The sequence below is a fragment of the Oryzias latipes genome, chromosome 1 (assembly GCF_002234675.1).
Source record: "Oryzias latipes chromosome 1, ASM223467v1".
Taxonomy (NCBI): domain Eukaryota; kingdom Metazoa; phylum Chordata; class Actinopteri; order Beloniformes; family Adrianichthyidae; genus Oryzias; species Oryzias latipes.
The window spans coordinates 31,204,164-31,328,350 of NC_019859.2; the positions used below are offsets into that span (position 1 = coordinate 31,204,164).

The following is a 124,187-nucleotide window of genomic DNA, read 5'->3' on the forward strand; positions in this document are numbered from 1 at the left end:
TTGCATAATAGGATTACAAGTTGATATAGGCCCTTTAAGAAGATTCTAGATTCTTTACATTCCCTGCTGTCTGATTGTGAAAAGCCCATCTGAACTGAAGTCTGAGTCCCTGAAGGGGAAAAAGGTGTCATCTCTAAGACTTTAGCTGATCTCTGTGTGGTGTACTCAGAATTTAAAAAAGTACAGAAAAAGCTTAAAAACACCCAGTTTGTATGGCTAAAACCCATGTCATATTTCCATTTAATCTTTCTTTGTACACAATCAGAAGTTCAAACAAACGTCCGCCAGTTGATAGCAGCTCTATTTTCTGCACTGTCACTGTCTAAACATACTTTCTAGTTTCTTTTTCTTATTGTCATTTCTTAAAATGGATGGATGATAATGGAGGATCAATGATCTTCTACACAGTACGCCATTTAACTGTTTTTCAAGTGTTACAACTCTCCTTTTGAGGCAAAAAGAGCCAAACTAAATGAGTATGTTATTTGTAACAAATTTGATGGCTTTCATGGGATCATTTTTTTCTGTAAAAATGCTTTCTGTTAATAAGTCATACTCATGAAAACCCTTTTTTCTTCTGTAACCATGGAGCATTAGCTCTAGTGTTGACATTCTTTCGACTAACGTAACTCTGCAACTGTTTATGCAATGAACGTAATTCCAAGCGAAGAAAAGCAGCTTTGCGCTGATATGCAAAGTAGTGAAATGCTTATGCAATCACTACAAGTCGGCTGATTCACGATGATCGCATAAAAAGTCAAGTATGTCAAAGAAGTGTGTTGTATACAGCAGGTGACTCTGGTGTTAAAGGGTTAAAGGCACCTAGAGCCTTGAATGGGATTAAAGGTTTTTTGTATTTAATTTTTTTAGGCTTCCGGTGCCCCAAGCACAGACTGTATGTATGTATGCATGTATGCATGTATGTATGTATGTATGTATGTATGTATGTATGTATGTATGTATGTATGCATGTATGTATGTATGTATGCATGTATGCATGTATGTATGTATGCATGTATGCATGTATGTATGTATGTATGTATGTATGCATGCATGCATGCATGCATACTAACTAACTAACTAACTAACTAACTAACTAACTAACTAACTAACTAACTAACTAACTAACTAACTAACTAACTAACTAACTAACTAACTAACTAACTAACTAACGTGCGTGCGTGCGTGCGTGCGTGCGTGCGTGCGTTAGTTAGTTAGTTAGTTAGTTAGTTAGTTAGTTAGTTAGTTAGTTAGTTAGTTAGTTAGTTAGTTAGTTAGTTAGTTAGTTAGTTAGTTAGCCCTAAAGATGGTTGTGGGTGAAAATCCCAGTAGATCAGCAGTTTCTGAAATCCTCAGACCGGCCCCTGTGGCACCAAGAACCAAGTCACTTCAATCACCTTTCTTTGTCATTCTGACGCTCAGTTTGAACTGTAGCACATCGTCTTGACCAAGTCTACATGCCTAAATGCTTTGAGTTGCTGCCATGTGATTGGCTGATTAGAAATTTGTATTAACAAGACACAAAGGCAAACCAAATGATATTAGGACTTGGATTCCAAGGAGCTTTACACTTTTGTAACGTTTATATGTACAGTTTGGCAAGGCACTGAAAAAGATATGCATGTCCACCAGGTTATAGTTATCAAGAAATGTTTCAATATGTCCCAGAAGGGTGATGAAATTATGAATGCTAGAGAGCACAAACGTAAAGAAGTGGCTGTTGTAGAGCAGGATATAGCAAAGATGAGGGAAGTTGAAATGAGAAAGAAACTGAAAAAGGATGGGAAGCAGCTGGTCCTGTGGTGGTGTGGAAGTCTTTAGAAGAGGGGGCAGTAGAGTTTCTGACTGGGCTGTTGATAAAGATTGTGTGTCCTGGTGCCCAATTTAAGAAGAAAGGAGACACACAGAGTTATAAAAACTATGGAAAGATAAAGTTGATGAGTCAAACAATGAGGTTATGGGAAATAGTATTGGAAGTATGCAGAGGAAGATAACCACAGATGCGATGTTTGCTTTGGGGATGCTTGTGAGAATTAAAGAAAAGGTCAGAAGGAGCTGCATTGTGTCTTTGCAGGTCTGCAGAAAGTCAATTATAGAGTACTGGGGGAGGAGCTGTGATTCTGTATGGGGCCGTCTGGCGCTGTTGTTCTGAGAAAGAGACAGGAGGCTGAGCTGGAAGTAGCAGAGCCGAAGGTTGTCTTTAGGAGTGACGAGGATGGATAGAATCAGGAATGATACATCAGAGGGTCAAGCTCATGTTTGATGTTTTGGAAATAAATGCAGAAAGTCAGATGGAGATGCTGAGAGGAGGGGTAGTGAGGATGAAGTTGGAGCTACCAAGAAAGAGGAATAATGGAAGACCAAAAGGTGGTTTGTGAATGCTGTCGAGGAGGACACGAGAATGGTTCATGTGAACAAAGAGAATACATAGGAGAGGGTTAAGTGGAGGTGTAGGATTTTATGTGGCGACCCCTAAAGGAACCACAAAATTAAAAAATATTTTTTTCTAAATGAAAGCCGCAAGCAATGCTGCTCAAAGGGGCTACAGGCCCACCCCTTGCAGCCCCTTTTCTACTCGTCCCCACTGGCCGAGGAACTGCTACACGCTCCTGGCCTTGCCACTGCCACACCACCCTCTTATTACCCGCCCTCACTGGCTGAGTGGCCGCTTCAAGCCACATTCTCTTTGGCTAAAAATGCTAATTAGCCTATGCTTAAAATGCTATGGATTGCTAAGAGTGCTAGCATTGCATTCAGCATCATCAATTATCTTTAAAAAGCATATAGCTTTTTATAGCATTTGCAAGGAAGGTGGGACCTGGGTCCATCTGTCCCCTGCCTCTTCCCTGGTGGGGGGTACGGGCCCCTTTGCAACGGCGGCCGTGTCCCCGGGGTGTCGGCTTCCTGGGCCCGGCGGTGCTCTCTCCGCACGGTGGGGGGGTTCACAGTACATCTGAGCCGGGGGTGTCTGGTCCCTGGGGGGTGGGTTCTGGTCCTCGCTCCTGAGTGCTGGGCCCCGCCAAATTTCCAACTGTGGCCGAGCCTGGTCGGGCCATATTTACAACACCCCTTGTGGGCCCTCTTTTTTCCCCGGGGTTCCCCCCTCCTGGGCGGGGGCGGCGGGCCCCTGCCTCGCTCCTCCCTGGACCAACCGTGGGCCGGGCGGATGGCTGCCTGGAGTGCGGAGCGGGTCTCCCTTGGGGGGTCCTGGCTCGTATCTGGGGTTGGGGCGGGGGGATGCCCGGAACTCCTGGGTGGTGGTGGGGTGCTTGTTTGGGGCTGTGGGCATCCTTCTCCGGTGGGGCCTTGCGTTGGGTTCTCCCGGCGCGGCGGGGGGGCTGCTCTCCTGGTTGGGCTGGGGCGGCGCTCTCTTTCCCTCCGTGCCTCCCTGGCCTCTGGCTCTGGGGGCCTTGCGGCGGCCCTGCTGGCCCTGGCCTGGGTGGCGGGCTTGGTCGCCCGGGCGGCGGTTGTTCCCTGCCGGTTCCCGTGTGGCGTTGGGGGGATTCCGGCTGCCGCTGCTGCTGCGGTGGGGGTCTTGGGGTGGGGATGGCTGGGCACTCTCCCTCCTTCTTTTCACGTTCCACCACCCATTTTAGAAGAACATAAACACTCACCTGAGCACTGGTGTTAGCTCACCTTTGCACTAACAGTTTGCATGACTGAATGACTGAAATATTTCACACTAGTTGGTTTTAAGGCATAAGTATGCGTGTGAACACTATCTGTTTTGTGTACATGTCGACAGGTGGACATTTTTGCAGCTAGCAGGTGTGTTTAATACATTTCAGCGTGTGTGTGGACAGGCTCCGCCCCTTTTTTTGTTTGTTTTTTTGTTTTTTACTACATTTGAAACTTACCATAATGATTAACAACCAGTAAACTTGTTGCTTTATGCTGCTTCATGGTCTTATCCCCCTTCCCCTCCTATTATCACCCCCTACCCCCCTCTCTCTAACGTCCCTCTCTCTTCTTCCCCTCTTTCCTTTTCCGTCCGGTCCAACACCAAAGATTTTCAGACATGATTGAAATTAATAAAGTTTGGCCTCAATTACAAAAGGGGTTTATTCAGACATACCTTTGGTTTGTCTGAAGATTAATAACCCCTCTTGTTAAAGTAAAATATGTCCAACACAAGAGGCCCTCAGCTCTCATCTGTCTGCCCAGCTGTTGGACAGGACAAGTTAGAAAAAATAAATAAATAAATAAATAAAAAAATAAAAAAATAAAAAGCATATAGCTCAAAACTTTAATCATTGTAATTATGCTAACTATGCTAATTTGGCCAAAGGGCTAGTGTTCCATTTAGCATCATTAATAATGCAAGAAAAGCAAATTCCTAAAGATGCTAATTATGCTAGCAGATGTAACATTCAATACGACATGGTGGTACTATTTTTGTGTAAATAAAACATGTCCACCAATCATTAACTGTCCAAACCCTAGTATATGGGCCATGTCACTGTCTCTGCAACCCTGGTCAGAGCTACATCTGGCAAATTCATGAAGAAAAAAACAAAAAACATGAGCAAAACGACTGCTATTTTGTTGGTTTTATCTCTACAGCAGCAACTGTATTTTTTTGGTCATCTGGTAGTGACAAACAGGTCTTAGTAACTTTCAGAAGACCAGTGAAAAATATGCGAGCATATTTGTGAAATCGACTTCAAAACCAACATTTTTTCCTAAGTAGCTTTTCTAATGATGCTGATGAGGCAGTAGGTCAAAACCCCTTGGAGGAGTCTAAATTTGTACAAATTCTAGCTTTTTTTTTTTTATTCAAGTCAAGACTTAACCTGGTGGTAGGGGTGTGATGATGACCGCATCACCGCACTTATTTTTTGAACGTTTTTTTATTTTCTTTGAAATTTATGCATAGTCCTGTGTTCAGACTTTAAGGATTCTGGGGGAAACTTTTTATTACTGTTTTCCTGCGCCGCGCCTCTCACTCCCTCTACGCTGCACGCGGCGCTTCCTCTACTTACACACACACTTGCAGTTTCAGCAGCACATACACATCCTCATTCTACAACAGAAGTTCCGTCTCGCAAGGAAATACGACAAATTTACTGCGTTCTAATTATTAATTTCCATTGTATTAACTTCCATTACAAGCTGCGTGCGTTCTTGAGAGCGAGACGCGGCCATCCGCTGGAGGATTTTGTGTGTGTGTGTGTGTGGGGGGGGGGGGGGGGGGTTATTACCGTTCTCCTTCACTCTGTAACACCAAACATGAACGTGCACTGTTAGATTTCGATGAATGCGTTTATTACTGGGCAATATATAATATTCTAAGAAGATGTCGGTACCAGAGAGCACAGGTGAAGCCTCACGTACAGCTCCAGAGCAGTCAGCTGCAGAAGAATCAACACGCACCCCAACACACTAATGTGCGCTCCTTACTTCTACATATGCAGCCCAATGACACACATACACATAGTCATTCTGCAACACCTATATAGTTAGTTCATTAGTTAGATAGGTAGTTAGTTGTTACTGTTATTTGTTAAGACAGAATACTGCTTTGTAATTGTATTCATTTGCGACATGACCCCCAGGGGATTTTGTGTTTGGCAGGGGGCTGCGGTTAACCGCGACCCCCCCCCGCGGTGATTAAAAATCCCACAACGTCACAGCTCTACATGGTGGTGTGGAGTTTTTTGAAGATCGCCTGAACAAAAGTTTTCTTTATCCATATTGTGGGAAAATGTAAAAGTTTCCACTTTGCCACAAAATGGCTGCCAAGCTGCAGGTCCTGTGGCCATCCCATAGTAATCGTAACCACAGTGTGTGAAAATGTTGGTGAATCTTTTTGGATTTGTTGCGGAAGCAACATTTTCGCTTAAATGCGCAGTAATACAAAAGATGAATTGAGAAAACAATGTGGTCCTTGCTGTCCAGGGCTGCTGCTGCATATATATGCTGCTAAGCTCTCATTGAATGTATTGTAATCATGGTCTCTATTTTGTTCTGTGATGTTCATAGAATTGTCATACAAATATGTCATGGACTTGACATGCATTTCGTTGGTAGTAATATCTCTTTTTGAGGGACAAAGAAAGCGGTAGAAAAGCAGGATTTTATCAGTTTTAATTCAAATTCTAACCTTTCAATATTTATAATTCTCCCAATGTTTTATTCTTTTAAGAGATGAGGGAAGATTTTCTTAGTGAAGAGATCTGGTCTTTGAACACAAAGTGCCTGAGGGCCTGAGAGCCTTAGAACTTTGGATCTACACTTGCCCATCTTGAAAAAGGTTTTTGACTCTGTCAAAGATGCAAAACAAGAAAACATTTCATGCCAATATTTGTATTTTTTTAAATGTATAAACAGACAATTTTTTCTTCCATTTACATGTTATTCAAGTTGTCCATGAGGGACTCAGTGAACGTCTCCATCCTGGAACTTGTCAAGTCCAGCCTTGTTATGAAGACAGAGTGTTTTCATTTAACTGGTCGCTACCAGCACAAGTCCCGATCACACTCATTCTCGCTTTTCCACAGGCATCAACAAAGGAAGCTGTTTCCGGATCAATCATTTTCCTGAAGATAACGACTACGATACAGACAGCTCGGAGTACATCTTACGTAAGTCCATGCAATCTCACTGTCTCCGAACACTTCCAGGCTTAAAACTCTCTTCTATTCGTCTGTGATGATGGAGTTATCACAACGGCTCTTAATGTATCATGACATCTCCATCTTCTCCCTATAAAAGGATGATGTCATGACAGTCACTGCAGCTAAGCTTATACTGAAGTGTTGCTTTTAATAATAGAAGCTTTACTAGAATGTTGCAAGCTAGTAGAAGTGCGCTTTTAAAATGTTTATCAAGATATCTTGAAATTCTGACTGTTGAGTCAGCATTGTTTTGATGGTTTGCAGATTATTGCAGATTCCCAGAGGCATCAGTTCTATTGAGTCTGTTGTCTGTATGGATGTATTTCAACAAGCTGAAGTCGGGGCTCTCGTCATTAAATTTGTTGTTTGTCATGTAAATACCAGTCATGAAGCAAATAGATGCAAATGTCGCCATGCTCCATATTTGGTTAAAAAGAAAAAAAATAAAGATTCTAATATACAACTTTTTTCATTTATTTGCTCTGCTTAAAACTCAAACTTTATTCTATGTATATATATATATATATATATTAATTATTTTTTTTATTTTTATTTTTTTGCAAAAGTGGCATTGTGTAGGCAAATGAACTGAAAGAATAACCAAAAGCTTGATCATAGACATTTAACAAATTTGGTAAATGTACCAAACAACATCCATCTTCTTACAGTCAGACCGGATCATGGGTCAGCAGTCTAAACAAAGATTTCCAGACTTCCCACTCCCTGGCCACTTCCTCCAGCTCCTCTGGGGGAACCCTTGGCCAGTGGAGAGACGTAGTCTACCAAGTGTGTCCTGGGTCTTCTTGGGGCCTATGCCCATTGTGACATGCCTGGAACACCTTCCCAAGGAAGCGTTCTTGAGGCATCAGGACAAGATGCCTTTGCCACCTCAACTGGCTCCTCCAGGGGACTGAGCTTCTGATCCTGTCTCTAAGGGAGCGCCCAGCCACCCAATGGCGGAAGCTCATTTCGACCAGCTGTATTCAGGACCTTATTCTTTCGGTTGTGACCCATACATGGACCAAACATGATTTATAAAAAATTCAAAATTTAAGCAAAACCGAAGAAATTGTGAAAATACAAATAAATGTTTTAAGAGATGAAAAAAAACTTACAAGACAGAGGGCCTAACAATCTGACAATCAAACTGGTAATTACAGTGGTCCCCAACCTTTGCCATGCCACAGATGGGTTTAACCGTTGTGCTATCTTAGATGACCCCACCCTTACATTGACGTGTTCTCCCTACCATGACAAAGGTGGATAAAGGTGGAAAGATTTCATGTAATCCATGGACACCAGTGAAGATCACAAATCATTGAAGAAAAAAGGTTCAGAGCACTGTCTTGTGTGTCTAGATGATCCAACTCCCAATGGTAAAGTGCCTAGGATCGCACAAGGGTTAATGTCAGACAATATTTTCACAGTCCGGCCTGTGCGAGACGGAAGTGGGCATTTGAATTTTTTTTCCCCTTAACTTTTGAAGGTAAAGTTCCATCTTCATCCTCAGAAAAATATCTGCAGCCGCTAATGCTTTATTTGTAAACTAGATTTTGTGCTTTAAAAAGCAGTCACATGATACTTTAGAACAGCCAGGGGGACACAGTAATGTATTTCTGTGTTTACAACAAAGACCTTGCTGAAGCAAAGTTCAAGTCTTAAGTCCCAACAGCAGACCTACTCAAGGCCACATCTGAAGTCTGAATTCCCTCGAGTGCTTTCTCACTTGTTCCTGGCACACTATTCATTATTCACAGCTCCTTTCGAACTGAAAGTCTAAACAAATCTAATTTCCTTTGTTCTCTAAACTCAAGCAATGATGATAACATCTGACATTTACATTTATTGCCTCTGATTCTTTTTGGGCAGGTGTAGTTCGTGCCTCTAGTCTATTCCCAATTCTCAGCAATGTTCTTCTGATGCTGGGCGGCCTGTGTGTTGGGGTTGGACGAATCTACAGCAGAAAGAACAACATCCTGCTCAGCGCAGGCATCTTGTTTGTGGCTGCAGGTACAGCAAGACATACATTCGATGACGAATAGAAACATAAGCTGAGGTGACATCAGTTACCTTCCACGTTTTAAGTCAACCTGCTACAGCAGAAACCTCCTCTTGACATGCTATTGTGGCGATTCTGAAGTACAATCCTGAAAGATGTTTTTTGTTGTTTTGACCTTCAGCCACCTCTCACCACATCTTTTCTCTTTTATTTATCTCCTTAGGCCTAAGCAACATCATTGGTATCATCGTTTACATCTCCAGTAATGCTGGAGATCCCAGTGACAAGAAAGAGGAGGACAAGAAGAACCAATACAACTACGGCTGGTCCTTCTACTTTGGGGCTCTCTCTTTCATTGTGGCTGAATCCGTGGGTGTTCTTGCAGTCAACATATACATTGAAAAAAACAAAGAGGTGCACTTTCGAGCCAACCATGACTTCATCAAAGGCACCTCCTCATCCTCTCCATACTCTCGTATACCGAGTTTCCGCTACAGACGGAGGCGCTCTCGCTCCAGCTCCAGATCAACCAACCCATCCCGCGAGCCCTCCCCTTTGGGAATGAAGATCAGTGGAGGATCTGGTGCTGGGGGGTTGGGGATGGGTCTACCAATGGGAGACATATCCCTGTACACCCTAAACAGGGAACCTTTGAAGGGTGGAAGTGGGCCTTACAGCCCCGAGAGAGACTCTGGTTTTTTACAAGTCCACAACTGCTTCCAGAAGGACATGAAAGATGGAGCGAACCGGAGGACCACGCCGGTTTGAGGTAAAAACAGTATGGCAGTGCTAAGTAACAGCTCAATGGAGCCCAAGCAGTTTTTTCATAGGGGTCGGTAAGGGAGTTTCATTGCTTTTGAAAGTTCAGATTGAGCTCAGATTGGCCTCTTTCCCTGACAGAATCCCTCTTGTTTTAAGTTAATATAAAAGTAGATATTAACTGAGCATTTCCTGTCAAGACTTATTATCTTTTCGAACCGTTGCAGGTACTGTACATGTAGCAATATTTGAAGCTGGAGTTTAAAGTAGAGAGCAGAGGGGTTTTGCTGCTGCAGAGAGCCACATGAAATCTGAGCTTGTGGGTTTTACTTTGCAGCAGTTCTTCTTTGATGCTGCTGCTTACAGCAGAAACTTCTCTGGGCTTTCCATTCACGGGGATACAAACTGACAGAACCAACAGAGATCTTTGAATATTGTGTTGTTGGTTGTGACGTGGTGTTTCAGAAATGAATTTGGATGTTTGTTTCCAGGTATCCTAAAACAAAGTGTTTTGTGACTGTTTGTCTTAAATGCCTTGTTGTGCTGTATTTGTTTGTAACCTTAACAGAAATGGTGCTTCCTTCTTCTGTACACTCCGGATGGTCCTCAGCCCCGTTCATTCCAATGGAAAGATCTCTATTGGTACATAAAATATTCTTTGAATTGTGCTTGACTGATGTGATAAGTGTTATGTGTGAAATTTTGCCATGTCCAGAATCCAGCAGACTGTGGATGTTTGTAGATTTGTAAAACGAATACCATACCCCCCATTCAGTGAGGCCATCTCAGTGTTTTGTGTCAGTGTGAGCTCTGCAAAGACAGTCCTTGTAGTTTGCTCTCCATTCGCTCCGGGATGCTGAACGGAACAGGTCAGTTCCTAACTTGAGCCGGACAGACTGTTAGAGCTGGCGGTGTAAAAAGCGGTCATGCTCTCAGTGTTTGTGATCATCTGAGCTTTTTCCAAGAATTTTAGCTCTCACTGCCTTTGTGTTCAGATCATTTGCTCTGCTGCAAATTCTGCTGCTTGAGAAAGAGGAAACCCCGGTGGATTCATGTTTACAGTATTTCTGTCTTATCGCTTTTTAGCAACAAGAAATGTAAGAAGCTTTAAATATTTTTTAAGCAATTAACAAATTCTCAATAAACAATTTTGTGTCAGGATAAATTTCTGTAATTTTTTATTGCAACAAGTGAATTCTGGTTATGTCACAGTATGATTTCTTCTGGTAAAAACACTTTTCTGTTTTATTTTGAATGAAATTTGTCATTTGAATTACCTAACAGATGAAGTGATTTATGAAACGTAAATGGCTAATATTTATAAACATCTTCATAAAATTATGTTTAGTTTATTTTTATAATTCAAACCAAATCACAAATCGCGTTTCAAAGAGCAAAAGAAAAAATTAAGCAATGTACTAACAGAATTAGTACATTGTTAAAGATGGGTTCCAAACATTCCAGATCGTTCTAAAAAAAAAGCCAAATTGTCTTAACTGTATTTTAATAATAATGGATAAAAGTGACCAACAGATGACACTAAAAGTTTTTTTTGCAGCAATTCTCATACTGAGCACGAGGAACACTTCCTGTAACAGAAAGATTAGACAGGAACGTCCAACAGGAGCGGCCCGTGAAGGTAGCCATCTGTCATAACTTCAGAGGAAAGCAAGGAGACACACAGAAAAACACTGGAACATTTGCTAAACATAGAAGATAAGTTGGTACAGAAGCAGTCAGACATGCTCAAAATATCTGGAACATTTACACAAGGAGAGAGGACATAAGAGACATGGAAGAAGATGAACACAAAAATTAGGGATGGGCTGATATAATTTTTTCCGGCCGACACTGATAATCGATATTTTCCCTGCAACTGTGGTCGATAGCCGATATTTGCTGATACTAATGCTTAAGTGTCTACACTAATACAAAGTTTAGATTTCTTTTTTAACATACAGCAAAGGATCTCATAGAAACAAGGCTCACTAAACCCCTTGTGCTATCTTGGGCACTTTAACATTGGGAGTGAGGTCATCTAGACCCCACCAGACAGTGCACTGAACTTTTTTCTTCAATGATTTTTATCTTCACTGGTGTCCATGGAGTACATGAAATCCTCTCCACCTTTGTCCACCTTTGTAATGGTAGGGAGAACCCGCCAATGGTCATCTTGACCCCATAGGATAGCAGAAGAGTTAATACTTTCATATGAATAGATCTGTAATATTGGACATAACTGTAAACCATAAGCTCCCCATATCCAGGGATCTATTAGCGACAACATGTTTCCCAATCAAAAATAACATACCTGAAAACAATCAATTACTGACTATGACTGTAAACACAAGCTTCCCAATCTATTAGGAACAAGTATACATTTCCTAAATAACGTTTTTCTGAAACAATCAGTGAAATATCGTTAGATTTTTTTGATATTGGATCTATACCGAGAAACTCAAGTTATGCAAATATCAGGCCCTACCGATACTGACGCTGACATATATCTCCCATCCCTCCACAAAAAACCACAGACCATTTGTTGAGACAAAAGAGGTTTGTTAATAAATGCAACAACGCGGGAACTGGAGGATGACAACGTCAAACTAACTGATATAAGGCAGAAAGAGCTGATAGATGTTGTGCAGTGAGATAATATTAAGCACAAAAATGCAGCTCGTAGAAGACAAAGGAGATAGCGCTAGTTCCTGTAAGAATGAGACAATAAGAAGAGACACAAAAACACCTAAACAATTCTGTCCTTTTTTTTCTAAAAGCTGTCATGATAAATTGAAAACAATTTATTTACCAACTTGACCACAGCAAAGGTCCATAATAGAAAATACATGACAAAATTGTAAAAAAATAAAAAATAAAAAACATTTATAAAGATGATTTACTGCGACAGACTGGCGACCTGTCCAGGATGTCCCCTACCTTTGCCCACAAATGGCTGGATAGGCTGCAGCAGCCCCGTGACCCCGAAAGGGTCAAAACGGGTCTGGAAAATGAATGAATGACTGAATGAATGAATGTAAACTGAAAAATAGCCCACCTTACTTGAACCTAATTTTTTTTACACAATATGGTCATGTGGTTAATATTTTGTTTAATTTAAAGTGTAATGCTCTATACTAAACTATGATACTGTTTCATATGTTCGTGAATGAGTTAAGGTATAAAACGACCCGGTTACTTAAGGGAATTTATGGTTTTGTTTCTGCAGGACAGCTTAGTATGGAGAGATATTAGACTCAGTCGGATTTGTGCGTGCATAATTCTTGATTTGTGCGTAAATTAGGATTTGTGTATGCATATTCTTGCTTTGTGCGTGCGTAAATTAGGATTTGTGCATAAATTTAGATTTGTGCGTGATTTGTTACTCACATAATACGTTTTGTGTATAAGTTAAAAAATATAAAATGAAAAAAAGACAAAATGCAATTTACGTATGCACAAATTAAGATTACAACAGTTTGAAAGTACTTACACACACACACATCTTTAAAAAACACACACGAATCCCTTGTTACGCACACACGAAGCCAAAGTTACGCACGGATCTGCCGTGAGACTCTTCACGTCTCACAAATTCGTCCGTAAGTGCTGCGTTTAAATACCAGTGGAATGCTCGGTCATTAGAATTTTCCTATCAGCCTTCCCTTCTAAACGTATCCAGACAATGACTCAATCAATACATGAAGACAGTAGATGTTAGTGTTGAACATAGAGGCTACTTACTTCGGGGCGCTGACCACCGAGATAGGCCGCCATTCTCCCGTGACTCTCTCAGTCTGACTGCCTTTGATTTTTCCGGAAGAAAAAAAACAGTGCCCCCTACTGGTCGTTCCTGTTACGTATTTTGTATCAATTCGGTGTCTTGGGCCGCCTTTACACTGCATGGTTCAAGTGACCCAATTCCGATCTTTTCCTCTCATGTGGCACAGATCGGATATGACCGGTGAACGTGTAAGCAGGACAAAAGCGCATGGATTCCGTTTTTCTCAGATCGGATACAGGCCTCTCTCATATGTGGAAATAAATCGGAAACAAATCGGATACATGCATTTGCGTGTGCCATGTAAGCAGACAAATCGGATATTCCCCAGTAAATGCGAGTCGTACGTCAGTGACGTCAACTCAGGACACCACCAACTGAGATCACATGACTTATTAAGGTGCTTTTGTGCGCTGATTTTGCTGTCAGCGTGTTACCTTTCAGCCTCAGGCTTCAGACCGTAGTTGGAAACCGCTGTTATGTCCGGTCCGGACCCAAACGGTAACTAATGAAGCGGGACACCGTTGCTATGAACAGGGTAGAAACCGTTTATTTCTTTGGGGGGCGTGACTGTGTGTGTGTGTGTGTGTGTGTGTGTGTGAGCGCGCGCATGCGCGCTTGCGTGTGTGTTTGTGTAAGGAGAGAGAGTGAGTGTGAGCGCGGAGCGGGGGACTGTCGGAGAACCGTAAATTAAAAATAAGGTGTCTCCCCCAAAAGTTTTGGAGTCTTTCTTAACCCACTCTGGAGGCTGAGGGTTCAGAACGGAAAAGAGAACCCAGAGGAAATATCCCGTGTGTTTCTGACTACGATCAGAAAAGAGAAGTCATCGCGCAGGAAAGGTTCAACACTTGGATCAAACTGTTCGGACAGCACAACGTCTGCAAACACTTCCTCATTCAAAACTCAGAGAGAGCATATAAGACGGCCGAGCAGCCCTCCTTTTTCCTCTCCCCTCTGGAGCGCCCAAGGCAACGCCTCCCTCCGTCGCCGACTTGCCTCCATGACAACCGCAATCACAAACATCCGAAAGAGGTCCGCGGAAGGCGGAAATGCTGCTACGTATTCCCTCAGAACGTCTACGTTTGATAGTTTCAGCATTGTATAGTGTAAATGCAAAAATCAGATACGGGTCACTTTTAAAAGATGATGTAAGCGGGTCGTCAAAAAAATCGGATATAGTCAGAAAATCGGATATGAGCATTAAGACCTGCAGTGTAAAGGAGGCCTTGGAGAATAATATACTTTTAATATATATATGTTAGCGTTTAAAAGTGAACGTCATATTCTCAGATAATAATTTTTATTTTCCTTTAAAGTTTTTTTAAGCCCTGCTACACCCACTGAAGGAAATACGTTTAGAAGGGAAGGCTGATAGGAAAATTCTAATGACCGAGCATTCCACTGGTATTTAAACGCAGCACCTACGGACAATTTGTGAGACGTGAAAAGAGTCTCACGGTAGATCCGTGCGTAACTTTGGCTTCGTGTGTGCGTAACAAGGGATTTGTGCGTGTTTTTTAAAGATGTGTGTGTGTGTGTGTAAGTACTTTCAAACTGTTGTAATCTTAATTTGTGCATACGTAAATTGTATTTTGTCTTTTTTTCATTTTATATTTTTTTAACTTATACACAAAACGTATTATGTGAGTAACAAATCACGCACAAATCCAAATTTATGCACAAATCCTAATTTACGCACGCACAAAGCAAGAATATGCATACACAAATCCTAATTTACGCACAAATCAAGAATAACGCACGCACAAATCCGACTGAGTCTAATTTCTCTCCATAGCTTGGCTTTTTGTGAACACCTGTTGCTAAGCGAAGATTTCTTTATCCCTTGTGCTGTCCTAGGCACTTTAACATTGGCAGTTGGGTCATCTAGACCCACTAGACAGTGCACTGAACCTTTTTTCTTCAATGATTTGTGAACCTCACTGGTGTCCATGGATTACATGAAATCTTTCCACCTTTATCCACCTTTGTCATGGTAGGAATAACACGTCAAAGTAAGGGTGGGGTCATCTAAGATAGCACAAGGGTTAATGCTGAGTTTGAATTATTGCAGGAGGTAAAATCCACTTATAGAAAGCAGCCGGCAGCTGCTTTCTATAAGATCTGGCAGCTGAATTGTGCTGACTGACATTTTCAGCTCTGATCAGTCTCTAAAGTTTTTTCTAACTTGTCCTGTCAACAGCTCAGCAAACAAATCAGAGCTGAAGGCCTCTTGTGTTAGACAGATTTTACTGTTACAACAGCAGCTTATGAATCTTTTCACACATGAGGTGTATATTTGTATAAACCTCTTTTGTATTTGAGGCAAACGTAGATGTTAATCAAGAGGGTGAGGTCTGTCCACAGATACACTCATCCACACACTCAAACATACCTGTTGGCTCCAAAAAACCATCACAAACATACAGGTCAACACATACACGATACAAATACAGCTCACACGCACATACTTATACATACAAACCAACATATGTCAAGCATGCATCACTCCTGCATGCATACTATCTATGCAAAGGTGAGCTGGCACCTTTGCTCAGGTGAGTCTTCATGTTCTACTGTGGAGGAGCCTCAGTGGCATCCCGTGTCAGATACCCACATGGGATAGCAGATCAGGGGGATCTGCTGCTACAGGGTCCCCCAGCGCCAGAGAGCAGTGTAATACAGGGGCACAAAGAGCCCCAGCTCAGCGAAAGAACAGGCCTCTTCCCGTGTCAGAAGGCCAAGCAAAAGCCCCCCCCCCTGCCAGAGAGGCCCCAGATGAGAAAACCACCACCACCCAGGAGTTCTGAGCATCTACCCTACCTCAACCCAGGGAACCATGGCCCCCGAGGTTAGACCCATTCCACGCTCCAGGCAACCACCCACCTGACCCACAGGAAGTCCAGCAGAGGCAGGGCCCACTCACCCCCACCCAAGAGGAGGACACCCAAGAAAGTGGGGGTTCCTCACGGACGTGGTAAACCAGGCTCCCCCACTGTTGGAATTTTGAAGAGGCCAAGCGCTTGGAGGCAAGGACCAGAGCCAGCACCACAGGGACAAGGACACCCCCAGGCTTAGATGTGATGGGATCCCTGCCTGATGGTCTAGCACAGGGGGGCTCATTACAGCGATCGCCACTGACCAGAATGTGATGGTAGATCATGGGCCATCAAAGATAATAATAAATAATAAATAAAGATATATTTATGAATCACCATCCTAATCGTGAAATACGTCACTTGATTGACATGCAGAACGGCCAGTCCAACATCTTCTGAGACGCTCCGTCTGACCTAGCCGTCCACCCACATTGCCTGCTTCCGGGTTTGCGGACCACGCCTGAGGGATCCGAGTCCACTCCGGCAGCAGTGTCCACAAGCACACATTTTTCGAGCCCTGTCAACGGAGCTGGGGCCACTGTTTGCTCAGCCGCGGTTGAGCCAGCCGCGCTTTGGACATGTCATGCTTCCCTCCATAACACGGTTTTACAGCAGAGCATGAAACGCGTTTGTCGCTGCTTTCTGTTTTTATAATAAAACACCTAATGTGTTCTAATTATGTGTTAATACAAAAATAATGTTAATACACACAACAAAGCTTTCTCCTCACAAAGATTTGTGTACTCTTACTGTGTAGTTTTTGAGTTATTAGTACAAAAGCATGTTATTTTTGACTAAAGGCAAGAAGTTGTCAACATAGAAGTTGAATTTGGTGCATAATTCCAGGCCATGACTAGTCTAGCATCTTATTTTAAAAATACTGTCTCAGTTGTCAAAAAGTTGAATCTAAAGTGACCACGGACAGCATATATGTGCACCTATATGTGGAGAAAGTAGCTGTGCAACAAAAATAATGAGAACAATATTGGAGCTATCCAGCCGTACAGTTTCCAGCCAGATAGCAGCTCAGACGAGGAAAATGGAGCCGTACATGGATCTATTTGTCTGCAAGTGATGCATCAGAATTGAGCTGAGAAGGGAGCTTAGGGCTCTTCTATGTAACAAATAAGCTGTTTTTCAAACTGCGTTTTTAATCTGCTCTTGATTCACAACAATATAAATAAAGAAATAGTGATGCAATTTTAAGCTTAATTTATTATACATATGCATTATAAGAAAAATGCCTCAAGAACATGTCAAAAACACCATTTTCATCAAAGTACGTTTTTAGTTCTTGAATGAACTAACAGGGTCTCAAATGCTTAAAGTAGTTTGCAAAAAAAGCTTGATGTTTGTTTTACTTTTACAAAAAAAAGTGATTTCTCATTTCTAAGTCTGACATGGCCTGATTCCCTGTCAGCGTCACGGTCTTATTCCCAGCTGGATATTTCCGGGCAGAGATTGGAACTTGTTTTATCGGGTTTCCAGTTTGGGACTCTGTCTCACAACAGCGTTTTGTTGAAAACTTTTAGAGCAGGGGTGTCAAACTCATTTTCACCGAGGGCCACATCAGCATAGTGGTTTTCCTCAAAGGGCCAGATATAACTTAGACATGTAACTAAATGTTTAACTAAATGTTCCATTTATTTATTATAATTTTGTAAAGTGACAATTACAGTTGCATAGAAAATATATGTTTGCTTGTTACTCTAGCATAAACCCTTTTACATTTGATTCTGTCAGGTTAGGTTACATGGACAGTGTTCAAGTCTTAATGTATAGTTGCCCGATCCGATATTTCAGGTCTAATTCCCTCTAGATATGAATAAATACACAACAATTTTTTAATTTCTTATTCTAAGAAATTAAAAACGTCTATGCTCTCGCGGGCCACATAAAATGACATGGAGGGCCACATTTGGCCCGCGGGCTTTGAGTTTGACACATGTGTTATAAAGGGATGGAAGGTGAAATAGTTTGGATGAAATGTGTGTTCCCCAAGCCATTGCTGTCATCCAACTCACACGGGTTTGTACATTTTTGAATCCGAATGTTTCCACCCATCACATAGGAAGGATTTCTGTCGTGCCAAACTTCTCTGATCACCATGTTCGCCATTCGTGGACTGAAGCCAAAATCTTCCTTCTCTCTGCTCCTTCACCAAGGCCTGAATTTAGTAAATCCCATGGGTTCACACCGATATTTTCATCCTCAATAAAGCTCCTCTTCCTCCTGTTGTGTGCCAGTGAAAAATCTCCTGCAGTAATTGAGGGGGAAATGACAGGGCCATGAAGTCACCAGGCTCACCCACGTGCTTGTTAGTGGCAGTTTACTGAACCTGAACCTTTCAGCACCAAGACAGAGGATTTATGACTAGAGAGAATTTACCTCAGCTGGAAAGACTCACTCTAGATAATGACTTCATTTCAGGTCTGCAAGGAAAATATTTCAAAAACATGGAAAGGCTCAGCCAATAGATCAGTGTAACAACACAAACCTATTAACCGGGTGGAAGAGGGATGTGATTTCCTCTGTGAGATCCCATCTCCACAGGCACGCCCTCACCTCCCACCATGCTTTTGAAAATTTAAAGCGGCTGACGTTTTTTCCAGCAGGGGGTTGATGCCTCGCTTCCCGTTGCTGCTGCTGCTGTACTGCCGATCCGCCAACCTCCAGCATCTGTTACTGTACTCAGAGCGGATTTAGCCGGCAGCAGCTGAAGCTTTTCCCTCTTTTTCGTCCGCTGATCTTTGTTGGGATCTCTAAACCTTTGGAGCCGAGGTCAGCACTCCTATCCTTAGGTGTTAGGCAACAGCTGCATCAGATATTAGTTATTTGTGAAGGTAAGATTTACTTAAAGTGAAAGTAGAACCTCATGACCCAGCCAGTAAAAGACAAAACGTGTTTATTTACCAAATTAGAGTTAATCTGAGCCTTAAGCTTTCTCGATTGGCAGTCCACCTCGGTGTCAGCAGTAGCTTAGCAGAAATGTGTGATGATGACAAACTACTGCATGGCTACACGATGTCTCTCAGAGGTTTCTCTGATTCGTTTACAGAAAATGTTCTTTTCAAGCAGAGGCAAAAGGACAAAAAACCTGAACAACTCTGCATGTTTGTGATTTTTTTTTACCACTTTGAGAAAGTAAAAAACAAAAAAAAACAAGAAACTCCAGTCAGAAACATTAGAAGAAAAAGCTTCGGAGATTTCAGCACAGTTTACCATCTGCTGGAGTGGAGATTTGGCATTAAGCTCCTTCCCGCAGCAGAAGTCAAAGGTGTTTTTGTCAGAACTTCCAGCTGTAGTTCTGAAACTTTCTTTTACTATAACTTGAGGAGCTGCAGCTCAGAAGAGAAGGAAGCTGGGAGCTGATGTCAACCCAACAACAATTGGAGGAGAACAAAGAACTTCGATTTTTTTTCTACTGTAACCCTTGTGCTATCCTAGGCACTTTAACATCTAGACCCACTAGACAGTGCTCTGAACCTTTTTTCTTCAATGATTTGTGATCTTCACTGGTGTCCATGGATTACATGAAATCTTTCCACCTTTATCCACCTTTGTCATGGTAGGGAGAATACGTCAAAGTAAGGGTGGGGTCATCTAAGATAGCACAAGTGTTAAATCTAACTTTTGGAATAAAACAGACCTTGGAATTTAGATGTTGATCCAGCCCCTTTCCAAACACATCCGAGTCCTAAGATTTATTGCCGAACATATTCAAAGACGTCTTGCTGCGGTCCTTTCTCCCCGGGATAACATCCTGGCTGTAAATGTCACAGTTACTCTGTCGGTTGTTGGGTTTCAACGGTCATTCTAACAGATTCTATTTACACCAAACAATGCTCAGTGTTTGGACTCCTGTTCCAGCTCTCAACATGCTCTCTGCTGGATTGATGGCGCATAATTTATGCTCTAACTGCTTCTTCTATCCTCCTTTCACGGTCTTGTATTTGTTCAGTACACAGTTGCTGGACTCTTTCGACACTGACGACATTCTGGTCCACCAATTTATGAATCAACTGTGATAAAGTTATTAGCTACTTTAGAAAGATATTTGACCTTGGTGAATCCAATGCCGTAAAATCTTTCAAATGGATTGGCCAGACTGTCAACCACATTCAATCACCACCTAATAGAGTAGGGCTGTGACGAGTCTTTAAATACTTGGATATCTGTTGGATAAACGCGATCCGTGAGAAGTACAAATATTTATGGCGTTGTTAACTTTTTTCTACTCTAATTGTAACTTTTGGAATAAAAAAGACCTTGGGAAAAAATGAGTATGAATATTTGTGGTGTCCAAGATCACTGATTTGCGATCTTTTTAAATATAGCAGAGTGTAGTAAAAATACTCTTCAGGAAACACAAAACAAAAAAAAAAGCGCTACTGTCACCAGAAGTAAAGTCGAGTGTCAGTGAAATTTCTCATTTTCAAAGTAAAACTATCAAGAGTTTTTTCTTGAATGAATGAAAGGAGGATGAAGTTCAGTTGACATGAGTTCTAAAAAACAGATTTTGTTGTAACCCTTGTGCTATCCTAGGCACTTTAACATTGGGAGTTGGGTCATCTAGACCCACTAGACAGTGCGCTAAACCTTTTTCTTCAATGATTTGTGATCTTAACTGGTGTCCATGGATTACATGAAATCTTTCCACCTCTATCCACCTTTGTCATGGTAGGGAGAACACGTTAACCCTTGTGCTATCTTAGATGACCCCCCCCCCCTTACATTGACACTAGTTACAAATATTTTTTTAAGATTTCTGGTGTGTTTCCAGGTCACTTCCCCTGTCGCCACATTCCTGAAACAAATTTTAATAAACAAACTCAAAAAGGCAAAACCCATGTAGGAACCAAAAGGTGACACAACAGAGCAGATGACCTGACAAGGATAAACCAGACACTTAAATAGGCTGAGGGCAATTAAATAAAATTATCACAGCAGTGGATCATGATGAACCTGGAACCAGTGTGACCGAGAACAACTTAGAACATGACCAAAAAACCAAACAAAACCACAGAACCCTTACAGTTCGACCATTTTAACCCTTGTGCTATCTTAGATGACCCCACCCTTACATTGACGTGTTCTTCCTTCCATGACAAAGGTGGATAAAGGTGGAAAGATTTCATGTAATCCATGGACACCAGAGAAGATCACAAATCATTGAAGAAAAAAGGTTCAGCGCACTGTCTAGTGGGTCTAGATGACCCAACTCCCAATGTTAAAGTGCCTATGATAGCACAAGGGTTACATGTAAGGGTGGGGTCATCTAAGATAGCACAAGGGTTAAATATGGATGGTAATTTGAATAAAGAAATTCAATCACTATATAAATAAGAATATTACAAAACTCTCATGATCAATTAAGTGATATGTTTAGTGACTCTGTTATCATGGTGGAGAATCCATGTCGTTATGTTCGCCTAAACGTGTGGATGCTTTTTGGTAGATCCATTATAGACTGAAACAAGGGCTGCATGGTGGCTTAGTGGTTAGCGCTCCTCACTCACAGCAAGTAGGCTGTGAGTCCCGGCTGGGGACCTGAAACAGAGCATTGGGGGTTTTCTCCGGCTTCCTCCCACAAACATGCTTCGTATGTTAATTGGTAACTCTAAAATGTGTGTGAATGGGTATTGGGTGCGAGAGTCTTGCAACCTGTCCAGGATGTCCCATGCCTTTGCCCACAAGTGGCCGGGATAGGCTCCAGCAGCCCTGTAACTCTGAATGGGAAAATACGGATTTGAAGACGAATGAATGTTTGTGAAACATGTCTGTTGGAAAAACTGTTTCCGCATGTTTAGATGAAAGAACTATGAGTGTTTTCCGGTTTTTTACAGTCATTGTTATTGAAGTTTTGCTGTGTCTTCATCTGCTATCTTCTATAGTCAGTTTAGCTGGGCCAATACTGTGGTGGACTGGCCTCGACCACCATCAGCGTCTAGTTTAGAGGACCTATCCATCTTTGGTCACAGCTAATCCCACCAGGATAAAGAAGACATCTCAGAGCCTAACCACCAAAAGACTATAGAATATTTCTTGTACATTTTTGTATCAGAAAAAAAATCTTTATTCACATTCCTGAGATCTTTCCTTATTGAAATACACCTATTAGCTGATAAGGTTGATTTTGCATGATTTTTCCTTTTATTCATTTTTATACCAGCTTTTATTTCTGAAGAAGGTAAGTATAGTTTCCTGCTGTCAAACTCAAAATGACCAATGAGCGTTAAAATCATGTGCTGAAAAGTAGACACGGTTGGACATAATGACTGTCCCCTGGGAGCTAAATCAATAGGATCTAGTGGCTCAAGTTCTGTCCACACCATTGGAGAAGAGTATTTGACTTCCTGTTGGACTTAAACGCCTAGATGCCGTTGTTTTGGGTCTAGGTTGTGCAGCTAAAGGTCAAAGGGGGAGCAGGCGGAGGTCAGACAATTACAGTTTTGTTCGATCCAAAAAAAGTGAGTGAGGTGGACTGAAAGGACTGAAGAATTAGAGACACACAACCACATTTGTTCCCTACGGCACATGCATGCGCACAGATTCACTCGTTAATTTGCATCATCTTGTTTTCTTCAGCTGCTTGATGACTATACTGTTATCCCACCCCCCACCCCCGCCCCCTGAAGAGGGCGACAGCTCCATATGTTATTTATGTGAGGAAGGGATAAATGAGATTCTTGTCTGAAAGAGTGTGTTTGGAGTGTGTGTGTGTGTGTCGTCCTACTTGCTCCACGCCGCTCTGTTTGGCACGTTCCTTTTTTTTCTTTCTGGCCATGTCAGTTTTCTAATTAGTTCTGGTTGCAGCCCAGTGATGCCCGACCGTCGTGTCTCTGAGCGGTTCTGGATGCAGCAACTGCTGCAAAATAAAAAAATAAAAAATAAAAAAAAAATACTGCATGAATGCTTGAGGCAGAATGGCAAAGCATTATCACAATGGGGCAGCTGATTTCACAACCACGCCCCCACCCCCTATGTGCTAGCACACTTTGCTTAGCTTGTGTGCTGTCTTTTGGGGTCCAGATGACCCAACTCCCAACAGTAACGTGCCTGCAGGCACGTTACTGTTGGGAGTTGGGTCATCTAGACCCACTAGACAGTGCGCTGAACCTTTTTTCTTCTGTGATTTGTGATCTTCACTGGTGTCCATGGATTACATGAAATCTTTCCACCTTTATCCACCTTTGTCATGGTAGAGAGAACACGTCAATGAAAGGGTGGGGTCATCTGGACACCCTTGTTTTTCTGGTAAAAGAACGTGAAAAAGTACACCGCCATAGCTGACACACATTTCAAGACTCTGCTTTGAAAGGAGCTTTAGAGACAAACTCCTGCCTGCAACCGAACTATACATCCGTGTAAAACATCAAACGCAGAGACATTCATCCTGTTTATTGTTCCTTTTAACAAACTAGAAGGATGTGGAAACGAGAACTTTACTCGATGCAGCATCTCATGAGCACTAACAACTGAAGTTGTCAATCAAGGAGACTTGAACCAAAATTCTAAACGTCTGCTTCTGATGCAGATTGACTCGTCTTGATTTGCTCGGTGTTACAGTACTGCTGTGACAGCCATGTTTTGAAGTCTCCGGGGTCTTCAGAGGCGTAGCTTTGTGTTAACCCTTGTGCTATCTTAGATGACCCCACCCTTTCATTGACGTGTTATTGAAAGATTTCATGTAATCCATGGACACCAGTGAAGATCACAAATTATTGAAGAAAAAAGGTTCAGAGCACTGTATAGTGGGTCTAGATGACCCAACTCCCAATGTTAAAGTGCCTAGGATAGCACAAGGGTTAATGGCGTTGTCACGGGAGGACGTGTAGTGCGGAGCGCCAAAGCATCAGAAGCGACAGTTGGTTTAGGGATTGCAGTCCAGAGGAGGACCAGGTGGGACATTTTTGTTTGGGGCATTTTTGTTTTCTTTCCAGAGGCGACTAGGTTCACAAACTCTCGTGCAGCCCTCAGCGGTCACCATATATCTCCATTTCAAATGCATATCAAACACGTTCAGACGTTAATATGACTTCAGCCAAATCCAAATTCCTCCCCCACCCCTCTGGCTCCCGCCTATTGCTCCAATTGTAGGGGCATTAGTGGTGCATTAGTTGTAGTGGTGTCTAAACTTATCTTTTTTTTAACCCTTGTGAACCCCACAAGATAGCACAAGGGTTAAGTGGAAGCTGAAGTGACTTAGAGCTGGATATCCCTCTGCCGGGAAGGTGATCTGCGTCGCGGAGGACAAACGCTTTTCTTCAGGTGGGTTTGTTTTGAAGCACAGAAGTTTACATTTGAATATAAGTATTGAGTTTTTATCTTTGCAGGACTTTTTAAACGTATAAAACCAATGTTGTTTTGTATTTTCCAAGCGCTGGCAGCTACACGCTAACCTAGATGGCCGGCGACTATTCATGACATCATCGAGTGGTAGTAAGGTCTAAATTAGAGGACACTATTTTTTCCAGAACTCTCCTTTTGGAGGGATAAATGTAGGGCTAGGGAAAGAATTCGGATGTGGCCAAACTGTTAATAAATTACTTGTCAAAACAAAAAGTAATATTATTTGTAAATTAATATGTGTCTCAGCTGACCCAACTCCCGCTAGCCTTTTACTAAACATCAAAATAAACACATTTTAGAACATTTTGACCGAAATATTACAAAGATTGGTGAATACCACGTTTCCCCTTTCAAAGCACTACCAAACACGAAGGGCTGAGTGTCTGTCCCAGGAGAAAAAGCGCTGTTTAGTAAAAATCATGGGGACATTGTTAACACCACCTACTGCCCCACATAAGGAAAGCCTGACTTCATCCCAAGTAAGCTTCTGCTTTGAAAATGAATCAGAGAGACGGAAAAGAAACATCTCTGGGCTCAGAAATATCAACTCTTCTGTTTTTTTTTCTTTGGTTGTTTTTAACCTGCTACAAGTGAAGTACTTGTTGCATGGGGGAAACAAATGCAAAAAAATAAAATAAACATAAAACGAATTGGGCCGATTTTATGGATCAGGGGGATGGAAGCTGCACTCAAACAGACGGTTGTGTGTCTTGTTTGCAGATTTCTCCGGGTTCCACTTCACTGTTGTGATCCTTTCTTTGACTTTCACGTGAACATCTGCTCATGTGAGGGGGAAATGGGTCACAATGACTCAAAAGTGGGCCAGCGCTTCAAAAATAAAGCCCATCAGGGGAGCTTTTAAGAAAACGGAAAAGCATTTTGTCGTTTCTTTAGAATGTAAATCCTCTTCGTTCTGGTTTTCTTCATCAGTTCCTCAACATCATACACATAATTGCATATAATTAGAAAATAGCTTAAAGAGTTTTTTTGCAGAGCTCATGAGGTGGAATTCTAGTTTTTGATTCCGTTTGGACCGTCTGCTGACTATAGAAGTTAAGGAACAGCTAAGAATGGGTTCAGCTCCGTCAATCATAAATCCAACAGAGTTATTGTGATTCGTGGCCAAGTTTTCATCTCTGAACTGATTCTGTCCCTTTAACTGAAATAGATCCAACATTTGAAGAGAGCAGCCTGTGAAAAATCCCTTTCTCTTAAAGCTCAATCTCCTTTGTGATAGGAGACACATTTTTTAGAAACTTCTGAATCAAGGAAGACATCAGTATCTCACCAAGGAAGTTATTAATGATTGGTTTTAATTTAAAGCTGCTGATTGAACTGGTATTTGAGCAGGGATACTGACAGGAATGACAAAAAGCAGCTGCGTTCCTCAGGGGAAATTGCTGTCAGCTGGATCTGAGCAACAGCTTATTATTATCGTTCACTTTCTTATTCAGTCAAATTCACAGCTTGGCAGTTTGGAGGTGAGTTCCAGCAGTAAGAACCGAAACTAAGTGCAAAGAAAACTGGCTTCCGTCTGCAGAAACACCTAACTCAGAGGGTGTTGTTGTATTTAGGATCAATGTTGGCTCACTTACGGCAAATTACAGATCACAGCACACTTGTGATGTAACTGGATAAGCAGAGAGGCGGACAATTTGACTCTCCCGTAACATTTATAGCATGAGACGCCCGGGAAACACACCCATCACCCACCACGGCAGTCAGGTCGTCCTCCTCCCTGATCTACCTCAACAGCTGACCCTCTAAACTTGCAGCCCCTCAGCAGAGCGGCAGCTTCCAGTGTGTGGGGAAACAGGGACGTGAAAGTAGGACAGAGCAGTCTGGCCCCCTTCCATTCGAACCAGAAGCACAGATCTGTGACAGGGGGAGAGAAGACACTGGTCTTGGGTGGAGAGAGGAAAAGCGAAGCAGTTCTGTGAGGCTTACTGCTAACACCGAGAACAGAAGCCCAGTGGACACAGACGAGTGTCCACAGCATCTGGTGTTGAAGGTTTTGCTGGGCTCCATCAGAAGGAGAATCTTTGCAGAGCAGAAGTGGCACCAGCTGGAGCTATGCATAAGAGTACCAAGATAAAGATTGCCGTCTTTGTGCTGTTTGTGGGAATGGCGTGCATGTTCACAGCGGTGGTAACAGACCACTGGGCAGTGCTTAGCCCGCAAATCGAGAAGGTCAATCAAACCTGCGAGGCAGCCCACTTTGGCCTGTGGAGGCTCTGCAAGAAGTTCATCTACCTCAGCTCGGAGAACTTCGTGATGGGGCACGGCTGTGGACCCATCAGTCTGCCGGGAGGTAAGACGAACTCAAGATGGGGCTTTCATTTGCAGTAAGAAGTTCTGTTTTTGTGTCTGTGGCTGATAAACTCTGAAAGTTTGGACCTTCTCTTGACGAATACTTGAATCTGCAAGGATCTTCCTGCAACCTAGACCCTTCTGCTAAACCATTAGCATGCCAAGAATAGAGGAGGATCTCCAGGCATGTGGTTTTTTTATTTGTTTGTGTAATGTTTGTTCCAGTCGGACCCTTTTTTGTTTTTAATGTTTGAGTTTGCAAAAACATCTCAACTATTCATACAGTAACATCCTAAAAGAGATTCTGATTAGCTTTAAATCAGGTTAAGCGCATTAGCTTAAGTCATCAACTTAACCTCAGAGAAAACTTTTGTTTATCCCAGAAATTGTGTTGATCGGTGATCGAGGAGTGTAAGACTGCTGTCCAAACGGTACAGCTTTAGCAGCAGCAAGTCGTTGGAGGAAAGGTAGTTGTATGCAGTTATCAGAAATCCTGTTTACTTGAATTGGGATTCAGGGAAAGGCTCGTCTAAATCCAGCTGAAATAATCACACTTTATTGGGTTTAAAAACAGCTGCTCCAACTGTGAAACTCAAGGAGATTTGATTGCATGTAAAAAATCCTAACCCCCACCCCCACCCCGGTCCTTCACTCCTAAGATGCCCTTAACAAGTGCCGGCGTTTGACATCAACCACAGCAACCCCAACTTAAAAACCCAAGTATCCAAACACCACAACAGCTGCTTTGGCTCGATGCCCCGCCCCTACACGAGTTTTTTTTTTTTTAAGGTTGAAGTCACGGCTGAAAACTCCTGGCAATTTCAAAGGACAAATATGGACACGTATGAAGCACAGGAAGGATGATCTGTTTGGGTTGAATAAACGGCTCCTCGCATTGATTCAAAAAATGCATTTTAACTGTCTTTAAAGGTGCTTTGCAGCTCGTCACCAACATCTGAAGGACTCTCAGTGTGTGTGGGAAGGTCAAGCTGATTTTGAATATTCAGCACATGCCGTGACCCAGTGACACACCCCCAGGCACATCATCTGCTGCTGGAGTGGCCCTTAGGTGCAGGCGGGGTGCAGGAATCAAAACAGCAGCCATCTGTCAGGACACAGTTGTTCCTCTCAATGAATGATGGGATTTCTGCGACCATTTCAGTCAGCTGGTTCATCAGAAAGGCCGGTTTTCTGAATAAAAGTCTGTCAAATGTTTAAGAAAGAACATCCATTCAGACTATTTTGTAGGATTTATTGCTCCTGGTTTTCCATTTTTCTGGATGCATCCAACTAAAAACTAGCAGAGATCATAAAATCTGGAACTTTCCTAAGCCAGGAAGTTAAAATCCCTTCAGAATGGTGGTCAGTCAGGAGAATACAGATCTAGAAGTTTTGTTTTGTTTCCAGTGTCAGTGGTTTAGTCTGTTTAACCTTTCAGGATGACAAAAAGAAGAGTGCAATTACAATCTGCATACATGGACATGGTTGCTCTCTGATGTTCATTTCCAAAGTAAATACATTTAAAAGTAAATAAAACTAATGTAACTTTTCAATTTATGTATCAATTGTTAAACGATTAGTTTGTTTTGATTTACAGAGGTACACATGAGAATGTTTTGGTTCTTTTTTTAAATCATAAATTAATGACTTGTATTCAGACTTCCTTAACATCCCCCGATTTTTTTTCTTTTTCTCTCCCCTTTTGTTTGTACGCTTATCCCCCATCTCTAACATCCCACTCTCTTCTTCTCTCCTTTTTTCTCCCGTTCGGTCCAACAAGAAATCTATTCAAGCATAACTAATGTGCATAAAGTTTAGCCTCAAATACAAAAGGGGTTTATACAAATAAACACCTCGTGTGTCGGCAAATTCATACCGCCTATTGGAACACTGACATCTGTCCAACTCAAGAGGCTTTCCGTGATGATCTGTTTGCTCAGTTCCTGGACAAGTTGGTCAAATACATGAATGAATGATGTGCAGAGGAAGGGGACCGTCTGTGGTTTTCTTCTTGTTGTTTTTTTTTGTTTTGCATGCTTTGAGGGGCGTGTAATATGAGACATGGTCTTTCTCGTGCTTGCTCATGTTCCCCAAATTTTAGTGTCTTGTTCCACTCATAGACATGGGAAATGACCACAGATTAATAACATAAAATGAAATGTAAAATGATCTTTCACTTGGTTGGCTGTGAAAACGTTTTATAGCCGGAGATTGCAACTGAAGTAAAAGCTTTCAAAGTGTCGGTTTCCTGTTTTCTCTTTAGTCCAGTTGCATCATGGGGCTAATTCTAGATGAATGCGGTCATCTTTGAGGCTCTGTCGGATGCCTGTATTAGTAATGTTTCAACCCTCTGGGTTAACACAGAACTTGCCTCTTTTGTCATTTGAACAAGTGCAGCAAAATTGTTCCAATCTGAATGTACGTCTGAATTCCCTCCCTAATCCCTAACTACTGAAACCCTGTATAGTGCAGGACTATGTAGTGCCCTGGATTTTAAAAGTAATTGACACACCATCAATATATATATATATTTTAATGGCAAATATGACGTCAGTGATTTCGTAAACCTAATAAATACAAGCATTTTACAAAGACTTTTTCGAAATCCTCTGTGTTCTGATGATGAAATCGTGGATGGATTATTGCCAAAAAAATATTTTCTGTCACAAAATTGTTCAAACGCAATGCATTGTGGTCCATGTTCCCCAATCTAGTGAGCACCGATGCACACTGCTTTTTCCTAGAGACTTGTGGGAAATTTCCACATGAATTTGGGATTTAATTGTAGATTTGGACAGCTCTACAAAATGGTGAGGGCACTAATACTGTACAGTGAAGGAATTAGGATATAGCCTCAGCGCCAAAAGAATCATTGGCTTTCCTATCAATCTTTGAGGGTTTCCTCAGAGTCATTAACTGTATTTGGAGAGGAACAGTGTTGTTTATCCCGCCTCCATGACCCGAGGAAGGTGTCAAGCTCTGAACTAAGGCAGACGGCGGGTAAAGACATCACATCCAGTGTGGGACGCACGACCGGAAAGAATGAACCGGCTTATTGTTGAGGCTGGCTGCTGACAAAGTGCAGACAGGCTGGAGATTACATTACATGCTGAGGGATCTTCCTGAAAACCCAGGACAGATGTATTACAGAGTCTAGAAATGCTGCAGTTGTTGTTTCAGTGGGTTTGTATAAAGAAACATGAGTTAGTGTCTTTCCTGCTGCAGGAGGAACCGATGAGACGGTCAGCCCGGCTGCTGCTTGTGGACACAGTTGAGTTTTTATGAAGCAAAGTTCAGGTGTTCCTTTTTATAGTATTTGTTTAGTAAATTAGTTTCTTGTTTGCGTCTCTTTCAAAAGTGCAAACAGTCGGCTATATGAGCCCCCCCCAACTAATTAGCCTCGCTGAGACAAATGCAATAAGCTAAACCAAAGCTAAGATGATGAGACGTAAAACTAAAATAAAAAAAAAAGAAATCACATGTTGTAATATCAGATATCAGAGTTATGCACAGAAATGGGCGGAGTTTGACAAATTCCTAGCTTTACAGAGATTCTGATGTTGGACCAGCCGGCTTTTCTTTTTCTGAAGAGGTCAGGGTTCTGTGACCCCATTGTGACCCCATAGATGGACTGGGTCCGGACCCCGAAAAGAATGGCTTTATTTCAGCTGAATTGAAACAAATGGGTCATGTGACCTCGCCTTGCGTCCATGTCCTTTTCTAGGAGGGAAATCTCCTACTTAAAATCAGCTAAAAGCTTGGATCAAACTCTATGAAGTATCTCACAAGCTGAGAGCACTCTGAAGAGAGACACTTAATGCGCTCAGACTTTGACAGCCACCACCTTTTTCTCTGTAATTCAACAAAATCATTCGCTACTCTACAGAGATACAGCTGTAAAAGTCTTAATTGCTACAGTAGGGTTTTTCTCTGCTTCTTATTTAGAGGTAAAACTGTGTAAAAAAGTCCAAATGTAAATCTGAATCGGTATTTCGGCATTTTTAAGGGCCACTGCAGAGAATAATAAATTCTTTGAATCCGTCTGCTCGCATCCCAACAATACAAAATCTGTTTTATTCATTTATTCTTTTACCTTTCATACAAAACGGTGGTGAACCCGCTCCGCCCTAGTCCTAAAAATAGGACCTGTAAATACTCAGCTGTGCTAGGGGGGGTCAAGTGTCCATGCACAGGCCCGGTGACTCTCTGAGTGACAGGGCCGGCTGAAAGGGCCCAGCATAACTCTAAAGCTCACACTAGTCTGCTCCCTCATGACCTGGCTGCACTTTTCTGTCCCCATGCAGTTGTAATCTTACACATTTCCTGGGGATGCCGAGTCCAAATAAGTAGTGAAATCGCCGCCGTTTTCCAGATCAACACTCTGACACGGCAGTTCAGGTAGCACGTGGGGATGGGCTGCTCCTGATTCTGAGCTTCACAATTGGATCAAAGTATCACAGTGGCATCTGCAGGGTTAGAATTGACAAACTCTTCAAGGGTCGGTTTTATAGTACTAGGTACAAAAGTCTACATTTTTTTGTTAATTAACTAATTTTACCACAAATAAAAAAAGATTCAGTCAAAGTCGTTGGCTTTTGCAGAAAACCTGAAGATGTCTTTGTGTGGGACGCCCATGTGGTCTGTAACAAAAGAATGGCAGGCTTTTCAATGGCCTGACAGCAGAAGCGGCTCAGGGGCTCAGATGTGCGAGCCGAGCTTTACCCAAGCAATAAACAAGATGAATTAACAGAACACATTAAAGCCACGAAGGACGGAGATTCCTGCGATGTGACAAATGTGCTGAAATGCTGCTAATCTCAAGTTTGCACCGAACTTATCTACTTAAACTTCAAAGGGCCTATATCATGCAATATCAACTTTTTTGAGCTATTTAGTGTATTTTCGTGTTCATTCATCATTAAAAACAACCCCAAAGCGGAATTTGGATCCATTCATGGATTTTTGAACATTCCTCTAAAAACCTTCTCTCTGAGCGCCAATCCACAATCCACAAAAATGATCAGATCCTCACATTGTGACATCACAATGTCACCGCCCCTTCCAGGAAGAGTCTGTGCTGCCAGCTCCGCCTCTAGGCTAACACACAGACCCGCTTTCTCCGTGGAGCTAGCTTTCCTTTCCTTTTCTATGCGCTATACGCACATCCATCTTTGCAAAAGTTCGGATGTTGTTTGTTTTTGTGGGCGAAACGCAGACACGCTGCCGAGGCTGGCTCTGGGTTGACGTCATGAAATGGGCGGAACCCACAAGGAGTGAAAGGCGGAGCCTCAGAGATTAAGTCGTCTTATTTCCAGGTAAGGAAAATGAGCTGCGAAAATAACTCATATTTGATTAAAAAAATGCAATATTTTGTGTATCAAAGGTCAAATATGAACATATATATGGATATACTTTAGTCTGACACTCTCAAGAAAAGCATGATATAGGTCCTTTAAAGAGTTAAAGTTGTTCTTGAGATTTGTTCTTCTCATTTGACCCCCCCTCTGGGGAGCAGTGAGCTGCAGACACAGCTGCTCAGGAACCATTTGGTGGTTCAATCCCCCAATCCATCCCCTAAATGCTGAGTGCCAAGCAGGGAGGAACCCATGACCTTCCAGTCTCAGGCTGGACACTCTCCCACAAGGCCACAGAGCTGGGATCAAAGGCCTACTGTCTGCACCGGTATCTCATCACATAGACGTGAAAATTGAAGGAATCCCTGAAGCTTCTCATTTGAAAGCAAAAAAAAAAAAAAAAAAAAAAAAAGGAGGAAAAAAAGTAGCTGTGATTATATTTTTCTGAATAAAAAAATCAAATCAGGACTACATGCAGAAGTACTTAGAAGCGTGCAAACCCATTTCAGCCTCTCCTTTGAATGCAAGGCTTCATGCACCATCTCGTGTTGTCTACAGAGATAACAGCAGGACTGGTTGCTTAGTAACAACCTCTGCCTCTTTTTTGTCTCTCTTTTGTGGCCACTAACTGTATTTTATATATATGCAATACGACGTACAGCACTAAAACATTTTAATCTTTAAAGGCCATCTTTGTGTGAACACAGTAACTCTCATTTAGCATCAGGAAAATAGTCTTTTACTGTCTCTCTGAGTCGGCTATAGCTTGCAGCTTCATTACTCTCCATGTTTTGCTGCACGTTTTACTTCCTCCATGTCTCTGCGCAGAGATGAGAGTGCTCTTGACTTTTCTCTTCCTGAACAGGTTTGATGTCTCTGCAAATGACAATTTAAGCCTTTTTATGCATTTTTCATCACCCCCCCCCCCCCCCCCATTCCCTGCTACATGAACAGGGGCTCACATGTTGAGCGTGCGCGCCCATCCCGTGCTGTGCATTTCCATTAGTCTGTCGCATGTGTGATTGGAGATAAGTTAATCAAGGTTTGACAAGAAGCCCAGCTAGTTTTGAAACTGGAGTCAATTTTTTATCGCCTGGCGAAGCATCAAAGGGCACCTCGTCTACCGAACCAGTGAGTGAACACACAGAGCAGCTTGGCTTTATTCCTGCGAATCCCAAAGGTTTAGCACCTCATCTGGGGGAAAGAATTAAATGTGAAGGCAGCCGTAATCACACTCACTCTGAGAGTTAAACCACACAGTGCAGGCTGTGCCTCTGTATTCTTTTTTTTTATGTTCAGTTTACTCTGTGTCTCTCCCAGTATGAGTGTAAAGTGGTCAATTGATGCACTTTAATCACCAGGGGTTAGTTAGGGAGTAGATGCAGTTCAGAAAGCAGGGAAACAGATGTGGGGCATAACCCACATAGTTTAAATGAAAAAAGAGAAAAGGGACATGACTGTAAATGCTAATGAGCTTTGCTTAACCCTTGTGCTATCCTAGGCACTTTACCATTGGGAGTTGGGTCATCTAGACCCACTAGACAGTGCTCTGAACCTTTTTTCTTCAATGATTTGTGATCTTCACTGGTGTCCATGGATGACATGAAATCTTTCCACCTTTATCCACCTTTGTCATGGTAGGGAGAACACGTCAAAGTAAGGGAGGGGTCATCTAAGATAGCACAAGGGTTAACAGAACAAAACCTCCAGGCCGCGTCACACTGCAGCCACGGACATTTTGCGCATACGAAAACTGGTCATAAGTGAATAAACGTAGAAAATGTAAGAAAATGTATGTACCACGAATGTACCACGTTCAGACCTCTGACATAGTAATGAACCACGCGAATAACACGTGAATTAATGTGAAGGGCCAATGTGTGCATCAGTTACGTAATTTAACGTGATTTTAACATGATATACTGTATGCATATGTGATATAAAAGTTAGACATAGGTGGTGCCTGCGTGAAAAGTCCATTAGATGGACATGGACCGGTCATGGAAAGACACAAATTTGCGTGTACATCTGGCACGATTGCACTTTACGTAATAATTTAAAGGATTATTAGTTATTGTCATTTGCACAGTAAGGAAACGGGTTTCCCTGTACAATGAGATGCTTACATTGCTGTCTGCTCTGAATGCCAAAAGGTTAAAGGTCAAATCGAATGAAATAAGATAGGATAGAATATAAACAAGATATCTGAAAAATTCACACATAGCATAAAATATAACTATCAGTAAATGACTAAACCTATATGCAGCTGTTGTGCAAATTCAGCTGGGAGTAGCTGTGCAAAAGAGACTTTCATGAGCTTAACAGCGTGATCCACATGGACGTTGAATATTAAGGTTGAAGAGCAGTAATAGTAAACGACGAGGCTGTGCAAAGGTGCCGTTTGTCTGCTGCGGACTCCTGTCAGCTGTTAAGGAGTCTGATGGCAGAGGGAACGAAAGAGTTCCTAATAATTGTTCACAATTGCGCATAAACAACGTAAAACTGTGTGATTCTCAACTGCTCCAAACCGAATTCACATAAAGGCCCGTCGGCCAAAAACCCTCGACGGACATCTGCCCACATGCACAAATGACGAACGCAAGCAGTAGCGAGCAATTGCCCCGGGGCGCAAATTTAAAGGGGGCGGCGGCTCAGTGCTAGAAAAAGAATATATAAAAAATCTGCGCCACTATTGGTTTCTTTATTATCTGTTATATCCCAGAGTTTGGAACAGCCTGAAAGCTGTGAGTTGGCGCCCCTGCAGCATCTCCTGTGTGAGGAGGTGCTGCAAATGTGTGTGAAGGAAAAGGGGAGGCTGGAGGACGCAGGAGCGCAGCCGCGATTGCGCAACACCTGGGTCATGGGTGCCTTTAGATTACTCAGCTAATGCTAATAATGTCATTATTTATTAACTATTGCAGACATTGTTGTTATGTGTCTTTATTTTCCATATAAATGTATTTTCTTTGTTTGCCCGTGGTTTAGTTGGTGTCAGTATTTAACATAAAGACAGCAGGTAATGCACTAAAACAGCTGCACTTTTGACATCATAAATAAACAATAGCTTATTTGTTTATGAATGTTTTGAGTTTTGTGGAGGACTTTTACCGTTGGTGTTGCACAAAATTAGGAAAATTACAAATATTTTTGGAATAATCCCACTGATGAGTTATGTGATTTAGTTTTTAATGATTTATAACACTTAAAAATAATATTTATAATAAGAGGCTTTAAAAAAACAACTGTGATACGTTTCACACATGACGTCACACACCAAGCACAAATGAACTTATTGCTAAAAATGATGCCAGCTGTAAAAAAACGGACAAAAGAGCAAAGAAAACGAAATGATTTGATTTATTATTTTTGATTATTCATATTTCCAGGCTTTGTTTGTTTTGTTCTGCTGCATGTTTATATTTGAATAATTTTGACAGAATATATTTTTAGCGAGAGCAAAATATTATACGTTATCTTAGTTTTAACAAGATTCATTTTGGATCAATATTCTGTTTTGATTCATGTTTATGTACAAAAAGTTGAGTTTTAAAGGTTTGAAAGTTTAAAAAGTTTAGTTTTAGAGTGTTTCAGTAAATGTTTATCTTGTTCGGCCCAAACCCTAAAGCATGTTTTGGATTTAGGCCCCCTGTGGAGCTGGGTTTGACCCCTCTGCAATCCGACCTTCAAATTCACGCATTTTGGGTGTAAAACGGCGAATTCAAACACAAGAGGATGTCGTCAAATTTGTATGTGAGGAACACTTTATTATTATCACAAAACCTGAAATCTCATACATGGAAAATGCACAAATTGTGTGTAGTGGCTGTGTGACCCGGCCTGTGTGGAGGCGGCAGGGAAGGTTGTGTTGTTGGTTCAGGCTGCAATCACTTTCTTACATGTCTTTATTCCTGATTTTTATCGGGCATTGCAGCATTTTTTTTTTTTTTAAAACCAAAATAAAGACGAGCAAAACTACAATAAAAAACAATCTGGTTCTCGTGTCTGAAACGGTGTTGTTCCGTCTGAAAATGTAGATTTTTAGAATAACCAAGGTGACAGTCATGAGAACCACCCCACGAAGTTATAGCATTTCCCAACTCTCCAATGTCCATGTTTGCTCAAATCTTTTAGCATTTTTTCTCAAGATAGCGAACTGAAATTGAAAAAATGAATGCAGAAATGCACCGATGTGCATTGGATTTGGTTAAATGTGTATTTTTCATTGTCACATGATAAACTTTTCTCCCAGCTGATCCTCATTTAAATACTTTCTTATGATTTGCCCCTTTCACTGCAAGAAGTGTCACAGGTTGCCTCCTAAACCGCTTTTCTCCATTTCCTGTACCTTTTTGAATTGATATTATAATAATGGCTATTTTACTCAACTGAAACATTCAATCGTTTTAAATTGCTCTAAATGACAACAATCAGAATCTCTTAAACTACAGCAGCCTGAGAATCGGCTGATTGCACCAAGCAGGAAGCGTGACCTGTGAAGCGTGACGTGTTTGTGACTTCCGCCTCCATCTTTGTCGGGCTGCCGTGGTCACTGCGTCCGATTGGCTAAAGAATCTTTATTTATTGATTCATTTCTGCATATTACGTCATTGTCTCTTGTGAATCCTACTTAGTTATTCATTCATAAAATGTTAATTTGTGTTTTTTCTGTTAATCTATGAGTTTGTGCTATAGAAGTCCCTGCATCCTCACTCTCACGTGCACGTGATCACGTGCACTCAGCGACTGTGGTGAACAGCCGTGGTTTAAATGTGTGTTCTGTGTTTTCACAGAGGAAAACTGCACCTACTTCCGACACTTCTCTCCGGGACAAAATACTGAAATATTTGAATACAAAACACAAAAAGGTAGGTTTTCTCTTTCCTGACTCACTCTATCCTTTTTTTTTTTTGAAAGGTCAACACATACAGTAAAAATATTTTTAAAAAAAGGGTCTGGTTACCTGCCTTCCCACCTGGTTGCAGACAAGATGGCGCCCGGACATCGTTAGCAGGAAATGGAAATTGTACAAGATTTCAGAATTTCATTTAAACCTTTGAATATGATTAAAGGGTTCAGTGAGCAACATGAGCTCAAATCGGGGCAAAAACGGTCATCGTTTTGTTCGTTTCAAAAAGGATAGTAACAGAAGTGTTCAGAGCTTTAGCTCCAGTGTTTACATTCCTTCAACAACTGTAACCTTTCAACCCTCAATGTGATCACCAGAAATCACCGTTGACACTTTATATGCACATCAGGGAAGGGTTCCTGACGGGCGCAAAGCCACTTTTCTCTGCTGATAAGCTGATTCACGTTGATCGCATAACCCTTGTGGGGTCCAGTTGACCCCACCCTTACATTTACGTGTTCTCCCTACCATGACGAAGGTGGATAAGATAGGATTATATGTGATCCATGGACACCAGTGAAGATCAAGAATCATTGGAGAAAAATAAGGTCCTGTGGGGTCCAGATGACCCCACTTCCAACTTAACATGCCTTGGATAGTGCAAGGGTTAAGGAGTTACGGCTAGAGCAAAGCGGGCTTTGACAAGCGGGAAAAAACTGAAACTGTTAGGGTCGCCAACTAAATTCCTGTTTTTGGACCAAAAAAACAACCAAAATGGTGATGCGTGAACTTCCGGTTCCAGTAAATAGTGTCCAGGCGCCGTGTTGTTGTCTGCAACCACGTCCTCTCGACTTTTCCAGCTGAGCTGCGGCTCCTTCCTCCACAGAACTGCTAAGTCGGCAAAATGCCTGTTATCGATAGAATCTATCATGAATGATGAAGCATCTCATGAAAGTGCAGCTCAAGACCAATTTCTGCAGCTGACGTGGTATTGGGGGGGGGGGGGGGGGGGCATTCCTCTCTTCCTCAGTGACCCTTTTGGAGCTGCAGCCCCTCTGGGGCGAGTACAAGTGGTGCATTGTCACCATCAATTCCCGGGGTGTGAATGTAAATGGACTTGTGTGTGATGTGAAGCACACTGACACAAACCTGAACCCACCGACGCATGAACTCAGTAGGACTCTTCCACCAACCGATTGACCGATCTCAAGTGTCCGCAGACAGACGTCCACACGGCGCCGCACACACATAAAACCCTTCACTTCCATCCCGAGCATTTTCACGCTGGAATCAAGAGGCACACACATCCTCACCACAGGCAGGTCCATCCACTCCGTTAGCGTCTTATCTCCCTACAGCAGCTCCTCAGTGAGAGGCAACCAATGAAGCTGCTGGAGGTGAAGAACGCCAAACTTCTTCTGAAGGCGATTACGCAACTAACTGAAGAAATTACAAATGGCACTGACAAGAAAGAGTTCGTGGTAGGAGTGTTCATCGATTTGAAAAAGGCTTTTGACACAATTCATCATAACATTCTAGTAAACAAACTGGAAAAGTATGGAATACGAGGACCTGCATTAAAATGGTTAAACATTAATAACAGGCAGCAGTTTGTCCAACTGGAGGACTGTAAATCATCCCTGCTAAATTTAAGCTGTGGAGTTCCACAAGGGTCAATATTAGGTCCCACACTGTTCATCCTTTACATTAATCACATACACTTGGTATCAAATACACTCAAATACTTTCTATACGCAGACGACACAAATATAGTCTGTACAGGGGAGAATCTCAGGGAAATTATAAAAAGAGTAAATACGGAATTAGGAAAACTGAAACAATGGTTTGACAAAAATAAACTGTGTTAACAAAACTAAATTCATGATTTTCGGAAATCGCCACATTCCTGCAGAATTAGAAATAAAAGTTGCCATTCATAACCATGTTCTGGAAAGAGTGTCTGAAATCAAGTTCCTTGGAGTAATTATGGACCACAAAATAAGCTGGAAACCACAAATAAAGCAGGTCAGAGCTAAAATTGCTAAAAGCATAGAAGTGTTGGGAAAAACGTGCCATACTCTCACTCACAAAGCACGTTTACTAATATATTCATCCATAATACTACCATATTTACAGTACAGATTGGGGAAATACTTATTAAACAAACCTACACTGTTTATATATCTTACAAAAAAGAGCTGTCTGAATTGTTCATGGAGTGGATTATGGGACACATACAAATACCTCATTTTTAAAGTCGGGTTTATTGAACCTATGAGATCTAGTGAAACTGAAGACGGCTCTCATCATGTTTAAAGCCAGAAACCACTTCCTTCCAAAAAACTTACAGCAAATGTTCAAAGACAGAGACGGAAGTTACCATCCAAGAAAACAACTGAATTTCAAAAAGCAGTGTGTTCGCACAACAAAAAAGAAAATGTGTCTATTAAATTATGGCGTGGATTTATGGAATGAATTGGATGAAGGTTTAAAACAAACACATACTTTCCATGTATTCAAAAAAACCTACAAGAAGTCACTAATAGAACTTTATAAGGCCAGAAATGATTAATAAAACAAAAAAAAGTCACTTTTGCACAGTTGCCATGCAGAATTGTACCGTGAATGTTTTGTACCTATCTGTAAATAGCAATACGTGTATTGAATATGCACATCATAAGGTTCTGTAAAAAGGGGTGGGAGCAGACATCCTTTTCAAGCACACTGTATTGCTTTAGGTCTTTTTTAAACCACTGTGTTGTGTTGATTTTTCATTTGTGTTTGAAATTATCTAAACTGAAACTGAAAGTGCAGAAACTCTGCACCTCAGTACCAACACAGTTCTTCTCATGGTGCTTTCTTTGGAGGACACATTTTATCTAACAAAAGGTCACAGGAATGACCCTTGTGCTATCTTGTGGGGTCCAGATGACCCCACAAGATAGTGCTCTGAACCTTTTTTCTTCAATGATTTGTGATCTGGTGTCCATGGATTACATGAAATCTTTCCACATTTATCCACCTTTGTCATGGTAGGGAGAACACCTCAATGTAAGGGTGGGGTCATCTAAGACAGCACAGGGTTAAACGTGATTCTATCTCTGCTTCATAGGGGGAGGGGGGGTCTTTTAATCCTACGGGACAGGATCAAATTCTCGAAGATCTGAGAGGCGTTTCTGCCGACGCGTTCTACAGACGAGCACCTTCCCAGAGGACCAGCACTGGCGTTTGGCTCAGCTTCAGTTTCCGGCAAAAGACGACGGCTCCCACCCCCAAAGGACTGGCTTTTCCCATGGGTTTCCTGCACTGGCAGAACATCAGAAGCCTCACATCCTACCCACCTCCCTCCTCAAATACAAACCAGCTGGTGTTTCAGTTTTCTAGAGAATTATAAAAAATAAAAATAAAAAGTTTGATTCAAAATGTGAATGAGAATTTTTACTTTTTATGACTTGATCTTTTGTTTAATGAACACACCAAAGAGGAGATGTAGAAGGGACTTTAAACCTTGTGCCTGAATTGATGTTTTAGTACCACCTCCAGCGACTTCATATAAATGCTTTCTTTCTCAACAGAGTACAATATCTCTGCAGCAGCCATCTCCATCTTCAGTCTGGCCTTCATGATCTTAGGATCCTTGTGTTTGCTGGGATGGTGCACCGGCAAAGGCAAAGGAAGAGACTACCTCCTGAAGCCTGCTGGCATGTTCTTTGCTTTTGCAGGTGAGGTCAGCAAACCAATTAGTGCACTCAAAGTACAGCTCGCTCTGTTGTAAAGGTCACGGACGTGTTTGCGCCGTCTAGAAATCTGCTGCAAAGGATGGCGTCCATAGCTGGCTCACAAACTTCTCTCCTCAGGTCTCTGTGCCTTCATCTCGCTGGAGGTCATGCGTCAGTCGGTCAAACGGATGATTGAGAGCGAGGACACGATCTGGATCGAGTACTACTACTCCTGGTCCTTCGCCTGTGCCTGCACCGGCTTTGTCCTCCTCTTCCTCTGCGGTATATCACTTCTCGTCCTCTCCATGCCTCAAATGCCCAGGAATCCATGGGAGACGTGCATGGACGCCGAGCCGGAGCAAGCCGAATGATGGACTGCTGCACGTATAAAAGCAGTCGAGGGAAGTCCATACTGATTCACCGTAACCCTTGTGCTATCCTAGGCACTTTGACATTGGGAGTTGGGTCATCTAGACCCACTAGACAGTGCTTTTAACCTTTTTTCTTCAATGATTTGTGATCTTCACTGGTGTCCATGGATTACATGAAATCCTCTCCACCTTTGTCATGGTAGGGATAACACGTCAATGTAAGGGTGGGGTCATCTGGACCCCATAGGATAGCACAAGGGTTAAAGGCCCACTCCAATGAATATCCTGTTTTTCACATCTTTGAGTACTTGTTTATTCAAATCAGGAGCAGACAAAACAAATGCCGTTTGAAACAGCTCTCTTTTGTGACACGTTAAGTAAAATGGGCGGGGCCAAAGTCTCCCTGCTCCGCTTCCTTCTGATGCATCCTTGCAGGCAAACAGATCCACGAACATTTTTGTTTTCCTCGTCTGAGCTGGAATGTGGGTCAAACCTCTGATATTACTCGTCCTTTTTGTAGCACCGGTAATGTTAGCTTGGGGTTGTGAGGGGCTGTAAGCTAGCAGGAGAGAGCGTAAACAAGGGGATGATGGGATATCAGCAGAGGCTTACCAACTGCGGCAACAGTCCCGACCACAACTCAAAGGTGAATTGTTTTAATATTTTTTTTTTTTTTTTTTCAATTTTGGATGAACTCCTGCCGCTCTGCAGTAACTAGGATTTTGGATTTGGGCTATAAAAGGTATAATAATAATATTTAAAAAAAAAACATTGGGAATGATTTCACAACAGATCCAAAGTTGAGGGAAGGGAGGGTGGCTTTAAGAGCAAGAAGCTGCCATATGGGAATAAATTCTGGATGAATGTTTGCCCCATTTGTGACCCAAAGACATCTTTGCATTACTTTCCAAAGAGAAAATAAAAGACATCAAACTGTATATTAAAACTATCTGACTCACCGTCATCGTTATTGCAGAAATAGACGCGTTAAATGAAAAATGAATGCTTTTGATGCAAAGCTCTGTCTCAGTACACTTCATCTGTAATTGAAAGCGTAAGACGTGTTCAATCTCACCTCTAATTTCTTGTTATTGTGGTTTAACTTTTTTTTATGAAACACTGATTTTAAAGCATTTAAATGATAACTATAGGTTTAGCATCCAGTTTCTTTCATGTGCTGCATCATGTACGTATCCTGTACCAACCTGTCGCTCTTGACTTTGAAAAGCATCCATCAGCTTTAACTTTGAGCTCATCTTTAGGATAGCGGCGTGCAGCAGCCTGAATACTGAGCAATCAGTCAGAAAGGCCTCAGCTGTTGAAATGTTACTAAAAATGCTTTTTTATCACTAACATATGTGCAGCAGATACTTACGTCTATGGTTGTTAATGAAATTGTGACTTTAATATATATTAAAAGTGCAACCCCAATCTGAAATATTTGCTAAAACCAATCCAGAACATGTAAGAACATTAAAATGTCCCCTTTGTGGGATCAATAAAGTTGGATTCTTTTCTATTCTCTCACTTTTGCTATGAATGTCTTTGATCTTCTTCATTCTAGCTGATTCTAGTTTCTCTGAATCGATGTGTGTGTTTGTTAAACGCATTCAATTTGTAAAGAAAATAAACTTTTGAGCATTGGAAACTTTGTCCCCGATATCGTTTTGTTCAACTGGGAATAAAAAAAAAATTAAAAAAAAGGTTTTCAGTGAAGCAAAAAGAAATCCAACAGTTTCAATAAAAACACTTTAATAGAGAAATAAAATAAAAAGAAAATAAACCTTTAAAACACAACTTAAATCCTTTAGTATAGCCATCACCAACTGAAATGTATAAGAGTCAAACCATCTAGTAGTTTTGCATCCACGAGAGAGGAACGACCGGGACTGATAAAGTGGGACGGGTGATCACCGATAGACGGGACGATGGGCTTAAAGAGGGCTGAACGCTCCGCTCTCTGCTGGCCGGGCCAAAGGTTGCTCCCTTCCTACTCCTGACGCCGTCATCGCCTTTGCTGAAGGAGGTCCTAACGTGAAATGACTTCTGTTCCAACACAAAGAGGGGGACTCTGACAGGTTAAAAGGGGGGGGGGTACTGACATGATGGAAACAGAGTCCCTTTCAAATGTCTTTGGCTCAACGTCTTCTGCTCCGAAAATAAATACAACTGCAGCTAAAGAAGCGGTGAAATGTTAGTATTGCACAACTTCTGCTTGGAGGGAAACGGGGAGCAACCCCCCCCCCCCCCCCCCCCCCAGCTCAGGTCACGCCAAAGAAAGGAAACACGACTGACCATCACATCTTTGATTGACACGTTAGTAAAAGTAACATATTGATCATGTCACAAGTTATTGTACACATCAAATTATAGAGTGAAAAATTGACACTAGTTTAAACAAAACTCCTTTTTTTTGGTGTTTTTTTTTTTTTTTTTTTTTTTTTAACTTTTCTACCCCCCCTCCCTCATTTCCAAACCAGAAATCAAGGCGAACGGATCCAATCAGCCCGGTGACCTGAACATGCACCAACAGGAAGAAATAAAGACTTCACATTTCAGATGAATCCTTGATTGTTGTACAGGAAATTTACCGTCCAGCAATCGGTATGAAACAAAAAAACAGAACAAAAACACACACATCGTACACAGAAGCATGTCGCCTTGCAGCGATGTAACTGCCTTTATAAAAACAAAATCTTTAAAAAAAAAAAAAAAAAGAAAAGATTTTTGATCTAAAAAGTTACAATATGTTGCAACTGTTCGTTGATTTTTTTTTCCATTTCTAGACTTTTTTGTGTGTGAATTTGCATAATTGAAAAGGGCAAACCTCTTCCTCGAACAGCATCTATAAAATCGAGGCGTTCCCAAAGTTCTCATTTGTAAATACATAGAAAATGCATATTTACAAATATGTATTTTCTGCTGAGTAAAAACATTTGACTGGAAGGAAACCATACGTTTGATGAAGCTCCGCCTTCCTGTTCACAGCCAAAGATCTCAGCTGTAGCATTTTCAAAAAAGAAGATGAATTTTTCAGAGGCAGGAGTGGGAAAAAAGACCGGCAGGAAGTGATGGAAGCGTTTAAACAGCTGGGCGGGGCTCTTTCAACAAAACGCAACGGTACCAAAAGAGACAAACCAATCGTCTGATGCCGCCGACGTTCCCAGTTCAACCTAAACCATCTCTGTCATCAAATGTCTCATTCTCGTTTCCCTCCAGCATCTAAAAGTGAAAAAGGTTGAGTCTCAATCAAAAAAGAAGAAAAGTTTAGATGTCAGATCATGATGGAGGATAAAAGTCTGTTATGGCTTCAGCCAGCTTTCATTGAACGGGAAGTTAAATGTCAATAAAGCTTTGACGTTGTGCTGACGGTGAGCGCTCTGGAAGAAAAAAAAAACACTCCAGTATGCGATGGCGTTTGCCTAAAACCCGATAAAAATACGTCTCCTTCACATACAGTTTAGTTTCGCGTTCCCCTCTTTTTAAAACCGCCACGCTCTTCTTTTGAAACTCCGCTTCGCCCCTCTCGTCCCACTTACACAAACCTTCAGAGTAGACTGAACTTTTCAAAATAAGAGAAAAAAAAAAACGCACAAATAACTGTTAAAGTAGCAAAAACGATGGAGACCCTCGGTGTCGCCGGGAAGGATGTGTGAGAATCTGGATCTGAAGGTGGAGCAACGAGGCAGAACTGACTAAAACTGAAAAACAAAACGATAGACTAAAAAAAAACACACACACATGGTGAAGCAGCAATCATATATAACTTCTTAAAAAAGAAAAGAAAAGCAGGGATGTCGCTATTTTCACACTGAATTCATCTTTTTCCCAGGAAAGGTTAATGATCTGAGCATCATTTGTGTTTTTCTATAAATAATCACAGAAAACGGTTTCCATGTACGGAGGACTAAGAGCTGAAGAGAATCTGATGAACAAAAAAACTCATGAAATCTGTGGCAAACGATTCATTCTTTTTCTGTACAGACTAGAGGAAAATGAACTAATTCTATACACTGTTCCATGTGGTTTGTCGGTTGACCACTTAGCTTTCATCCGCCACCACGAGCACAGAAGCATAGAAATATAAACAAACAAAAACACAGGAAAAAAAAATGGAGGAAAACCAGAGTTTTAGTCAGAACAGAATCATCTCTACTAGAAGAAATGTGCAGCTAAGTGGTCAACCAAATTTTTAAACGATTTTTTCTTTCTGTTTTTTTTTTTAAATTTATTTTATCATTTGATACATATACAAGTGTAGATAATATAAGTATATTTTCATATATACATAATGAGTATGTATATACTGGCAATGTATTAATTATTATATACTTAACGTTTTTTCACAGATATGTAACTCGAAGGAAAAATAAATGACAGTTACCAATAAAACGCTAAAATGAAACAAACATAAAGGTCTACATTTAGAAACAGTTAAATGATTTTTCTTTTTTTTCTTTTTTATTATGAATTTTTTAGTTTTTTTTTTAGTTTTTTCCTTTAGTTTCAGAAGAGTGTGACGGACGTTCATTTAAAGTAGGAATAGTAACCATTGCTACCATTTGAACTTCCTATAGTCAGCTCTTGGAGGAGGGAGAGGGGGTCGCTGTTCTTCTTCACCTGCTCAGGCCGAAGAGCGCGGGGTTTGGGTGGGGCCCGCAGGGCGCTCGCGTAGGACATGGTCGGCGTCTTGCTTAGATTTGGAGCCCCGTGTGCAGCTTCAGCGGAGGCCAGGGGTGGAGACGCCTGCTGCTGCTGCTGCTGCTGCTGCTGCTTTTTATTCGAGATGAGAGGAGGAAACTGGTGCTGCAGGGAGTTGGCGGGGTGAGGGTGCATCGGCGGCGCTGCGATGGCCTCGCTCTTTACCTGCTCATCCGTCTGGCGATGGGCCTTGGAGGAGGCCGCTAACCCAAAGCACAAAGGAGATGCCATCGTCAGACAAACAGCAAAAAACGGCTTCAACCTGTCAGCCACTTCAGACACCAACAAAGCGTTCGTCAAAAACCCTCCACAGTAGTTACCCCACACGATGTATCAAACTAACAACTCCCCATGCTGCTGCATTTCATAACAGGCAGTTATGGTCGTATTGGAACTCACCGCCTCCGACACGATTAAGAAATAAAATCAGTGGATTCCAGCTCAGAAAAACCATGCAGCTTTCCACCGTCTGTGGAAAGTGGGTCGGGATCGAAGGTGACTAGTTTGAGTTAAACTCTTCTCAGCATTTGACCCCTCCCCGGGGGTGCGGGGAGCTGCAGACACAACCGCTGCACTTGGGAACCAGTTGGTGGTTTAACCCCCCATCCAACCCCTTAGTGAGGCAATGGGTCCCAAAAAAAGTCTCGGCCTGGATTTGAACTCCCGACCTTCCAGTCACAAGGCGGACACTCTTCCACAAGACCACAGAGCTGGTAATGCTGTCACATTTTGACATTGCTGACCAATTCCTTTATTGAATCTCAGCATTCTATACTGGCGTACGAGAGGGGAGGGGCTTCATGGAGAGTCATTGCAGCATCAGGGAGGATCTTCCATGTTCACATCTTTTTGAAAAATGGAATTAAATGCTGGTTTTTAAGCCCATAGAAGGAAAAAAGAAGAAAACCGAAAACATTTGTTGAAAACGGCGCCAATCTAGGTTGATTTAAAAAGGCTGATAAAAAGTGGACTGAAAAGCTAAAACAGGTTTTAGCTTCCAGGTCTGTTTTTGTCGGTGAAGCTAAAACAGACGTCACCAAAAATGTCAGCAGGTTTTCCACCGACGGACGGTTGAATTGACTTAACGGGAGCGACCTACAGATGTGGCTGAGAACGGTGACCTACCCAGACTTTCCCGATGCTGAGCGAGCGAGCCGGCTCCGTTACACGGAACGTTCTGAAAGGGGCCGGGCCCTCCGCCGTTGCTGGGCCACAGGTGGTCGTGCAGGGGGTAGCTGTAGGAGCCTGCAGGGTGCTGATGATGCTGTATTTGGGGGTGCTCCGGGTCTGAGGAGCAGGGCTGGGGCTGCTGGGGCAGGGAGTTGAGCGTGTTGGCAGGACAGGACTCGTCCGGGAAGCTGGAGGAGATGCGGCGCTGATAGAGGGGCCGACCTGGACCCCGGGGTTCATACTATGGAGGGGAGGAAGAGCAAAGAGGCATCAGAGAACGGACGTTTCAGCCCGTACACAGCTTTGAATGCAGTCTAACTCAATCTCATTGAAGGAATAAACAAAAGATCAAATCCAAAGAGAGCGGATGACAGATCCTCTGCAACTTCAGGAGCACTAAAAGCCCCCCCCCCCCCCCGTCATTTTTTCAGTGTAGAAAGGATGTGGTGTTGTTAAATCACAGCGAGCGTTACCTCGTCTACAGTGTGAAGGGCTGTGGCTGCTGGTGTTCTGGGGGAAAGTGGATGGTAGGACTCTACATCTTGGCCTTGGTTTTGGTGGTGGTGGTGCTGCTGCTGCTGCTGCTGGTGGTGAAGCTGCATCAGGTGCACCTGCTCCTGCCTGCTGGGGTGGGCTATGATGGGAAATCCATAAGGAAGGTTGTGGCCCTGGTTCCCTAACATGTGGTTCTGCTGTGCAGCAGCTCCACCGTGCGACCACTGAGCGTCCTGGAGAAGATATTTGCCCTGGGAGGAGGGAGGAGGGGGGGGAGGAGGAGGAGGAGGGCTGCCAGAGTGAGCCGACGGCTGAGGTGGATAGCTACCAGGGTTGTAGAGGGGGTTCCCAGGGTGCTGCTGCTGCTGCAGAGCCTGGTTGTTGAGCATGTTTTCATTGGGGAGGGCGTGAGCGGTCTCGTGGGGGTAAAGTCCTGTTGGGTAGGGACCAGCATGGTTGGAAATGGTAGCTAAAGAGGACGAAGGGTCGGCCGCAGCCCGGGACTGGGACTGTCGGTACTGGAGGAGGCGGGACTGCGGTGGGGGCTGCATCTCAGGCGGTTCCCTTGGTTCGGGGGCATCCTGGGGGGGCATCTCTCTCAAGAGGGCTGGGTATCTGGAAGTCAGAAATAAGCACCACTTGTTACGGAAACTATTTGACCAAAAAACAACAACAACACAAAAGTAGAAACGATGAATTTAATGTTGTTAGCTGCTGCAGCCTCACTGTAGTGCTCATGGGGCAGGAGTTAGTCATACCTGGCAAACGTCGGCCCCGTGGTCGACGGGAAGGCCTCCTCTTCAGCACAAAGGCCCCAGCTAGCCGGTCGGAGCAGTTGGGGGGGGAAGCGGGCCATGCCAGGCTGGGCTAGGTGAGCGAGCTGCTGAGGCAGAGAAAAGGCGACGTTCCCCTGGAGGAAAGGGCCTGCTGCCTCCCCCCACTGCCCCCGCCTGGCCGCCTGCTGCTGACTCAGGGCCTCCAGCGCCGAGGTACCCTGGTTGTCTGAAAGGGCAACGGCAGGATTAAACAACCGACCGACCGACCGACCAGCACCTTCATGTCATTGTTAAGCAACATCTTTCAGTCAAGGGAAGACAAGAAAAAAACACATTCACTCGTTTCAGAAAATGTTATTTTAAGTACATCTCTGATGACACAAATATATCAGCAATATTTACATGAAAAACAGAACCAACATGGGAAACTATTTGGAAAAGGTGAAAATAATCCCTGTTCATAGTCTTAGCTCACCCCCTCCACCTCTATGAACTGACACATTTGAAAGATTTGACGTTCAGTGAAGAAGAGTTTCTACCGCAAACGTCAGGTTTGGATTTTTAAAGTTCCCTGTTTGGATACATCTGAGGAGCGTCACACGTCTACTTCCTGTTTGTCTTCTTTGCACATGTTTCAGTTTCGTCTCCTCAGAGCCACCAGTGCTGCTCAGTTCGGATCAAATCCATCAGAGGTTAACTAGGATTCCAGTTTTCAAACTCTCATCAGATTTTCGTTGCACTAAAATTGATCCTGAGACATCACTGGAGGGAATATTAAAATAAACTTGAAAATTCATTGTTTTCTTCACTCATTCCTACCAGAGATGATTCATAGCGAACCAAAAAAAAAGAAAAAGAAAGATAATTTCATTAAAATCTGAAACCAAACTTGACTTATGATCTTCTAAAACAGGCATCACCAACCTTTGTGAGGTTTAGGGCTTTTCTATGGGATCCGTCGATCGACTAATTTGTTCCAAACCCAAATGAAATGTCAGAATTGTGTTGAATTCCACAGTGATCTGGGATATTTTTAGAGCATGCATTGACGGCGCTTTAAGTGGTCGTCGCGGGCGACCATGTGCCCACGGGGTTTTAAAATGTCCCCTTATAATAAAAAGTGAACATTTACTTAAGAATTGTATCAGTGATTTAAAAAAGAAATTCTATTAAATACCAACTTAAATCACTAGAAGCTTTTATGTAAACACAAATAAATAAACTGATAACTGTAAAAAAACAGAATCACAACAATATAAACTAATTTTAAAAACAAATACTGATTTAAAAATTGTGTAAGAAATGCAAAAGACTAAATAATATATATATATATATATATATATATATATATATATATATATATATATATATATATATATATATATATATATATATATTAAAAATCCTATAAACGTGAGCCTTTCATTTTCAGTAAAGTTCATTTTCTTTCAGTCGTTTTATGTGCAGCATGATACCATTTCAGCAATGCGCTTTAGTGGATAACAGTTGTTGTATCAATGCTGTTTTGGCAAATCAACAAGTGTTCCAAACGTTCCTGTTGTACCGTGGAACCACAACAGGATCCTCCTGATTACAAAGCAGGCAGTGACAGGTTCCACTCACCTAGAGGGTCTGCTGGGCCTCCGTTCTGTCCATCCTCCCCGTAGCTGCTGATTCTGTTATGCTGCAGACCCAGATGCTGGGCAGTGGGGAGGCCCAGCGGAGTCCTAACAGCGCTGCTCAAGTCCTCCACTCCTCCAGGCTCCGGTCCATCCGCGGAAGGCGACTGCACCGGCCTGTGAGCGGGTATGGCGCCACTCAAAAACGGAGCATTGTGGTTTCCGCCGCTGAAGGCGGGACTGAGCTGCTGCTGACTCTGCGGCGCCATTCCTGGATGCTGGGGCTGGCCGAGCCGATAAGGAAGCCTAGGGACCGGAAACTGCTGTGGGAAAGTTCTTCCACTGGCGGGATGGGGAGGAAACGCTGCGCTGGGAGGCGCCAGGTGGTAGTTGAGAGGTCTTTGAGAAGCTGAAGGGTCTTTTCGGAGTAGCAAACTGTTAGGAAATCCGATGACCCCTTCTGTCTGTGGATCCTGACCTCGACTTTGCCCCGTATCTAAATCTCCCTGAAAAAACAGTTACAGTTCAAACCATCATCAGATTTTCTGTTGTTTCCACAAAACCCATTTAGATAATCAACAAAGCTTGCCTGTTTTTCTTTTATTTCAGCATTTTTCCTCTCTGGAGTCTGAAGACGGTTTTGCTCTGACTTTGAACTTCCCTCCACTTTACCTGAAGGGGTTAAAATAAGAAATGAAACAAAACCCATCAAACTTGGCTTCTGCTTTGATACTGAAGCTTATGCAAACACTTGGACTTGCCATTTCGGATGGGGTCAGCTGCTTGCTCCTTGTCAGGACTGGGCTGGCCCATTCCTAATGGGGAGGGATGTGCGACTCCGCCATAAGGAATGGGGGAGCCTCTGCTCTGCGGCTGCAGCAGGTTCAAGTTGTAAGCCATGGCTGCTGGGTGGCTCATGATGCGCGGGTCCACAGCAAAGCGGTTCTGGTATCCAGGCCAAGGAAGCTGACGAGAATTCAAAACATTATTTCCAGTTTTTGCCACAGGGGAAGGGAAGGTATAGAAAATATGTACACAACATTTACTAAAATGCTATTATTAAAAATAATGCATTTAAATTACTATTTTCGAAATAAAATGATCCATTTGCATTAAGTATGGAATAAATAAAACTGTTCCCTTTCACTTAAATCCATCCCTTCAGCATCGGCTGTACTTTGGGTGGATTTACGGTACAGACTAGTCTAGTGCACTAAACCACTTCTAGACTACTAGTCTAGTGCACTAGACTACAGACCAGTCTAGTGCACTAGACTACAGAAGAGCCTAGTGCACTATACCACTAGTGCACTAGACTACTTCTAGACTACTAGTCTTGTGCACTAGACTACTTCTAGACTACTAGCGCACTAGACTACTTCTAGACTACTTCTAGACTACTAGTCTAGTGCACTAGACTACTTCTAGACTACTAGTCTTGTGCACTAGACTAGTTCTAGACTACTAGCGCACTAGACTACTTCTAGACTACTTCTAGACTACTAGTCTAGTGCACTAGACTGCTTCTAGACTACTAGTCTAGTGCACTAGACTACTAGTCTAGTGCACTAGACTACAGACCAGTCTAGTGCACTAGACTACAGAAGAGCCTAGTGCACTATACAACTAGTGCACTACACTACTAGTCTAGTGCGCTAGACTACAAACTAGTCTAGTGCGCTAGACTACAAGCGCACTAGACTAGTTCTAGACTACTAGCGCACTAGACTACTTCTAGACTACTAGTCTAGTGCACTAGACTACAGACAAGTGCACACCACAGTAGTTTTCCGGCAGTGCTGAACGTACCGGCAGAGGCATGGACATGACCATGTTTCCCCCGTACACAGCTGGAACGTAGAGGATGCTGGCGCCCGTGTGAGGATCGATCCTCTGAACCGGACTGGGTGACTTGCCCATCCCAGCCGCGGTGCCGCCCAAGGGTGGAGTGAATGCCCGGATAGGGTTTCCCATCAACACAGCAGGGTTGGGCTGAACTGCAGTGCCAAGCAAATGTAAGCCAAAACTTTTTAATTAAATATAAATCAATGTTAAGATGAAAAAATGCTGTGAGAAAAAATTTAAAATTCTGTTTTGGGGTTACATTTAAAAACTTTTAAAATAAAATAAAAAATGCACCTAATTTTTTTTTAAATAATCGTTATTAACCATCTGAATTCATAAATGATATACAGTTTAAAAGCATTTCTATTTCCACCACCTTTAGTGCCATCTTTTAGTCAAGTAGTAACCTGCAAAAAGTTGTTTTTTTGTATTCGCCCCAATTAAATAAAGTCATAAAAATTGGGTCTGGGCTCCAAAAGGATTCTTTGAATACAGCTGGATTTCCTTCTTACAGCATTTCTCCCACAAACTCACCATATCCTTCAGGTGGGAGGTGCTCCGAGTGGTTAGCATGTTTCCCCTGCAAACAAAAGAGCAGCGTTCGTCACGTAGGGACAGTTTATGTCTGTAAATGTCAAATAAAGCAACAGCAAGAAGTGTAAACGACAACCGTCTACAGGAACCAACAACTGATACTTTGAGAGTGAAATCCTGGCCCACAGCAACATCACAGCGTGAATCATCTTTGTACCATAAAGACTGTCATTTTAAAGACTTCAGCATTAGTTCATTGAGAGGCAGAGTGTTTACTTACAGCTACAGAAAGTGACAGCCCTCTAAATCTGCACATGTATCTACTGATTTAAACGCAAACATTTTTTTAAAACCCCAAACTGTCCAATATCTTACTCTAAAGGGAAAAAAATGAGCCTTGATATTTTATGCATACATCTGCTACAGTCTATTTTCATGCTCTGTACCAACATGGAGGGACGTACTGAGCTGACTAGAACAAAGGGATTCACATTTACATTCATTTCAACTCATGATTGTTTTAAAACCAGGCACCTAAACACCCCACAATGAACTAGAATAAAAAGAATATTAGTACAGTAAGACGTATAGATAATAGACATTTTCCTTCTGCATGGATTCAGTGGGATCTAGTTTCAGACTTTGACAGCCATGTCACTCATTCGCTTTGTGTCAATCTGTGCTGTATCATTACAAACAGCATAATAAAACTGCGAGGTGTGTGTTTACCTCTAAAGCTGAGCATGCTGCAGAGTTTTGACTCATTAAGCCACGTGTGTGATGGCAGCAGGCTGGCTGCTGGGCTGATTTGGTTAACCTTTATGTGACGAGACGGGCTGAGCCAACCCCACCTGAGCCGAACAAGCTTTCTAAAGCGAGCCCCGAGTACAACGTGAAATGTGTCTTTGCTTCATTTTCAGTCCCAATAAAATGTGACCCATCCCAACACACACAAAAGGATTTTCTTTGCTGTGAAATGAACGTTTAACACACATTTGACACTGTAGAGCATGTGTAAAGCATGCTTTTTTTTATGTTTATAATACTCCTTTTAATCTGTATCTGCTGTGTTTACACAGCAGATACAGATTAAAAGGAGTATTATAAACAGAAAAAAGCCCAATCAAAACATAACCATAAAAATGTGACTTTTGATGTTCTTCCAAGATGAAAAAAATCTAATAATTGACGTAGAATAAAGAGAAAATTAGCGTTTGTTGTCGTGTGACAAAGACCAACATGCATGCCTGTCTTTCAGAGTCGGATTGAGCTTCAGCCTGCCGTTAACCGTGACAAATCCCCTCATTGCAATACTTTTAGCCTCTCAAACCTCTGAGCTCCTACACAACTTCTGAGCGAGGCGGCCGGCTGCGTTACCATGACAACCACCTTGCTTATGCAATTATCCGACAGCTTTTAGTGAGGTGAATGTAAAAAAACGTGAATTTCTGTACTCTGACTTTTATTTGCACAATCTTTTTTTTTTTTTTTAGATTTAACAGTTTAAAAAGAGTAGTGGATAGAAACAGAAATGTACGCTCCTGTGCGGCTTTTCTGGTAAAACACCTCACCTTAGGGGGGGACTGTTGCTGTTGCTGTTGCTGCGAAGCCTGCTTGTTAGAGGCTGACTGAGCATGTTGGGGGTGTGGATGATGGAGGGGGTGGAGGGCCTGCGGGGAAGAGTGGTGTCCTTGCAGGGGTCTGAAGGCACGAGGGATGAACTCTGGAGCCAGGGGGTTCAGGACGTACGTCTTTTTGAGCTCCAGGGCCTCCAGCTGAGCCTTGATCTGCTCAAAGGTGATGCCATGCAGGCTCGCGTTTTCATGGCAAATGCAAATGAAGTGTTCCCAGAATTTTCTGCAAAAAGCAAGAAACTGACGATTAACACACAGTTTATTCTGTGTTGTTAGAATTTTAAGTAACTGTGATCGTAAGGCGAGGAAGAGAAAGTCAAACTCAATTTTCTATCTGGTTTGAAAAAACAGCTTAAGCTGTGCTCCATTTTGGTTGCTAGCCAGCTACTTTGCGCCGACAGCTTTTCATTCCTGATAATTCAGAGTGTGGATGCGCTGTGCACAGACTGAAGACTTACGCTTCATAGGTCTGCAGGCTGACATTTATCAATCAGCTTGAAGTTTATTTGCTGAGACAAACATCAGTTACTGAGGAGGCGGTTACAGAGAGGTGCCAGATTTATTTAAAGGGAAGAAAGCAAGAATAAAGCTGTAATAATTAGAAAAAAAAAGTAATTGGTAGATTACTGTGAGCCAAAAACATTCAGAGTTTTATGAAAATAAAAAGAAGTAATCACACGTTACTAGAATGAGCCAAACATTTATGAATCAACGTTGACTTTTTTTCCATTTTATATTATTTATATTTTTTCCATTAATAGGTAGAGCAGTCCCCCGCCCTAACGCGGTTCACCTTTTGAAGGCTGGCTGCTTTTATTTTTTTTATTTAGGTGCAGGCTGAGCACTGTGTCCTGATTGGCTGTAGACCCTTGTTAATAGATCTCCTCCATGTTGCTTGTCCTGTACGACAGATTTTCCTTTCCATTCTATAATCCTGGATTTATTTTTCTCTACTGAGGTTTGAACTCAGTGTTTAAACAAGAGATTAAAGGGTGAATATATCACTGTTTGTCAAAGAAAAGTGTATAAAGTGTGTAGTGAGGAGTTTCACAGCATTAAAACATCTCAAATAATTGTAAAAAATAAAGCTAACAATCATTAAGAATCCAGATCACAGTCTATTACTATTTCTCAAAACAAATTACCTGCAGCGCCCTACAGAGCAGAGCGCTATGGGGTCTCCCACAACTGCAACCAGGGACTGGGCTCTTGTAATGGCTGTGTTAAGTAGCTTGTAGTTGGACAAGAAACCGTAATCAAGGTCCTCTGTTGAGTCCTCAACCAGCTGCTCTTTCCGCTTGATGGCTGTTTGCTTGTGCTTGCAGGTGTGCCGTGTCCGCACGGTGCTGAGGAACAGCACCCGAAACTGTTTCCCTGCAACACAAAACGTCACGTTTTCATTTCAGAGTTCAAGTCTATCGAGAGTCTTGATCCAGACATTAGGTTTTAAGAAAACATTACCCTTCAGAGTACCTGTTTTTAGTTGATCTTAGTTACACTAGTCACAAAAAGTCAGGGATATAATGAAAAGCACGGTGGATGTCGTTTACACAGTGTTTGTTCCACTTATCAGATTTTTGGGATAGGGAGGCAATTGTATTGGAGTGACAGACACACCTCATTTTGTGCTTTCAACAGAATGGTCTCTCTGTGTTTAGTGTGCCCTCCTTATTGGGGCCAAAAGCAAAACATTCCAACAGAAAAACATTTTCAATGTGGCTTCAATTCCAACATTCTGTGGGTAAAAAAAGGCAGATTTTGTTGCTGCAGCTGGGGATTCCCCATCCTGGCGGGAGTCCACCCCTCCCGGACTGTTTAATTAAAACTTGCTGGCTGTTACTATCTGACAGATATCAGGACAAAGCAATCAAAAGGAAACGATAAAAGCCCACAAGAAGAACTATCTACCTTATTGGTCTTATACCAAGAAATGTGTGCGTATGTGCATTTGGTCCATATTGACATGATAGCATCACGCTGTTGCTGCAGGTTTGTCGGTTGCACATCTATGATGCCAATCTCCCGTTCTACCACATCCCAAAGGTGATCTACTGGGTTGAGATGTGGTGACTGTGGAGGACTTTTGAGTCCAGTGAACTCACTGTCATGTTCTAGAAACCAGTCTGAGATGATTCTAGCTTTATGACATGGAGCCTTATCCTGCTGGAAGTAGCCATCAGAAGATAGTACACTGTGGTCATAAAGGGATGGACATGGTCAGCAACAACACTCAGGTAGGCTGTGGTGTTGGAACCATGCTCAATTGGTAGGAAGGGGCCCAAAGTGTGCAAAGAAAACATCTCCACACCATGACACCACCACCACAACCCTGAGCCATTGACACAACGCAGGAAGGATCCATGCTTTCATGTTGTTGATGCCATATTTTGACCCTACAATCAGAATGTTGCAGCAGAAATGGAGACTCATCAGACCAGACAATCTTCTATTGTCCAGTTCTGGTGAGTCTGTGTGAATTGTAGCTAGGGTTGGGCGATGTCCCGTAAATTGGCCGTTGACGATGTTTGCTGTCAACCATCGGGATGGACGATGACATCGCCTGGGGGGGGGGGGGGGGGGGGGGGGGTGGGGTTGGGGGGTGGGGGGGGTATTTTTACATTTTTCATTCTTATATAACTGCTATTCGTTATTTTGCTTTTTTCATTTTATTTCCCAACTAATGACTAATCCGCGATGATCCAGTATAAACTGAGGGAAGTGACTTTAACAAAAAAATTAACAAACAAAATAGAAAAGAAGTGTAGTCCGCTCCTGCACTTAACTAGTGAAGTGGACCGGCGGAGCGCGGACTTACAGCTTTGTGTTTGATGGGAAGGGAGGGGGGGGGTACATGAGCGGTATGTGTGGGAGATTTAAGACTGCGATCCGCCCCGCAGCTCTAGTGGTACAAGCAACCGAAATCAGAACCGGGTCTAAAAGTGTGTATCTGAGCTGAGCACAGCTCGGATCGTCAGCACACACAGCGGTTTGAGCGGTTTCAAAGCAGAAATGTCGCTCAGTCCTTAGAAAACATTCAAACAATCACGTGGATTTGTGTTTCCAGTCGTGTCCCGACTAAATAAAGGCTGATGTTATTCACAGCATGCAGCGCCACCCAAAGCTAATGTTGTTAGCCCGTGTTAGCATACTGCTAATCCTGGCTACGTTCAGAAAAAGCAAAGTTTGAAAAAAAGTTTGAAAAAAAAAAAGCCGCTCGGCGGAATTTATATCCTTCCGGTTTTCAAACCCTACTGCGCAAGTGTGACCTTAGTGAACGTTTTTATATTCTGAAAACATTTTTCTGGGCCCATGTACACGGTTGGATTCTAATCCGACCATTGATCCCATCAAGATATTTTGTACATGTAACCGCGGCTTATGGTGTTGACTCGCAACGTGGCGGGGGCGTGGCATCACGATGGTGGTCTCTCCATCGGGATGTCAGTCACCCATCACGATGGACGATGATATCGTCCATCGGCACAACCCTAATTGTAGCCTCATTTTCCTGTTCTTAGCTGACAGGAGTCCCACCCGGTGTGGTCTTCTGCTGCTGTAGTCCATCTGCATCGTGGTTGGACGTGTTGTGTGTTCAGAGATGATCTTCTGCAGACCTCGGTTGGAACCAGTGGTTTTTTGAGTTCCTGTTGTCTTTCTATTAGCTGGAACCAGTCTGACTATTCTCCTCTGACATCAACAAGGTATTTCTGCCCACAGAACTGCAGCTCACTGGATATTTCCTCTTTTCCTGACCATTCTCTATAAACTCTAGAGATGGTTGTGGGTGAAAATCCCAGTAGATCAGCAGTTTCTGAAATCCTCAGACCAGCCCGTCTTGCACCACCAACGATACCACGTTCAGAGTCACTTCAATCACCTTTCTGCCTCATTCCTCATTCTTGAACTGCAGCAGATCGTCTTGACCATGTCTACCTAAATGGATTAAGTTGCTGCCATGCGATTGGCTGGTTAGAAATTAGCATTAAGAAGCAGCTGGACAGGTGTGTCTAGTAAAGCGGCCAGTGAATGTATGTATATATCAAGAAAAGTCAAAAGCTGCGTCTTAAAAGACTTAAGTTAAACAGGAATGAATCAGACTAAATCTGGTAACGTCCACCTTCTTTGAATCAACTTCCTCTTTAATGAGGCATTTTATTAAAGTTTACTAGAACTGTGCATAAATACCACATGAAAATAAACTGAAGCAGCACCAGAAGTTTCTTTTTAGTTTGCTGTGTGAAACACAAAAAAAATCCCATTAACTTTACACTCGTCACTAATGAAAAGTTGACTAAAAGTTATGCCGACACACAGTGTAAAAGCACAACATCACACTGCCATTTCATAACTTACCCTTTAGGGGGAAATGTTTAAAAAGCAGAATATGTCAGGTTCTTTTTTTCCTCTTTGGACACACATTGCAGTTGTAGCTTTCAGTACACGTTTGCTCACCTTGGACGTTGAGTACTCTTTCAACGCTGACCTCGTGCATCCTTTTCTTACGAAGTTCAGCCCGAATGCGGAAGACTTGGTCAGCATAGGGGGACACCACCCCGATGCTTCCGTCATCCAGTTTACCCCAAGCAACTGGCCACTTTTTACGCAACTCCTCCACCCGCTCCACGATCTCAAACACCTGGACGCACCGGAAAAGAATCACGCTATTTAAGGAGTTCGATATTAAAAATGGTGAAAAGAAAAATCTGTAACAAATCAATCAATAACTTAAGCAACAGTTGATATATGTTTTACCATAAGGATAAAAAGATGCATTTTGAAAATTAATAAAGCAATGAGCAGATTTGTTTCTAAAGAGTTAACTGCATGTAAACGTCTTTTCAGCTCTGATCATAAATGCTCAATAGGATTTAGATCCGGGCTCCAAAACATTGACTTTGTTATCCTTGAGCCACTTTGTTACCAGTTTGCTTTGGGTCATTGCTTCATGAACTTTCTGGCTGATGTCTTCAGATGTTGCTTCAATACTTCCACATACTGTTCTTTCCTCATGATCTATTTTTTAAAGTGCACCAGTCCCTCCAGCAGCAAAACAACCCCACATCATGGTGCTACCACCCCCATGTTTTACATTTAGTGTTCCAAGGCCTGGAGGCTTCCCCCTTTTTCCTCCAAACATAATGATGGTCATTGTTGCAAAAAAGTTCAATTTTAGTTACGTCAGACGATAAGACATGTCTCCATAAATGAATGTCTTAATCCTTGTGTGCATTAGCAAACTTTAATCTGGTTTTTCTATGTTTCTTTTGGAGTAATGGCTTCTTCCTGGTCCTGTAGCCTTTCAGCCCATGTATGTACAGTACTTGTTTCACTGTTGATAACCATCTTCAGCCAAGGTATTCACAACATCTTTTGCCTTTGTCCATTGGTTGTTCTAAACATATCGGACCAAGGTGCGTTCATCCCTGGGACACCGAACCCGTCTCCTTCCTGAGCGATATGATGGCTGGACGTTCCCAGAATGTTTATACTTGCGTACAATAGTCTGAACAGATGAACGCAGCGCCTTCAGGCATCTGGAAATTCCACCCAATAATGAACCGGACTTGTGCAGAACCACATCTGCCTTCTTAATATCTTGACTGATTTCTTTTGACTGTCCCATGATGTTTTTACAAACAAGCCAGTGCGTCTCAAATGTGCCCTAAAGTATATCCACAGGTGTGTTTCTAATGGACTCACATGCTGTCAATAAACGTATCAGAAGCTTCCAAAGAGATGACATCATCATCTGGGGTTTCCCAAATTGTTTAAAGGTCTTAGCGTATGTAAACTTTTGAATTTGATAAAAGTCGTCATAACTTGTCTAAAAAACCTTAGTCTCATTATTCTGACATTTAAAAAATAGAAATGATTTTGTTAATTATGATTGACCAAAAACATGAAAAGTTGACTTTTTTTTCCATGTCTAACGGTGAGAATAAAAAAGCATGTGTGTGTGTGTGTTTATGTGGTGTGTGTAAACTTCTGGTTTCAACTGTACACTGGGAACAGACGAGTTTTAGGGCTAAGAGGGAAAGTGTGTAACACGAATACATCAACAAACTTCAAAGATACAGCCTGAAAGTTGCAGAGCTACAAATAATTTATGAAGAGATTTGTAAGATGATTCACTGGCAACATTCAGTGCTGCTATTAGTACGACCGTGTTACATGATGGGAAGCTGTTTACATTGGAATTCAAAATAAAAGTGAATTGGAAAAGGTTTTACCTAACATCTAACCTGTGAGACTTAATGTGGTTGTGTTTGTAGCTGCTGATGAAAAACATTTTCTTTTGGCTGAAAACTTAATTTTGTTTTTGCTGCATTTAACTTTGTTATGAACTTTAAATTTCTATGGTAACGAATAAATCTATTGAGATTTTACATTCTGTGTGGCTGTAAGTTAAAACTTGAATTAATGCAATAAAGAGAAAAAGATGACAATGCTCAGAGAATCAAGTGAGCTGTGACGGATTATTGTTTGTACATATTTTACATTTTATTCAGCTCAAACACTGGATTTTCTTTCTCTTTGGGGTAAAGGGCTGGCATCTACATCAAACTTCAAAAGGAACATTATAAATGCCTTCTGAAGTAAATACATTGAAAATATTTTTCTAAACTACTTCAAACAAATCACATTTTATGTCAATGCTCTGTGGTTGAGATATGCCTCTTTAAAAAAAAATGAAAGAGCCCAGTCAAAGAACCACAGACAACATGAAAAGAAGAAATAATGAACAAAACAGTTTGACAAAATCCTGGAAAAACTAAAGAGGCTACAACATGCTTTAACAGCATAAACTACCAGTAATAATCTACATATTAATACTTCAACTATGAAAATTGATTCATGTTGCTTTATGTCCACACAAAATAAAAATAAAAACACGTCTTTAAAGAAGGAAGCATTCACAAATTATCAGTCAAAACTCTCTACAGAGACCCCGTTTAACTAAGAAGCTCACACAGCTGTTAAAAAGGAAAAACTTCTTTTCAGGACGGCGTGCTTGCAGACTCACCTCGGCGTTGTTGTAGTAGGCAGTGCTGTTCTTCTCCTGGACGTCTTCTCCTCTGGCTGTGAAGAAGGTGAGAGGATAGAAGTCTTTGTGGGAGGGTTGCTTCCCGCTTGCCATCAGCTTTCCATCATAAAATAATTCTGATGTGTAGCTATAGAGAGAAGGAAAAACAGGGGCTTGAAACCAAGACTTCAGAACCTGTACAATCAAGTTATGCAAAAAAAAAAAAAAAAAAAGTTCTGAAGAAGTTCTTACCATCTTCGGATCGATGCAGTGCAACATTTTAACCATCAAGTTTACGTTTAAGTTATACGTTATACCTCAGACTGCAGTGGTTTTACAAATTAGGTCGACTATTAACCAGTTTACTTTTTTCATTTGCATAAAAAGAGAAGACAGGGTGCGGTTTTTAATGAAGTGCATTAAAAAGTGATGATGCACACTTCGAAAGGCCATTAACCCACTTATACCATGGTCACTTTCAAAAGTAATAAATAGTAACCAGTTTTTAGTCCTTAATTCTTGTTTTTTTTCCGACTTCTTTTTGGGGCGTGCGGTTATCACTTTTTAACGCACACCCAGCAGCCAATCAGAATCAAGTATTCACCCGGAGCATGGTATAAAAATTTAACACCTCTTCACGGACTTTTAAAACGAGTGAAATGATGTCATCCACTGGAAACTCCCTGTGTTTTCATTTCTGTGGGAAACTGATCCAAATGGCTCTTTGAGTGGTACAGGTTGCCGACCCCTGGCCTACAGTAATGTTGAGGTGTCGCATACTGGCTATCACTCCAGACCTGCCCTCCCTGCTGGCTTCATCTCAATCCTTTTCACACAAAGCAGCGTGGAGAACATCCACTCACTTGATTATCGCTTCGTGGGATCGATAGTTTTCACACAGGAGGATCCGACAGGGGTATTCAGAGGGGTAGTGCTCATACAGCCGGTCCAACAGAGACACGTGCAGATTGCGCTCCCGTGCAAACTCGCTGTACACAAATGGACTGAGCTGCAAAATTAAGGGGAAAAGTGAGAGAGATTAAGAAACATCCTTCAGTTTTCTACAGTACTAATAATCAGAAGAGAAGCATGACAGCAGCGGAGAAACAAACTGCACACAGCTTCAGCTGAAAAACATGAACATTGAAATAATTAAAAAATGTCTTCGTTAAAAGAAAGTACAGTTTAATTAAACGGATTTCTAAACGGGCAGAACTATGCTTGTTCATTTAGCTTTTTCTTTTAGAACTAAAACCTGTGGCTTCCACAAAGAAAGGTTCAAACACTGTGATGCTGTTGACCCTCTACTTGCCTGCATATGGTCCCCAGCCAACACGATACGGGTTGATTTGCTAGCGAGAGCAAAAGGCATGATGGTTTCACACTCCATGGCCTGAGCTGCTTCATCCAACAGGATATGAGTGAACAATCCTGCCAAAACATTTATCATCTGTGTTACACGACGCACCAAGGGGTTAGAGATTAGCAGCTCATGTTCTACATATCAGGCTTTCTGCCGACTTTTAAAAACAATCTCTTATTTACAATATAAAATGAAGAACAGCATATGCAGTATATTTGTCTTAGCACAAAGGTGACAAACATTTTTAATAAAAATAATGCACTTTTAGACCAAATTTCTTTATGGAAAGTTTCATTTTCAGGAGGTTCAATATTTTAAAACATTCCAATTTTTAAATTTCAGTACTTAAGTATTTTATCGTTTACAATCCCATATAAACATAAATTAGCTTCTGAGAAATCAGTTTACCAGAACCGAAAATATCCGGTTTCTCTCTCTAAACTGGTTTTGTGGAAAATCAGAGAGGAGTTGAACAGTAACCCAACAGATTTGAAAAAGCACAAATGGTGCTTGGCAGCGTGAGTGGGGGGGATAAAACGGCATGGCAAATGAGCGGTGGAGGAGGGAGAAACAGCGATCAGCCTTTAAAGCTACACCAGTTCCACGGGAAAGCAGGAGCAGGAACGCAAAGCTACAGTTCAATGCCAAATAAACACGCGGGCCGTCAACAAACAATGAAAGCATGTCAAGCCAAAAGAGGGGAGTGGAGGTCTGAATAAAAACCACCTGTTTTTAAGAAGATCTTCATTTAAGATGAATAGTGAGAGCTTTTCAAATTCAAATAAAGAAAGAAATCCTCCTCCAAAGCAATCCTGGTCTGTCCAAAAAATTATAATTATTACAAATGACACAGTGATGTTTCAGCACAACACTGGCTGTGTAATGTCACAAAGACACTGCTAATAAAGTTTCATTATCTATATCATTATATTTAGAAAATACGTTTTTTATGGAAAAAAAAAACATTTCAATCATCAGTTATACATTCGTACAAAGACGTATCAAACTTAGGATAATTGACCTTAAAATTAAATATTGATTGAAAGGTTGTGGAAGGAAGTGAATTTATATAATCCCACCCCTGTTCTACCGTAACCATTCTGTTATTTCGCTCCTTATGGGTGACTTTCATGACTTCTACCTGGAGTCGACCTCGGCAGTGTGTCTGCGGTTCGCCCACCAATACAAACAACATCGGAACTTTTGCAAAGATGGTTGTGCATACTGTGCAAATAGAAGGAAAGCGTTTTTGCAGATCACTGTCCAATGACATCACTTTCTCCAAATCAACTGTTTTTAATTTCATTTTCTGGTTGCTGCTGTAGGTCCAGCAGGTTTGTCGTCCAGTTCTGTCTGGATCCTGTTAGAAATAGTCACATCTCGCTGCTTTATGAGCCAAACGCTCTACAGAAAGGGTACAGGGCAAGGCTTCTGATGCCGTGTGTGCTTCTGTATCTCACAGAACAAGCTTTGGTTTTTTCTGGTTCGCTGAATAAGCTCCTCTCTGCTAGATGCCTTTTTCACGCCTGCGCCTTGCGAGAAACCGGCGGGCTAACCCTTCTCCGAACAACAAAAGCTTTTAAAACAACTAATCTGAATTCATCGATTAAATCGATCTATTGTCCAGCCCAAGAAATAAAAAACTGCAGGACTGGCCGTCTAGTCTTTAGACAAAAACAGCAGGAAACGCTGGATTATCTGGAATAAAGTGAGAGTCTGGAATTGAGCTACTAAACTGCTTAAGTTTTGACATCAAACAAATAGTGCCTAATTAAAAAAGATTGGCATAATAGAAACTGAGTTGATGTAATGTCTAACAGAAGAAAACTTGCTTCAGCACAACTACTTTTAACTCCAGTTCACATGAACACAAAATGGCACAACAAATTACTGATGAGTAATTACAAGTCAGAGGCGTGACAGCAGTGATACGATGAGGCGCTACAGAAGACAAAAAGCTGGTCTTAGGAGCAAAGAGCTGGCAGTGACATCGAAAGAAAATAATGCTTTATGTGGGGCAAAGCTGCCTGCTTTAGAGAACGTATCTCTAAACCAAATGATCTTTTTGTTACTCCTGTCTGATGTTGCCTAATAATGTACAATTTGGTGCATTGAACAAAAAGGACAGATAGGAGGTACAGGATTGCAAACCCAATGTAGGCTAAAACATTCATTTAAAAAAACGTATTTATTAAAAGAAAACACCTCACAAGTTTTGATTTTTACAAAGTGGGGCCAAATAAATTTTGTCGGCCACCATTTGTGCACGTTCTCCCACTTAATAGAATGAGAGAGGCCTGTAATTTGCATCATAGGTTTACCTCAACTATAAGAGGCAAAATGAGAAATCCCCAGGTCTGAATTTACAGAATTTATTTGTAAATTAAGGTGGAAAATAAGCATTTGGTCACCAACAAACAAGTGAAATTTGTGTCTCTCACAGACCTGTAACGTCTTCTGTAAGAGGATCCTCTGTCCTCCATCCATTACCTGCATTAATACCTGTTATCTATATAACAGACACCTGTCCACAACCTCAAACAGTTACACTCCAAACTCCACTATGGCCAAGACCAAAGAGCTGTCTAAGGACACCAGAAACTAAAGTAGCTTAGTTTGCTGCACAAATGTGGCTGGAGTTTACAATACTTTACGGGGTTAAATAAGAAACTTTATTTACTTTCTTGCTGACGAGAATTATCACGGCTCATGTATGCAGCGTGCAAACGCCATCACCAGACGCGGTTACGTGTGCAAAATGTTTTGATCGGATCAAAGATCGGATCAGAATTCAGCTGCATACAAGGGCCCAGAAAAACTTTTTCAGATTATAACAAACGTTCACATGGGCCACACTTTCGGTCGGAATAAATCATTTGGGCAAGTGCAGTGATGTATAAATATCAGAAGAGGAAATGAGTCCCGCTGTAAACAAGCCGGTAATATAAAAGGTGATCTTCTAAACGTGCCTTTATTATTGTTATTATGAAGCGCCTGTTCGCTCATCATTTTATTTATTTATTTATTTATTTATTTATTTATTTTTTAATATTGTTTTTATTTTAATTTTTGGTACATTATCAACCATAATCACAAGCTTTACATCCAATTTGTATATGTGAACTAAAATAGAATAAACAAAATAGAACAGAGAAAAAAAACTAAACAATAACAAGAAGAACAAAAAACAGATCAACCTCTATTTATCAGGAAATTAAAGAAAAGCCATCTTTTGATACATTTTTCAAATACAAATGCATTTTTTTTTTTTTTTTAAATACTGAAGGTTTACAGAGTATTCTTAGTTAGTCTTGGTCATCCACAGATCCATTCTCCAAATTAAGACTCCTCACAAAAATTTTTAGAGGACCCCACATTTCTGCAAACAGTTCCAACTTTCCTTTCCTAATACATGTAATCCTTTCTAATGGAAAAACTACGAGCATCTGTTTCACCCAGTGAGTCAATTTGGGCCTACAGGTTCTTCTCCAAAACATTGCAATGGTTCTTTTTGCTTGTAAAAAACACATGTCAATCATAATTTGTTCGCTTTTACTAAACTTGGGATTTGAAGGATATATACCTAGAATAAACATAACAGGATTTGTTGGAACAGTTTTTGAAACAATCATCTCCACTGCTTTTCTAACCTCCTCCCAAAAAAGACTTATCTCAGGGAATTGCCACATGCAGTGGAAGAGAGTTCCTTTAGCCTCAGCACACTTACAACAGATATCGGGAATATTACTGTTATATCGGTTCAGTTGCGCTGGTGTTATATATGTTCTCATAAGCCACTTGTATTGCAGAACCCTAAGCCGAGTACTGATTATCTGTTTGGGAACTTTGCTACAAGCTAACTCCCAATCTTCCTTTGACAAGGTTGTTTTGAGATCCTCATTCCAGGCACTAAATTTAAAATCAGAGTTTTCCTTAGAGTTGGACAACAAAAGATCATAAAATTCTGATATGGCACCTTTATTCCGACTATTTTTAGAAAGCATTCTTTCAAGTGATGTTTTTTTTTGCTTAGTTAATTGATTACCCTGCCTTTCTCTAATAAAACTCCGTAACTGAAGGAATTTAAAGAAACATTTCCTATCAATGTTATACTTGCATGTCAGTTCGTCAAAGGACATTAGTGATTCTGAATTTGGTAAATATAGATCCTGTATTGATTTTATTCCTCTCGAAGACCAGTCTTGAAAGATAATATCTGCCCTCCCTGGGATAAAATACTGGTTTCCCCAAATTGGGGTGTACAAAGATAAGTTATTAGTTTCATTAGTATGCTTGTATACCCTAGACCAGATTTTTATCATGTATTTAACAATTGGATTTGTAGTTTTCTTAATCAAATTAAAAATCGTATCTGAATAAAGATAATATGGCAGTGGTAAATCTAGACCAACAGATTCCATTTCTTTCCACTGGGGGGCATCAATAATTTCAAAATAAAATTTTATTGATCTTAATTGTGTAGCCCAATGATACCAAATTATATTTGGACATTTTAACCCGCCCTGGTTATATGGCAGTTGCATCATGGATAACCGAATTCGTGCTTTATCATTTTTCCAAATAAATGCAAGAAATTGTTTTTTGATTTTTGAAAAGAAATCATCAGGTGGGGGCAATGGTAAATTCTGAAACACGTACAACATTTTGGGGAGAATATTCATTTTTATAGCATTAATTCTTCCCATCAAGGAGAGAGGTAAGGACATCCACCTATCAACAGACACTGTAGTTTCATTTATCAAAGATTCATAGTTAACCCTAACAACGTCGTTTAGTTTACGTCTGATTTCTATACCTAAATATGTAAAATGATCCACAAGTTTGAATGATAAAGACCGCGAGTTAGGATTGCTAGCTTGTTTTTCATCAAGTAGTAGAATGGCGGATTTTGTATTATTGACTGTATAACCAGAGATCTTGCCAAAGTTTTCTATCAATTTTAAGATAATTGGAAATCATTTTATTTTTAATCCGTGTGGTCAGTGCTTTTTCTGTAGCGGAACAGAGCCGGAAGAAGGGCTAAGAGAGGCTAACACGCGCCAACAACATTTAGCCATGGATGAACATAAAATCCATGCGGGAAATGCCCTAATCTGCATCTTGGCTGCACATAAATATGTGGAATAATTTCAAGCTGTTGCTCCTCGTTTTTGGAACTCCCTCCCATTGTCGTTGCGTCAGATTGACTCCGTTGAGTGTTCTAAATTTCAGGTCAAGACGTTTTTATTTAGGAGAGCTTTTAGTTGATTTAGTCCTAGTTTTACCACGTTTTACTGTGTTTTGTTTTATTATTATTATTATTGTATTTTATCACTTTTTTGTGTGTTGATATGATTTTATGCTCTTTGTAAAGCACTTTGTGACTTGCTCTGGGAAAAGTGCTATAGAAATAAAGATATTCTATTCTAATAACATCAGCCTTTATTTTGTCGGGACATGACAGGAAACACAAATCCACGTTGATTGTTTGACGGTTTCTAAGCAGTGAGCAACATTTCTGCTTTGAAAGGCTCACACACCGCCCCAAAGCCACTTCCCTGCTTGGGGACTCAGTTCTACCGGGAGACCTGGTTCTCCTGAGTTCGGCAGCTCGTTCACATAGAGCTGCAGGACGGATCGCAGTCTGAAGCCTCCCACACGTGACAAAGCATCCTCCCCTCCCCTCAAACACAAAGCTCCAAGTCCGGCTGCTCTGCTCAGAGACACTGCTCGCTCGGTCCACCGGCAGCCGCGCCCAGACCGTGCAGGGTCCGGACGGCGTCGGGGGCACAAAGCGCTCCTCCCCAGCACCCTCTCCCTTGGGAGAGGAGCCCGCGGGGCGAGGGCGGAGCGCAGAGGCGTCTGCGGAGCAGCCGGTCAGTCCTGTTTGAGCTCCAAAGCTTTCTCTCAGCGAAACACCGTCTATGAATGACGTTAAACAAGAGCAGCAGTGACACACGATCGGAATGAACCGTTTACATGATCAACGATCGGATCAAAAATCGGCATAACCCACCTATCTCAATCGGAAAGACATTTTGATCCGAACGAGTCTGATCGGGGCAGAGTATTCCAATCGGCGTGTTTACATGACGCCTTTTCCTTCCGATCAGGCGTTCATTCCAATTACCTTTGTCCATGTAAACACCACTTCTGACTTTACCAGTCAGGACTTACTAATATCAAAGTTGAAAAAAACAAACGTTTTCTTTGATGATGCAGATAATTACTAATGAAGTCGTTTCACGAGGTTGTAAAATAACTTATTTGTGGGTTAATTAAAGCTAGAAAAGCAAATACAATTGTTAATTCTTTGTTTAAGGCAAACCAATTTAGCTTTTAAGAAAGAATTATTTCTGCAATTTAGCAGAAAGTCTGCGAATTGGATGCCGTATGATCTTTAGAGCAGTTTATAGGGAACACGCCCCGTAGGTGTGGTCTGGTGAAGCCTCTCACTCATTCATTTCTTCACCCATCTTTTTAAACAATCATTTCTGTATCTCACTGTCGTGTGTGTATAATGTCTCTTGTATTATCAGACGAGCTTACTCTTAGACTAATACTGCGTTCAAACCGAACCTGATTCATGGGGGAAATTCACATACAGCAAAAACATATTTTTTGCTATTGTGCTGTTTTCGCTTTATTTATGGTAGGGTTGTGCCGATGGACGATACTATCGTCCATCGGGATGGGTGAGTGACATCCCAATGGAGAGACTCCATAGTGATGCCACGCCCCCGCCACGTTGCGAGTAGACACCATAAGCCGCGGTTACATGTGCAAAATATCTTGATGGGATCAATGGTCGGGTCAGAATCCAACCGTGTAGATGGGCCCAGAAAAATGTTTTCAGAATATAACAAACGTTCAATAAGGTCACACTTTCGGTCGGAATAAATCATTCGCAGATGCGCAGTAGGGTTTGACAAACCGGAAGAGGGTTTAACTTCCGCCGAGCGGCTATTTTTTCCGCCAAACTTTATTGAATGTAACAATTCAATACAAAACAATGTTAAACAGCGCCGACCGGCTATATACATTGACATGTCAGCTCGGTAATATACGAGACGATCTTCTAAACGTGCTTTTAATAATGTTACGGTTATTATGAAACACCTGTTCACTCATCATTTGAATTTTAATCCGTGTGGTCAGTGCTTTTTCTGAACGGAGCCGGAAAGAAGCCAGGATTAGCAGTATGCTAACACGGGCTAACAACATTAGCTTTGGGTGGCGCTGCATCCTGGCCGGACGTAAACATGTGGTAATAACATCAGCCTTTATTTAGTCGGGACACGACTGGAAACACAAATCCACGTGATTGTTTGAACGGTTTCTAAGGACTGAGCGACATTTCTGCTTTGAAGCTTTCACCCCTGTGAGTGCTGACGATCTGAGCTCTATTTTGTTTGTTACTTTTTTTGTTAAAGTCACTTCCCCCAGTTTATACTGGATCATCGCAGATGAGTCATTAGTTGGGAAATAAAATAAATAAAGTAATTAGGTAAAATAACGAATAGCAATTATATAAGAACGAAACATTTAAAAATAGCCCCCCCCCTACACACACACACACAATATCATAGTCCATCCCGATGGTTGACAGCAAACATCGTCAACGGCCAATTTAGGGGACATCGCCCAACCCTAATTTATGGTCAACTTTGATCATTTTTTTATTCAAGTTTTTTTGTTGTTGCCATAAATGACCCTTTAAGTTTCCTTTTCATTCAGCAATAGAGCATTCATCCCTACATTTTCTTCTGGAAAAGCAGCTCCTTCTGGTTATATTTATGCTACAACAAAAGTTTGACAAAATTAATTGTTTTCTTAAGTTTTGAGATTTTTTATTAGAAATATGAATCACTTATGATAAAAGATGTTCAATAGCTCTGAAGATCCTAAAGCTGAAGTCACGGAATATTCTCGCACAATAGTAAATAACCTGCTTGCTTGTTTCTAAGCAGAGAAGTGCATTGTTTCATGATAAAAGAAGGTGAATAAATATAACCTGGATATATTTATTAGTTTGCTCATTCTTATATTGTGTAACAAAAGCATCCCATCGGGACTCTGTTTCGGCGCTAAGGCTTACCAGCATCACTTTGTATTACTCATCCATAAAAATTGCAAAAAGTGAGCTGGTTTGGTTTGGAGTATGAGATAAAACATGGAACCCTAACTGTTAAAACGTAACATTACAAAAATCAGTGTTTGGTATTTTTGTGGTTCAAATTAGTACTGAGGGAATTTTAATAGAATGTAAAACAGAATGTTTACCTAGATAGTCACTTACAAATCTCCACACTTGGGTTGTTTACGACAACACACAGTGATCCTTTCCAGGACTTACCAGGGTCCAAGTCAAGCTGGCAGAGGTACTGGGAGGTGCTGAGGGTGACCACAACAATGCGGTGCCTGAGGATGTCCTCCCTTGTGGGCATCTGGAAAGTGACCTGTGTGCTGGAAATGAGACAGTACTGCTGGACCAGCGGGTGGACCGTCTTCACCCAGCGGTTCCTGAAGTATACCCTGGAGGGATCAAGGAGAAGCACAAAGATGAAACGGAGGAATCCCCTCCAGAAAATGACTAAAGGCAACACAGAACAACTAAATTTAATTGATCTAACTGCCGGATCTAAAGAGCTGCTCAACTTACCGAATCACAGCCAGGCCACTGACCACTACAAGTCATTTGTGGACATTTTTCTCTGGCTTGTATTTGACGACAGAATCGCAAGCTAGATAATGCAGAATTGCCTCCCTGTTTGGCAATATCTGGGGTTACTGAGGTGTGATTACAAGTCATGATACAAAGCAGAAAATGTTGAGATTTGCGTCTGTGTGTTACCTCAAAGCAGTGATGTGTGATGAGGGTCATGGTCAGTGAGACACTGAGTCATTTAAAAACAAATTCTCTATTCAACTGGCAGTAGGCCATTTGAATATCAGCCTCGTTTTTACATTATTGACTTGTTTGTTGTCTTGCTCACACACTTGCCTTGCATGTGCACACACACACACACATACATGTTCCTCTAGTACAGCAATAGATGACAGAGCAAATTGGACCTGCACTGTGTGTTTTCAATTCAGTTTTAACTTAAACTTTAAAAAATTACATGGTGCCGTACAACACAATTAAGAGCAGTTTTCAGTCACTAAAACTCTCAACTGAAAGAAGAAAATAATTCTTGAAGGTCTAAACTCTGTTTAGAAATTCTTGTTTTGTTTTTTCTGCTTAGTAAATGGCATATACTTGATTGAGCTCTTCTAACTTCTTCGAGGTTGATCATGCATTGTAGTCCCAACTTTTTTTGTGTATAAAGTCTGTCCTTCGTTCTTTGACTTTGTGGTAAAAAGTTTTTCTTTTAAGTTTTGAAGCTCTCTAAAGTGTCAGGGAGATGACGAAGAACAAATTGTCCTGGAACTCCCTTTTTGTGATAAAACAATAAGCTAACCTATGCGAATGTGTAGCAGAGACCCGTCTGCCCAACCATAGAAACCTTCTCTGCAGCTTCTTAACCATTTTTACCCAAAATAAATCACATATGAATGATGTTTGGCAGAATGCTGGAAAGCACAAAGGTGCACTTGACCCATTGCTGTTCTGGGGAAAGTATATTACTATACCTGAGAGGTCTGGCATGCGCATTGCCTGCTTCAACATAAGGATGAAGGTAGTCCTTGATATAAAGGTCAGCCGCACTGTTGGAATGAGTGCAGATCAAAACCCTGCAGAAAGAAAGAACAAAAATAGTGACATTGTTGTGCGATGGTGAGTTGTAAATAGACTTCAGGTCTCAGGTAAATCCTCACAATTCTGCAATAACAAGTCAAAGTAATGTTTTAGTTTTCCTGAAAAAATAGATTTGAAAGTTTATTCTAAATGTTCAAGTAAAGGGAAATAAGGAAATGACTCTGTGACTGGGGGGTTGCTCTGAAAAACCCAGAAAGTTGTCAACAAACAGAAGAATTTACTCAATGAGTGGAATGAATGAACTACCAGGAGACATCTTCAGAGTGCTCAATGTCCCACATGTATTCTCAGGACTCACACAGGCCAGAATACAGCATGGGATGCTCATCCCTCTGTCTGTTCAACATACCGGTACATTCTTTTTTTCCTGGAGTCCACCAACACCCTTTATTTGGGGGCATTTCAGCACTATTCCAAGGTGAAATACTGGGCTAAACACACCAGAAAATAACGAAAAATGCATCCCAGCATAAATATGAAACGGCCATGGTCTCAACAGAAACAAAAACACAAAAAGCATCTAGAAAAAACGGCAAGTTAGTCTGTTTCAGCTTTTCTTCTTCCTCTCATGGTTTAGTAATAAATTCATTACAGACCAATTAGGACATTCTTTTTTTTTTTTTTTGGGGGGGGGGGGTAATCTTTACTTTTAATCTATAACTATTATCCACTAATTCCTGATGAGCAAACATTTAAGGAGGAAGTGGAGGCCTGACTGGGTCGGATTGTTACTTTAGTAAAGTTCGTACATTTCTGATAAAGGAAACCTCAAAAGGGGATTATCCCACTTGTATCATGGGCACTTACAAAAGAAAGAAATATATATAAGTTGTTTTTCACCAAAAAGGGATCTTTTTAGAGGGGATAGTTAACCTCTCCCCACTTGGTTTTGTTCAGTCACAACTAAGAAACAAAGCCTTAAGTTGAAATTGTTCAACTCCTCCGGTGTCCCCTCCTTGTGTCTAACCTCCACCTTCCAAAATCATCGGCTGCTCTCTGCCCAACCTTTACCACTCTCACTGCCTAAATAAAGCCCATAACATTGCCAAAGGCAGATCCACTCTGGACACCGCCTCTTGGACCGGTTGCCCTCTGGGAGGCGATACGGGTCAATATGAAGAAAAACAAAAAGGCTAAGAGACAGCTTCTATCCTAGAGCTGTCTCAGCCCTGAGTGCAGACAGCACATAGCACTGTATTTCTAAATGTTTTACAATTTACCTCTTATATGTGTTGTTTTCTTTCCTTTTTCCTAGCATTCTTTGCACAAGGAAGCTGCCGCTAAATTACGTTGTATTCTGTCCAATGACAATAAAGCTTTTCTATTCTATTCTATTCTTTACTTTTTCTGCCGCATCCAAATCTTCAAAATGATCAAATTCACCAAACTGGCTAAATGAAACTATAAAATCACATCCCATTTCTACTGTCTTGCTGTTGTGATAAACTGTGGAACAAGGGATGTCAACTATGCATTATGATATTAATAAAACGTTTGTGGTTAATATTTTAGGATTGCTCAGAAGTATTCCTACAGTTTTTGCTGCGTTAAATCTGGAACCTGATGTTTTGCTTTTTTTAATAGATTGAGATAGAAAAAAAAAAGTACCTTTTGGCGGAAGTCTGTTATATTAGGAAAGCTTCATAAGCCACTTTTTTAGTAGTTGTTGGCCTGCGTCGGTCCGTGTTGACCATGGATGACGTATCCTAGCTCTCGTCTCGGTTCATGGATTGTCTGGGAATCCCGTCCCTGCCTGGGGCTTTTCTCGAGGCAAGTTTATCAACAGCCTTGCTGAGTAGTATCAGTAGTATTCACTGGGCCACAGTGTCATTAGTTTAAATGAAAATACCTCAAAATGAGGTTTTTACAGCAATAATTAAATTTAAAAAACAGATTAGATCAATTAATTACAGGTCATGGTTAATTCATAATCCCAAAAAACGAATCGTGTGACTGCGCTAATATTCAGTTTTTGTTTACTTCACAGCCATTTTGGTTTCGGTGTACCCCGAAATGCCCTTGTAAGCACATCTGTGATTGGTTGATACTTAAGCAAGGCAGCAGTCTCAGAGAAAGATCCTCGTTATGTTACTGGATTCATGGCTGAAAAGGCCAGAAAAACCGCCTCGCTGGGAGGTTCTGATAGTACGGTGAATATTAAACATCTACAGTCAATAGTGCTTTCTTCTTTCAAGTTGCTATTGATGTGGTGGCCATAAAAATTTTAGCTAAGTTCTCTGCAGCTTTTGGTCACATTTCTGCATAAATTACAAAACATCAATAGATCAGGAGGAACGGGGAGAGGATCCCTCCATGAACCGGTTCCTCTCTGCTCTGCCTTTTTCATGTAGCACTGAGTTTTTGTGAAAGATCATTACTGATTAACTGCAATTCAAATTGTTTTGTTGAATACATCAAACTGACACTCTTGCCATTTTTGTAGTAGTTGAACTCAATGTGGAAAGAGCACTTGTTAGTAAAGTACTAAGTAAACTTATTTGAATGTTACACATAGGTTTACTTTACAAATATTGGTCCTTCAGGGGCTTCTCCAATCATTGTTAGCAGTGATAGAGTAGAAGTTCAGTTTCTATTACTTTTTAATCTGCTGAAATAATCCCCAGGTGCCTGGAAAATGCAATAATTTTCAAATTTTCTTCCTGACAGAGAATCCCAAACCCCCCCCCCCTGTGGCAACGCCTCGTGTCTTCAGCTACTGAAATGTGCCAGGTGGTGGTCGCCTCCCCCTTCCTCCTCCGCAGCCTCCTATTAAGAAAACTTTTGAGTTCCCCGTTCATCCCAGTGACATATGTATGTTTTATTTCAGAAATGACAATTATGACCAGAGAATAGCAATATTTTAGGAGACTACCTTCCTTATCTTGGCTTTTAGGACATGTATAATGCACCTGCAGAGATGTTAACTGCATGAAACTAAAAATAAATTTTACAATGTCACGAGTTTTCTGGGACTTACATTTTTCTTTAACATGACATGTAAACCCATGCTCTCTTTTTATGACAGTAAAATCTTGTGTTAGGGGACAGAAAGTACTGCATCCATTTTTTATAAAGACCAGGGAGCCGTTGACATGCTGGTGCCACGCTGAGTTGCATCCATTATGTAAAACTTCAGAATTTCCTGTGGGTATCTGTACGTATTTAGGAAACACACTAATGAGGGGGGAAAAAAGTCCGTCCAGGAAAACCTTGCAATACCTTACTATGACAGAAAACCCTTTGGAAGGTTGAAGTAAAATCATTTGGCAGAATGTGTAATAGCTTGTACTGACCTCCATTACAGAGCAGGAAATGAACTGATGTCCAAATGACCACCACCCAGAGTGAAGGTAAATGCGGGCCACAAATCATACAAATACCACACAAAAAAGGCTTAAAACACACAAGCCAACAAACTATTTCTGTGTTTTCTCACCGATTAATATCATGCTGAAGGTCAAAACTGATGGGGGACAGTCCAGCTTACATGCTGCGTATGATGGGGAATTGAATCCGTTTGTTTCAACACATTTAACTACTATTCAAAATGGAAATATTTAAATCAAACAGGACTTTATCAAGGCCAACCTTGATGGTATTGTAAACCAGATAGAATAAAATAAAAAGTGTTAGCTTTGCCTTAGCTTCTACGTATGTTGACATCACATTTAGAAGTTTATCGTCCATTTATCCAAATTCTAAACTGAAGTAATCAGATGTGGAAAGCATTTTTCTCAGCACGTCCATAATGGAATGCGTGGTACCCGTGTGTGCCGAACCATGGCTAGTGATCTGTTTGCATCACGGATGCTCCACAAAAAGGCGGACTATTTGTTACATGGTGCAGCGCCTTGTCATGGTAAGGTGACAAGGCGCCGCACCACCGCTGCAGTCAAGATTCGGCGACATATATATGCTGATCGTCCCGATGGGTTGAATAAAGCATCAGTTCAGAGAGAAAGTTCACCTCTTACCGCTTGTTTTTGTCCAGATGATGAAGCTAAAGGTTGTTTTGAAGATGCCGGCGCAGTGATACAGAATATTTAAGATAGGTGACCGGAACTTCTTTTTTTTGGGAGTGTGCGTTATCATTTTTTAATGCACACCCAGCAGCCAATCAGAATAGAGTATTCACCCGGATCATGATTTAATGAATTTGATTGTTTTGCGTAACTCGTAGGTAAACAAGTAGCTTACTATAGACAGGACTTAAAAGACCCCGTTTTCTTCAAAATTGCCTTTATGAAGATAAACTTTCTTTTTACTTCCAGACAGCCTTACATAATTAACAGCTGTTTCTCCCAACATAAGCTGCTCTATGGCTTCACTGCAATCTGGAAACCAGATCAACTTAAATTCATTAAAAAATATATATTAACTACTTAGCTATCCAAGGCACGTTAATGATGGGAGTGGGCTAATCCGGAACTCGCTGAACTTTTAGTTCCAATGATTTTTGATCTTCACTGGTGTCCATGCCAGACATGAGAGGGATGACACACCAATATATGGGTGGGGTCATCTGGACCCCACAAGATGGCACAAGGGTTAATTAGTTAGTTGTTTTTGTTATGCTCAAGTTGCCTTTGTACCATATTATAGTTTAAGACATGATTCCAAAACTGTTGCAATCCACAGATTTTCTCGCCACCACTTGGCACTAATCAAAGATTCAAGAGAAAGACAAGGACACACAAACCGACCTGCTGTTGTCTTGGCGAAGGATGTGCTTGACAGCCTGTGCCAGAGTGAAGGTCTTGCCGGTACCGTAGGGTCCAATGATGAGGATAGGGGGCAGGGAGATGGAGATAGGTGTTGTGATGGCCAGGATGGCTTCTTTTTGCTTGGCATTGAGACGGGGATCGAGCTGCTCATCCCACTGTCTGCAGGCATGAAAAGAATGGACACATGGTTATTGGATTCACTGGCCTGCTGGGACAGTGGCCATCTTCAGACTGTGTGGGGGCTGTTCTACGGTCATATCAAACACAGCCTGCTGGCTCTCAGCATCGGGAGTTTTACTGGGGAGGGGTTGAAAAGTTAAATTCACCTACACTGTGACAACCTGTGTCATTTTAAAGAGTTTCAACTATTACAATCATAAATTATAGCTTGTCTTGTAAATGTCTGTTCATGCTGTATAAGTATAAAGCTTTGCATGTTCAAGAACGTACTGTACGCGGTTTTATGAACGCCCATGCAGTCAGTGGTGTTCACACTGGACAAACACGGAGCAGCAGGAAGGGGCTTCTTCTTCCTTTTGTTTTGTGATTGTTTCTTAGCATGTCCACCACCTACAGTTAGAAGAGTCTTGGTGTGAAATGTCAAAAGGGTGCAAATCTCACAAATCTTTCTTCAGACTTCTTTCACAGCTCTTTTCCAAAATATGAAAGACTTAGAGTCCTATAATTCTGGCTTGGCACATACCACAATTATAACTTCCTCCTGAATGATGAACCGATGTTTCTCTTCCGTGTTTTAAAACCGATGCCACCCATGCGACCCTACCAAATCCAACTCTGCAATTGGTCAAAGTTCTGCTGTTTGAGCAGTCAGCGGACGTTCAATTAATGCCCGGTTTGCATGTAAAGCCAGAGAAGAGACTTAAAAATGTCCGCAGCGACACAGAAGGGAGACTTTTGAGTGCGGAAGCCCAAGATGCGGGTTTACAAAGAGCTTTTATTCAAAGTGGCTGCTTGAACGCCAGTTGCTGAGGCTAGCGTGAATGTAGCTTCATGGTAAGGTGGGACTTATGTGATTTAAAAAAAAATCAAGATCGGCTCATATATTCATTATTTTCCCAGTAACAAATGGTTGCCCAGCGGTTGCTTACCACTAGATGGCACTGTAGGTGGATCAGTATTTCCTACTTACAGCAAGGCGGAAGACGAAGCGCCGTCCGAAACAAAATGGAGAATCTTATTTTTCTCCTCCTGAACTTTGATATTTTTCTTATTTGTATCGAGACATTATTATTTTTGCTTCTAATATTTAACAGAGTTACGGATACACTGAAGTAGCGCTGAAAGCATAGTCATTCAGATGCATTCAAAGTAGAGGGTAAAGATCGCTGTAGAAAAAAAGATTGAATGATCTTGTGAACCCAGACATGGAGACGTGCTTATCGATGCTTTTGTAGAGCTCCTCTAAAGAAATAAATCTGATCTCTCATCGTCATCCATGTCTTCTGTGCATTGTAAATAAATAAATAAATAAGACATAAAGCCAATGCTTACATGTAGCAATGAGGCTAAATAATTGACGGTATCTTCTCCCACACGTGTCTGGAGTGTAAGGTTTTTGAATACATTTTTGGACAAGCATTTGACGTGCGTTAAAAGGAAAAGCGAACGCAAATTTGGGACGTGAATCTGTTGTTGTTGTTTGGGCAGATTCGTTCAGAAGCCTTGCACTTTCCTCCCAAAAGTGCAACTTATACTCCGGAAAATAAAGGCATTTAGCCCAGACGATTATGTCAGACAGGTTTGAATGGGTTGCATCAAAACTCAGATGATGCACAACAATGCAGCTATAGTGAGCAGTGAACATCTCCTCTGCTTTCATCTTAAAAAAGAAAAACAACAAACTACACCTACATGAACTCATTCATTTTTCATCAACACCGGACAAATTATTAGTTATATATAAGCTTGACATCTTTAAAAAAAAAAAGGTTTATAGGGGTGCATTTACTCATAAATAGTGTGTTGCTTCTAAAACTTTTAACTAATAAATCATCGATGATGCTGGCTCCTAGATTTGTATTATAAAGTATCTAGTGGTCTTTTAATTATGATTATGCCACTTTTAGCCAAAACAAACAAAGCTTGTGGTTTTGTGGGGCATAGTTTCTGCAGAGCAGCGAGAGTTGATCAGAAATTTCCCTCTAAATTGTGGGTGGGGCTGCTGCGAAGAGCAATACTGCCTTCACTTCCCATCAACCTTTTGTTTACACTCTCTCCCACTAGCTTACAGCCCCTCGTAACCTCAATCTAACATTGGCGGTGCAACAAAACTGGCGAGCAGCGTCGGAGCCATCCAGCCATAAAACTTTAAGCCAGATCCCGGCTCAAATGAGGAAAACAAAGACGTACCGGTACATGGATCTAGTCGTCAGCAAGTGGATGCATCTGAATGGAGCAAAGAGGGAGGCTTGTAGTTTCTATTTAACAACTACAAGCATTTTCAAATCACATTTTTCTTCTGCTCCTGATTTAGTATGATTTGAATTAAGAAATACTCAGTTTTAATCTTCATTTTCTTCATATATGTCCTCCATCATAAGAAAAATACTACCAGAACATGTTAAAAAACATAATTTTTATTGGAGTGGTTCACAAGACTTTCCTGCTTTATGTCCAAAAATGTGTGCATAGTGTGTTTAGAACTGCAAACAAAAAGTTGAACAACTTGCAGAACCAACATGTTATTTCAAACATTCTTCTTCATTTTCAAAAGAAAATATTGACTTTGAATTGATGCTGCTTATTAAAACATAAATATCGTGCTCAGAAAAATGATACACTTGCAGGTTAAGTTAAACATTTGTGTTAGTGGATGTGTGTGAGTTATAGAGCTCATACCTGTTGGGGCTCCAGGGGATGGTAGGAACCATGGTAACATCAGGGAAGAGGATGCAGTTATCTTTGATTCGATCCAGGGCATAGTGCATCTCACATAGTGGCAGTCGGTTTAGCTGAAATTGGAGCTCCACCTGAAACAAAGTTAAGAGAGGCAGCTTGTTTATTTTTCTAATCATCAACTTCCACAGTCCAGAAGATTTGCCAAATGTGTAGGACGTGTAAACAGAGAGTATACTGTCAACAGCCAGAACTGCCCAAAAATCACCTCATTTCCTATTCTGAAAGGCAACACAAGACTCACTTAGGCACCCGTCCATCTAAAATTTCTAATCAGCCAATCGCATGGCAGCAACTTAATGCATTTAGGCATGTAGAGATGGTCAAGACGGTCTGCTGCAGTTCAAAGCGAGCATCTGAATGAGGAAGAAAGGTGATTGAAGTGACTCTGAACGTGGCATGGTTGTTGGTGTCAGACGGGCTGGTCCGAGGATTTCAGAAACTGCTGATCTACTGGGATTTCCACCCACAACCATCTCTAAAGTTTACAGTGAATGGTTAGGAAAAGAGGAAATATCCAGTGAGCTGCAGTACTGTGGGCAGAAATGCCGTTTTGATGCCAGAGGTCAGAGGAGAATAGTCAGACTGGTTCCAGCTGATTGAAAGACAACAGGAACTCAAAGAACCACTGGTTCCAACCGAGGTCTGCAGAAGATCATCTCTGAACGCAACTCCATTTGAATGAATTCAATTTTCACATAACTAGTGATTTAAACTGAAGAATGGGCAGAGTTTTTATTAATAATCTATTCAAAAATAACAAAAAATTATTTGTTTTGCTAGCAAAAACTACAAAAAGTTCCCTTAGAAGAAAATCAATTCACATATTTGATGAATTGATGCTGCAATTTGAAAATAAAAGCTTATATTGATTTGGATTAACAGATTTTTTTAACCCAGTCATAATGCACATTGAAAAAACTCCTATTAATCTCCAACGTAGTGGTGATAGCAGAACAAAGGTACCTGTAATTCTCTGTCAGACTGCAGGCCCAGCTCCTCACAGCAGTTTTTGCAGATCCTAAGGAAGATGTAGTCCTTGGTCTTCTCCTCTATCACAGCTTCATAAACCCGCTCCTTCACACCCGGAGGTGGCTGGCTGCTAACTCCATCCCGGCTCAACGGTAGCAGCAAAACCGAGTTTACCTTGGTCATCACTAATCGTCCAGCCAGTGTGTCCTGGCAAAAAGGAAAAAACCACTTAATGGTCTTACCAAACGAACAATTCTTTGAGCTGGTCAAAGCACTGATCGAGGCATGAACCCCATTACGGAATAGCAGTAGGTGTACAGAAGCACCACTGCAGCTGATTTAGTTACCTCAGAAAGAGTTTCGGTGAGTTTGAAGCGTGCAAAGAGTTGTCCGTTCTGAGCATACTTGGCTCCAACAGAAATGCCAGTCAGCATGAAGCTATTGACCAGCTGAAGGTTCACTTTGATGTTAAATCTGTCAGAAAATGGGGCAAAAGAGACACAGATTCCTCATATTAAAAAGGTAGAAAACTCACATGAAAGACTGAGAAAAGCTGCCGGTGATCGTAAGCATTTCTTTTAACTGAAAGGAGGTGTAAAAACTCCTGGAAATTAGAAATTAGAAAGAAAAGGAGCCTCTACAGTGGGGCAAAAAAGTATTTAGACAGCCATGAATTGTTAAAGTTTTTCCACTTAAAAAGATGAGAGAGGCCTGTAATTTGCATACCTCAACTATGAGAGACAAACTGAGAAAAAAAAATGCAGAAAATCACATTTAAGAATTGATTTGATTTTTTTTTGGTCTCATTAATAACTCAGACCTGAGGGTAAATACAAGGAATCCCAGCTTTAATGACCCTCCTTACTGAAAATTACTGAAAATTAAAGAGTAAAGAAGTGTCAGTAAACTCCTAAATAAGATGAAAATAAACCAATAAAAAAAAAAAAAGAAATTTAAGCAACTCTTAAAAAAAGGTTCAGTTCAGGTCTGTTTAAATATAGCGGGCTTTTCAGTATGGGAAATGATGAAATGGGAAGAAATATGATAATGTTTTCCAGTGGATGATTGACAAACAAAATCATCTATTCTGCAGTAACATGTATAAACTAGTGGTGTTACACAATCGCAGCAGGCCTGTAAGTTTCTTTCTCCCTCAGATTCCCAGCAGTAGTTGGTAAAGGGGAGTGGCTGTAACTCAGTGGGCTTAGAAACCGTTTTCCAATCAGTTGGTTGGGGGTTCAAGTTCTAGGGTTGATGGTCATTGTGTCCTTGGGCAAGACACTTACCCAAGCATAAACCCTAAAGAGACCAGACCAGAACTGCTCCTTAAAAGAAAAAGTGAATGTTTCATTCTAAAAGACTTACTAGATCCATGCGTTTCATGCATAACCAGTTGCTGTATATTTGAGTTCGAGGCCGGACAACACTTCTTTCCAAATGAGAACAATAACTTTTTTTTGGATACTTGTGTAGTAATATTCGGAAGCAGAGGACGGTCTACTGTACTGTTTTTAAGCTAATTTTCTTGTGATAACTACGTCTATGTATTTTTTATCACAAGAAAAACAATTTTGCTTTAATAACGAGACAATGGAGAATAGACTGTAGCATTCCTTTCCAGCAATGCGATTTTCAGATGAAATCTGTTTTAGTTTTCTTTTTTTTTTTTCAGTTCTTAGTGGAGCTTTGCTGTCCCATGCACCACTTAGCCCCCAATTTCCCTTATTCAGCCTCTAACTGAACACTATGAGTCCGGCAACAGGTGGAATGACAGAACCTAGTGCCAACAAGCATCTCTGCCTGGTGTGTTCACTGAGCTCCGGACATTAGAACATTAGCAGAACCCCATCAGCCTCCCAGCTCGACTTACTCCACTACAAAACTTTTTTCTTTCTTTCATTTTTCTACAATCTGCAGCTAAACAAAGCAGTTTGAGAGAAAATGTTGACCACCAGAAGAACTGATTCATGTATTACTGATTCATTTATTCACGGATGAACACGGGCGGCGTTTCTGCTGATGTAGATGGTCATGAACAACGTCCAAATCAGTCATCAACATTTGAGGAGAAAGTTGGCCCGGCTGCGGCTGCAGCTGCAGCTGCGCAGGCATCTGCAGTTCAGGCAATTTCGTCGGTGACCAGATGAGGGGATCAGACCGTCTACATAGGACTGCATAACATTGGGGACTTGGTCCGGTATCATAAGAAAAGACAAAAAGGGGGGGAGGGGTTCTCGCTATAACAATATAATAGCTGCTGCTATGAGAAAATGGGAATAAATAAAATAAAAAGCAGGGCAGGACGTTCTCGGCTTCTGTAGAAAAACCGTTCCACTCTTATTAAATACAAACCTTTTTCTTGTTTTCATTTTATTCTTTCATTCTAATTCATACAGCGTATTCCATTACTGCTGCTGGACTGTTTTTTTTAAGTGCTGTTGTTGTTCATGTGAGTGAAAATGTTTCTTGGGTTAAAGATTTGATTGATTTTATTTCTGTTTCTATTTTCAAACCGAATAATAGTGTTACGATTGCTGTGCATGCTGCAGCATTTCCATTCATTCCACAGAACAGCTGGTTTCTTCAGTTGAGGTTTCTTTACGACTCAAACGCATCTTAATGTGAATATTGATCTCATGAAAATTTCACACGAGCAACTTTAGGGAGTGCTTCTCAACTTTAGAAATGCAGTTTGAATTAAACCTTGAGTCATTTTTATCCCCCTAAAGCTCATTTTTGTATTTAATGTTTTACTTGCCTTAAGTGAACCAATTTGTTCAATTTGAACATTTCAGTTCTGCACTTGTTGATTTAAAAAACGTATTTGCTGTTCTTCGTATTGCTTTACTTATTAATTTTTTTAATTCTCTTTTTTTCTGTACAAGTTCTCTTTGCTTTGTCAAGTTAATACACAGTCTGCAGAGTGTGTACATTAAAAAAATAATAAAACTGACTGAAAGTCTTCTCTAAAGTGTAGTACCACTTAAAGCAAAAATTCGCAGAGAGATCCTATTCGCAGAGATTCCTATGCAGAATGTGCCATGGGTATTGATTCATACAATAGATCCAATTATTTTGTTTGTAACCACGTCAAACAACATGACTCATCTAACAAAATCGGTTTAAGATTTGGTGGAAAAATTATACTGAGTATAAATTGCAGCAAACATGACTGTTACACACCTCCTGAACAACAGCGTACACACTCACTGCTGCCACGCAGAAGGCAAACAGCGGCTTCCTAAACGTGGCAAAATGGGTGAGGGAAGTGTGTGAGGTACACACCAATTCCTCTCCTCGCCTTACTAAAGTGCACGGCTCAAGTCTGACCCCTTGTGGTGACTTCCGGCTTCCTACCTAGAACTGAGTTGAAATCAAAGCAGCAGGTGAAAAGGTAGTGAACTGGGGGGGGGGGGGGGGGGTATTCCAGGAAGCAGGTTATGTTAGTTACCACAGTAAGTTTGAGGCTAAGGACGCGGATAACCTCAGCTTTCAGTTCCAGAAATGGAGGTATGTTTCAGAGTATGTCAAGTTGCCATAGCAACTCATGCTCTGAACATAACCTGGTCTGGAGCAGGTTTAGTTGAAGGTTAGTTTGTTTTCACAGAGGTGACACAGCATGATGTGTCCATTTGAAGATGATTTAGTGGATGAAGAAGCTCATATAATACTTTTTTCCACCGTGAAAGGGTGATAAGACCACATATGGATGTTGGAAAGATAAACTTTTTGCATTGATTTAACTTAATTATTTGCTTCAGTTAAGATAAATCTTTTTTTTAGTTAAGTCTGCCTAAAAATAACAGTTCAGACAGTTAACTTAATTTCATTCAAATTAATACAATTAAGTGGGTGCAACTTTGGTGCTGCTGTTAGATCGGCACCGCAAGGAATTGTGGGATACCGTTCCCTTTGCCTGTCTGGACGAATTTGGGTTTAAGTGTGGATTTTTGTCCAAATGTGTTTAGTTGTTTAGCTACTTTACTGTGTTTTGCCGAGTTATCTGTCCTGTTATGTTTAATTCTTTCTGCACCATGAGGGAGAGGGAGGAAGAGGATGATGAGTTTATTTAGTACCACTAGTGCCTTGTAATGTTACAAGAAAATAATAAAGTCAGACTCATGATAACAGAGTACAGAGGTTACACATTGCAAATCCACATTGAGTTACTCATTTTATTGTTATAAAAATGAGAAAATCTGCAGCCTCAAACTTAAACATATGAGAGTTCAAGAAGTACAATAAATTAAGATAAAAAAAACATTTACTTGAACTGGAGTAAAATGACATTTAGTTAGGGAAATATGTAAATTTGAGTTGTAAATACAATAATTGAGTTGGGCAGACGTAAAAAATTAGGTTGAATACATTTAACTCAATTACTTGTTACCAATTGAATTAATGAATTTAAGTTGGATAAGTTATATATATATATATAAATAATACAATGAAAATAGAAATAAGATCAGAAACTCGTGTGTTAACTTTGTCTCACTGCAGTTTAGTGCTCTCCTTTTTTTCCCCACCCGTTTCCATGGTGACTCCTGAAATCGTCGATCCATTGAGAATGTCTTTATGTACTTGCCGTGCACGTGCATTAACCCAGTGTTACCAAGTCGAGCGTAATTACGCCAACTCATTTCCGGTCTTTTGGAACAGACATACCCAGAGTTAGCAAGTTCAGGCGGATTTCAGCCAGAGTTCAGGGTTAAAGTCCGGGTAGTTTAAACGTGCAATTAATTAATAGATGAAATTCTGTCTGTATTAACATCAACACAATCTGAAAGGTCCCATCATTTGCAACTAAGGGTGGCCTGTGGTCTTTAAAGTCCCAGTCCAATCTTCTTTTGAGCCAATCTAAAAGCGTTCCCAGTGGTCTTTTCGTTATGGTTTTGCCATTTTTAGCCCCAAACCATAATGCCTTCTTCAGGACAGTTTCTGCAGAGCAGCAGTAGTTGGTTAGAAATTTGTCGCAGAGTTGCGGGCGAGACTGTTGACACGGAGCAACTCCCCCTCCTGTCATAATTGAGCAATCTGTTTACACACTCTCCCGCTAGCTTAAAGCCACTCACACCCCAACCTAATATTAGCGTGGATGAAGAAGACAAAGACGTTCATGGATCTATTTGTCTATGCATCAGAATGCAGTGGAGCAGGGACCTCGTGGCCTTCTATTGAACCGATACAATTTTTTTTAAACCAATTTCTTGCATTTCACAATGATTCGAATAAAAAAAAATACTGAAATGCAATTTTAAGCTTAATTTTCTTTACACATGTCCTCCACTATGAGGAAAATGCCACAAGAACATCTTAAAAACACCAAAAACACAATTTGTAGTCTTTAAACGTTGTTGTATCACTATTAACGTGTATTCAGATCAATATTTCCGGCCGGTAAAAAAATAAAAACGTTGAGTTTGCATACACTTACTTGCTAACTTCTTTATATTGTGCAATTTCTTCAATGTAGAGCAAGTCGTGCAGTCGAGCCTGGTAGTTGTCTTTGGTCAGAGTCTTGTCCAAGACCGACTGGGTGAAGAGCTGGTCAGCCGACAGAGGTATTTGATAGCGGGAAAGGAGGCTGCGTTCAAGCTCACCCATCGTCTCATTGGGACTGAACTCTACAATGGTCTTACAGGAGGAGTCCCAGCGCTTTGCAGTTATCAGCAACTGCTGCCTGGCTGCCAACAGGTGTTCTAGATCTGTGGAGGCCAGAATCGATTCACAAATGTGTTTCAAAGTTAACGTCAAAGAACTGTGTTACACATCTCATTTATAGCATTTACTTGGTAGCATTCATTAGAAACTCAATGATCTGATTCTGGGGTTGTCTCACAATAATACCTTCAATAGAGGCGGCGTCCACCATGATCCGCTGCATGAGAACAGGCTCAGAACCAAAATCAAAAACAATGGTTTGCCTGAAGGTTCCAAAGATCTCTGTGCTGAAACCCACTGCCACCTTGTAGATGCACTGATCAAGACCATTGTCTGGTGCCCCTGTAAAATAAACCAATCAATAAATAAAAATGGGCGGGAATAACAACTGACACAATAAATACATATTTCAACAAAGACTCCGGCTTTATAGACTGGTGTGGTGAACAATATCTCCTAGATTTCCAAGATACACAGAAATAATGTATGTTTCTTTTTGTCTGTGGCCCAGTACCAAGAGATTGGGCACCACTAAAATGAATACGTCCTCTGACAAACCCTAAATCATAGTTTTTACAAACAACACCCTTTTGTCCATCCATCCATCTTCCTCCACTTATCCAGGACCGGGTTGTGGGGGCAGCAATCTAAGCAGAGATGCCCAGACTTCCCTCGCCCCAGCCACTTCCTCCGGCCCCTTTGGGGGGACCCTGAGGCGTTTCCAGGGCAGCAGAGAGACCTAGTTTCAGGGTGTCCTAGGCCTCCGCCCAGTGGGACATGCCTGGAACGCTTCTCCAGGGAGGCATCCGGACTAGATTCCCGAGCCTCCTTTCGATGTGGAGGAGAAGCGGTTCTACTCAGAGCTCTCCGCGGGTGACCGAGCTCCTCCCCCCATCTCTAAGGAAGCGCCCAGCCACCCTACGGAGGAAGCTCATTTCAGCCGCTTGTAGTCGGGACCTCGTTCTTTGGGTCATGACCCAGAGTTCATGACCGTAGGTGAGTGTTGGTGAGTAACGAGAGCTTTGCTTTTTGGCTCAGCTCTCTCTTCACCACAACGGAACGATACCGCGACCGCATAACTGCGGACGCTGCTCCAATCCGCCTGTCAGTCTCACGCTCCGGTCTTCCCTCACTCGTGAACAACAGCCCAAGATATTTAAACTCCTCCACCTGGGGCAGGGACACTCCACCCACCGAGGGACGGCAGACTTCCTTTCTCCGGTGGAGAACCAAGGCCTCAGATTTAGCTAGACTAAATTCCTGACCAAAATATCCAACAAACCTGCTGTTTCCTCTCCAGGAGTCCACTCTTGGCATCCTTTGGGGACAGTTTGAAGGCGCTCCTCGGCCGACACGCCTGTGATGAAGAAGTGTGGTCGATGGGCATCATAGAGCAGAGCGATGCGGTACAGCTTTCTCGGCGGCTAGTTTAAAAAAAAAGCAGAACAATAAAGTGATGAAAATTGACTGATGATTTAAATGATCGTGTTTATTGATTTGGATTAATTTAACAGACAGACTCGAATAGTTGTCACAAACATCATGCAGAACTTTTTCCATACATGTTTGTTTTTTTCTGGGATTTGCTTAGACAAAGAGAGCGGATGGTTTTATTTTACCCTGCACAACAAAGAGAATATCCAGGAGTGGGAGGATTTTTTGGTGGTGACAGTAACGGATAGACTGGAGCTCGTCTCTACATTCACTCCTTCCAAACTGTCGCTTAGCTGCAAGAACAAAGAAGAAAAACGTGATTTAGAAATGTGACATCTGAAAGAAAAAAATTACAAATTGAAGAGAATGTCACTCTATAACAGCAAACTGTCATTTTAGTAACATGTTTGTGTTTTTGTTGCTTCACAGATTTTTTTTTTTTTTTGCTTGGATGTGTCACAAAACAACTCACCACTTTCTCTGGAGAAAAGGAGTTAATCCACTTTTCTATCAAGGTTTCCATGTAGTTTTCTGTGAAGTGTTTGCTCTCCTGCTGTTGTTTGAGGCGAATGAGTCGTGACGCGTAACGCTTCTGCCATTCCATTAGTTCCTCCTGAGAGTGAGCGGATGTACACTGAGCCCCATACCGACAGAGACCCTGCTCCAGGAACCTGAGGGAAAATCAAACTTCACTTTCAACCAATCCTAAAGCCGGAAGGCTTCAAATCAACCGTTTGGCTAATCGTTCTCATTTGCTTGCTCGGCTCCATTTCATTCTATGTTCTAACATTCTGAGCACAGAAATAAAAACAAGAAAAAAATAGCAAAAAGAAGCAAACTGGGAATGTCACAGCTCTGCGACTCAGAATGTAGGTTGATGCGTATTCTGAAATTGTGGCCAAATTTCTACTTTGAATCGTTTTAGCGAACCATTTTATGCATGAATATTTTCATGCATAAAATAAATGGTATTTATGGTTTATACTAGGGCTGGGCAAATTTTTTTGCTATGATTTTTTGTAAAAATGAATCAACAGGAGGTAGAATTTGGAAATAAAGGGGCTTTTTCTGTCAATCTGCTTCCATTCAGTAAATGTGTCCTTGTTTTCTCAGCAGGTTTAAATTTGACTGTCCAGTTGGTTCAGACTACAGGTGACTGACTGAAACCCCCTCTTCTCCTAGGGGTGTTTTTCAGCAAGAAAGCAGATCAATCATTTGTGATTGAAAATCAAACATTTCATAGACGGCGTAAAAACGCAAAAAGCAGAAGACAGATTGATTAGAAATCAATACAGGAGTTCCTTAGAGAAAAAAAAACATTTTTTATCTGGCGATTTATCTAATTATGTTGCGACTTCCTCTCAGTTTGCATTTAACATAATATTTTTTAAAGTAACACCTACAGTTTTCTTGGTAAAATAAAGGAATGAAAGTGATCATTTGTCATGACAGGGCTAAGTACCTCTTGCACAAGGTGTACTCCTCGCTGCTGGTGACTCCTCTGGGAGGAGGCCGGAACTGCCAGCCATCGTAGACCTCTGTTACAATGCAGGCGACAAAAAACCAGATGGAGCATTCGTGCCCAACAAATACTGACATCTTCTATAGTACGCAGCTTAAAAATGTTTTAAAGACAACAAAACCTAGCTTGTGCTTCCTATCGTGATAGTGAACTCAAAGAAAAGGAGCCATGATGAAGTGATCTTACCTTCATCTTGCTCATCCGTGCAGTCTGGAGCCATTTCTCTGTTTACAGCCTGTTGTGAAATGGGACAGCTTCTATCATTCCTGTTATCATTGTTAGATAGACATCAGAAACACCCAAAAACAGGGTTGGTCTCTTACCTCAATTTCCGAAAATAGCATTTTTAATCTGGTCAAGTCTTTTGTAACAATGCCATTCTGTAAAGGAAAGAGATTAAGAGCTTCAACAATAAAGCATAAATGTAGTTTATGAGTCAATTTCCTTTCTCTGCTATGTTTTAAAAATCCTTTTCTTTTTATTTGTCCCAATTTAAATACTCTAAATGGAATATAACAATCTGCACACAGTGGTCCATCGCCATATCACCGCTCAGCTTTTGCACAATTTTTTTTTTTTTAACAGTGGGCTGTGAAAGCGTTCCTGTTGTCACAATTATGTAAATCTTTGATTGGCCCTTCAGATCTTAGCTTCCACTCTACAATATTGGGACAATTTAACCAACATACTGATCTACATAATAAACATTAAACCTTTAAGAAAATCTAGTTCAGAGGGAAATTTATGGGAAGACATCTAAAAGTAATGTCTGTTTAGTTTTGAAGACATTACTGAAATCTTAAACATGAAAGAAAATGCTATTTTGTTGCAAATAAGGACAAAGGTTCAACTAAAACTAAAACTTTGGAGGAGAGTCAGCTTTTCATTAGTTGAACTACTAATATTTCCACATCCTGTTCAATTCTTAGAGATCAGACTGTAAAATAAATCTTGTTAAGTAAAGCTGGAAAAGGGGCGGAGCATGAAATATGATGCTGCTGAGCCTTTTTTTTTTAAACTTGCTTCATAACGTGCTGTTGTGGTTAAATGTACAAGATATTTTGAGACAAATCTTGGCAAAATTTGCAAATAGTGTCACATACAACTTTACAGTTATGCGATCAGACAGGAAGCAAAACTGTCACCTTAGCAACAAGAAGCCTCATTTTTAATCCCATTAACATTTACACTACTCACAATAAGTTAGAGATGCTTCATCTATTAGGTCAGAACTTTAATGACATTTGTAAAACTTCCCTTTGATCTTTCACTTTTATTAGTGTGACATTTATTACCCCCAAAATTGAGAAAATAATAAAGACATCTCGAAGGAACAAAAATTGCCCATGTCGACAGCGGGTCGTGCATCAATGACAGCTCAACAGCAACATTTCCCGCTCCAAAGGCTGTAACGTTACGGTGGTTGAAGGAACGCAAACATGGAGCTAGACTTTTGGTGTAACGTTCACAAACCTGAACCCTTTAGTTTAGATCCCTTTTTAAAAGGAATTAAACAATTTCCTTTTTTTGCCCTATTTTCAGGTCATCCTCACACTAAACCGTTTATTAAAGTTTTGATAAAAGCTGCTATGATTCTGAAGCCTTGCAGCATTTCCTTTTCCGGCTACCATCTTGCCTGCAGCCAAGTCCCCCTGCATTAAAAGAAGATTTTTGGTTTTGGCCCCAACAAGTAAGGCGCACTGGGCACAGTGAGGCTGTTATGTGGAAAACCCAAAATGAGGTTTCTATCCCCCCCAGTACATTTGCCCCCCTATCCCAAAAACCTATGACTCAAAACAAACGCTGTGTAAACAACACCCACTGACTTTTTCAGAATATTCCTGACTTGTGGCGAGTAGTGCATTTCAGCGGGAGGACTCGTGATGTTTAGAGTGTTTTAAATGACGTGCTCATTTGTTCGTACCATTGGCTCTCCATACAAGGCTTTAGAGAGGATGCTGGCGACCTCCTGCAGGCTGCCATCCAACAGCATGGAGCGCAAACTCGCCTGTAGTGAGCCATCTCCTCGTGCAATTTCTTCTGCCAGAACTGTGACAGAAGACGGACAAAGAAAGAACCACAGATCCAACATCAAAAGACAGATTTAAAAAAAATGGTTTTGATGATGGTAAGCTTTCCCGCAACTTTTAAAATTGACTTCCAAGTCGGTTCTCTATTTGTGGACTATACTTTGACCCTCGAATACTCCAACATTTTAGGACAAAAATTGACCACATCTGCTTTGTTAGCTCTTTCCATCTTTGATTTGAAGCCATGGCACTGATGAGCATCTTAACTATATAAGTAAATCAGGTCTGATTGATGTCATCGTCACGCATCAAGATTCCCCTTAGGCGTCACTCAGTTCCAAGGGGTCAAACACCCCGGAATCCTATCCAGTTCTCTGAAGGCAAACAGCAGCTCCTGCGGTAAATACAACATGTAGCACTTACCATGTTTGCAGTCTTCATCTGCTTCATCATAATTTTTCTGTTGGCAAAAGAGTGAAGTTTTACTCAAACATCAATCGTGTCCAGTATGAAACCAACAGCGCTGAAAAAAACTTCTTTCTCACCAGCTGAAGAAAGGCAGCAATTCGATAGAGTAGGGCTCGGCTGCGAAGAGGTCCGGCAGAGAAGAGGGATGGTGGGCTCTGCAGGCCCGGAGCACTGGAGGTTGGAGTTTGGGGTGCAAGGACCACCAGTGCATCCGTGCTGTGAGTGACGGCCGCCTCGTACTCCCGCCTGGCTAAAGATCTGCTGGCTTCTTCACATGACTTCTCCGCTCTCCTGTCTGCCATGACTCAGCAAGAAAACATCTATAGGCCAAAAGAACCACAAGTTGCTTTGTCATAAGTTTTTTCTTCCCGCTAAGCAACCTTTTTACATTTTAAAACTGCAACGACAAAACAGCTAAAGTGCATTAAACTTTGCAAAGTCTATGCTACAGACAAGACTATCATACATAATTACAACCAATCACTTTTGACTGATGAGAGTTTTTAAGCTTAAAATATAAATGTAACATTAAACCAAAAATGTCTGAAATTCTAATAAAAAGCCATACATTTAAACCTATGTATGAGAACTGCTCGCTTTCCAAATAGGAAGTACCAAGAATCCAAAATCCCAAAGACTTCTACAGAGAAATAAACAGCTATTACTCAGTCATTCCATTTGTCAGAATAACCATTCTGGCTCTACTACCAGTTTTATAATGTTGTTGCTTATCGTAATAATATTTCATATTTTTCCGGTAGTGAAATCAGATGCCGTGACTGACAGATACCTCCCAAGCCAACTAACAAATGGTAGGGGTGTGGACTTCCAACAAGCTCACTACTGATTGGCAAGAGTGGTTGCCATTGAAATGTTGACTCAAATGATTCTGACCAATCAATGCCAACTGAAGTTCACTGGCTCCAATATGTTAGCTTCCATATTGCGAAAACATGGCAACGGAATTGACTTCTTTGGTTGGAGCAGAAGTAAGCCATTTTCAATGAGTGACATCTAACTTGCTCGGTCGAGCAACAGTCCCCAACCCCCGGACCGGTACCGGTCTGTGGGTCATTTGGTACCGGGCCGCAGAGAAAAAATAAATAACTTAAATTACATTCGTTTTATTTATTTCGGAATCTGAAAGATGTTTTATTTTGAAAAACTGCCCGATTCGCTGTTTCATCCGTCTATAGGTTGATAGGTTACCGCTAAAATAAAACCCAGGAGCTAGCAAAACGAGTGAAAAACAAACGTCTTTTGAAAGTTTCTTTGCCAAGGGGAAGACGCAGCCAGGAGTCAGAAGAGGAGCCCACAACTTGCAAAAAATAGAAAGCTACATTTAATAGACAGTACTTCTTTTTTGCACCATGAGTTCGGGACGGGGAGAGGATGATGACACCTGTGCGATGTACAATGTCATGCATGTGAAAAAAAAAGCTCAGGGATTGTTTTGTCACAAATGCGTTAGTTGTTTTTCGTAGCAATAATAATCATGCGCCTTCAAACACAAGACCGGTTCGTGGAACCTCTGTGTGACTTCATACCGGTCCGTGGCGTTGAAAAGGTTGGGGACCACTGGTTTAGATTATTCAAGTCCATATGCAGTGATGGCATTGCAGCCTCTAACATTTATGTCAAGACATCTCCAGGTCATAATCTCATTACACTGCAAACTACTGAAAGGAAAAGTTGTTTTACAGTAGGATGTTTAACAAAACACAACTATTACTAAATAAAATAAAAGGCTATGTTTAATCAAATTAAGAACAACAACAAAAACAGACATGCAAACTGTAAGTGCATATAGTACACTTAAATGACACAACAAATATGTATCTATAACAGGGATGATATGTAATTTATTGTCTCAACATTTTATCTTTATTACTAATAAAGAATTTCGAACATTAGAAGGCCAAACAGTAACACTGAACTGTGACGTCATTATACTGTTGAAACGATGATGACGAACTGATGTTTTCCCATCACTAGCATCCCGAAATGATACAATGTTATAGTTTAAATATCTGTATGCCATGGTCCAGGTGAATACTCGATTCTGATTGGCTGCTGGGTGTACATTAAAAAGTGATATACCACAGGATAACCGCACCGTGAAAAAAGAAGTTCCAGTCACCTAGCTTAAATGTTTTGTATCACTGCGCCGGCTTCTTTAAAACAACCTTTTGCTTCATCATTTGGACAAAAACAAGCTGTAAGATGTGAAATTTCTCTCTGAACTGATGCTTTATTTAACGCACCAGAAAGATCAGCATATATATATATCGCCAAATCTTGACTGCAGCGGTGGTGTGGCGCAACGTGGACTATTTGTTACAAGTAGTCCCCTTTTTGTGAGAAAAGCAATCCAAATCAGAAAAAAAAAAAAAAAAGAATTAAGGACTAAAAACTGGTTAATATGTATTGCTATTGTAAGTGACCATGGTATAAGCGGTATAAGCTTTCGAAGTGTGCATTATCACTTTTTAAACGCACCTCGCGGAAGCAACTCGCGTCGAACGGTTCAGGCTTCCACGGCGTGCGTTAAAAAGTGATAATGCACACTGCATCGGCCGTTAACCCTTGCATAACAAGAAGAGCTTCGGCTTTATAAGATTCGGCAGGAAAATGACAAGTGCTTGAGTTGTCTTAAATAAAACCTTAAACTATTTTAAAGCTCAGTATATGTATAGATACTGAATTTAATCCTAGCAATAATGTCACTCAAGAACATTTGGATCATGTGCTTTAAAATATATTGAAAAACTTGTAGGCAAGTTAAAACTCTTGGAAAACCCTCAAGTGAAAAAAGTAAGGACAGACTTAAAGAAAATTAAAAAAAAAAAAGAAACTTGATGCTCAGACACAGAGTTAAAAATAATTAGGGCCCATAGCAGTCCCTGACTGCAAGGACCAAATTGCTTTCGCAATGATTAAAAATAAAATACAAAAAAGACCACAAAAAAAATCCTCAAAAGTCTTCAAAGGAAAGGAATAAGCCCAAACAGATATAAAGCGTGTGTAGCATCAATAAAATACACAGAGACACACTCAACGTGACTGTGAAAACTTCTATTGTAATCTGAATGTTATATATTCTTCTTCTTATTGTTGCACGTTTGAGCAAAAATTTGACCCCCACCGCATAAACAAAAACTCACGCAAAATTTACACACACCTAGTACCCCACAAAAAAGAATTTGGGGCAGAGGGAACGACCCTCCACCAAAAAACAAACAACAATGACATCATGGTGGGCGACACTGCCAAGAAAAATGAATGGGGCCAAAATCTCCTATGGAGCCATAAAAATATGTCAAAATACCCCCCCAAAAACCAAAACATACGTGTCGGGGATATCCAAAGGAGGTTTGAGATTTAATCTTCACGCTGCCCCCCAAAACAGGGAAAGGAAACTTTTGTTAAAGCGATCGTCTCGAAAATTGATTCACATTTTGCCAGCTGTAGACTACAACCACCACCAAAGTTTCATTGACCTTTAGCCATGGGAATAGGCCGTCTTCATGCATTAAAAATAAAATTAAAAAAATGTCAGTATCAGCCACAAATTCAAACGGACCCTAGAGAATTTCATGTATTGCCTCCTAATTTAACATCACTGGGAAGCAATGTGGAAAAAACGTACGCATAAGAAGTTGTAAATTTTGAACGGCGTACGCGTGGCGAGCTCGCACATTTGGGTTTCCTTTCTAGCTGACATTTCTTTTACCATAATGCCATAAAAACCTAATGCATGATTCCCTGGCTCAAGCTGAACAAAACAATATAACATTTGACATGATATGATATGAAATGTGGGTGTGCGAAACAAAAATCCCTCGTTAAAAAATTACATAGATGCACTTTCAAGCATAAATTTGACCCCCGCCACATACTCGAAAACTCACCAAGATTTGACCACACCTAGTACCCAGTAAAAAGGAATTCTGCCAGAAGAAAACCCTTGCATGCACGGGGAGAACATGTAAACTGCACACAGAAAGGTCCCAGTTGGGAATCCAAACAAAGGCCTTCTCGCTGTGAGGTGAGAGCGCTAAGCACATTTGAAATAAAAGCACTACTGGAGTAAAACCTGTTCAGTCACCATCTTATGATCTGAAAACAGAGCGTGTGTGGGAGAACCTTAATAGATCGAATCACCTATACTATTAAAAATTTAGACTTATGTTGAATCAATGTTAGAAAATGCCATTTAGATTGAGGTGCTTTAGGTTTATTTTACAATAACATAAAAATGCCTATCACAGCGGACAACACACATGTGATGCAGCAAAAAGTCCATCATTCCAGCTCAATGTGTGGAAACACTTTGAATTTAGTCAAGACACTTGACCATACAGTGTGCTAGAATGTTCTAATTATGATCCCTTTAGAAACTAAAATGTGGATTTGACATTAATTCTTGTTTACTTGTTTGGCTGTACTCATATTGAATTAACACTTGGTTATCTTGCAAGAAATACAAATAAATTACTGAAATCTTCACCTGCACTGTTCAGGTATTTCTCTCTGAGTCACACTGGTTGTCCTGGATCCATTTTAGGTCAGTGAATCAGACTGTTCAAAAGGAACTAATATTAACTAGGAGCCGTATCAGCAACCACAAATTATGATACAAATTGAATCATTAAAACAAATTTGCTCCACCCCTAAATTTTACGTATAATGATGACTTTTGAGCAGAACCTAATAGAACGGACAAAAATGCAGAAATGATTAAGGAAAGGTCAATCATATCAGATAATGTGCATTATTAAAATAAAATTCCCACAATTATGATGTAGCTTAATTATACACATTTTATACAATAATCTGAAGATATGACTCTTTTTGGATAAAACAAAGACCATCAATGCATTGTCTGACATCTGCTGGTTACCAGTATTAAGCTGGATAACAGAAAAAAGTGATATAGTACTAACAAAGCAGATCTATAAAAAGTATGATCCTTTATGTCTAATACTAAATGAATTTTAGAGTTAAATGCAAAAAACAAAGAAAAAAAAAGAGAAATGTTAACTTGAAACCCAAAATAACCAGCCACATTTTTTAACAGCAGCTGTGGACCATCTGACAGCGTTTGTGAATATTGAGCTGCTGTCTTTGCCAATCCAAAGAAATACAAGACGACAAATAATTATTCTTATGTACTGGGGATACTTTCTTTCTAAATCATCTTCACTTTTCAAATGCTTGTGTAAACTATTTATTATAGAGAAAATTGTGGTAAAAATGTTAACTGATAGCAGTAATAAGAGAGCCTTATAAATAAGGTTCTGCAATAAAAATTAAATAAAATCATGAAAAAAATCCATTCATCCATTCTCTAAACCTGCTTAATCCCTTTAGGCCCTCTTGGAGTCACTGTGTTGCTGGAGCCTATCCCAGCTACAGTTGGGGGGGGGGGGGGGGGGGGGGGGGTCCACACATTTACATACATAGATAAGGACATATAAAACATTAAGAGTTAGAAATGTTGACCCCCCCCCCCCCCCCCCCCCCTATTGTTAATGCATTAGGCAAGTTTTCGGCAAATTATTTTGCGGTTACGAACACAATTGCCACCATGCGATGGGAAGGCATTGGCAGAATCTTTAAGATTTCTTGCCGCCGCCTGATTTTTTAAAAATTTGTTGGCATAGTCATGAATGTAGACAGCGGCTGTCAGGCGTTAGTCAGGCAGGCAGGGATGACATCTTTACGTAATTGGGCGACAGCTGGGCAACCACAGGGCGGTGCCAGCCGGCAACAGCTCTGATTGACGTGTAAATGTCTCCGGACGGCGGCCATCCATATCGAGTGCCAGCAGCTGCCAGCCACCCGGTAGCCCGCAGTTATCTAAAAACAATCGGGTCATTCTGTACCCTTGGTCATTCGTAACTCAGATTTTGAGCACACATAATCCTCAATTTACAGATTTTTGTACAACAAGCCTCCCAAGAAACCCAGCAAGCGCAATCCCCCAGGGCCCAAGAAAACGAGGATCCAACCGCAGCAGGAGTCTTCATCAATGCATCATCAATGCCGTTTCCCTAGAATTTGCAGGACCCACGGTGGGTGAGATCGCCAGATTGACATGTGGTCATCGCCAGGCCCCTGGCCCATCTGTACTGCCCGGGCTGCAACCGTACACTGTCTATCAATCGGATGGTGGCAGTGGAATGGCAGCACGGTAGCAGGGGAGTGGCAGTCTGTAATCGGCCAATCCTCAGACGATTTGGGGGAACCTGAAGACCCTCCCATCAGTCAAATGATCGCAATGCTGCCTTTCCGCCGCCCGTCTGTCACTGAACTACCATCGTGCGACCTTCAATGTGCCCTGGCGGCCACTGACCAGTGTCACAAAAAAAGTTGTCCGGTCGTCGTCAAATATTTCTGTTTTTCCTTAAAACCTCCCCTGGCGGCCGTGTAATAATGTGACAGCCGCCTCACAATTACAACTGCGGCCACCTGCAGAATTTGCTAAAAAACTTGCATTTAGGCCGCCACACCGTGGCATTTTGGGATAGGTGACGGTGGTCTTACACAGCAAGAATGCATTTTACTGAACATATCAGGTGATCTCATTGAAAAAGAAAAGAAAAGTGAGAACTAATAAACATGACAAGCCAGTTTCATTTACAAGTATGGCAAAAAAAAAATTGCTGGTTCAACAATATCTTTCTTCAGTGACATTTTGCTCAAATTCAAGAAATTCTTAACATTTTAATGTGGATTTTATGCCTATTTAGCACCTAATAATCAATGTGGTTGAAATCAAATTGAAATAAACACATGCATCGAAATGTGTGTTGTAAATATAACAGGTTTTTTTTTAATTCCTTTAAAGTAGGTCTGTCTTTCCAATAGCAGTAGTAATAGTTGATTTTAGACAATCTTCTATGTGGTCAGACACTTAGCAGGAACATAAACATTTTCCTTAATTAGGATACTGAAAAAGTTAAAAAAGTTAAAAAAAAAAAGCACCTCTAAAAATCCTGCCACATGACTTAATTTATAAGGGAATCTGGCAAAAATGTAGCTGCCTATGAAAAATTAGGATATTCAGATTAGACCCATCACACCTCCCAACTTTAAATATTTTTGGCCTGTAAACTCAAAACTGCTCAGCCACTATCACATGGTAATTACACGCATGAGCCGTGTCCTAAATTCCATACATTTTTCAAAGTCGAACTACTCAAAAGAAAAACAATTATCAGACACTGTTGACATTAGTTTCTTCTTGCTCAAATTTGCTGAGTTACACGACAAAAACTAAATAAATGTGATAAACAAAAAGCTTTCAGAAAGCTTGCCCCCATTTTAAATTTTTTAAAGTAATTTGTAATTATTTTGAATTATTTTATAGGGAAACTGGAAAATCTCTAGACTCTGCAAAATAGCATACAGTCCAACAAACCTGGACTATAAGCACATGAGTATAAAGTTGAACTAAACAAAAAATAATAGTTTTTTTTCCAACAAAAGTCCAGGTCCATCATTTTTATACTCGCAGCAGGTCACAGTATACTGACAAATGCATTTACAAATTTTGCCCTTAAAAATGGACATATGAGCGATCGAAATAAAAAAAATTAGGACAACAAAAGAAAATCCCTAAAACTGAAGAGGTTTACATTCAGCAACAGTCATTCCATCAAAATGCAGCAGCAACATGAGGGGCCTACAAAATAAAAGCCCAATGTTATCCCCAGAATGTCCATTTTTGCACATCACCCAATCCTAATTATAACGTTACTATTAACAAAAAGAGTAAAACATAAAATAAAAATATTGTTAATCAACTATAGCAAATATAGTAAAAGTATGATTACGCCTGTATGTGATGTTATGTGTTAAAACTTCAAAATCTAGAATCTGACGTAATAGCAATAATAAAGTTATCTGGCGGGATGCACTGGACGACTAACTTTTTTTTTTCTTTTTGTATGGTTGAATAGAACATAAGCGATTAGAAGTCACTAAAGTGTTTGGATGGGATGGCTTGATAACAGGAATACAGTTGTGCTTTCATCCTGACTGTAACGTTATTTTTGTTGGCAGCATCCGAAGCAGCAAATTAACGAAGAAAAGAAGAAGAAAGAAAAAAACAATCGAAACGTGCGCACATTTTTTTCAGCAACAACGAGCAGACATTCAAACTAACATGCACTTCTAATATCCCTCTGCTGTAATGGCGTGTTTTCCTCTGTTTTTTTGTTTGGCTGGAAAACTTGCCCATGACTCCTGCTGCAAATCAAGCCGATGACGGCAGCGTAAAGCTGTTAAAAATGATTTCACACGCACAGTCGGAGCTCACTTAATCTACTCGCTTGGGCTAAACAATCGATGTTGCTACCAGAGAGACTAAGAGTAAAAAGCTTTCCAAGAAACACGACCTTTCTTGGCTCAAAAATATCTGGCAAAGATCACAAGAATAGCTGGCTAGTTTGCTCTTGTTAGCGAGCTAGCTAGCTAGGTTCGCCGAAACAAAACGGTTTGGGGCCTGACATTATGGCTCGCTGTTTATGTGCATATTATTTTTACGACACATTGTTGGAGTGAATGCATGGACTTGAATAATTCTCTGTCGTCTTGGTGATGCCTGAAGGGGATTCTTGTCGGTGCCTCTGCGACGTTAAGAGACATTTAAAAGGACTAAAAATGGGAAGTCAACACTTACCTAGCTTTACTTTCTACGCCATCTTGGATCCACTTGTCAGTCCATCGCAAAGCATAGTGGGATGTACTGAGCTGAAGGTTGAGAGGACTGCGCGAGAGCGCGCGCGTGCATGCGTGCGTAACTTTGCACTGTGTTCTCTATAGAGTAAAGAAATATGAAAAACAGATAAAGCAGCATGTAAAATAAACGCCTTTTAATCTATTGGAATCAGTTCTGGCTGAAGCCTTCAAAAGCGTCAATTATATAAGAGCGTTTGCTGCAATGTTTATACTTCCCTAAGGAAGTTCGTGCTAACAGCAAAAAAAACCTCCTTATTTGTCACATGAGCATTTCTGCTATAGCCTCTGAGTGTACACCACATGGCACTAAAACAGTTTGTCTGCAGCTTTTACTCATGATGCAATATGCAAAACATGCAGACAGCATTGGTGAGAGGATTTTAGGGAGGAGACACGTTTCCACATTGCATCTTTTTTTTTAATCAGAAACATTTTTGACTTTGGGATGCAAGTGCGGCACAAGTTTAGCTTTTGTTAAGGAAAATAAAATCCACAAGGGCGTACGCTCATTTATGAATTCCTTGCCCTTTGATTCTGCATACAGAGAAACCAATTCAGATATCAGCATACATTGACCTACTTTGACCTTTTTATCAGCCTCAAACTGTGAAATGATTTTTTCATAAAAATGCTGCTCAATTTGTGAAACTGAAGAGGAACGGCTGGATTGTATGAACTGACTTTTTAATAAAGAAAACTAAGTTTTAACTTTAGCCCTTGTGCCATCTTGTGGGGTCCAGATGACCCCACTTGCAACGTTGGGACCCCACAAAATAGCACAAGGTTTAAAGAAGCACATTATTCCTCGCAAAAATAGTTTCATTTCCAATTGAGAACAATGTTTTTAGGGGTTCTGTGCTCATAGAAATGGCTGCAGAACATGTGTAAAGTAACTGTTGCTCCAGGTTGGACCCTGAATGCTTTTCCTGTAGGCTGTGATCACCACCACAGACAGTCTATACATGTCACTGTGTTTAGATTACACTGAGATATGTGAAGACAATTCAAGTTTATTGTCATTAACATTGAAGCTAAAACAAGTTCACCAAACAAGTTTATTGTTTGCCTTGCTAAGTACAGTACACAATGAAAACAACAGGCTGAACCACGTTTTCATAAAGCAATTGAAAAAAAAAAACGAGGATGTAATTTTCCATCAAATGGTTGCAAAGGTCATTGGGTTAAATGAAAACCAGAAAGATTTGTTTGCGTTACTACACAGTAAAAACAAAACACTATTGAAAGGATGTGTCTTATTTTTCCTCAATTCTGAGACTCCAGTTGAGCTGCAGTCAAACATTGCTCAGTTTGCTGCGTGTTCAAAAGTACGGGTGCCCAGCAGAATCAAAAATAGAAAACAAAGAACGTTGTTGTATCACTGCAAGTTGTGGATCATCTCTTCCTTGGCAATAAGGTGTGTGGTTTTGTTAACCAAAGACATGAGAGAGTTGAGTTTGTGTGACCAATCGTTGAGCAGATCATTGGGGTCTTTGGGTCTCTGAAAGTTGATGATGCCAGCGAGTCGATCCACCTTGGCATAGATGGTTTTGTTTACCACCAGGCTGGAAAGGAACTCCTCTGATTCCTGTTCAAGTATTTAAGAACAAACAGATTTGGTTAAAATCCTTTTTTTCATTTTTTTATTCAAGTTAAACCCTGAATAAAATCCGTTTCTGTGGTTTTAGCGCAGACTTTAAAACTTGCTTACATCGATGGAAAGGTCGAGAAGATTAGCCATCCTCTTCATTGTGATTCTTGTGTAATATTTAGCCATTATTCGGATGTTCTGGGGACAGACCACAAACCGTTACAGGCATGCACATATGAGGGCAGTTTTTCATTGCTCTTCCACAGTTTCTTTCTATTTGCCTTTAGGACTTACATGCTCCACAACTCTGTTCTTCAGGTCTTTCCACCTCTTCTCCCCATCCTCTGAATAAGAAAACACATCCGTGGCTGGGCTGTCCGGTGAGCCATCTCTCAGCTCCTTCCCATAGTCCTCCACCAAGGAGGCCCAGCGCATCAACTCCATGGTAGTGAACTGCTTAAGAAGATCCCTAGGAAGAAAAGAAAGATGGTTTATTTGTCTAATCCAACTCAGAGGGCAAATGCCTCACATTCCAGGTTAGGAAAAGCAGATTTTCTGAAGAAAAGAAAAACTACGGTGCAGGTAGAATACAGGACTTCATTGCACTTTGAAAAGAAAATAAGGTCCAGTTCTCTGAACCGGATGAAAGGATGTGTTAAGAATGTTAAGTTAAAGCCTTTAAATCCTGTTTAAACCAAATGTAAGACAAACTAATATGCAGCATATTAAGTTGGGGTTTTACACATCACACACTCACCCTTTCCAAAAACTGAATATTAAGCCTGCACAATAAATCACAAATATACCGTTATTGCGATATCAAGCTGTGCAATACGCCTATCACAAAAGACCGTTAAGCCATTTTCTCCCCCATCAAATTCATTTCTGTCTCTTCTATGTATTTTGGAATTCATATTCATTTATTAACAATTGAACCAAATTGTACCAATTTCTATACTAAAATAGTTTATCGCTTTTTTAAAAAAATAAATAAAGTTTGATTTGATTATCTGATCATAAACATTTGTCTGTTTGAAAGTCTGTCACACAGCTGCCGTGCTTTTCTGCGCAGTGGTTGGGTCTCTGCCGTTTAGCACTGCTGCAGCAGCAGCTCTGCGCTCTTCTTCCAAACTGCTGTTTAGTCCTCGTTCTAATGGAAACAACCGTGTTTTGCTGGTTTAGATGTTGTTGGTGTGTGAAGTTTTGGGGGAGATTAAGGCTGAAAGTTCAGCGCAGCGTGGAACTTTTAACCAGACTGAAAAACTTCAGCTACATGGCGAGAAATGATTTACAACCAGTTTGTGAGCTTCAGAAATCCCAGATTATTAATTTTTATTATTTTATGGAGACAGAGGAAAAATAGAGATCGTATTTATTAGGTCTTATTTCAGGTATTATTTAAGACATCCTAATACTTGTGAAAAGATCCAAAGCCATCCTGTGTGTATTCTGTGCCAATATTTTAAAATTAGAGAATAAATTCATTCAAGTTTTACTGAAATAAATTATGTTTAGGTAGAGGTGTAACAATTCTTTTACACCACAATTTGATTCAAACCATAATTTGTGTTTGCTGATGTAATTCATTATAGATTTTGGTTCATTTTGATCAACCCAATTCATTGACCTAAAATGGATCCAGGACATCTTTAGCCAAAAATTCAACCAGTCTGACTCAGAGAGAAATACCTGCTACTGAACAATGCATGTGAAGTTTTCCAGATTCCCTTGGATTTCTTGCAATATAATCAAGTGAAAATGAAATATGTGTAAAGGTATAGGTTGATTTGATTAACAACTCAGACAGATCATTCTGGTAGGATCATAGGAATGATAATAATAATTATAATAATAATAATGGATTGGATTTGTCTGCGCTTTTCCAGACACTCAAAGCGCTTACAATGTGTCCATTATTCATTCACTCCTCATTCATACTTGGTTATGGTAGAGGCGTGGCTGCCAGTTCGCGTATACGATCCCTCTGACCATCACCGGGATCATTCATGCACATTCATGCTGGTAGGCAGTAGCGTTAATGGTCTTGCCCAAGGGCAACTGGGTGGTGTCAATTGCTTGCCTGTTCCCTGTATAAGTAATAACAAAATAAAAGAAACATAAATAAAAGTATTAATTATTAAAAATAGTAATTTTCCCCCCAAAAGAAAGACATAATTTTTAAGCTACATTTTTTGATTTTAGACAAAACAAAAACCTGGAATAAAACTTCAGCACGTTCACTTTTTCTTTTATCTTATTAAAAACGAATATAATGTTGGTCCTGGACTGCTCCATCATTTTTAGTCTACACTTTTTCTTTTACGTTTTCAGTTGTTGTGTCCCTCGTGATTTTTGTCAAGAGTGTGTCTTGGCTAAAAAAAATGTTTAAAAAGCGCAGCTTTAAATAATGTGATCTAAACAAACTACCCATCATGCTTTCAGTTGAAGCCATCTAATTTTGCAAACCAAAGTTTTAAAACAAAAACCTACATATCAGCAAAGAATGAACTTCTTGATCTATGGATTACAAACCTGGTGTCATCATCAAACTGTAGCCTCCAATTTACCTTTTATTTCCAAAATCCTTGAAAAAACTGTTGCTCTTCAGCTCCGTGCTCATCTTTCCAGTAACAACATCTATGAACACTTTCAATCTGGTTTCCGCCCACTCCGTAGTACAGAAACAGCTCTTTTAAAAATCACAAACGACCTCCTCTTAGCTTCAGACTCCGGTTCACTGTCCATTCTCATTCTCCTTGATTTAACCGCTGGTTTTGACACCATCTCCCACAATATTCTTATTCACAGACTTCAAACTATTGGTATTTCTCACACCCCTCTGTCCTGGTTTTCTTCATACTTATCAGACCGTAGTCAATTTATCCACATTAAACCTCATATGTCAAACACCTTCACACACTCTGCTGGTATTCCCCAGGGCTCTGTCCTAGGTCCCCTTCTCTTCATCATTTACATCCTCCCTCTTGGTTCTCTCTTCCATAAACACAACATTAATTTCCATTGCTATGCGGACGACACCCAGCTCTACATTTCTACGAAACCCTCCTCATCACTTCCTCCTTCCTCCCTTACCCTCTGTCTGCAAGAAATCCATTCCTGGTTCTCTTCCAATTTTCTGCAACTCAACAGTTCCAAAACTGAAGTCCTCCTTGTAGGCACTCCATCCACTATTTCCAAATCCAATAGCTTCTCCAACTCTATCAACGACTTCTCTGTTCTTCCCTCCCCCCAGGTAAAGAGTCTGGTGTCATCCTCGACAGCTCACTTTCGTTCCAATCTCATATTAATAACATCACCCGTTCTGCTTACTTTCATCTCCGCAATATATCTCGTCTCCGCCCTTCTCTCACACCTCATACAACTGCTGTACTTGTTCATAGTCTTCTTACGTCTCGGATCGATTATTGTAATTCCCTCCTGTTTGGTTTGCCCAATAAAACTCTCAAAAAATTGCAGCTTCTCCAAAATGCTGCAGCCCGCATCATCACCAGGACCCCGTTATCCCACCACATCACACCAATTCTCCAAAACTTACACTGGCTTCCCATAAAACAAAGGGTTAGTTTCAAGATTCTCCTCATCACCTTCAAAGCACTCCTTAACCTGGCTCCACCCTACATTTTCTGATCTTCTTCACATTTCCATTCCCTCCCGATCTCCGTTCCACTTCCTCTCTCCAACTCCATGTCCCACCTGCCCGTCTTGCCACCATGGGGGGAAGAGCTTTCAGTCGCTCCGCCCCTCAGCTATGGAATTCTCTTCCTCCAGATTTACGGAATACCGACACACTGCCACTATTCAAATCCAAACTCAAGACTCGTCTCTTCAAACAATCATACAGTTAATCCATTCAGTTAACGCAACCTCATTTGTCTGTTTGTCTGTCTGTTTTTCTATCCTATAATTTTTATGTATTTATCTTAAATGTTTTTTTTTATGTCTTTATGTTTACTCATGTTTTACCCTGTTAATTTCTTATTGATGTTTTATTCTGTTTTTTCATATTTTAACCTTGTACAGCGACCTTGGGTGACTTGAAAGGCGCTTGAAATAAAATTTATTATTATTATTATTATTATTATTATTATTATTATTAATAACTGCATGACTGCAGGACGGACCGCTTCAATGCTTTCAGATTAGGAAAGGCTCGTGGGTAACACCTTTACGGGAACCCAAAGTAGACTTCTTCTTTCTGTGCAGTTTGGTTTTCTTAAACATGGTAAAAGTTTTTTTAATCATAATATTATCAGTTAGCTCTTTCTCTCCCTGTGAAAATACACACCTCACTGAAAGCGAGAAACTGTGGGCACCACTACAATAAAATGCTTGAAAAATATAGCAATTAGTCAAATATGACAAATCTGTCATGTGTGTTTGTGTCATCACGGCAAGGCTGTTGTGTTTAGTAAAGAACAATAAATCCCATCTTTAATTTCCATGTCAGCTCTGACAAGTCCAAACCTCTTTAGCAAACACACAGCAAACACTGTAACCCGAGGTTTTAGCAGAATCATCAAACCAAAGGACTTTTAATCTGTCAGAAGTTACAAAACACTAAGGAGAAGCAGCAACAAAAAACTGTTAATCTAGAACCACAACCTGCAGCTGCCATAGTGTTTGAGGCCCAGGCAACTAGTGAGGAATAAATATCAGTCATGTTTGCAAGAAGAAATAATAAAGAACGTTGAAGTTGCATTTAAAGGCTTAAATCATGCTATTCTTACACCTTTCAGAGTAAACTATTTCTATATGTTAATATATTACTAAAGAACAATTTTTTAAAATGAAATAGGAGTTATTGTCACAACCCTTTTTCCTACCCAGAAGTAAGACTTCTGTCTCTGAGGCTCCGCCTTTCGCTACGTGTCGGTTCCGCCCATTTCATGACGTCAACCTAGAGTCGGCCTCAGCAGCGTGTCAAAAACAAACATCTGAACTTTTGCAAAGATGGGTGTGCATGTTGTGCATATAAAATAAACGTGCTTAGCTCCGTGGAGAAAGTGGGTGTGTCTTAGCCTGGGGGCGGTGCTGACAGCACAGACTCTTCCTGGAAGGGGCTGTTCCTCACTTTGTGATGTCACAATGTGAGTACTCACTCATTTTCACAGATTGGGAGGGGCTGGGGCTCAGAAAGCAATTTTTTAGAGGAATACTCGGAAATGCGTGACTGGATCAAAATACCACTTTGGGTTTTTTTTTTGTGAAGAATTAAAATTATAATACACTTAAAAGCTCAAAAATGATGATACTATAGAATACTATAATGTGTAATTGGGGATGTGCATTAGTCACTGATGCAGCCAGTCAGGTCTACAGATAAAAATATTTGGCGTGGGGTGCAACTTTGAAAAACTAAAAAAAAAAGTACATTTAAACGTTTCTGTGTCAATCTGTTATTCAGCAGAGGAGAGATGTGCTTCCACTCGAGAAAAATAACAGCCTGGCTGCTAAAACCTTGGAATTTTCTTGATGCAAGTTAATTGTACGTTTAGTACAGTGGTCCCTCATTTACTGCAAGAGTTCCGTTCTAAAAGTAACCGGCCATAGGCCCGCGATCTGCAAAGTAGGAGGATTATAGACGTAAAATTTCTGCCACCACATTGAGAACAAAAGTCACAGCTTTGAAATCAAAGTTTCCTAAATTACAAACAAAATGTTCAGTTTAAAAAAAAAAATACCTTGTTAAACTGCAAATGAGCAGGCAAAACCACTAGATTGGACAGAATTTAAACAAATGAGCATGAACAATCTTGTCTGTGATTGGAAGTCTGGTGGCACAAAGGGCGTAACTCAGAGTTGAGAATTTCAAAGATAGAAAGAAAGTGAGATTCAAGGCACAACGCTTCGGAAACACGGAAATGCATTTCAACACCAAAGAAAAGGTTTCTTAAAGCAAACTTAGGATTCTCATATCATACTGTTAAAAAAAAAACATTTTGTTTACAAATGAGGAAATTTTGATTTCCAAACTTTGACCTTTGTTCTCAGTGTAGTGGCAGAAATATTACTTTAACAGTTTAAAACTCCTCACTAAACACTTAATGCACTTTTCTCTTTAAAGGGCCTATATCATGGGAATTCTACTTTTTGAGCTATTACGTGTATTATAATGTTAAATCCTCACAAAAAAAAACAAAGTGGTATTTTGATCCATTCCCCCATTTCTGAGCATTGCTGTAAAACCTGCGCTCTGATCACCAGCTCTCCCCAAATAGGTCCTGTTAAATCAGGGGTCTCAAACTCGCGGCCCGCGGGCTATTTGTGGCCCCCAAGATGATATTTTGCGGCCCCTGCCTTTATATGAAAGTTTAATGTTAATGCGGCCCGCCAGTCTGAATGACACCTTTTCAGCGTTGTGTTGAGCTGACGAACCAACCAATCATAGTGGAGTAAATGACTCTTGGGGGCGTGGCATTGACCGGGCTTGAAAGCAGGGGAACATTTAAGACGGGACCACATTAAGGAGTTCTTTACTTTCCTTTTTAGAACGTGTTTATTCGCTTGTAATTTTCTAAATACTTGCAGCCGGTGCTGAACTTTTCTCTGGGCCGCACAGACCCGGAGGAAGGTTTAGGTTTTGGTTACGGTTAGGCACGTTAGGCAAGTTGCGTGTGTGTGTGTTGAAGTTGCGACCCTCCCTCAGCTAGACCCTGCCTTCAGTGGCCCCCAGGTAAATTGAGTTTGAGACCCCTGTGTTAAATAGACTGAAGACAAAGATCTGCTACCAATCAATAACGTCTCTACAAAGGCATTAAACTCAACATTATGTCCCACTAAGAGGGTTAAAGGTCACATCCAGAGGAAACATCTGCAGAGAGTGAGATAGATGTCACTTTACGAGCACATCACCGTCGTTTTCGCTTTTTTCTGATGCAACAACTCGGAAAGTGGACATCCAACTTTAGACCGTATGTTTATATCCGATATTTATCGGGTGTTTTAATGTCAACAAACCAGCATTTGTTACAAGAGAAACCATACTTGTATTTAGGGATTTCCTCCAACTTCTTGTCGGCACTGATTCTGTGCACGAGGTCCGACTGCTCGTTGTCATAAGGAGAGAGGATCACATACAGAACCACGCTCTTCAGGGCCTGCAACAAAATCATCATTTATTTAGAAACACATTCTTGTTGCCTGTGGCAGTTTAGAAAAGTAACATTAGACAGAAAGACTACCAGGTCCGGAGCACATGTTTGGAAAGAATCGTTTCCAAAAAGAAAAAAAAAAGAAAGAAAAAGACATTAAACCGTAAATGGATCATGATCCATTTGATCCGTCTGTCTTCTCATTATGGTAAACAACGCATGAAAACACACTCATTGGTCAGTTTGTTAGGTCCACCTTGCTAGTAGAGGGTTGGACCCCCTGTTGCCCTCAGAACTGCCTCAAGCCTTGGTGGCATTAATTCAATAATGTCCTGAAAACATTCCTCAGAGAGTTTAGTCCATACAGACCTGACAGCATCACGCAGTTGCTGCAGATGATGCCAATCTCCACCACATCCCAAAAGTGCTCTTGTGCAGTGGTCCCCAACAACTTTCTGGCCATGGACCGGTTAACTGTCAGATATTTTCATGGACTGGCCTGTTCTGGGCTAAAGTCTGAAAAACCTATTTTTCAAATTGGCCTGAGGGTTTGGGACCACAGTTCTACTGGGTTGAGATGTGGTGACTGAGGAGGACATTTGAGTCCAGCGAACTCATTGTCATTATCAAAGAAAACAGTCTGAGATGATTCCAGCTTTATGACATGGAGCATTATCCTGCTGGAAGTAGCCATCAGAAGATAGTACACTGTGGTCATAAAGGGATGGACATGGTCAGCAACAACTCAGGTAGGCTGTGGTGTTGGAACTATGCTCAATTGGTACGAAGGGGCCCAAAGTGTGTAAATAAAATATCCCCCCACACCATGACACCTCCACCACCAGCCTGGACCAATGATAGATGCAGGAAGGATCCATGCTTTCATGTTGTTGACTCCATATTCTGACCCTTCCATCAGAATGTAGCAAAGAAATGGAGACTCATCAGACCAGACAATCTTCTATTGTCCAGTTCTGGTGAGTCTGTGTGAATTGTAGCCTCAGTTTCCTGTTTTTAGCTGACAGGAGTGACACCCGGTGTGGTTTTCTGCTGCTGTAGCCCATCTGCATCAAGGTTGGACGTGTTGTGCGTTCAGAGATGATCTTCTGCAGACCTCAGTTGGAACCAGTGGTTCTTTGAGTTCCTGTTGTCTTTCTATCAGCTGGAACCGGTCTGACCATTCTCCTCTGACATCAACAAGGTATTTCTGCCCACAGAACAGCAGCTCACTGGATATTTCCTCTTTTCCTGACCATACTCTGTAAACTCTAGAGATGGTTGTGGGTGAAAATCCCAGTAGATCAGCAGTTTCTGAAATCCTCAGACCAACCCGTCTGACACCAACAACCATGCCACGTTCAGAGTCACTGCAATCACCTTTCTGCCTCATTCTGATGCTCGTTTTGAACTGCAGCAGACCGTCTTGACCATGTCTACATGCCTAAATGCTTTGACTTGCTGCCATGTGATTGGCTGGTTAGAAGTTAGCATTGAGAAGCAGTTGGACAGGTGTTCCTAGTAAAATGGCCAGGGAGTGTATGATTGGCTGTGTTTTACCATTACTGATCCCTCAATGACACTGATATTGAATAAGAAAAATCAATACATTAGGAACTTAAAAGTGAATGAACTGCATCCTGACTTGAAAGCGTTAGGAAAACACATCCACCTGTTGCCATTCGCTGCTCTTCTCCAGGATGCAGGGGGTGTCATAAATAGCCCTGTAGTGTTTGCATATGGACAGGTAGGAGTCTTCATGCTGATCCACTTGAATCATCAGGTTGTAGTACTTCAGCTTCAGCTCCTGAGAGATCAGAAGGGAAATAATGGAAGGGTTTGGTTTTTATCTTTGTTCATTAGAGAGGCTTTTTGAAAGCAAACCATTGAAACACAACAGAACAATGTCAGATATTTCAGCTTCTCACCTCAGTGCCCTCATCTTGAAAGAATTTGGTGTTTATCTTCTTGCTGATGATCTGGGTGCGAACGTAATCCTTGACAGCAATGCAGAGCCTCATCTGTTCCAGGATGAATTCGGCTTTCTCCTTTTTTTCCATGGAGCCGTACGTTTCAACCTGACCAGGGAAGCAAAAGAAGAAGGATTTCTACACAGAAACACACATCTTAAGACAAGTTTCATTTAAAAAAAAACAACCCCTGTTAAGTCTATTTCGCACCAGTATAATAAATAAGCCATATTTGCGCCACATAGCTATTTCGTAACACTTTTGTTCAAACAGAGAGGTAATAAGTTATCTCAGCTTCTCACCTGCAGCTCCTGAAGAATAGCAGCAGCCTCTTTGACATCCCCATTCTGCTCCTTGATGTTTGCCAGAGTCTTTGTTAGTCTGGCACGCTCAATCTCCACATAGATCTGCAGGGTTCACAAAAAGACGCAGTTAATGAAGTATTCGTGTCTCTCTATACAGCAAGATGGTGACCCTTAGCTCCATCACTCTTTTCTTTCTACACACAACGTGTGAGGGAACTACTGCTGCGTCCCTGAGACCGCCCAATGAAAGGACGGAAGCCAAACCTTGCCAGCAGTGACGGTGCGCAGTGTGTCGATAAGCCTCAGCTTGATGGTCAGGTCACTCATTGCGTCCACATATTTGTAGCATTCCTGCACCATTTTGGCAACAGCCTGAGAGAAAGAGCACAGCAGAATAATGCTCAGAGGTTCCAGTAACAAGCACAACACCACCAGAAAAACTCAAACCAAATAAACCATTTGGGCAACATTTTACCGCAGAGTTTTAGGGCCACCAAAAAAAAAAAAAAAAAAAGGAAATTTCCAAGATTTAAAGTCGCATATTTACAAGAAAAAAACCCTGTAAACTACGAGACTAAAGTGAGCGTACAGAGCAGCAAGTGAACGTTGTGCAGCAGCAGAGCAGACCGACTAAACTTAGTCTAACAGTTAAACAGAATGTTAATTGATAAAGTTTCAAATGTTTGGAAGCTCATTTGTTTGATCGACAATTTATTGATGTTTTATTTAATTACGGGTGGCTTTCAGGATCTCTGCAGTCTGTTGATGAAGACATCGGTGTCCCTGCAGATGTCCACTTCAATCCTTTCTTCCTCCACCAAACCCAACATCTCTACGTCTGTGTGACGCTTCCGTCTGAGGAGCAGCACTTTTTGGCATTTTCAACGTTCTAATGCTAATATAACAGACTATTTTCATTCCTCTTTATTGTTTCATGATGAAACAGGACTTTTCATCTGCAGGGGGGGGGCGTATGAAACACCGTTTCCTTCCACTTTGGTGTTTTTTCTACACATGACAGATTCATGACGTAAGGTGACAAATGGACTTCTGGGTATTTGAATGAAAAGGGAGAATGAAGTTGCGATCCTCTGCACCCAAACATGTCTCTGAGTTCCATATTTTACATATAAAACTCCGCTTTACCGACACTGAACCCCGGAAAGCTGGCTACACTAACAAGAATTTGGTTTTGAGTCGCCAAAAGGCTCATAATTTCTTTGTTATTTGAAACCTATCCGTAAATAAAGCTTCACAAAAATGCTCCACATCTTTCATCTTCAAGCGAGGCTCCGATAAACAGACAACGTTGGGGTGTTTCCTCGTTAATTTATGAAATTTTTCTGGTAAACTAACAACTTTATTCTTGTAATTTAACAGTTATGACTACCGGTATTTTTCTTATAAATATACGACTTAAAAGCGTAATTTAAAAATAAAAACTGTAAACTGCCCCTAAAACTCTGTTGTAACAAATGTTTGTAAAAAAAATTAAAAAATGTGTTTTTATTTCTGAGTCATCACAGACACTGACCTGTTTGAGCTGACTCCTCCTTTTGGACAGCAGCATGATGTTTTCATTTAGCGCATCCCAGTCCTTTGCTTCATAACACAACTGGACCACAGCAACAAGGATCCTGGATGTGGATATCATATCTGACGCCTGCAAGAACCACACAGACTTACAGTATTTATATTAAAAAAAAAGTTTGTTTGTTTTTTAAACCACACACCCAAACCACAGCACATTCTTTGTTTCATTGACGTTTAATGGTTTATAATTTTCCTTCCATCTTACTGCACGCAAAGTGAATAAGCCTAAAACATTTCAGAATTAAATGTTATATGTGTCAGTTCCTGCAGTCCTTAATGCAAACTGTTTGTCCTTTGTGCATAAATTGTGTTGTATAAACAATCTGTACAAAATAGTTGTTCCTTTACATTAAACTCAAACTCTTAATCTTATTAAACGCACAGCTAAGCCTCACTGCAATATTACTTTTTTTTTTTTTTTTTTTTTTTTTTTTTAATGTTAAACAATTAATTTATTAATTTATTATAACTTTTTTTTTTTTTTTTTTTTTTTTTTCTTCAAGTTTCTTTTTATTTGAGTATTCAGCAACATATACAGTGTAAAAGACATTCAAACTTTTTTTTTTTTTTTTTCCCTTAATACCCCAAACAAACAAACAAACCCCCCCTGTTGCACCCTAAAGAAAAATAATTAAATACAATAAAAAAAGATTTTGCTGAATGGAGTAACAGTGTTACCCCTCAGAAAGAAGCGATGGATCAATATCTTTGATCTTGCTCAGAACTGGCTGCCAGACATTAAAAAACCCTGCAGTACAACCCTTCATTGAATATCTGATTTTTTCTACGGTAAGATGGCACATAAGATCCACAAGATATTTCCTAAAAGTAGGGGGTTGTTTGTTTTTCCAGTGTAGGAGGATTAGCCTCCTGGCCAGAAGTGTAGTGAAAGCGATCACACTTTTGGATTTACTTGGAAGCCGCAGAGAGAACTCTGATACACCAAAAATTGCAATTGAGGCCTCAGGAGCCATGTGTGTCCCCAATGCGTCAGAGAGAAGTTGAAAGATGTTGTGCCAGAAGGCCCTTAGTGTCGGACAAAACCAAAACATATGCGAAAGTGTACCTGGTACCCTATCACAACGATCACAATTAGCATTAAGGTCTGGTTTGATTTTAGCTAACTTTACTTTGGACCAATGCAGTCTGTGAACCACCTTGAATTGTATAACCCTTTGTCTTAAGCATATAGAGGATGAATAAATATTCTGAAGAGCAGTCTGCCATACATCCTCTGATAGGTCCGTAGCCAAATCTTCTTCCCACTTTCTTTTGGTATGAGTCAGTGGATCTGTGTTTGATGAGTTGATTGCAGTGTATATTTTGCTGATGAGTCCTTTTGACTGTGGATTAAAGGTCAAGATGTTTTCAAGAAGTGAGTCTGGTGGTCGCGAAGGGAAATGGGTGAATGTGGTAGATAGAAAACTTCGAAGTTGAAGGTATCTGAAGAAGTGAACATCAGGAATTTTAAATTCATTTTTTAGTCTCTGAAATGAAACAAATTGACCTTCGATGAACAGATCCTTCAGGGTTCTCAGACCATTTGTGGACCAATATGTAAAAGAGTTATCAGTTATGGAAGGGAGAAACATAATATTTTTCACAACTGGGGCATAGATTGACATATTTTTAAGGTGCAGGCTTCTCCTAAATTGTGCCCAGATTTTAAGTGCATGTTTAACTACTGGGTTCTGTGAAATTTTGTCGAGGGATTGTGACAGTGGTATTGTTGAACAAAGTAGAGAGTGTAAAGAGGCAGATTGACATGACATTCGTTCAAAATTTAACCATTTAAGATCCTTATGACTTGATGTCTCTAGCCAATAAAGTAATGTACGGATATTTGCTGCCCAGTAATAGTATTGGAAATTGGGAAGTGACATTCCCCCATAATCTTTGTGGTATTGTAAAATATTTTTGCGAATGCGGGCAGTCTTCCCATTCCATATAAATGATGAAATCAGTTTGTCTAGGTTAGAAAAGAATGTTTTTGTTAAAAATAAAGGTATAGACTGAAAAAGATATAGAAACTTAGGTAGGATGTTCATTTTAACAACATTAATTCTGCCTCCTAAATAAATTGGTAAGGATTGCCAGCGTTGCAGATCTTGTTTTACACTATCTAACAATGGAATAAAGTTTGTTTTGTACATATGTTTATAATTGCTTGTGATCCAAATCCCTAGATACTTGAATTTATGCTGGCTTAATTTAAATGGTATGGAATTTGACACATCTTTTAGTGCAACAGGATTTATGGGCATCAGTTCACTTTTGTGCATATTTATTTTATAACCTGATATTTTTCCAAACTCACGCAAAAGTGTGAATAAATGAGGAAGGCTGTATAGGGGATCAGATATATATAGTAATGTGTCATCCGCGTACAGAGATACTTTGTGTTCAGAATCCCCTCTCTGAATACCTTTAATAGAATCATCACCTCGAAGAGTAATTGCTAGAGGTTCAATGACCAAAGCGAATAATAAAGGTGATAAGGGACATCCTTGCCTTGTTCCACGTCCCAGCTTAAAAAAAGGTGAAAGATTATTATTGGTACGAATTGCTGCGACTGGGGAAGAGTAGAGAATACGTATCCATGAGATAAACCTTGGGCCAAAGCCAAATTTTTTAAGTGTATAAAAAAGGTAGTCCCACTCCACACGGTCGAACGCTTTCTCAGCATCAAGCGAGAGAACTATTTCAGATGTATCTGGTGGAGAGGGATGATGAAGAATATTTAAGAGTCTTCGAACATTATGAAAAGAATGACGATCTTTGATAAACCCTGTTTGATCATCAGATACGATAGAGGGCAAAACAGTTTCCAAGCGATGTGCTAGTATCTTAGCAAAGATTTTACTATCTACATTTAATAACGAGATAGGCCGGTAAGAACTGCACTCTAAGTGACTTTTACCTTTTTTATGTATCAAAGAGATAACAGCCTGTCTCATAGTCTCTGGGAGAGAACCTGAGAGGGAGGAGTCATCATAGACTGAGAGTAATATAGGGGACAAATCTTTTGCAAAGGTTTTGAAAAATTCACTTGGGAAGCCATCTGGTCCTGGTGATTTCCCACTTTGCATAGAATTTATGGCCTTCTGAATATCTTCTGTTTTAAAAGGTCTCTCCAGATTTTGAGATACTTCCTCATCTACTCTAGGCAGATTAAGCTTGCTAAAAAACTTGTCAAAAAGTACTTGATCCTTTTTAGATTCTGAGGTGTATAACTGTGTATAATATGTATGAAACCTTTGATTAATCTCTAAAGGGTCAGTTAACTTCACATTCTGTTCAGTGTTGATGGCTATAATAGCCTGAGCCACTTGCTGATGACGAAGCTGATGGGCGAGTGTTTTACCTATCTTTTCCCCATGTTCATATGATTTATATCGACATTTATTTAAAAGATTTTCAATCTGCCGTGTAGTCGACAGATTATATTCGGTCTGAAGAGCTAGGCGCTTTTTGAACAGGTCAGATGAAGGGGAGTTAGCTAGCATATCATCTAATTGGAGAATATCATTTTCAATCCTCTTAATCTTTTCAGTTAGAAGTCTTTTCGTTCTAGCACTATAAGATATAATTTGGCCTCTAAGGTATGCTTTTAATGATTCCCAAATTAAGCTAGAGGACATTCCAGGGGTGCTATTACGTGTGATATATTCCTTTATTTCCTTTGAAATAAATTTAACAAACTCTCTATCTGAAAGCAGTAGAGTATTAAATCGCCATGGTCGATATTTATTACCTGGACTTGGCATTTTCAATGTCATTAACAATGGTGCATGGTCAGATATAACTATTGCTTGATATTCACACTTATTGACTAGAGAAAGTAGGTTGCTATCAAGGAAAAAATAATCAATTCGTGAGAAAGTTTTGTGTACTGGTGAGTAGAAAGAGTAACTTCTGCTATTGGGATTCCGGAATCTCCAGACATCAAACATTCCATATGTTTTAAGAAGCTGGTTGATCACTTGTGATGCCTGTGATGGTTGTGTGGATTTAGGCGAACTACGGTCAAGGGAAGGAGTTAGTACACAATTTATATCACCTCCGAGGATGAGATGGTGCGAATCTATGTTTGGTATTCGGGAAAAAATTTCAGTAAAAAAAACACCATTGTCCCAATTAGGAGCATATATGTTTGCCAGTATAACAGGAGTATTATTCAATCTTCCCACTACTATTATATATCTTCCAGACGGGTCAGCTTCTACTTTAGTCATGTTAAAAGAAATTGATTTTTTAATGAGAATGGCTGTACCTCTGGATTTAGAATGAAAGGTAGAATGAAAAATATGTCCCACCCATCCCCCTCTAAGTTTGGAGTGATCAAAGGTGTTTAGATGAGTTTCTTGGAGGAAGGCAATGTCAGTATTCAGCTGCTCCAAATGTGAGAGCACCTTCCTACGTTTTAATGGATGATTTAGTGATTTGACATTCCAGCTAACAAAATTAACTGGGCAACAGCCATACTGATTATTGAATAACTGACTAGCCATTGGCTATGAAAAACAGTATTTTTAAGGTATTAATCTGGGCAAGTAAATACAACCTGTAAGACATGAGATCTCATCACTTTAACAGAAATAGATGCAACAGATGAAAATAAAATAACTTTAGGTGCAACAGGTAACCCACCCCACCCATCACCAACAAGAACATGGTGATCATAAACAACCCTCTTACAACAAAATCCACACATTATGTGCTTGTTAGAACTCTAGCGTCCAGTTTGCTCTGCAAAAATATTTAAGAGTAGAAATACCAAAAAGCCTTTTAACATCTGACATTCAGATTAAATGTCCAAAAATGGTGCAGGTGAAGAGGTCACACACAAAAAAAAATATATATATATATATATATATATATATATATATATATATATATATATATATATATATATATATATATATATATATATATATATTGAATTAAAAAAAGTTTAATAATAAAAAAAAGGGAGGAAAAGGTATGGTTCATTCCGATCATAGTTTACCTATTTATTCAGATTACCATCCTTTTAGTAGTCATATAGAGTGGAAGTATGATTTGTGTGTGACAGATGAGCATTTCCGTCAGTCTCCCGGTGTGACAAAAAACCCCACAGGAATAACGTAGATGAGGAAAAAATTGAGGAAAAAAAAGAAGAGAAAATAGTAAAAAATAATCACTCCTCAAAGAATATTTCCCTTCACATACGTCATGGCTTGTGCTGCATCCTTAAATCGTTTTTCAATTCCATTGTGTGTAATCCGCAGCTGTGCCGGGTGAAGCAGCCCATAACGCACGTTCTCCCGTCCACGCAGAAGCTTTTTTACCTCATTGAAGGCCGCCCTGGCGCTGGCTACACTCGGTGGATAATCGGGAAAAATGAGGATGGTGGCACCTTTGTAGAGGAGAGGACCTGCAGCTCGGGCACGGCGGAAGATCTCAGTGTAATCCTGATCGTAGTGCATCTTGGCGATGATCGCTCTGGCTTTCCCATCTGCTTGTCTCGTCTGTAGAGCGCGGTGGCATCTGTCAATCAGCACTTCTTTATTGATTTTCAACACCTCTTTGAGTAGTTTGGAGATTGAATCGGGTGTGGTCGGAACTTCCTCGGGTACATTCAATATGCGAATGTTTGATCTCCGCATGCGTCCTTCCATATCCACACACTTTCCTTGGAGGATCGACATGTGTTTTTCCAGCTGCTGGACAGATTTTTGTAAAGTTGTTATGTCATCTGAACACCCTGAAAGTCCTCGCTCCATCTCTGACACAGTAGATTGAATTGCTTTCAACTCTGACCGCACTGTGGCGGTGTTGTTGGCCAACTCTGTTCGGACCGCTTGCATCTCCATTTTCACCTCCCCGAACTCCTTCGCTATCACTTTTGCGAGCTCCGTCTGGAAGAGCTGGGTGATTTCTGATTTGATCGAGGCCAGTATGTCGCTCTTCAGATCTAGAAGTCCCGTCTCAGACAGTTCACACGGCTCCATTGGTGCTCCTAGCTCTTCAGGTGGTGTGCTAGGTGTGGAGCTAGCTGAGTCTGAGCACGCTTTGCTAGCAGAGGCAGCAGCTTTGCCCGTATATTTATATTTGCGGAGACTACTTGCCATTTCAGCTTGTAGAATAAAATCCAGGCGATGAGGAAAGAAGATAGGTTGCTAAGCCGCACGAGTTTTCTTGGCACTTTTTAGAGTATTATGGCTTTTTTTGCTAATTTATGCAGAGCACGCTAAACATGCGACCTACTCCATTGCCTGCTCGCTAGCGCCCCGCAATATTACTTTTTTGTGTCTTGAGGAAATGCTTCAACTGTTTCTAGTTAGTGATTTTGTGATTAAATTGCAGAAAAAGTGTTTACTAACTGATAAAATCCCATCAAAACCTGCTTTTTAAAGGGGATCACAAAGCATTAAATCTTCCACTTTCGGCTTCTCCCATCAGGGGTCGCCACAGCGAACAAGTCGCATGGTAAATTTGGCAATGTTCACAAAGCATTAAATAATATTGGTGTTTATGAAATTCATTGGAACAATACAGCTGATGAAAAGGACAACTAAAGAGCAAACTTTAAAAAACACATTAATACTTGATTACATTCCAGTAACAAACAGACAGATGGCAGGGTTTTTATTCTCTATAAATAAATAAAAATCCTGCTTTCTACTTTAAAGTTGAGAAAACAGAACTTCTTCAGAAGGCAACACTTTAACCCTACTTAAAGTACAAATTTAATGCTGATGCTTTTCACTGTTGGACGAATTGATTATTGCTTTGACTGTGAGGCCATCAAAAACCTTCAAGTCAGGCTCCATTCTGACTTACCGTTCTGGTTTGCTTCTCCAAAGACAGCAAGCTCTCGACGGCCTCCTGCAGCTTACCATCCTGAAAAAAAACAAAAAAAAGGCAGATGTGCACATATTCACGTGAAACCAATCACAAAAACAGATGGAAAGTCATGCTGGCCACATGTAGTCGCTGCAGAAAAAAAGGCACATTGCAGCAGTGCTTGCAAGTATTTTAACCCTAAAGAATAAAAGCAAAAAAAAAAAAAAAAAACAATTCCAAAATCACCTTGTTTGGGAAAAAAACTGCTTTTATTTATTTTATATATATATAAAAACGCCCCTCTCATCCTCCGCGGGTGGTTTCTCCTCCAAGCTCGGGTCCTTTACCAGAGGCCTGGGAGCTTGAGGGTCCTGCAGTATCTTAGCTGTTCCTAGCACTGCACTTTTCTGGACTGAGAGGTCTGAGGTCTTTCCAGGTATCTGTTGTAGCCACTCCTCCAGCTTGGGGGTTACTGCCCCGAGTGCTCCAATTACCACAGGCACCACTGTCACCTTCACTTTCCAGGCTTTCTCCAGTTCTTCTCTGAGTCCCTGGTATTTCTCCAGTTTCTCATGTTCCTTCTTCCTGATGTTCCCATCGCTTGGCACTGCCACATCCACCACAACAGCTTTCCTCTGTTCTTTATCCACCACTACAATGTCTGGTTGGTTCGCCATTACCATCCTATCAGTCTGGATCTGGAAGTCCCACAGGATCTTTGCCCTCTCATTCTTTACCAACTTCGGAGGTGTTTCCCATTTTGACCTTGGGGCTTCCAGTCCATCTTCTGCACACATGTTCCTGTATATTATTCCAGCCACTTGATTGTGGCGCTCCATGTATGCTTTACCTGTCAGCATCTTACACCCTGCAGTTATGTGCTGGATTGTTTCAGGCACGTCTTTGCACAGTCTACACCTTGAGTCTTGTCTGGTGTGGTAGATCTGAGCCTCTATTGCTCTGGTGCTCAGGGCTTGTTCCTGAGCTGCCAGGATGAGCGCTTCAGTGCTGTCCTGTAGGCCAGCCCTTTCTAGCCATTGGTAGGACTTCTTGATATCAGCCACTTCAGTTATGGTCCGGTGGTACACCCCATGCAGGGGTTTGTCCTCCCATGAGGATCTGTCCTCCAGCACTGTATCCTCTGCCCTTTATTGCTTGAGACATTCACTGAGCACACTGTCAGTTGGGGCCTTGAGCTTGATGTATCCGTGTCAGATCAGGGTGTATATATATATATATATATATATATATATATATATATATATATATATATATATATATATATATATATATATATATATATATATATATATATAAATTACACACAAACACAAATGTTTTTGACTAATCCCAAAAAATGTAAAGGGGAGGAAAAACAAGTTTTCTTCTTTTTGTTTCCCATGATGTAGTTTTTTAGTTATTTTTTCGAAGTAAACAGAAACAAAGAATCTGAATTAGAACATATAAGAGAAGAAATCCATCAACATGATAAGACACGGAAGGATACAGGTTTGCGGTAAATAACTTTTCGGAAAGATAGAATATCGCCAAAAACATGTAAAAGTTCACTGAATTTGTTCATGATTGGCTTTCTTCTGGGCTGCGCTACGACTGTAAACGTTAAATGCTAACGTGAATGCTAACACAGGCGGCGGATAGCGCGACACAATGACTCAGCCTTCTTACTTACTTTAGCCATCTTTTCACATTCCGGGAGACGCTGATCTACAGTCGAACTGTAGTCGACCTCCATTTTCACAATCTTCCCATCGGATCTTTCCGATCGTTCGACTTCAGTCATTGTTGTAGTTTAATTAGCGGTGGTGGTTCTCCTCGAGCGATCAGTTGCAGCCACGAACTATTTTGATGTCAAATGAACGAGGCTGCCAGGTGACCAATCAAAGAGAAGAACCGAAGAGCTGTCCGCGGCGCCTGAAGGACCCACTGAGGACCCTCCACAGCTTTCACTGCTAGTAGTCAGCTTAATCCCGAAGTAACTGTTTGAATTGACTACCCATGCTTAAATAAATAAATAAATAAAGTTTTCAATAAGATTTTTATTTAACTTATATTAATTACAAAAGACGGAACTAAATTAACTATTACAAATCAGGGCTTGATTACACACATTTTTGGAGCCAATAGAACAACAGAGGGAAAATAACTGCAACTTCCATATGTAATGACTACAGTCCGTCAGTAGATGTCCTTTTTAGCTTTCATTCACCTCTGTTTCCAAAGGTAGCTTTTAAATTGAGTAAATGGGCCTGATTAATTTTCATGATTTGGTGAAGAGTGAGTTGTCTTCACCTCTAAATTTACATCAGTTAGTTTACACCCACGTCAGAATCCTTTATTTTCATTGCACATAACAATATAACAAAGTTGTCACAGCTTTGGAGTGGTAAATGCTGTAAATCTAATCCTAATATGTACAAGAAACAATTAAAATACAAGTATGAAACAAATAGAATAAAGTGGAGTGCACTAAAGTGCAGCATAATAAATATTGTGTGCAGAGGTAAATGAAAGTTAGTTAATGCACACATAAGACTTGTCAATTTGGAGCAGAGTGGGGAGTTCTGCTGCATAATGCAGTATATAGAGTGCATAGTGAACAGTAGTGTAGTGTGTGTAGAACAGTCAGAGTGGGGTGTAGTTAGTGGAGGTATGTGTGTTCAGTATGGTAATTGTCTGTGGAAAGAAGCTGTTCCTGAGTCTGTTTGTCCTGGTTCTGATGGGCCTGTACCTCCTGCCAGAGGGCGTCAGGTCGAGCAGAGGGAAAGCAGGATGGGTGGAGTCAGTGGTGATACTAGTCCCTCTGCTAAGGCAGCTTGACTGGTAAATGTCCTTCAGTGAGGGGAGAGGGCAGCCGATGATCCTCTGCACTGCCTTTACCACTCTCTGGAGCCTCTGCCGTTCTGCTTCAGTGCAGTGTGGAGACCACACTGTGATGCAGTCTGACAGGATGCTCTCGATGGTTTAAGGGTAGAAGGTTACCAGCAGCTCCTGGCTCACATTGTTCTGCCTGAGTCTTCTCAGGAAGTACAGGCGCTGCTATGCCTTCCTGATGACAGCCAGGGTGTTGATGGAACATGTGAGGTCAGCCGAGATGGTGGTGCCCAGGAGGGTGAAGCTGTGGACTCTTTCCACACAGTAACCGTTGATGTAGAGTGGGGTCTGGTCTGCTCTGTGTTTCCTGAAATCCAAAATGATCCCCTTGGTCATTCCCAGAGATCAGCCCCACCACAGTAGTGTCATCTGCAAACTTCACTATGGTGTAACTGGTGTGGGCTGGTCTACAGTCAGTTTGCTGTATAGAGCGAGTACAGCAAAGGACTCAGCACACATCCCTGTGGGGAGCCTGTGCTCAGCGTCCAGGTCGAGGAGAAGTAGGGTCCTAGTTTAACTATTTGTGATCTGTTGATCCAGGTACAGGTGAGTGGGTGAAGTCCTAGGTCAGACAGTTTGCTGACCAGAATGTCAGGAATGATGGTATTGAAGGCAGAGCTATAGTCCACAAGGAGCACCCTGGCGCAGGTGTCTCTGTGTTCCAAGTGGTGGAGGGTGATGGACAAAAAGGTCTAAATGTTTTAGTTTTGGTAAACTATGAAGAGATAACTCTTAATGGATTGTTGGAGCATTATAGGCAGCTTATTCAGGAGCTTGGTATAGTAATGCTAACTGTGCATCGTTTGTGAAGGAGTTGAATAAAGTTTGAATGATCCAACTGTTTTTAATTCGATTGTATTTAATTTATATAACATTACAAAAGATGGAACTAAATTAACTATTACACATCACATCATAAATTACACAAAATCTTTAAGGGATTACAACAGAGGGAAAATAACTGCAACTTCCATATGTAATGACTACAGTCCGTCAGTAGATGTCCTTTTTAGCTTTCGTTCACCTCTGTTTCCAAAGGTAGCTTTTAAATTGAGTAAATGGGCCTCATTTATTTTCCTGATTTGGTGCAGAGTGAGTTGTCTTCACCTCTAAATTTAAATCATTTAGTTTACACCCACATGATGAGAGTGGGTGATAAAAGACCAAGTACTTTTGTAGAGTCATTCTCTTATCAGCTGAATAATCAACTACTCTATGTGAAGGCCTTTTTAATCCATCTGGTTTTGAGGCAGAGAACACAAAAACCTTTAAATTTCAGGACTCTGTTTGTAAAACAGCCCAACTATGTTCAATTCCAGAAATAAGATTACTTCAACAGATTTTTATTATTATTATTGTTTTTTAAGAGGTTAAGATTTTGTAGTGAGGACCATCCTGGGAAAAGTGTTACAGTACTAAGAGAAGTAATGGGACCATTGAAAGTTTTGGCTGGAATCCATGCAAGTTGTTTAGTTGTGTACATGGGAGAATGTGAGAGCTTAAGTTCTAATCTTCAGTTATG

The 124,187-nt window shown here is 40.9% G+C and overlaps 4 protein-coding genes across 5 annotated transcripts in view; 2 read left to right on the forward strand and 2 right to left on the reverse strand.

The window, feature by feature from the left end:
* cacng4 (calcium voltage-gated channel auxiliary subunit gamma 4) overlaps window positions 1-10,540 on the forward strand; it is a 15,345-nt gene extending 4,805 nt beyond the window's left edge. Inside the window, exons 2-4 of the mRNA XM_023960429.1 lie at window positions 6,501-6,584; window positions 8,487-8,627; window positions 8,840-10,540. Coding sequence (XP_023816197.1) covers window positions 6,501-6,584; window positions 8,487-8,627; window positions 8,840-9,384 — 770 coding nt within the window. The 3' untranslated portion in view covers window positions 9,385-10,540. The remainder of the gene's footprint in view (window positions 1-6,500; window positions 6,585-8,486; window positions 8,628-8,839) is intronic.
* Window positions 10,541-26,090: 15,550 nt separating this feature from the next.
* On the forward strand, window positions 26,091-41,130 carry cacng1 (calcium voltage-gated channel auxiliary subunit gamma 1). The gene is made up of 4 exons (XM_004066261.4): window positions 26,091-26,692; window positions 36,836-36,910; window positions 40,467-40,613; window positions 40,749-41,130. Exons 1-4 carry the CDS (start codon window positions 26,455-26,457, stop codon window positions 40,979-40,981), a joined length of 693 nt encoding a protein of 230 aa, XP_004066309.2. The 5' UTR covers window positions 26,091-26,454; the 3' UTR covers window positions 40,982-41,130.
* A 1,586-nt stretch (window positions 41,131-42,716) lies between these two features.
* Window positions 42,717-100,449, reverse strand: helz (helicase with zinc finger). 2 transcript variants are annotated; one of them, XM_023960438.1, is made up of 34 exons: window positions 100,322-100,449; window positions 91,710-91,952; window positions 91,588-91,624; window positions 91,059-91,183; window positions 89,458-89,514; window positions 89,321-89,369; window positions 89,075-89,150; window positions 88,085-88,283; window positions 87,798-87,905; window positions 87,461-87,602; window positions 86,365-86,520; window positions 85,952-86,222; window positions 80,865-80,991; window positions 80,512-80,724; window positions 79,489-79,619; window positions 79,000-79,035; window positions 76,609-76,788; window positions 71,779-71,880; window positions 70,499-70,677; window positions 62,092-62,210; window positions 61,643-61,788; window positions 60,780-60,927; window positions 58,208-58,391; window positions 54,901-55,129; window positions 53,693-53,978; window positions 52,122-52,167; window positions 51,552-51,739; window positions 50,504-50,708; window positions 50,332-50,414; window positions 49,747-50,248; window positions 48,106-48,349; window positions 47,326-47,962; window positions 46,808-47,093; window positions 42,717-45,885 (listed from the first exon to the last, which is right to left on the reverse strand). In XM_023960438.1, the coding sequence occupies exons 2-34, from the start codon at window positions 91,932-91,934 to the stop codon at window positions 45,509-45,511; spliced, it is 6,093 nt and encodes a 2,030-aa protein (XP_023816206.1). In that variant the 5' UTR covers window positions 91,935-91,952; window positions 100,322-100,449; the 3' UTR covers window positions 42,717-45,508. The 2 variants fall into 2 exon arrangements, with proteins under 2 accessions (XP_023816206.1, XP_023816210.1); XM_023960442.1 differs by lacking the exon at window positions 79,000-79,035 and having other exon boundaries at window positions 100,322-100,448.
* Window positions 100,450-101,416: 967 nt separating this feature from the next.
* On the reverse strand, window positions 101,417-121,681 carry psmd12 (proteasome 26S subunit, non-ATPase 12). Its single transcript, XM_023960450.1, has 11 exons — window positions 121,464-121,681; window positions 119,771-119,830; window positions 112,887-113,015; window positions 111,617-111,724; window positions 111,350-111,454; window positions 111,006-111,155; window positions 110,750-110,884; window positions 108,974-109,086; window positions 102,263-102,437; window positions 102,089-102,166; window positions 101,417-101,965 (listed from the first exon to the last, which is right to left on the reverse strand). The coding sequence occupies exons 1-11, from the start codon at window positions 121,572-121,574 to the stop codon at window positions 101,756-101,758; spliced, it is 1,374 nt and encodes a 457-aa protein (XP_023816218.1). The 5' UTR covers window positions 121,575-121,681; the 3' UTR covers window positions 101,417-101,755.
* Window positions 121,682-124,187: the final 2,506 nt, after the last annotated feature.

Bases quoted from the DNA above. Each gene is read 5' to 3' on its own strand.
- cacng1 (XM_004066261.4), top strand. From the start codon at position 26,455: ATGCATAAGAGTACCAAGATAAAGATTGCCGTCTTTGTGCTGTTTGTG. The intron at 26,693-36,835 runs GTAAGACGAACT...GTGTTTTCACAG, and splicing joins ACCCATCAGTCTGCCGGGAG to AGGAAAACTGCACCTACTTC. The intron at 40,614-40,748 runs GTGAGGTCAGCA...TTCTCTCCTCAG, and splicing joins CATGTTCTTTGCTTTTGCAG to GTCTCTGTGCCTTCATCTCG.
- helz (XM_023960438.1), bottom strand. From the start codon at position 91,934: ATGGCAGACAGGAGAGCGGAGAAGTCATGTGAAGAAGCCAGCAGATCT. The intron at 91,625-91,709 runs GTGAGAAAGAAG...TTTTGCCAACAG, and splicing joins TTGCTGCCTTTCTTCAGCTG to AAAAATTATGATGAAGCAGA. The intron at 86,521-87,460 runs GTTTGTTGGATA...TTTATTTTACAG, and splicing joins TCCTGGAGAGGAAACAGCAG to GGGCACCAGACAATGGTCTT.
- psmd12 (XM_023960450.1), bottom strand. From the start codon at position 121,574: ATGACTGAAGTCGAACGATCGGAAAGATCCGATGGGAAGATTGTGAAA. The intron at 111,725-112,886 runs GTCAGTGTCTGT...TCTTTCTCTCAG, and splicing joins GGAGGAGTCAGCTCAAACAG to GCTGTTGCCAAAATGGTGCA. The intron at 111,455-111,616 runs GTTTGGCTTCCG...TGAACCCTGCAG, and splicing joins GCACCGTCACTGCTGGCAAG to ATCTATGTGGAGATTGAGCG.